Source organism: Ricinus communis, chromosome 8 (assembly GCF_019578655.1).
Source record: "Ricinus communis isolate WT05 ecotype wild-type chromosome 8, ASM1957865v1, whole genome shotgun sequence".
Lineage (NCBI taxonomy): Eukaryota > Viridiplantae > Streptophyta > Magnoliopsida > Malpighiales > Euphorbiaceae > Ricinus > Ricinus communis.
In genome coordinates, this window is record NC_063263.1 from 7,986,240 (window position 1) to 8,113,824 (window position 127,585).

At 31.9% G+C, this 127,585-nt stretch overlaps 16 protein-coding genes and 3 non-coding genes across 24 annotated transcripts; 8 read left to right on the top strand and 11 right to left on the bottom strand.

The window, feature by feature from the left end:
• Nucleotides 1-305: 305 nt before the first annotated feature.
• Nucleotides 306-6,954, bottom strand: LOC8266402 (ubiquitin carboxyl-terminal hydrolase 7). Its single transcript, XM_002534076.4, has 19 exons — nt 6,921-6,954; nt 6,637-6,831; nt 5,810-5,955; nt 5,598-5,633; nt 5,393-5,500; nt 4,247-4,347; nt 4,007-4,130; nt 3,738-3,797; nt 3,574-3,641; nt 3,244-3,294; nt 2,987-3,095; nt 2,417-2,505; nt 2,160-2,229; nt 1,820-1,900; nt 1,627-1,722; nt 1,469-1,517; nt 869-988; nt 709-783; nt 306-553 (listed from the first exon to the last, which is right to left on the bottom strand). The coding sequence occupies exons 1-19, from the start codon at nt 6,952-6,954 to the stop codon at nt 498-500; spliced, it is 1,668 nt and encodes a 555-aa protein (XP_002534122.2). The 3' UTR covers nt 306-497.
• Nucleotides 6,955-10,965: 4,011 nt separating this feature from the next.
• LOC125371008 (30S ribosomal protein S16-2, chloroplastic/mitochondrial-like) lies at nt 10,966-13,603 on the bottom strand. Its single transcript, XM_048378723.1, has 3 exons — nt 13,272-13,603; nt 13,074-13,119; nt 10,966-11,507 (listed from the first exon to the last, which is right to left on the bottom strand). Exons 1-3 carry the CDS (start codon nt 13,402-13,404, stop codon nt 11,279-11,281), a joined length of 408 nt encoding a protein of 135 aa, XP_048234680.1. The 5' UTR covers nt 13,405-13,603; the 3' UTR covers nt 10,966-11,278.
• A 3,283-nt stretch (nt 13,604-16,886) lies between these two features.
• On the top strand, nt 16,887-25,748 carry LOC8274541 (dentin sialophosphoprotein). Of its 2 annotated transcripts, none has more exons than XM_048377869.1 (12): nt 16,887-17,473; nt 18,278-18,504; nt 19,306-19,373; nt 19,613-19,684; nt 19,867-20,210; nt 20,384-20,452; nt 20,533-20,621; nt 21,332-23,494; nt 23,629-23,706; nt 23,810-23,921; nt 25,311-25,361; nt 25,468-25,748. In XM_048377869.1, the coding sequence occupies exons 1-12, from the start codon at nt 17,105-17,107 to the stop codon at nt 25,516-25,518; spliced, it is 3,693 nt and encodes a 1,230-aa protein (XP_048233826.1). In that variant the 5' UTR covers nt 16,887-17,104; the 3' UTR covers nt 25,519-25,748. The 2 variants fall into 2 exon arrangements, with proteins under 2 accessions (XP_048233826.1, XP_048233827.1); XM_048377870.1 differs by having other exon boundaries at nt 19,906-20,210.
• A 2,631-nt stretch (nt 25,749-28,379) lies between these two features.
• On the top strand, nt 28,380-36,285 carry LOC8281566 (NADP-specific glutamate dehydrogenase). Of its 2 annotated transcripts, XM_002515836.4 has the most exons (16): nt 28,384-28,711; nt 29,544-30,144; nt 30,377-30,506; nt 30,656-30,857; nt 31,210-31,296; nt 31,379-31,438; nt 31,543-31,629; nt 32,488-32,559; nt 32,731-32,786; nt 33,059-33,144; nt 33,952-34,042; nt 34,128-34,285; nt 34,387-34,478; nt 34,595-34,675; nt 35,137-35,210; nt 35,794-36,285. In XM_002515836.4, the coding sequence occupies exons 2-16, from the start codon at nt 29,586-29,588 to the stop codon at nt 35,867-35,869; spliced, it is 1,911 nt and encodes a 636-aa protein (XP_002515882.1). In that variant the 5' UTR covers nt 28,384-28,711; nt 29,544-29,585; the 3' UTR covers nt 35,870-36,285. The 2 variants fall into 2 exon arrangements, 1 of the variants encoding a protein (XP_002515882.1); XR_007216945.1 differs by lacking the exons at nt 33,952-34,042; nt 35,137-35,210; nt 35,794-36,285 and having other exon boundaries at nt 28,380-28,711; nt 34,595-34,681.
• A 425-nt stretch (nt 36,286-36,710) lies between these two features.
• LOC8281567 (RWD domain-containing protein 1) lies at nt 36,711-43,820 on the bottom strand. Its single transcript, XM_002515837.4, has 11 exons — nt 43,677-43,820; nt 43,251-43,316; nt 43,078-43,145; nt 42,436-42,469; nt 42,170-42,239; nt 40,849-40,906; nt 39,179-39,307; nt 38,868-38,959; nt 37,952-38,030; nt 37,152-37,230; nt 36,711-37,012 (listed from the first exon to the last, which is right to left on the bottom strand). The coding sequence occupies exons 1-11, from the start codon at nt 43,681-43,683 to the stop codon at nt 36,933-36,935; spliced, it is 762 nt and encodes a 253-aa protein (XP_002515883.1). The 5' UTR covers nt 43,684-43,820; the 3' UTR covers nt 36,711-36,932.
• Nucleotides 43,821-55,942: 12,122 nt separating this feature from the next.
• On the top strand, nt 55,943-63,176 carry LOC8281568 (uncharacterized protein At1g51745). 2 transcript variants are annotated; one of them, XM_048377824.1, is made up of 5 exons: nt 55,943-56,309; nt 56,607-56,642; nt 56,776-56,995; nt 58,602-59,749; nt 61,573-63,176. In XM_048377824.1, the coding sequence occupies exons 3-5, from the start codon at nt 56,799-56,801 to the stop codon at nt 62,667-62,669; spliced, it is 2,442 nt and encodes an 813-aa protein (XP_048233781.1). In that variant the 5' UTR covers nt 55,943-56,309; nt 56,607-56,642; nt 56,776-56,798; the 3' UTR covers nt 62,670-63,176. The 2 variants fall into 2 exon arrangements, with proteins under 2 accessions (XP_048233781.1, XP_015572847.1); XM_015717361.3 differs by having other exon boundaries at nt 55,944-56,306; nt 56,604-56,642.
• A 1,283-nt stretch (nt 63,177-64,459) lies between these two features.
• LOC8281569 (60S ribosomal protein L28-2) lies at nt 64,460-66,151 on the top strand. The gene is made up of 3 exons (XM_002515839.3): nt 64,460-64,691; nt 64,787-64,947; nt 65,817-66,151. Exons 1-3 carry the CDS (start codon nt 64,544-64,546, stop codon nt 65,940-65,942), a joined length of 435 nt encoding a protein of 144 aa, XP_002515885.1. The 5' UTR covers nt 64,460-64,543; the 3' UTR covers nt 65,943-66,151.
• LOC112534359 lies at nt 65,280-65,373 on the top strand. Its single transcript, XR_003078656.1, has one exon. It is a non-coding gene; the product is annotated as a small nucleolar RNA R24 (small nucleolar RNA).
• On the top strand, nt 65,515-65,606 carry LOC112534360. Its single transcript, XR_003078657.2, has one exon. It is a non-coding gene; the product is annotated as a small nucleolar RNA R24 (small nucleolar RNA).
• Nucleotides 66,152-66,789: 638 nt separating the features above from the next.
• LOC8281570 (GTP-binding protein YPTM2) lies at nt 66,790-69,894 on the bottom strand. The gene is made up of 8 exons (XM_015717327.3): nt 69,735-69,894; nt 69,093-69,165; nt 68,200-68,247; nt 68,070-68,117; nt 67,922-67,993; nt 67,686-67,841; nt 67,483-67,586; nt 66,790-67,236 (listed from the first exon to the last, which is right to left on the bottom strand). The coding sequence occupies exons 1-8, from the start codon at nt 69,746-69,748 to the stop codon at nt 67,140-67,142; spliced, it is 612 nt and encodes a 203-aa protein (XP_015572813.1). The 5' UTR covers nt 69,749-69,894; the 3' UTR covers nt 66,790-67,139.
• Nucleotides 69,895-78,744: 8,850 nt separating this feature from the next.
• LOC8281572 (anoctamin-like protein At1g73020) lies at nt 78,745-85,332 on the bottom strand. 3 transcript variants are annotated; one of them, XM_048377681.1, is made up of 17 exons: nt 84,801-85,192; nt 84,435-84,626; nt 83,386-83,455; nt 83,120-83,235; nt 82,649-82,775; nt 82,469-82,569; nt 82,299-82,390; nt 82,028-82,132; nt 81,602-81,871; nt 80,745-80,877; nt 80,546-80,659; nt 80,378-80,448; nt 80,166-80,296; nt 79,737-79,819; nt 79,534-79,641; nt 79,226-79,384; nt 78,745-79,071 (listed from the first exon to the last, which is right to left on the bottom strand). In XM_048377681.1, exons 2-17 carry the CDS (start codon nt 84,618-84,620, stop codon nt 78,970-78,972), a joined length of 1,968 nt encoding a protein of 655 aa, XP_048233638.1. In that variant the 5' UTR covers nt 84,621-84,626; nt 84,801-85,192; the 3' UTR covers nt 78,745-78,969. The 3 variants fall into 3 exon arrangements, 2 of the variants coding, with proteins under 2 accessions (XP_048233638.1, XP_002515888.1); XM_002515842.4 differs by having other exon boundaries at nt 84,435-84,623; nt 84,801-85,191; XR_001535005.2 differs by lacking the exon at nt 78,745-79,071 and having other exon boundaries at nt 79,227-79,384; nt 79,534-79,636; nt 84,435-85,332.
• A 1,256-nt stretch (nt 85,333-86,588) lies between these two features.
• On the bottom strand, nt 86,589-88,209 carry LOC8281573 (ESCRT-related protein CHMP1B). The gene is made up of 2 exons (XM_002515843.4): nt 87,796-88,209; nt 86,589-87,054 (listed from the first exon to the last, which is right to left on the bottom strand). The coding sequence occupies exons 1-2, from the start codon at nt 88,118-88,120 to the stop codon at nt 86,768-86,770; spliced, it is 612 nt and encodes a 203-aa protein (XP_002515889.1). The 5' UTR covers nt 88,121-88,209; the 3' UTR covers nt 86,589-86,767.
• Nucleotides 88,210-90,184: 1,975 nt separating this feature from the next.
• On the bottom strand, nt 90,185-91,507 carry LOC107261004 (jacalin-related lectin 19). Its single transcript, XM_015717347.3, has 3 exons — nt 91,348-91,507; nt 90,859-91,095; nt 90,185-90,708 (listed from the first exon to the last, which is right to left on the bottom strand). The coding sequence occupies exons 1-3, from the start codon at nt 91,348-91,350 to the stop codon at nt 90,358-90,360; spliced, it is 591 nt and encodes a 196-aa protein (XP_015572833.1). The 5' UTR covers nt 91,351-91,507; the 3' UTR covers nt 90,185-90,357.
• Nucleotides 91,508-91,851: 344 nt separating this feature from the next.
• On the bottom strand, nt 91,852-94,908 carry LOC8281575. Its single transcript, XM_048378201.1, has 4 exons — nt 94,697-94,908; nt 92,633-94,071; nt 92,354-92,527; nt 91,852-92,233 (listed from the first exon to the last, which is right to left on the bottom strand). Exons 2-4 carry the CDS (start codon nt 94,034-94,036, stop codon nt 92,018-92,020), a joined length of 1,794 nt encoding a protein of 597 aa, XP_048234158.1. The 5' UTR covers nt 94,037-94,071; nt 94,697-94,908; the 3' UTR covers nt 91,852-92,017.
• A 2,880-nt stretch (nt 94,909-97,788) lies between these two features.
• Nucleotides 97,789-101,726, top strand: LOC8281577 (IAA-amino acid hydrolase ILR1-like 4). Its single transcript, XM_048377943.1, has 5 exons — nt 97,789-98,382; nt 98,756-98,881; nt 99,889-100,203; nt 100,733-100,861; nt 101,129-101,726. The coding sequence occupies exons 1-5, from the start codon at nt 98,053-98,055 to the stop codon at nt 101,534-101,536; spliced, it is 1,308 nt and encodes a 435-aa protein (XP_048233900.1). The 5' UTR covers nt 97,789-98,052; the 3' UTR covers nt 101,537-101,726.
• Nucleotides 101,727-102,637: 911 nt separating this feature from the next.
• On the bottom strand, nt 102,638-107,003 carry LOC8281578 (glycosyltransferase BC10). The gene is made up of 2 exons (XM_002515848.4): nt 105,560-107,003; nt 102,638-103,521 (listed from the first exon to the last, which is right to left on the bottom strand). The coding sequence occupies exons 1-2, from the start codon at nt 106,076-106,078 to the stop codon at nt 102,883-102,885; spliced, it is 1,158 nt and encodes a 385-aa protein (XP_002515894.1). The 5' UTR covers nt 106,079-107,003; the 3' UTR covers nt 102,638-102,882.
• A 2,877-nt stretch (nt 107,004-109,880) lies between these two features.
• Nucleotides 109,881-110,944, bottom strand: LOC8281579 (40S ribosomal protein S30). The gene is made up of 3 exons (XM_002515849.4): nt 110,806-110,944; nt 110,465-110,602; nt 109,881-110,180 (listed from the first exon to the last, which is right to left on the bottom strand). The coding sequence occupies exons 1-3, from the start codon at nt 110,807-110,809 to the stop codon at nt 110,134-110,136; spliced, it is 189 nt and encodes a 62-aa protein (XP_002515895.1). The 5' UTR covers nt 110,810-110,944; the 3' UTR covers nt 109,881-110,133.
• Nucleotides 110,945-111,006: 62 nt separating this feature from the next.
• LOC8281580 (uncharacterized RNA methyltransferase BH0687) lies at nt 111,007-115,877 on the top strand. The gene is made up of 10 exons (XM_002515850.4): nt 111,007-111,473; nt 111,586-111,828; nt 112,328-112,489; nt 113,084-113,193; nt 113,514-113,622; nt 114,121-114,276; nt 114,443-114,558; nt 114,641-114,807; nt 115,062-115,192; nt 115,272-115,877. The coding sequence occupies exons 1-10, from the start codon at nt 111,042-111,044 to the stop codon at nt 115,377-115,379; spliced, it is 1,734 nt and encodes a 577-aa protein (XP_002515896.2). The 5' UTR covers nt 111,007-111,041; the 3' UTR covers nt 115,380-115,877.
• Nucleotides 115,878-118,349: 2,472 nt separating this feature from the next.
• On the bottom strand, nt 118,350-118,433 carry TRNAL-CAA. The gene has a single exon. It is a non-coding gene; the product is annotated as a tRNA-Leu (tRNA).
• Between the last annotated feature and the right edge of the window lie 9,152 nt (nt 118,434-127,585).

Genomic DNA, 127,585 nt, shown 5'->3' on the forward strand with positions numbered 1-127,585 from the left:
ATGATGTAGATACTAGTTGTCTTCTTGTTGAACTAGAAACTAGCATGCACAATTTGACAAAGTTTCACATTAGTGATTGGGAAAACGATGTTTCCTGAAATATTAAGCATTACCCTTTAGGGAATCCTATATAAATTTTCCGTTTCTTTTTCAAAAAAATAAAAAAAGAAAGAAAAAAAGAGAAAAAAGGAAGAAGCAGCAGCTAGCAAGCATAACCCTTTTGTATAGTTTGTTTCGCGAATTGAAAAGTGAGATTCTTGGCACTTACAAACAAGTACTAAAGACTAAAGAGAAATGACACATTATTAGAAAAATCAAACCCAAATCATTGAAGCTTAAACCACCAGGCAAGCACAAGCATATGACAATTTCTAAAGTACAACAATTGCAAACTCTGTAATATGTATTTTGCCCATTTCATGATCTGAATCTACAGAGAAAATCCCTTTGTGACTCGAATCTAAATAAAACAAATAAACAATGATATAAAATGAAGATTACATGGGGACAGCACGTGCCTTGTACATACAAATATACGCCATATGCCAGTCACCTGAAACACACAAATTTCATTAGAGAAAGATCAATAAAAGCATATAGTCTACAGGTAGCAATCTCCACAAATTTTCATTGGAGGATATGTGACAGGAAACTAAGGGTGTGGTGAAACTTCTATGTGCGAGTCCATTATCTGCACAGTGAGCTCACCTCCTCCAGAGAGTTTCGTTATATCTTCCTCCCGCTGTGGGATGGGGTTATCATCATCATACTCGATCCATTTCCCTGTTTTGATGGCAAACTTATCAATTGAACCACTCATGCCAAATAAGTGATCAGCTACTACACTGACAAGGCTCAGAGAACTAACCACTTTCTTGTTTTACCCAAGCAACATAATGCCCTGAATCGGCGCTTCTCCCTTTATGGGTCAGCACAGCAACTAAATCATATATTCCAGTTAGACTTGATACTTTGTGTGACGATTCACCTGGCCGAAGAATGAGAAGGTTGATTAGAGTGAACTGGACTTCAGCAGAATTACAAGTTTTCAGAATGTGAATAAGTGTGCATATCCATAAAACTTTGCAAGGGGAGATTCACAAATCAAATATTGGTACATCAAATAACCTTACTCAAGGATATGATCAAAATTCTATTGCAATTTCCAGAATCAGAAACACTAGAAACTCTAAATTTTGAGTTGCAATAACAAACTTCTGAATTACAATGCTGTAGAACCTTCTTATTTACTGACAACAGTATAGACTTATTTACGACATAAATCTCTAGGCCCCTAATGTCCAATAAAATGTCCAGGAAGCACATCCAGTCACAAAGTAACCAGCAAAATCAAATACTAAACTGCCAATGAGGCCCTAGATCTCAAACACACAGCATGTGAAAAAAAATATAGAAATACAGAAGAGATGCCTAGGCCCAGCCCAGGAGAAATTATATAACAATTTACCCTCTTCAGATGTGGCCTTTGAAGATTCCCCACTTCCACTGGATGGTCCCTGTATACATGACACAAACAGAAGTAAGACATGCCACAAAAAAAGAAAAAAAAAAAAACACATAAAACTTATATATATAATCACAAGTGTTGCTTAAATAGCAGCTCACCTCTGCATCAGTCATCTTGACATCGTTATCTTTTGAGCCAGAGCTTTTCTCATTTACTTTCAAGCCAAGCTTTCTACCCTCCTCATCCCGTAGAATCTGAGTCATTTTTAGTGTTAGAAAACAGCCATGGCCACCACCAAAGAATACATTTAACTTTAAGTTAAACCCTGCCAAGGCTTTTGCTATAATATACCTGGCGAGGTGCTTCCAATTGTTTGCGAAGATCAGCTGAACAGAAATCATAAACATCCAGCTCTAATGGGTAATCCACTTTCTGAGAGCACAAGCATGTTTAAGCCTAAATAAATAGATTTTTAAAAAAGAAGATACAAATAGAGTTCTAATGGAACTTTTAGCAAAAGCAGATTATTAACCTTGACCAAATGGCTTCTCTAATATAAAACCAATCATCATATAATATATATACTTCTTTGGCATCACACAAATAATACTTTCACCATAAAACATCCAAGTATTTGCCAATAATTTACCATATAAGCTCAATTAACTGTTACAAAAGAAAAGAAACTCACACGCAAAATCTTGGCCTTCTGATTTGACTCCCTCTTCCAGAAAAATCGAACAAATTGAACAGTCAAGTACCTTCAAAATGCACAATGTGAGAACTCATAAATCAAAAGGCCTTTCATAACTTACATATAGGGAAATAGCAAATATGAGTGAAATCAAATCAGAAAAGTTTACAATTATTCAATCATCTCACCAAAAATTGACAGTTAATTGAATTACACTGTATTGAACTCAACATCTAGAATAGGGAACTTGTTACCTTGGCAAATCATTGATGCAAGACTCTTTCAAATAAATTGCACTACGCCCTAAGGAAGGGGAAGCTTTCTCCAGCTCAGATTTCAAGCCCTATACAACTCACCCAGTAAATTTGATGAGATAATATTCATACAATATCAGAGAGATTCATTCTTGCTGAAAAAGGAATAAGGAATACTAGAAAAATCAATCGCATGGTGCAAGCAGAAGACTATAAAGTAATAGGTAGAGAAAACACCAATAACAGAAGACTTAGGAGAAGATCCTATAAAAAACATGAAGAAAGGGTTCACAAAAAGAAACAGAGTAGTCAGAAAGTTAGAAACAATTGAATAGTCACTTCTAAATGAGCGTCATCTTTTTTCTTATGAAAAGACAAAAATTTGTCAAGGAAGAAGATGATAGCATTGAGAATGAGGAAATATCACTATCACAAGGAGTTGAGAAAATGATAGTAAGTTACCATCGAAACAGATAAAAGATATTTACAAATGGAATATAAAATTTTAACACATAAAAGCAACACTAGGAAAAGATTAAAATTGGCAAGCAAATTGCTGGTAATGCTTACATGCTTTAGTCCTTCATGCAAATGGTTCACATCCTGTGATATGTGGCACTTAAGTGAATAAACTGATTCTGTCTCTGAACTCTCTTCGCCAGTTTCTTGGCAATGTATCCTAGCAACATTAAAATTTTTCCAGAAGTTTTGTTATTTAGACAAGTGAAACAACCAGAGGCTTACAATACATCAGTATTGACAAAAAAAGTTGACAGAACACTGCCAATGTAAAATTCAAACTAATGCTACTATTTTAGGTTATCTACCTGCTTACAAGATCAATCCCAAAAAGTTCTTTCACTGTATCCGGATTTTCACTGCAGAAAAGTTAAAGAGGATAAAATCATTCAATAAAAAATTCAAATGGCAACATATAGCTAAATGACTATGCAGGAAGACCTAATTACAAAACTTAATATCTTGAACAAAACTATCTTAAACCTCATTTAATGAGAGAGCAAGTTAAATTCGGAAAAACTAGTAATAAGGACATCAATCATATAGGATGTTCAGCTTCTGTAAATTCGGTGTCACATGCCTATTTGCAGTGTTACATAGTCATCATTATGATGCCATTATATAAAAGTCAAAAGCACCTGGGACTTGGTGGTCTAAGAGACTGTGAAAGAGTGTATAAAAGTTGTGTCCAACATTCTTCAGCATCCTGCCATATATTTTCAAGCATTTGGATCACATCTCGACAAAATTAAATAGGTTAGACTATTGCAAGCAGCAGGCAGATATTAGACATGTGAAATACCTGCTGCATGAAGAGACCATTATGCAATTGACCAAATTGTGGATACTTTTTGCGCAACACCTGCAAATAGAGAAAAAAGGGAATAAATGGTCTACTTATTCATCCTCCTCGTATCTCATCAAGGAAGGTGCATGGCAGCAACTACCAACTGCCTAACAATGACTTCGATAAAAGTTTCCAACATGAGCTTTTGACAAAAATTAAAGGAAGCAGCCCATCAAATCTAATACCACAAATTATATGCGACAAAACAGAAAAGGAGAACAAACCATCCAAAACTGCATAGGTGCCACAGGCTTGACACTTTTATCAAGCTCATTAAACAGCTCACGAGTTGCAGTTGTCAACATATGAGATGTCTGATCCAAATCATTTCTCCTGTCAGATGGATACCTAACCAAAAGACACATTGGAGCAATGCACATCAGTTATATAAACACTATTATTCTGCCACTTGGAAACTGTTAATAAAAAAAAAACAAAACTAGTAGCAAACTAACAGAACTTACTTTACTAAAGCAGACTTCAACTCTGGAACAGAATGCAAACACTGTACTGTAGAGTTCATGTAACAGGTGTTTCCCAGATTAAATAGGCCAGCAGTATGACCCTGGGAGCAGAGACAACATTAGAAATGTACTTACCAAAACTAAGCAAGAAATTATATGCAGGGGAAAAAAAACTAGTGTTAGTGCGCATTTTGCAGCAAATTTAAACTTTGCTAGAGAACATGACTTAATTTTGGAACTAAAAAAATGCAAAATTCTGAGGTGAAGCATATAGGTATACTTGGCCAACCATATCTGGTTACGAGGCTCACAGCCTTGGACAACCACCCAAAATAACCTGCAAGTATTACATGCTATGGCCCTGCATTTTGGGATCGGGTTATGGGTCTATTATTCACCACAAGATCGAAAGAAGGTGAAGAGTGTTTGCTGGAATTTCTACTCTTTCGACCTATGTTGAATTACACTTAAGGGCTCATTAGAGAGAACCCTACAATGTCTGAACTTTAGGAGGAGTTCACAAACTTGAAGAAATTCATGCTTGTCTCATTCCGTAAGAAAATAAGATTTAAATAGTTACAAGAGAAGGTAGGGTAGCCTCTAACCCTTAAACCTACTTGCCATAATTAAAAACAAAAGTTAAGGGAAATTTATATACCGAATATCCTAAGAATTACTAAATAGGAAATTAACTAGCAAAATATTAAGAAGAACAATTAAGAAAACTTAATGATCCTAAGAATCACTATAATAGCTAAATAGGAAATTAATTAGTAAGACATTGGAATACTGTAACATTACAAGTAAAAAAATAAAAGAAGTACTGCATGAAAGGTGCAACATGAAAAATAGGTCAATCCAACATCTTCATTTGATCGCACAAGTCAAGAGTTTCTTCACTTATATAGAATCAAAGAGAAGAAGAAATGGAAAACTAGCAACAATCAGAAAACAGAATGAATCTTCTATACGTATAATTAGATTTTGCCATATTTCTATGTCAACAGTATTTTACAATTAATACATTCTTCGACATAAGTGAGACATAAAATCATGTGGCTGCCAAGTTATACAGCCAATAGCAGGTTGTAGCCATGAAATGGTACACCAGAAATTCAATCATAAAAGAAAAAAAATGAACCTTACCACAGCAACCACTTGCTCTTCTTCTGGAAGATCTTCCATGAAAACAGGGCCCTTCTCAGGGGCTTTCACAATCTCATCTGCAGTTCCCATCATCATCAATTTTTGACCCTACAGCAAAATTGAAGTTCAACATCTATTTTACCAAGATATATATAAAAAGAAAAAAAAAAAATCTAAGTGACATAAAACCGAAAAGATCATTCACCTCCTTCACTCCTACTGTTGCCCAATCAGCATCATCCTGTATTCTCAAAAGAGTAAAGTTAAGAAATGTGATAGTAACATTTAATAAAAACACAATACAAACTGTATATAAAGAAGTCACAAGTTAACTATTGAAGTATCATGAAAGGGAAAAAGATGAAGCAAATAATTAGTCAATGCAGCTAAGCTAAAGCAAACAAAACCAGACATCACCTTCAATAAACCACCCTTAACCATAATTTTTTGCCTCTCGGGGGGCACTCCAGTTAGATCAAACAATTGGCACTTGAAAAGATAAGGGGGCTGGCTCGTGTCAATCTCCACTTGTGGAAAGACCTTCTTTTGCCATTTTACACTCACTGTAACAATTCATTTAAATCATTGTAATCCAAAATTAAACTTTGAAGAAGAAAAGTAAGACTTTAGAAGTGCACTGCCAATGATGCATCAACCTTCACAATTAGAAAATCAAGCATGCATGATCTTTGTCCACTTAACCACAAGTACAACATGCAAACTAGAGAACTAGGTGTCCTAAAATCAACAAAAAAAAAAAAATACACATTACGCCATTGTTTTAGTAACCTATTAAATTCAACATTAAGTAATAATTTAGCTGTTCTTCTTATCATGCTAAGATCAAAAACAGAGAGTCCCTAAAAGGACACTTCTTAAACTTAAAAAGACCTGCATAACATAAGGATTAAAGAGACATATCTTGTCCGAGTTTTTAACTATATCCTTTAATTTACATGATCTTAATACCTCAGATAATTCACATTAGATAATATTCAAGAGCATACCCCATGATAGGCAATAACAAAAGAATACCCAGTACAAAGCTTACACCAAATATACGATTTTTTGACTGAAAACCCACAAAATCATCGATCACCCAGTTCGTGAAACTCAAAAATAATAGCCGCTACATAAATAATTACTAAGAAGAATAATAACAAAAAAAAAAAAAAAAAAAACTAGAGAGCAAAGAAAGTATGATGTATACAATCCATTAGAATAAAAGTGAGTTGAAGTGAAACCTGAAAGCATGACTGGTGGGTTTCTGAGAGATCGATGGATGTGGGTTTTAACGTTTTGTCTTTCTACTTCGCTTGAGAAAAGGGAAAATTTTGAGAGAGCTTTGAGAGCTTTCGTAAGATTTCGATTTCTGATTTTATAGCAAGCAGTTTCACTTTCTGGGTCCGAATCCGAGTCCGAAAACGGAATACGGGTTACTAATAGTCAAGTTTGAACCTTTTCTTATTATTATTATAATTTATTTGTTATTTCTGTTCTCTGTTGCATTCTATTTTTGCATAATGACCCCTGGGAGTTTCTGTGTTGCTTCTACAATTCATTTTTCTTAATCCTTTTCAATAATGCATATTTGGAAAGCCTTATTCATCCATCTATAATTATAACATATACAAAAGTAAAAAAGAAAAGTAAAAATAGAAATTTAATCTTTATATATTATTTTATTAACTAAAATTAAGATTATTTGTAGAATTAAGAATCTATAAGCTAAAATCTTAACTTAGCTACGATTTTATTGAATTGACTAATAAAAATATTTATAGGATCAAAAACTTATAAGCTAAAGTTTATAGATTGAGGATGTTTATATGATCAAAAACTCCATAGTTAAAATTATAACCCTATTTTATGACTTTATTAAATAGACTAATACAAGATTTAGCAATAAGTATTCAATCATGTTTAAATCTCTATTCTAAATAGCTAGTCTAGCCTACCATGAGCTCGCTTCAGGCTCTAAGTATCATGATTATAAAATGACCATTTGCTAGCCTCATCCTACCATTTGGGGGAAGAGGATAAGCCCTATTATAGGTGAGGAACCCTCGCATCATAATTATAGAAATGAAGCTCAAGAGCAAGCACTCAAACGAGACACAAAATACTCTTACCGCTAAATAATTCAAAGCAATACCAATAGCTAAATTAGAAAAATATAGCAAGAATAGCCCGTAATCTAAAAATATAATCGCATGGGTAATACTTTTCTTGTGTATACCCTATCTTTTAAGCCAAGCGCATACAAGATTTGTGCGAGAGTGGAGAAATATAGATAAGATCCCGCCGAGATGTGGTAGCAATTTATTATTGATAAATTTATGTTTGATTTAGCATTTAGGTAACATTGTTAATATACTTTGTATATTGCATTAAATTAACATATTCGATCTAGTTAAAGATAAATAAATTGCAAAAGAAGGAACAAATGAAATATACACTCTTAGAATTTAAACTAAAATGAGCATGATATTTACCAAGTAAATTAACATTGAAATTGGGGAAATTCATGGATCACAAAGAAAAATAAAATATTAAAGTTCATATGGTGATTGAATAAATATTACTATATATAACATTTTTAAAAAGTATAACAGAATAGTTTTAATTTCAAGCATTAGTAATAATATTTTTGAAGTGCATTGTACATAATTAGAATTATAACTCTAGCTTAATTTGAAGCAAGTTAATCAATATTTTTGGATTGATATCAAATAATAATTTTAAATTATTTAGTCGGGCCAATATGAATTAGAAATTACATAAAATCTGAATATATATAAATAAATAAAAAATAATACAGTTTGTTTCTCATTCTCTACATTTGAGTTTTTGTATCATGATCGGAGTTCGGCATCCCCTCGTACTAAGTTGGGTCGCCGGAATTCAACATCCATTCTACAGCCCCTTTTCCTTTTCTGTTTTGCAGATTCTATAGGCTAAAGGACACACTCTCAAAATTTATCAGATCTATTAATATAGATTTGCCCCTGTTAACAAGCAAAGATAATATCCCCGTGATTTCCCCTTCTTAACCATGAAAATAAGATCTGTACTTCAAATCTATATATATTAATTTTATTAAATCTAAAATTCTTTTAACATATTTATTTAATTTTTTATATATAAATTTTTTATTTTAATATATGTATTTATTTTGACACATGATATTCAAATTTATATGTAATTTTATGATTTTTTATTAATTATTAATAATAAATTATATTCATAATTAAATACTATTTCTAATTATAAGAAATAATATATTAATAATTAATTATATTTCTAATTAAATAATTATTATTCTAAGAAATATATTAATTATATTTTAATAATATATTAATTAAATAATGATTCTTATTATAGAAAATAATATCTTTACATATTATATTTACTAATAAATTAATACTTTTACTTATATAATAATTTTTAATTTTAAAAATAGTAAATTAGTTATATTGGTAATTTTATATTACTGCATTAATAAAATTTTAAAAATTTAGAAAAATTAAAAAAATTTAAAATAGTTAATTTATTTTTAGTTTTTAGAATATTATGTATCAAAAAATTAATAAATTATATCATAAACTTGATTTTATAATTAAAATAATAAAAACGGTCATACAACGCACGCGTGAACGACTAGTTAAGTTAAAAACTAGTCGTTGACCCGTATTTTGCACAACCATTATTATTATTTTGTTTATAAAATCAAGTTGATGGAAACAATTTAATAAATTTTTAATATTTAATATTAATTTATAAAATTTAAAAAATAATAGCAAATTAACTATTTTCAAATGTCTTTAATTTTTTTTAAATTTTAAAATCTTATTAATGCAATAATATGAAAATTATTTATTAATTAATTTTAATATTATATAAATTAATATATTAAGATTGATATTACTATTTTTAAGATCAAAATTTTATTATATAATTCAAAAAATAATTTATTATTGAAAAGATTAAAAATATAATTTAATATATTATTTTCTAGAATTATAATTATTATCTAATTATAAAACTAATTTGTTAGTTAAGATAATATTAAAATATAATTAATATGCTATTTCTTATGACGAAATTAGTATTATTATCTTATTAGAAAACTATTTATTAATTAATATAATATGATAATATAATTAATATGTTAGTTTTTAGGATTAAAGTCAGTGTCTAATTAGGATGTAACTTATGAATCAATGATCTATAGAAAAGACTATAAAATTAGTTATGAGCTTGAATCTCACGTGTCAAAAGTAAGTATATTTGTCAAAATAAAAATCTTATATATTAAACAATAAATATACATGTCAAAAAAATTAGATCTGAGAAATTAATATATATAAATAAATGTTAAAAATATAATTACATATAAGCACTTTTAGGTTTGTGATGAAATTAATTAAGATTTGGATACAAATCACATTATTAGCAAATATTTGGGCTAAAATCCTATTTGCCTATTAAACTTAGAACCAATAGTCAATTAGTTCAAATTTTAATTTTTTGATAAATTTATCTAGCAATTTGGCAAAAATAGTCAACTCAACCCAATTAAATAATTTAATTAACTCAAAAAGTTCAATTTAATCTTTAAACTTCATATTGAAGGTCAAATTATATAAATACTAAACTTTTATTGAGTTAAAGAAAAATTATTTATTTTAACGTGATTTACTCATATAATATTTAATAAAAATAATTAATTGAAAGTTTTAAATTAAATAATATTAATTGCAATTAACAGTTGTGTCTCTTTAAATTTTTGTTGAAGTTAAAATATATCACAGTATTATTTGATATTGTTTTATAAGATATAATTTTTATATGATACGGGAATCGATTTTTTTATTTCTAAATATTTAAAATTACTTAGTATTATTTTTTTATCAATAACTCTCCATTATTATGATAATTTATAATATTTATAATAATTATGTAAATAAGTTAAAAAATTAAAGAAAATATTTCAAATAGATTTTGGCAATATTAAATTAAATAAAAATATAATTTTATATGAGTTTGGTAATATTATTTAATTTAATTTTTAATTAAAAATTTTATTTAATTATTTTTTATAATAAAAGTAAATTATGTTAAAATTAAATAATCTCACTTTAACTAAATAGAAAATTATTTTTATAAAATTTGACATTTAATATGAAATTCAAAGAATTATAGCTTTCTGTATTGGTCAAATCTTTTAAATAAATTGAATTGACCACTTTTGTCATTTTATTGGGTAAGTTGACAAAAAAAGAAAAAGAAGAGCTAACTACCCACGGACTCCAAATTCACCTATGCACTATGTTCCGGTTCACTGATAAGGAAGATAGAGTTGGGGAAGGGGCAAATTGGCGCTTTAATACAAATAGTTGTGACACAAATATGAAATATTTATCAATATATAATATGTTCTTATGAATCAAGTGAATCCTGAGAAGAAGATTACTTGAACAGGTTTCATTTACGTTTAATTGCTGAGAAAGAGAACCTGTCTATTGGCATCCGGCAAAAGTTACTACAAGTGCCAGGGCTAAACACATGAATTGCACAAATAGAAGTTTGTTCATGACTTGTCAAAACAGCAAAAGTTTTTAGAGAATAACCAAATGGCAGTAAGGAAAAGAAGGTTCCAGAGCAACGAATATCTGAATCTCATTTCAACACATACAAGAAAACCAACACTGAACCTCGTTACTACTGCATTATGCTCACAGAGTGTTACTTTAATCAGTTTTCATTCCTCTAGTAATCACAATGGGAAGTCCTGAAATACACCTACTTATCCAACCCAAGCAGAGCCCCCCATCTTTTTTCAGAATAGAGAGAAGATGAGCAACTGCAGAAATGAAAGTTTCATTAGGTGCTTGTTCCAGCATCACTGGCATTTTCACCACCACTTGATTGAGAAGCATCAGCTGAATTCTCAGTGCTTAAAATACGTCCAGTCATTGGATCAACTGGACGTGTGTCACGGTGTCCACCTTTACGCCCCATTGCCACCATTGGTGGTGGAGGTAGTAATCCTGCTCTGAAAAGAATACGTTGCAGAGGTTCAGAAGGCTGAGCACCGACAGATAACCAATACCTGTAGAAAACCAGAAGAAGATGATTATTAAAACAGGAAAAAAAAGAAGAAGAAGCTAGGTTGTCTTCTTCACTTAATTTGACAATGCCAATGAGGAAGTTTTACAAAGCTAAAGAGACTAAAAAGGTTTAACAATTTGTTCATCCTTTCATTCTTTTCCAAGGCAAAATATTTTTCATATTTTAAGATTAAGACACCATTAATTTTTTTCCCACACTGCTAAACAAGTAACTATAATTTAAATTCTGAATAATATAAATCTACAGAAGCAAATAATAGACAATAGCCCACGGTGAAGCCAAGTGGAAAGAGATGACAGTCCAACCAAAAGGCAGGCCAGATCAAGATGATAATCAGATCAATTATAAAAGAAACAACATTGCAAAGAGAATTTTATATCAGTTTTCTATTATTTCTGGGAAGGTATATAAAGATATTAGAACAAAATCTAAATCTAATTTTCCTTCTGTAAAGAACAGCTATAAATTATGTGCAGCTCATATAATCACCTTTTAATTACTTTGGCATTGCTATAAGCCCGTCATGTAACAGGCCGTGAATGGAAACTATATATAATCATAACCATATGAATGAAATTTGTATGAAGGAAGCGAGTGATATTCTGGGAAAAAATCATTGACAGAATAGAAAAACACGTATTATTGCTAAAGTAAAAGAAGGAACAAGTGCAGCATCCTGAAACAAAGAAGTAAGTCTGGGTTTATTGCAACCAAAATTGAGAAGCTGAGGTACCACTAAGACATTAACAAATCAAAATTGAGAACTTAAAATCATCCTGTCAGATTAAAGCTTGAGGAGGCTTTCTTGAACTACATGCTACAGTTATACCAGTAAGAAGTAGTGTACAAACAACATAAGTATATAAATCCCTCCTGTCAAACAATAACTCCATGATCATCATGATTACTTAAACCTTCTTATCTAAAATCTCCAGGGGTTGGCTATTCCTATCTAAATTTAGTAATTTTTCACTTTCACTCAATGTATTTTTATATTTCCAATGCTCTTTGATAGCTTTTACTGTTAATCCTCTCTCCCATGAGTTCACCAATGTAGCCAGGCATGTGTTCTCGATTAATCCCAATTATAGCTGCCTCACTTTGCAGACGAGATCCTTCCCTAGTTACAAAGAGTTCTCAAACTACTGATGAGCTCAATTCCATCCCTTCCCCTCATCATTGATAATCCCTAATCCCATAATCTCCAAGAGTCCTTCCCTAAACTTAATTTCCATATTATATTTTCCCAAATTTTCAGAAGAAATTTTCCAATTGAGTATTCCATTAACACTTAAATTTGATATGTTTGATCAAGAAGAGGATTTCAAAAGGAATTCAATAAGAGTCGAGACTAGTCACTACTGAAATTCTCAGTTGTCCCTTTACAAAAAAAAATAGTAAACCAGAAAAGTCCTAATATAAAACACAACCATATCACAATATCAAGCAATCAAATTAAAGTTACCCAACTGAGATATAAATGTATAAACATAACATATGAAACGTCTACAATAAATTTCTAGAGAAGAGTAAAAAAGTTCCTTACTTGACTCTCTCGAAATTAAGACCCATCCGTTTGCCCCCATCTTGACCTGTAAACGACGCAGACATAAAGCTTGCTTAATTCGTCTTGGCCGCATTTAGCTTTAGAAGCCATTTCAATTATTAGGTAAAAGGAATTTTAAAAGAAAGAATTAGTTTAAGCTCGAATTTAAGATTATTGAGTAGTGATAATGTGCAGCACCTGGCAAGGGATTATAGTAACCAAGAACCTCAAGGTGTTTGCCATCTCTGGGAGATCTGCTATTAGCTGCCATTACTCGATAAAATGGCCTGTTTTTGCATCCAAATCTTGATAACCGTAGCCTCACCACCATTTTTTGTCCTTTTTCCTTGTGATAATCAGATTACGAATCTCAACAGAGTAGGAAATCAGTTACGGAGCTGGCTTGTAGCTAGGGTTCTGGGTTTTATGTCCGTTCCTTTCTTTTAATTTTCAGCCATATTTATCCGGATTCTTTTACCATGTTTGCATTTTTGTCCTTCTGGATTGAAAACCGAATGAAAGAAATAGTTTTCGTTAGTTGCTTTTTTCTTTTTTCTGGCTAAATATATGCAGTTAGTATGATATAACAAAGTAGTTGATATAATATTAAAATATAATTAATGTATTATTTTTTAAAATTAAAATTAATAATTAATTAAAAATATAATTTATAAATTAATAAAGAAAATTATAGAATTATATATAAATTTGAATTATGTATGTCACAAATAAATATATATATCAAAATAAAAGTTTATATATCAAAAGTTAAATATATATTTTTAAAAAATTCAGATTTTAAAAATTAATATACACTAATCGTATATTCTTGCGTTATACAACCGTTATTATTATTTTAATTAAAAATTAAATTAATAAACATAATTTAATAATTCTTTTATATTTGATATTAATCTATAATATTTTAAAAAATAACAACAAATTAACTATATCTAAATATTTTTTTTAATTTTTTAAAAATTAAAAATTTTATTAGTATAATAATATCGTTTTTGAATTATTTATTTATTAATTTTAGTATTATATAAATTGATACTATCAATATAATTATCAATATTATTTATTATTAAATATAATATTAAAAATATAATTTAAAATGTTATTTTTCGAATTAGAATTACTATTTAATTAGATAATTAATGTATTAATGACATAATATTAAAATATAATTAAAATATTATTTTTTATAATATAATTAGTATAATTATCTGATTAAAAGATCATTTATTAGTTAATATAATATCAAAATTAATATCTTATTTCTCATGATTAGAGTCATTATTTAATTAAAAATATAATAAATTATTAATCAGTAAATTAATAAAAAATATATAAAATTATATATAAACCTCAATTACATGTATAAAAATAGTACACATGTCAAAATAAATATTTTATGAGTAAAATTTAAACACTCATATAAAAAATTAAATCTTATAAATTAATATATATATATATATATATATATATATATATGATACAACCTTAAAAAATAATATATTAATAATAAATTAATTTTCTAATTAGATAATAATTAGTTTTGTAAGTAGATAAAATATAGTATAGTAATTATATTTTAATATTATGTTATTTAATAAATTAATTTTTTAATTAGATGATAATTTTAAATAGATGAAAAATATTTTTATATATTATATTTAAATAATATATATAATAATTTTTAATTTTAAGAAATAGCAATATCAATTATAATTATGGTAATAATTTATATAATATTAAAACTAATAATAATATTCTAAAAATAATTTTATATTATTATATCAATAAAATTAAAAAATTAAATATATTTAAAATAGTTAATTTTAAGATATTATAAATCAATATTAATTTCAAAAATTTATTAAATTATATTTATTAATTTATTTTTATAATTAAAATAATAATAAAAGCTGCGATATTAAAAATATTATTTTTTCAAATTAAAATTATTATCTAATTAAAAAGTTAATATATTAATAATACAATATTAAAATATAATTAATATATTATTTTTTTATAATATAATTAGTATAGTTATCCGATTAAATATTAAAATATAATTAAAATATTATTTTTTATAATATAATTAGTATAATTATCTGATTAAAAGATCATTTATTAGTTAATATAATATCAAAATTAATATCTTATTTCTCATGATTAGAGTCATTATTTAATTAAAAATATAATAAATTATTAATCAGTAAATTAATAAAAAATATATAAAATTATATATAAACCTCAATTACATGTATAAAAATAGTACACATGTCAAAATAAATATTTTATGAGTAAAATTTAAACACTCATATAAAAATTAAATCTTATAAATTAATATATATATATATATATATGATACAACCTTAAAAAATAATATATTAATAATAAATTAGTTTTCTAATTAGATAATAATTAGTTTTGTAAGTAGATAAAATATAGTATAGTAATTATATTTTAATATTATGTTATTTAATAAATTAATTTTTTAATTAGATGATAATTTTAAATAGATGAAAAATATTTTATATATTATATTTAAATAATATATATAATAATTTTTAATTTTAAGAAATAGCAATATCAATTATAATTATGGTAATAATTTATATAATATTAAAATTAATAATAATATTCTAAAAATAATTTTATATTATTATATCAATAAAATTAAAAAATTAAATATATTTAAAATAGTTAATTTTAAGATATTATAAATCAATATTAATCTCAAAAAATTTATTAAATTATATTTATTAATTTAATTTTATAATTAAAATAATAATAAAAGCCGCGATATTAAAAATATTATTTTTTCAAATTAAAATTATTATGTAATTAAAAAATTAATATATTAATGATACAATATTAAAATATAATTAATATATTATTTTTTTATAATATAATTAGTATAGTTATCCGATTAAAAGATTATTTATTAATTAATATAATATTAAAATTAATATTTTATTTTTCAAAATTAGAGTCGATTTAATTAAAAATGTAACTTATTAATCAGTAAATTAATAGAAAAAATTATAAAATTATATATAAACCTTAATTACATGTGTAAAAATAGTACACATGTCAAAATAAATATTTTATGAGTAAAAATTAAATATTCATATAAAAAAATAAATCTTAAAAATTAATATATATATATATCATACAAACTTTAAAAAATAATATATTAATAATAAATTAATTTTCTAATAGATAATAATTATTTTTTTAATTAAATAATAATTAGTTTTATAAGTAGATAATATATTAATTATATTTTAATATTATATTATTTAATAAATTGATTTTTTAAATAGATAATAATTTTAAATAGATGAAAAATATTTTTATATATTATTTAAATAATATATAATAATTTTTAATTTTAAAAATAGTAATATCATAATAAATATGATAAAAATAATTTTATATTATTATATCAATAAAATTAAAAAACTAAATATATTTAAAATAGTTAATTTTTAAGATAATATAAAGCAATATTGATCTCAAAAATTTAATAAATTATATTTATTAATTTAATTTTATAATTAAAATAATAACGACGACTGTAAATAAATAATTAATCAATATAATATTTTATAAAATTAAAATTTTTATTTAAATAAAAATATCGATTAACTAGTATCTTAATAATTAAATAAAAAATTATTGTTCCAAATAATAAAAATTTGGCATCAATAATTTTTTATATTGCAAAACTTCTATTATACAAGCTAATTATAATATTTGCTAATAATTATTTCATGACAATTGATGAAGGTTTTTTTTTTTTCTTGTTGCAACTTACCCTCTGTATCTGAAATTCCAACTTTTTTATGCCCTTTATGCATCCTTCTCCAATTCAATCCAAACCAGAAGAAAGAAAAAAAGAAGAAAAGGACAGACTCCACTCTCTCTCTCTCTCTCCACGAATACAAGATACATAATGATATAAATATATTTCTACTTATACTCAAAAATTACAATATTTACTCATAAAGATACTAATGTACGGTGGTTCCTCCAAGTTGGGCGGCGGCCGTGGCGGCGGAGGTGGCCGGGGAGGGGGGCGTCTATCTTCGTTCCCTCCGCCGCCGCCTCACCGGTCATCCACATCCAATAAAAACTCCCGCCTCTCCCTCGGAGGTGGCGGCGGTTCCAATCCTCGGAGCCGCTCAGGTGGTACCTCGAGTGCCACAGCAGCGGCAGCAGCAGTTGAAGAGACGTTTTCCCTTATTCCTGGGAAAAACCCACTTGCTTTTGCAATGATTATTAGATTAGCACCTGATTTGGTTGATGAGATCAGAAAAATTGAAGCTCAAGGCGGTTCTGCTAAAATCAAATTTGATTCTATTGGCAGTAATAATTTTGGAAATGTGAGTTTGTTTCCAGTTAAATCTTTCTTTTAATGTTTTAAAGTTTATTTAGTTATTGTATTCTGTTAAAGTTTGCGTTTTTATTTTTTATTTTTAATATTTCAGATTTTTTTGGCTTTGCAAATGAATTTTGCTGGTTTATTGTTTCAGTGGGGTGTATTTGGCAATTTAATAGAACTAACGTCGATGGAGTTATAATTATGTTGCTTAGTCTGGTAATTCTTGGCTTTTTATTAATCTGGCATTGATTTCAGTGGGAGTTTGGTCAATTATATGGATTGTTTAGTGGAAAATGAGTTGGTTAATGTATTCTGAATTGGGCGAGGCTGGCTTGCTTGCTACTCTGAAAAATCAGCTAGGTGCAACTTAGTTATGCATTTGTTTGTAGATGCATCATTTAAGGTGTGAATTTTGTCTTATTGGTGTTTTCATTTGTACTATAGGGAATAATTGATTAATTCCATGGATTGTCTTAGTGGGAACACCAGTTTCTTGATGTAACTTGAGCTGAGTGAAACTTGCTGCTCTTTAGCGTTGGCTAGGTACAGCTTAATGATGTTAGTCTATGATTTTATGTGGGGATTTTGCTATCAGTTGTTTTATTCTAGTTTTGTTGGAATCAGCATTGTCCTCTACCCCAATAGAGACTGATATTATTCAATTCCAAACAGTTTTCCAGTTGAACGGAATTCTTTGTTGAGTTTTGTGTAATTTTTCAAGGTTTATGTGGATTGAGTTTAGCAGATAGTTGCAGTTTATCATTTCTCAAGCGAATGTATCCTTAAATAGTCTATATTACATCAGGTCATTGATGCGGGAGGTAAGGAATTCAGATTTACATGGTCGAGGGAATTTGGTGACCTCTGTGACATTTATGAAGAACGTCAAAGTGGTGAAGATGGAAACGGTGTGCTTGTTGAATCTGGGTCTGCCTGGCGTAAGGTGAATGTCCAACGTGTCTTAGATGAATCTACTAAGAACCATGTAAAGAAGCTATCAGAGGAAGCTGAACGCAAAAATAAATCACGCAAGTATGTCAAATGATTTACTTAAGGAACTCATTTTGCCATTTGTGTACAAATTTCTTTGTCCAATGAACCTGGGCTTGCTTGCTGTTTTTAAGCTTTTCTCCATTATGCCTGTTAATGCATTTTAGATATATGTTTCAATGGATATGTCCACCATAATTATCTAATTCTGATGCATGTCTGCATGAATAGGTTAATTCTCATGCATTATGCATATGCATGCAGTGCGTTTACTGCAGACTGACTCTCACTACTTTTACTTGAACTGTGGATCTTGTGTATCATATCCTTTTTCTTTTCCATCCTTGGTTTTGAACTAGTATCTGTAGAATCCCTTCTTTGACCACAAAAGTATTTTATGCAATAAAACTTGCAATTTGTTGCAGCTTATGTTTCAACTTGCTATTTTCTGTAGACATTCCACAATCTGTATCATGTCTTTTCATAATAGTGTATTTTCGAGATAGTAGTGCTCCAAATTACTCCATTCCTGCCAGTTTTAGGCTTTACTAAGGTCAAACTGTGAATTCTCATTTAATTTTGTTAAATTTTGAGCGTCAGATGGATAACTCTTCTAGTTCAGTTCCAATATGAGGTTTTACTTTCAAAAATGTGGTTCTTCTCTGGTTCTCTATGTCCATTCTCCATACACTTTTAGAAGTTTTACTCAACCTTAAATAGATGATAAGACGACAGTAATTGAATTAAGGTTTCAAATCTAAGCCGTTTGAGTTATTTATTGAATTTTTTTTTTTATTTCGTGCTATTTAAATATAACTTCTATCTATTATTTCCTGGTTACAGAGCTATTGTGCTAGATCAGGGGAACCCATCAATGAAGAATCAACTAAAGCAGTTGGCACTTGCCGAGTGTAAGTTTCAATTATTTACCTTTTTTTGTGTCTACCAAGCACGTATACAACTATATTTTACTTCATGTTGTCCCAGAGAAGGTGTAATATTATAAACATTACAGGCATGTCGATTTTATAGTAAATTTAATTGGATATGGACTCATTCTTCGAATGATAACATTTTTTGATCGATTGCTGAAAACTTGGGACCTTAATCTTAAGGGTTCAGATATCTAAGATAGCTCTCTTGTTTGCAGCTACACCATGGAGGATGTCCTTTAAGCGAAAAGAGCCTCCATATAAAAAGCAGAAAGTTGAACCACCACCAGGTACATCACGGAATTACATTTAATTGAAATATGTAGTTTATCTGCATATAGTTTCTGTGGAGAAGTTTAGAGATCTAATTTGTTACAAGATGATGACTTTTTTTCTTTCTTTATTGTTGCAATTATTTTATTTCTACTATGTTATTTTATAAGTATTTACTTAATCTATCTACCAATGGCAGCCCCCAAATCTACCTTTAAATCTGCAGTTTCTTCAACAGCTAGTGGAAAGGGTAGACACTCATCGTCACCTCTGCCATCTACACCTCAGCGATCTGCCACTCCAGCATCTCCATTTGGAATGGGAAATGTTAATAAGAATAATGTGAACACAGAAGAATTCGCACTGATCCAGGTGAAAAGTAAAGAGAATGCTGCTAACTCAGAAAAAGAAATCCAGACCAAGGCTTCTAGTGCTGTACAGGAGACAACAGGGCACAAAGGGAACTTTGGGACTAAACCAATGGATTTGCGGAGCATGTTGATCACTCTACTGATTGAAAATCCTAAAGGAATGAGCTTGAAGGTATGAACGTGGGAGTAGTGAAAAGGTTTTGAAAGCTGAAATAGTTCTATCTGAAGATATGTTCCATTATTTGCCACTTCTTCGATTTGTTATGTTCTGCTTAATCTGTTTTGTTTTTTGACCAATACATTTATTTCTGTGGCTTATTCAATATTCAATCTCTTGCATCATAGGCCTTGGAGAAAGCTATTGGGGATAAATTACCGAACTCTGTTAAAAAGATAGAGCCCATTATTAAAAAAGTAAGTGGTTGAACTGCTGGCTGCTATTAGTATTAGAATAATATGTAATCTTATTTGTTTCATTTAATCTTGAGCATCAGATTGCGACTTTCCAAGCTCCAGGAAGATATTTCTTGAAACCAGGAGTGGAGTTGGAAAGCTTCAAGAAACCTTCATCTGAGAGTGGAAGGTAGCTGCCATGTTCACCTAATAAATTGGCTTTTTATATGGTTGTTTCTGTGTGAAGTTATGACCATGATCTTTTATTTTTCTCCATTTTAATTGAATCTAAGAACTAACGGTTCATCAAGAAAGCATGTAGTGAAATTAGGATATTTGGCAGAAGCACCTGCTGAAAACATTAGGCACTATAGTTCGGCTAAGAAAAGCAACTTTCTGCTAAATCTCTGAACTGCTGCTTGTTTATGTTTACACTACAGTAGGTCTCCAAGTGGTTCTTGTTTTAGTTTTCTTTTTTTGTTTAAGGCTATAGATGTCAATCATTTTGCTTTCGCCCGCTTAATGTTCTTTGACTTGGTTGTAGCATTCCTGGGAATTTGGTCCGATATTTTTCATTTGTTTTAATCTATTATAACTGCTCAGGAATTTTTTTCTTTTTTCCTTTTTTTTTTTAGGGATTAGCGACGCTTGTATTGCTCTCAAAAATTCTGTAGTAAATATCTTAGTCGGGTGCCCTACTACCATCTAAGGGCAATTAAATGACAAATCAGTATTGCCGTTCTATCAAATTGTGATTAAGTGTACCAATTGCAAAAGCTGATGACAGACAATGCAGAATCAATCAATTTATACAAAATACTTTTGTTATTTTGACTTCTTTGAAGGCCATCTATTTATGTGTAGAGCACACGGTCATGACAAGTGTTTTTATGTTTTCAGTTCTCCTGAGGACAACCATCAGCAGACACTTGTTCCTGAAGACAACCATGACAACACACCTGCTCTTGAATCAAGACCTGCTGAGAAAAGTCCTGCTGTCAGATTTGAGGAACATGCCCAAATAAAATCTAAATTTGAAGAAGAGTTGAATGCCTTAGAAAAAATTGATGTCCACGAGAAAAAAATCTCCGACAATAGTGAGGGGCAGGCAAGCTCTAGTGAAAGTGGAAGTGACAGTGATAGTGAAAGTGACAGTAGTGACAGTGGGAGTGATAGTGGAAGCCGCAGCAGGAGCAGGAGCAGAAGCAGAAGCAGAAGCAGAAGCCCGGTAGGGAGTGGAAGTGGGAGTAGCAGTGACAGTGAAAGTGATGCTTCATCCAACAGTAAAGAAGGATCTGATGAGGATGTGGATATTTTAAGTGATGATGACAAAGAACCCCAGCACAAGTTACAGGCCTCTGAACCACGTTTCACAGCATCTCCTGATCCATGGAGATCTGTGCAGAATGGGACAGATGAGAAGCAAGATGGCGATGGATCTGATGCAGTTGACATTGATGGTCCTGGATCTGCTGGACCTTATGGCGAAGGTCATGAATCTGAAGCTGTTGACATTGAGAAAGATTTGGCTAATCATGAGAAGGTAGTTGAATTAGCTGCAAATGACAGTTTGCTTCCCACCCAAGAAGTTGACATACATGTGGAAGGAGCTCAATCCATTATCACTGATCATGATGCCATCCAAGAGCGTCAAAATTTCATAGGAACTCTGTTTGATGATAATGAAAATATGGTTAGGGACAGCTTCAGGCATGAGAATTCTGACAGTTCTGAGAGGATATCCAAAAGTAAGTCCAAAAGGGTTCCTGATATGAAGCACTTTGATGAGATATCTGACACTGCTAAAAGATTGAAAGTTGACAGTGTGGCTCAACCACCCATTTCTGAGGTTAGAGATGTCCAATTACCTGAGAGCCCTTACAACAAAAATATTGAAGACACTTTTAGGGGCCCTGCTATTCAAGCGATGAACAGGGCTGATAGGGAAGGAAATGCAGATTTTGGCTCACATAAGGCATTTAATGTACAACCTAGTTCAGATTTTCAGCAACCTGACCGAAGGTCTTCTGATAAAATTGCACGCTCAAAAGCTTCTGATTCAACCGGGAGATCTAAACATACTGAGAGATCAGGGCATGGTCGTAAATTTTCTTCAAAGGATTCTCATTTGCATGAAGATTTTCCTATCCAAAGAGAAAAGGCTTCTAGAGACACTCTAAATGAAGGTAATTCTTCGAAGGACAAAAAGGTGCCAAGAAACTCCAAGGGAGGTGGAGCTGGAGGCAGACATTCAACTTCCTTTGATTCTGACTATAGGAAACTGGGTGAGACGTATGGGAACTTCAAGGATGCTGCACAACCTTCACCTAAGGATGGCAACAGAGTTGATGTAGAAAAATACCCAGCTGTCAGTGGAAGAAGCCTCCAAAGAGAGCTTTCAGAGCTGGAGTTAGGAGAATTTCGCGAGCCATTGCTTGAGGATAAACCAGTTAAGAAACAATTTGACAGGAAGGGCCCTTTTAAACAGTCAGAGAGCAAACCAAGCACTTCAGATAACTGTAATTCAGATTTTAATAAGGCAAAACCTGCTGGAAAGGCAACATTAGACTCAGGAAAGCCTTCTCCTTCCAATCTAGGTACTGGGTTTAAGAGAACCCCTGATCATCATACTGAAGATGTAACAAGATCTCACCTTAAGGTTGCACAATCTCATCTACAACATCTTTCAAGGCTAGATAATGCTGAAGTTGGATCTCACTTCAGCAAGTTGGCAGATACGAATAGTAGATTAAGACAGAATGAAGCTGGGGCAAAACTAGGAAACAGTATAGAAGGCTATGGAGAAAACCATAAAAGAGGCCCTAGCAATGCACAACCACTGCATGAGTCTAAACGTGGATTGCTTTCCAACTCGATTAAGGAAAGTAAAACGCAAACATCTAATAGAATTCCTGACTTGGTAGATGGACAAAAGGAAACAGTTGTGACTGAAGCCAATAATGCTCGAAAGAGGAGAGAATCTTTGTCCGAGGAAGATGGCTCTTTTTCGAAGTATGTAAAGGACACACCCGAGCTCAAAGGACCAATTAAGGATTTTTCTCAGTAAGTTTTCCAATTTATCTTTACATTAAAGGATGCTTTTGTCTTCTCTAGATAGCGTATTGTGTATTTGATGTTTTAGTAATCTAATCTCATATTTCTACATGGAGTTTAAATCATGTGTTTTATGTTTTCAGGTACAAAGAATATGTGCAGGAATACCGCGATAAGTATGATAGTTACTGTGCCTTGAACAAGATCCTAGAAACCTACAGGTACTGTGAGGGTATCTTTCACTCATGTTGGTAAATCTTTACATGGGTTTGTGCTATGAGGGTAGTTGAGTGATTATATTAATATTATCTCTGTTATACATAGGAATGATTTCCATAGACTGGGAAAGGACCTTGAATTTGCAAAAGGCAGGGATATGGACAAATATCATAAGATCTTGGTGCAGTTGCAGGAATCTTATCTTCAGTGTGGACCGGTATGCATTGTGATCTCTTTGGTACTTTAAATCTTAGCTTAAATAATATAACCTGCTGGCGTGTGTTACCACGAGCATGCTAGTTTTGCCATGTGCTTTATGGATGAGAAAAGATATCACTGAACCTGATGATGAAGCTTACTTTGGAATGATTGTATGGTTTATAGGCAGAATACGTAGGGCATAGCTTTCAATAATGTTTTCCAGCATTAAGGCAAGATAAAGCTGTGGGGTTGGATGATCCCACTCGGATAATGCTGTTGAAACATATGTATTACTAGGTGTTGGAGTGAGTTTTGTGTAAATGATTGTTTCTTCACATTCAACTGAATCAACTCCAAACAATGTTGATCTCTTAGGTGTCCACTCATTTAACTTTGGATTATCTTACATGTTACATTTTTTAATTTATATTTTATTCCTACTGTAAAAATTGTGTAAACAATCAAATGTTACTATGAGGAGCTTTGTGTTTGATTCCTTGCTTTCTAAAAAGTGATTTTGAATGACATTATTTGTTATGGAGCAAACATTATAAATAAAAAGAATACTTGTCAAATGTTGCATTTTTAGTTTTTCCCGTTTTCTTATAACCAAATTTTTATTCCTTTTTTTTTTTTTTTTTAATAAAATTAGCCAACAAGTTAACCGAACTGATAGCTGATTAATTTGCACAGGCTACTATGTACGAGTCTATCAAGCTGGCATTGTCTTGTGCATGTGCAATTTCAGATTTTCTACTCTTTTAGTTCACTGCTGGCCTGGTTTTTGAGGTCATATTTTTTGGCCATGTTTGTTGATTGGGAAATGAAAATTACTGATTATGGTAAAAGTATTGAAGAAGAAATTAAATTAGGAGTAATCTTTAGATTTCCATTTTGACTCAGCTGCTCGATTAGATGGTTGGGAATCAGAAAGCATTTTGCATGAGCTGTTTCTTATTATAATGAAGATGGTCACATGTCTGTACGTCTAAAGTATTTGTTTGTTGTTTTAAGTAGTGAAATAACTGAGTGGAAAAAGTTTGGAGGCTAAGATCTTGAGTATCACAATGAGCAAGTTTCAAATGAATGTATTATGTAATCAACAAGAGTAAACCTAGAGATAATTTGCGGTTATGATGAAAATGAGATTACTAGGCTATGATTTCCCTGTCCCAAAAATTGACTTTGAGACTCTATGTAGCAAGGTATTAGTGACTGCTCCATTAGGTCAACTAGTAAGCAACTTCTAGTGAGATGATTGAACAATATTAAGCTGCTAGACTGTCTCTGTCTCGTTTGTTTAGGGTTATTGGTGAAATTTTTTTCCAGTAGGTGCTTGCAGTTTAATATGTATATTTATTCTGCTACTGAATGTGCTACTCTTATTGTAAATGATGACTTGCAGAGGCACAAACGGTTCAAAAAGATATTTGTTGTGCTGCATGAAGAACTAAAGGTGATTTCATTGAAATGCAGCCAAGCTTAATATATATATATATATATCTCTCTCTCTCTCTGTTAAGTTTTCTGTGTCTAATTCTGCATATTTTCTGTTATTGCAGAACCTAAAGCAAAGAATTAAAGAATATGCAGTCACTTGTACAAAAGACTGAAGCATGCTCATTACAGACCAATCAATCTTTCCTCTGCAAACCTAATCTGTGCAGACCCCTCAGCAATGTATAGGCTGATATAACAAAACAAAATTTCTTTTAGTGAAATATATAGTTTGTGTAAATCTTGTATATAAGATTTCCATGTGTGGGTTATGCATTTCCTTGACAAAATAATTTTTGCTGCATTAAATCAAATTCTTCATAGGAGAAGAAAGCTTTAACCCTTACTTTTCGACTCTTTCCTATTTTCTCGGCTAAAATCATCTATTGCAGACTTCCGATGTCCCTTCCTGCATTTTCTCTGCAAAGAAAATAAATAAATAAAAATTGCTAACTAAATAAGTTTGTGGCGAATTTACAATTGATGGATAAATTCGGCAATAAAAAATAACAAGTGTTTGAATTTCATATCAAACTAGATAATTGACCATCCTATGGCAGGTTTAATTTTAATATTAATAAAAATTATAAAATTACTAAAATTCAAATTGAATAATACCAATACCATAAAAATTTAGTGAAAATATTGAGAAAAAGTAATTGACTATATAACTAACTAATAATAAACTTTTATATATATGTTGAGGCTTTTGTTGGATATATAAATATATTATATTTAAAAAAAATTAAATACTTATTAATTTTGATGACGATAAATTCATCCATTAAAATAATTTTATTTTCTCTTTTTACAAGATTTAATGATTTTCTATATAGTCTGAACTTTTTAATTTTTTTTCTATATTCATAACATCTATATGAAATTAAACAAATAGGATTATTTCATAAAATTAAATACTAAATATTTTAATTACATAGTCAAATTAAATTAAATTACAATGTTATAACTTCATTTAATATTAGATTATTTCATCTATTTTTTAATATATATTTTTTGATTTAGTATTATATATATTTTAAGTATACAATTTAGTAATATTTTTCTATCTTATGTTATTTTTTTAATTTACTAAATCATAAAAAATCTAACCTAAAAATTCATTTTTAATTAATTAAAATTTTTGCTTGAAATTGAACTATATCAAAATAATCTCGTTAGAATATATTTAAAATAAAATGTAATGAGGGATGAAAGATATAAATAAATATAGATATTATAATTAAAAAATTAGTTCTTTAATTGACAAGATAATTATTCAACTACGAGAACAAAAAATCTTAACAAATCTAATCAAAAATTAAAATTATAAAGGAGAACTCGGAAAAATGACTATTAAATACTTAAAATTTATTATTAAAATATTGTATATTGTAATACAATATTTGAAAAAAAAATTATTTAAAGTGAAATTTATAAATTAAGAATCCAAAAGAATATAGGAATATGAAATAATTAAATATCCTAATTAAAATATTGAAAGTTGTAACATAATATCCTTTAAAATAGTAGAAAAATATGTTAGAATAGATTAATTCTCTAAAAGTTAAAAGGAAATCATGTGACATGCCATGTAGGATAGAGAAAAATAATATTAAAATATTACTCTTATATATATATATATTAAATTGCATAAAGAAATCTAATTTAAAAATTATTTTTAATAAGTATATTAAAAATACTTTATTTATTATTATAAAAATAATTCTATTAACAAAATCCTTTTACTTATTGTTTCAATGAAAATAAATATTGTTAAGATAATTTCAATGAAAATATATATAAATATATAATGAAAAGAGAGACAAATAGTATAAATTAGTATAAATATGACGAGTAACAAAATAATTTTCTAATTAATAAAATAATTATTACATTATGAAATAAAAATTTTAAAAAAATTAACCAAAATTTAAATTATAAAAAAATTTAAGAAAAATGATTATAAAATAATTAAAATTTATAATTAAATTGTTTTATGTTGCAATACAAATCTTGAAAATATTATCTAAATGTAAGTTATGAAAAATAATTAAAAAAAGTGGAGAAAAATAAAATAATAATATAACATAATTAAAGTGTTAAAGTTATAATATAATATTTTATTATAAAATAATAATAAAACTATTAATTATGTAAAAATTAAAAAAATAGCTTAGAATTCATATAATATATTATGTGGCAGTTATAAAAAGGAATTAAAAAATGTGGAGGAAAGTGAAGTAATTATATATCACAATTAAAATGTTAACGTTGTAAAATAATATTTTATAAAAAATATTAAAAAAATATTAAAATAATTAATTCTTTAAAAATTAAAAAATAGCTCATGATTCATATAACATTACCATATATAATGGACAAAAATTTTAAAATATTGCTATATATATATATATATATATATATATATATAGATTCTATGGTTCATAATTTATCATGTGAGATGGGCCTTGATTTATAAAAAAGTTTGAATAGCTCAACTATTTATTTTATTAGAGCAATGAATTAATGATTTTTATTTAGTCCACAATTTTGGACTCTAATAAATAGAAAAATGATTTATCTATGACTTAAGTTTTAGTCTAATTTATAATTTTTTTTCAAAACAATTAAAAGTTCTTTTGCATCAATGAATCAATTAAGAATTTTTTCTAACACTAATATCTTTTTTAAATTTATAAATAGAAATTATTATTTTCTTTTCAACATGAAAGCACTAATCAGAAATAAATTGATTTAATTTTTTATTTATATCATAAGAAATTCACAAATTACTTTATTTATTCAGTTTTAATACAAAACGTTTTTTTTTTTTTTAGAAAACTAAAATGGGAATCTTAACATTGATAAATTTGGTTATTATTTATTCAAATAACATAAGAAAAATACTATAATTTTTCCAGAAAAGATAAAAATTCCTTGTAGAATTGCCAATTCCTTTCACCTGTCTTTTATCGAATAAACATTTCTACAAAACATTACTATCCTGAAAAGAATTTTGCGACATTTTCATCAGTGAAAAAAGTTAGATTCCGTTCTTGCCGTTTATATAAAATTTTCTTTTCTTTTTTCCCTTTTTCTTTAATAAAAAGAGAAAAACGATCAGTGATCAACAAAGCTCCTAACTTTCCCTTGCGACTTCGATATCACTGATTTTAACCTTCATCTCTTGCCACTTTTCAGTAGTCACTGTTGTTTCTAGAGAAGAAACTACTTGTCTTAATAAACGACATAAAAAGAATCTATTTTTATGATACTGCAACTTTGGTTACTTCTGTGTCATTGTTTAAGGTACTTGATTTTTCATTTTGTTGTCTTCTTCTATTTTGGAGTTCTGGGTTTTGTTTAAAATTTGATATTAACATGTGGGTTTGTTACAAGAATTGAAATTTCTGATTGAATCTCTTCTGGGTATGTGAATTTAGTGCTAAAAAAACTCGTATTGTCAGCAATTTGGGGTTTTTGTTCTTTAATTGTTCTACGGTGATTTATTCAGGAGGGAAGGTTGTTCAATTTTGGTTTTTGACTGTATCATTTGGAACCTTTATTGAACTTTTTCTCTCCGAGGGAAATGTTTGGTGGATAAGGAAACTTAATTTGGGTCTATCCAATCTCTGATTTGTTCTGTCTTAGAAAATGAGTAGAAGGTTTCTGAATGCACCTAATTGTTTTATTAAGCTTAGATCAATTTGTCTTTGTGTACCTTTGGTGCTATTATTATTACTTTTTTCTTTAATCGTAAATGTGCTAGTAAAACAATGGTTTAGTGATGAATTGTAAATGAGAGCAGAATTCTGCTGCCATAATTTACCAGGAGTCTTCAAGGGTTTTGCATAATTATGACAGACCACACAGTGAACTATGGAATTAATTTTTCTCCTGTCATAATTACAATGTTGCTTACATTGGATTTAATCATGAGCTTGTCATGTGTTTGTATTTAGAAAATTGGGAATGATATGATTGTTTAATTTTCAACAAGCAAATAAAATGCGCAAAATTCAAAATTCCTGTTTTTTTTTTTCTGCCGTTTTCTCTCTCATTATTTAATCATTTCCTCGAATCAATTTGGTTGTTTGATGGCAATTGTCTCATTGGAAGTATGCTGCTTGTGTGATAACAGACAGTGGATGATTCTGTAGTGTGGTAAAACTTGTCATGCTGCATGTTGCAGCCTACTGGTGGAGTAGGAATGAATTCTACGATGGATGATATGAACTTGATTCAGCAGGCACCGAGGCATCACTTGGTGGTAAGGGAACTAGGGGAGGAGATTGATCTGGAAATTGGTCATGGGGATGATGACCCTTCATTTGCTAACACTCCTCTCATCAGTGGCACACGCGAGCCTTCTGCTGATGAGCATGACGAGGCCAAGAATATGGTAATGAGTTCCCAAATTTCAACTGAAGATCAAGATTTGTCAAAGTCACAACCAGTAAAGAGGAAGAAGAAGGTGGTAAAACGATGGAGAGAGGAATGGGCCGATACTTACAAGTGGGCATATGTGGATGTGAAGGACGGAACTGCAAGAATTTTCTGTTCAGTTTGTAGAGAATATGGTAGGAAGCATAGGAGGAATCCCTATGGAAATGAAGGCAGTAGGAATATGCAGATGAGTGCATTGGAAGAACATAATAATAGTTTGCTTCACAAAGAGGCTCTTCGTCTTCAGATAGCCTCTAAGGACAAGATCATTGTCGATAAGCCCATTTATGTAAAAGGTCGTAAGCTCATTTCTGTACTTTGGTGGTTGAAGTTGAGATTTTATATTTTAATTGAAGTGATGCGTTAATATTTTTGGGGGTTGCATACATGTTTTGAACTATCTCAATGATGCATTTTATATAATAATAATAGTATAAAAAACAAAAAAAGAATTCTTTCTCCATTTTCTATTACGAATTTTCTCCATATGGCTATATAATGACAATGCCCATAATTCTTAAAATGAAGCTCTCATGTCAAAAACGGCTGGATCAATTGTTGAAGCTGCACTTAAAAGGGATCCACATGAGGTTGAGTTTATACAATCAGTGCAAGAAGCTGTTCACGGGTTAGAAAGAGTAATTGCAAAAAATACTCAGTGAGTTTACCATATAGAAAAATCTTTAGTTTTTTCGTCAAAATTCAATCGTCCTCCTCTCTTTTCTTTTCCTTAATTATCAATTGGAAAAAAAAACTTCAAAATATGTCTATATTTATTTTTATGAAGTAGCTCAACTACGTTTTCAGTTATGTCAACATCATGGAGCGCTTGTTAGAACCTGAGCGCATGCTTCTTTTTCGAGTTCCTTGGGTTGATGACAGGGGCGAGACACATGTAAATCGGGGATTTCGAGTACATTTTAACCAGGCACTGGGCCCATGTAGGGGTGGTATTCGTTTCCATCCGGCCATGAACTTAAGTATTGCTAAGTTTCTTGGTTTCGAACAGGTACTCTTTGTTTCTTTATGGTTTTCTTTTGACCATCTCATAGGAATTCTGTGTCTCAAAATCATAATGAATTTCAGTGAGTGTTTTTCTTGTGTCTTCCTTCTGGAATGATTTTCTCATCTAAATTATTGGTGTTTGTGTATTTTGCATTTGTTAGAACTGGAAGCTTCTAAATTGAAACTACAAATTTAATTTATAAAATGAAAGACCTATTTAAAGTAATTAAACAGAATATTTGTTGTAATAATAGGAAAGTTAACATGGATTATCCAATGAGTCTTCCTAAAGTTTTATACATGGGAGACTTAATTTGACAATTGATACATTCTCTCGTGCTTCTCAATTTGTTCAGACATTAAAGAATGCCTTATCACCATACAAATTGGGAGGGGCTGCAGGTGGAAGTGATTTTGATCCAAAAGGAAAAAGTGATAATGAGGTATTACTCATGGTAATTATGATGCCTTATAATTTGCAATTCCCAGGAAGTCTTACTTTTTCTATGAAACCTACATTGCCAGATCATGCGCTTTTGTCAAAGTTTCATGAATGAGATCTATAGATATCTTGGTCCTGACAAGGCAAGTGCAGAAGAAAATTCTATTGCTCTGATTTGTCCAATATCTAATTATTAGCTCTCTGCACTCTGTTCTGCTCATCTGATTTCATTATATATGCGTTTTAGGACCTCCCTTCTGAGGAAATGGGTGTTGGTACTCGAGAAATGGGGTATCTCTTTGGGCAGTATAGACGTCTTGCTGGTCATTTTCAGGTTCTTGCTTCTTCAGATCATGATGTTAACTTGAATGTTTCATAACCAGGTCTTAGAGATAAATGATTCAACTTGTGTAAGTTGTTTTTATTTTCCTTTCTTCCCCTAATGTTTATATGTGGAGCAATTCTGGGGATGGAAGGAGGGTTTTTTTTTTTAAAAGTCCATACAAATTTTATTCTTAAACTCTGGGGCTTTAATCCTTGGGGTGTGTTTGACTTGGAGTTAATGAAATGGGGTTAATAGGGATGTAACTATTACAAGCGTAACCATTAAGCCGTTAACCATGTCTATTATGTCTATGAGATATAGAGTAATAGTTAATGTGTTAGTGATTAAGTATATTTAAGATGGGTTTTTGGAAAAGGTAAAAATGATTTTTTTATTTTATAATATATTAAAATTATCGAGTAATAAATAATTAAACAACTTATTTCATCTCTTAACCCCCTTTAATTAAGAGGGAGGAGCCAAGGAGGTCAATTAAAGTATATCCCAAGGAGATTAACCTTTAACCCCCTTAACTATTAACCCTTTAACATGCTAAAAAAGGATAAAGGAGGTAAACTGTTAATTTGCTTTACTGTTAACCTCCTTTAAGGATCAAAACTATCCTAGAGTTTTATCTCACATGAGGATTTTTTTTTCTCTGTCACTTAGAAGTCTGTACATTGAGCTTGCATCTTTTTGTTTTTCTTCTCTTTCTTTCTTGGGCACAGTTCTCATGCTATATAGTGTATTTCTTTTCTTAGTTATCTGTTTTCCCTTTTGAATTTATTGCCTACAGAAATACTTTTCATGTGAAGATGTTAATATGGTCCATCTATATTCCTTCATATGTATGCCTTACTTATGCAGGGAAGTTCTACAGGGCCAAGGATATACTGGTCTGGCTCTAGCCTTCGAACTGAAGCTACTGGCTATGGACTGGTAATAATACTCTGATTCTCTAGACTCTTAGATACTACTGTTTGAAGTGCTAGTATTGTGACTTCATGTGTGATATTTTTTTTTGTTCTATTGTAGGGAGTATAGCCAACTTCCTAAAGTTCTCTTGCTCTAAGTTTCTTGGATTTTTAATGAATTTCCATGCTTCCACAGGTTTTCTTTGCTCAGCTTATGCTCGCAGACATGAATAAAGAACTCAAAGGACTAAGGTTGCTCACTTTAACTCCGAATGGTTATTGAAATCATATAAGAGCCTGCAAGGCGATGCAGTAGTTTTTTGATCTTTATTTTATTCAATATAGGCTACTGCTTGCTTGTTCTCACTGTTTAACTAACACTCTGCTGCCTTGTGTTTGGGAATTGAGAAAATTGTGAACTTTTGATTCTTGCAAATATACCAGTACTCCCTGTTAACTTGTATGGTGAAATATAGTTGCTGCTTTCCATAATTTAAAATTCGTTTCTTTTAATTTCTTGTTAGATGTGTTGTAAGTGGTTCTGGAAAGATTGCGATGCATGTTCTGGAGAAGCTCATTGCTTATGGTGCTCTTCCAATCACTGTATCAGGTATTTATTGGATCCTTGGTGAATATCATAGAATGATATTATTTTGTGATGAGAGGAGGAACTTATTATGGCAAAGTGGTAACCTACATGTATTGCCTTTTGTTTTGATGGCTTGACTTTAAATGATTATTTTATTATGATTTCCCAGTTATTATTTCATCTTGGTAACTGGATTAGTATCCTTGAAAACGAAGCTTTTATCCACTATATTTTGTTTTGAAGTGGAGACTAATCTCACTGAACTTTATGTTTATGTTTATTGATCTAGAGAAATTTCCTGTTCAGGAGTTTATATATCGGTATTGAATTGTATTATTGTGCAATAACATTTTAAACATACTTTTTGCTGAGAACAAGTGATTAATGTTGAAAAGACAGCTTGGCGAACTTATTTGATGACGAGTAACCAGGGAAGATAGCATATTAGTTTTCTGACAGAATTTGGAGCATGAGCTAATGATTGTCTTCATCCTGTCCTTGTGCTTGGTTAACTTCATGATTTAAGTTTTCGAAATTGACATGTATTTATTTTTGAATTTGAGCTGATATGAGCCATGAGTTTCTTTTACTTCAATTGCCTTTCCAAATATTGTTCTCTTCCAACTCGTTAAAGGAGCAAGAGTTGTTACTTTTTCAAGGTTTTATGGGTTTCTTATTTGATATCTCAACAGCAGTAATCTTTTCTCTCTATTAATGGGTTTTTATTGCTGATTTTTGAGATTTCACTAGTTCTTGGTTTAGGTTTTACAGTGAAACACGTTTACATGAGGCCCTTGTAATGCATGCTTTTACCTGAAAAATATACAGATTCCAAGGGATACTTAGTGGATGATGAAGGATTTGATTACATGAAAATTTCATTTCTACGAGAAATTAAATCCCAGCAGAGAAGTTTGAGGTGTTTTCTACTGTCATCATTAATCTCTTAACTAAGTTGCTTCTTTTAACAATTTTAGGGTGATCTTTACATTTGGTATCTGCAGAGATTACTCAAAAACTTATGCACGGTCGAAGTACTATGACGAGGCAAAACCCTGGAACGAGAGATGCGATGTGGCATTTCCTTGTGCTTCCCAAAATGAAATCGACCAATCTGATGCCATTAACCTGGTGAATTCAGGGTGTCGTATACTAGTAGAAGGTATTATTAGTTCCAAGCATGATCTGTTGTGGCTTGGTTATCTTTATTCTACTTCTTAAAATTTCCTTTCAGTTGATAGGAGTTTGAATTATTTGTCTTAGGCTCAAACATGCCCTGTACACCTGAAGCTGTTGATGTCTTAAGAAAAGCAAATGTTCTTATTGCTCCAGCAATGGCGGCTGGTGCTGGAGGAGTACGATACTTAATTCCCTTTTTACCTATGCACGATAAGCCTTGCTTGCATGTTTTGAAAAAGAAAATTGTTATGAAGTTGTGTATGGGCTAAAACTGCAATCTATTTGGTGGCAGGTTGTTGCTGGAGAGCTTGAATTGAACCATGAATGCAATATGGTGCATTGGTCACCTGAGGACTTTGAATCTAAGTTGCAGGTAGATTGTATTTGCCTCTTTTGTTCCTTCATTTGAGCACCTTCAAACTGGGAGCTTTATTTTGATAATGTTGGAACCTATTGGTCCAAACTCAGAAACCTTCATCTGCTTGCAAGAACCTCCACTTTATCCAAAGATTCTGATTTGGAAATGACTCTGAATCAGTTTAAAGTTGTCAAATGTGCCACGTATTTTGAACAACTACAAATTAGATTTTGTTGCTGCTGAAGCAGCCCGTGTTGTCTCAGTGGAAATTTCTCCAGTATCACTGCATGATTTGACTTAGATTTAATATGTTTGATTTGCAATTACTCTAGTTTCTTTTTACTTCTTATGGTTCCTTAGTTCTTTGCTCTTGTGCTTGTCACTTGTCAGATTCATGAATTCATACATAATCATACCTTGCACTTTTTTCACAATGTTACGTAGGCATTTATTCAGTTAATACTTTTGACTGGCAGGAAGCAATGAAACAGGTTTATCAAAGAGCCCTGAAGGCAGCAAGTGATTTTGGTTACCAAAAAGAAAGTCCTGAGTAAGTGCCTGTTTACTATTAGCACTATTATGTTAATTAATGCCACTGTGGGTTGCGATTTTGGTCTAAGTTGCCTATTCTCCTTGGTCAGGGAAGTGAGGACATCAGTTTTTAGAAGTTCTTTGAAAAAGAGCAAGCAAATGCATTCATTTAATTGTTTTTGTATTTGTCTTTAATAAGTTAAAGGGTATAATAATTGAGGATCCAATGAATGCCCACACAATGCACGTCCTACATTTAATGAGTTCATGGTCACCAAAAGTTTATCCATGACAATGCCAAAATTTGATAAGCAATCATCATGTTGATACCATGCCTCTTGCAGTGAAATAAGAGTTTGAACTTTTCATAGAAAAACTGTTAAACCATTCCATCTTGATCTATATCAACTTTTGTCCATTTGATGTGGCATATAATGCCTTTACAAAATTACTTTATTAATCAAAAGAGCAACTTTTAAACATTAAGGACAATTTTGTTAAAAACATTATATGCTACGTCAGGCGGGCAAGAGTTGGTACTAATAATGATGTGCTATGTAGAATTTCTGTTTATTTTTGGCCCTTCTTTTCTTGTTTGACAGAGCCTTGGTACATGGAGCTTCCATATCTGCATTTCTGGCTATTGCTCAAGCTATGACAGATCAAGGATGTGTATAGAAGTCGAGGATGATATATCAGTATAGATCCCAAAGAACAGTCCTTGACAGGATCCAATGATCAGTATCCACACCATCATTTGGATTATTAATCAGGCTCTTCTTAGCTGAAGCAAGAAAGCATCTCAGATTCTAAAGATTTTTTGTAACATATGTGTAAAATTTAACCAGCCTTGAAATTGGCGATTGGTCCTTAATTTACTGCAGCACATTTATGTAAAAAAGGAAAATGGATAGCTGTAGTGGTAGCATAGGAAGTCTCCAGAAGGGAGTGCTTATTCTTGGAACTTGAAAGAAAGCTGTCTGAATGCCTGCTGCAGTCTTGTGAAATATTGGGATGTTACAGTTAGAAATAAAACATGATTGTTTATTGTGATTGGCATCAGATGAAGGAAGATGCCTTGTTCATTTACTTAATGTTGGTTGGTCTCATTTCTTTTACATATTATTTTTCTTTTCCGTTTTTATTTCATTTTAGAGGAGAATTCCTATTCACTCTATGTTTGAGAAATTATAGGGGGAGGAAAGATCAGAAAGGATGGAAAATACTTTATTTTCTTAAATTTTTCACCCTTTATTTGTCTCCCTCTTGTTTGGATACATTTACGGCCTGACTGGATTATTTGAGTATTAAAAAGAAAGAAAAAAAGTTTATTTTTTTTATTTAAATAGATCAATTTTTCCTTTTGTAAATGGTACAATCAAAAGCATCAACTTACATACTAATTTTAAAGAAACAGTTTTCGAAACTTTAAAAAAGGAAATAAAAAAAATTAAAACAGTTTGAGAAAAGTATTCCCAAACAGGCTCTAATTAGCAAATGTGCTGATGGAATTTCCCAATTGAAGTTCTGAATCTTTTTCTTTTCTTTGAGAAGGTTATTGAATATAAATTACATTTTCTTAGAGTAGAAAAGACTGCAATCACTAATCCACATTTCATTTCCTCGAGATGTTGGAGCAGAAAAGATAAATACATGTAAAGACAAAGTGCCCAACAAAAACTGGTAGACCTTCAATAATCATGGTGCTCCCAGTAAGCAGCTCAACACCAGTCGTATCCATTTAATTGGCTCTCCTTGAAGAGTGAGTAGATGAGTCAGATTTCTCAGCCAGATAGTGCTCCAGCATATCTTCTTCATCATCTGCCATGTCACAGAGAGACATATTTATATGCATATGATAAAGCTTCAATATCAGATTCATGTTTACACAATCAAATGATACAATGTTCACTGCTACGCATTAATACTATGGTTTGATATTACGATCATAAACAATCACCTTCGAAATCATCATCATCAAAGTCGATTTCCTCCTCGTCTTCCTCATCAGATTCTTCATTAACTGTAGCTGCACCTTTCTGCAGAATAAACCATTTTATTTTCTTTACCATTTTTCATGTACATTAAAATGCATTCACCAAGAAGAAATAATAACATGAACGTGAGAATGAAGCTTTATCATGTACACAATTCTATTATCCAGATTCTGAAAATTCATATAGACAGGAGATTTTGTTACCATCTATTGGCATCTGAAGTCCAACTCACCGTTGATATCAATTGCACTCATAAAATGCATTAGAGGACATAAGACATCTGAAAGAAACTGACATAATTTACAGTGTGATTAAGTCTTATGGACTCAGCATTGATTGGAGCCACCAGGCTATCACCCTAATCAATCATCTTTCTATGAACTAAGTTTAGATTTGTGGAAGCTATTGTAAATTCGAATAGGGACATAGCTAGCTCAGCCAAAGAATTCAAAAAGATCAATGATGTCTAAGAGCAAGGAAGAGGATTCTCATTTTGATGTTTTATTTACCATCTAACAGCATTTAGTCGCTTATACTCTAGTCATGCAAATGGAAAAATGTCTAAACAAGACAAGTGGTGAAGGGGTAAGAGAGCCAATCTAATAACTGCACAACCATAAAATATTAAGGATTACTAGCAGTGAGAAGTAATTTTAAAAACAATATATTATGTACCATTTCTGGAGTATCGCTACATCAAAGGCATGCATGTCTAAAATTCATGCACCCACATAATTGTAGGAACACACAAGTAAAAACTTACAGCTCTTCCACTTTCAAACCACTGCCTGCCTGAAATCTTCTTCTCCTTTGGGGCAGTTAGAACGGACTCGGGCATCAACCTGAAAAATTGTGCAAGTCATTTGTCATGAAATGTTTCAAAAAGAATTGAATTGAGTAATCTTCTTCATATAGAAAATTATAAAAAATGTGACACAAGGCTTGCATTGTGCGGTTAAACATATGAATCAATCAATCTGAAAAACCTAACATTCTATCAAGGTCCTGCAATTCATTTGTAGCAAAAAGCAAATGCTACCTATACTTTTCTCTTTCTTTGATTCGAAAGCTGGTTAATCTTTTAGTATCCCATGTGGCAAAGGAGATCCTTTATGGATGCCAAAACTAATGCAGCTAAACTTATTTTGCTTGGCACAAAATCACATTTCTCTTGCTCACAAAACCAAATTCTTTCAGAGGTTTTCTGCTTAAAAGCACAAGAGCGATACAGACTTCCTCAAGATGTCACCTATTAGAAGCTCAAGAGAATTTTCTCTATCTCACTTGGTAGAGGTCTGGCTTATGGCATGAACCATCCATCTTTGAGTCCATTAAATGAGTTTGCAGCATGAGATTAGATTCTCAACTTATGGAGATTGAATGTAGCAACAAGAGTCGTATCAAAACCAGCCAAATAGGAATTCTACCCGAAGTAATTATGTAATTCAACCTCATGCAAAGAACTAGTTACACCACTCACTGCAGAACGATCTAGATGAAGTGGGTAATAAAGCCATGAAAATATTTGTTTAGACTAAAAAAATTGGCACATAAAATAACAGCAACACCACCATTGAAGTTAGCTTCCATGTGTTTTCAGATGCCAAAGTTTCCTGAAGACCCCTGATTCCAGAAAACAAGCCTGAGCGTTAAGATAGCATTTTAATAATTGAACTTACTTGGCTCGCTCAAGAGCCAATTCTGCTTCAAATCTTTCTCTCCATGCCAGAAATGTATCAATAGTAACAGGTTCTCCATGTGGTACAATCACCTGTGAGAAAATGTGAAAAGCAGCTCCTTGAAGAACTTTTAAATAACAAATAAGTAAGCTGACATCTAAAATTATAAATAAACAATAAATTGGCAAGTTTTGGCATCTCTTGGAGCATATTGCTAATAAATCCTTGGAGAAACAAAGCATGTTTAGGCTAAGATACAGCTAGCATTAATGACCAAACTGGTAAAAATCAAAATCAGAAGACATTCGTACCTCATCTTTTGCTGCCTCTTCATCTTCAATAGTCTCATTGCTAGCATCTTGACCATATTTTTCAGATAGCCACTCTTTAGCTGATGTAACCAATGTGTAGACCATAGCCATACCAAGGTTTTCAGATGCCTGTGAAACATCATTATTTAGTAAACCTTCTGTGTAAGTGTACCTAGACACCTGCACACAACTTCTGGAGTTGTATATCCAATTTATGAGCTCATATTTTGTAATTAAAATAAATTCACATCAGCGCCCTGTAATCTGTTATAAAATAAGATTCACTAATTAAATTTCCCCCCTGTACCAGGAAATTGAGAACATGTCATTAGCTATTCTGAACATTTAGGGGCTTTTGACTTGAATATGTCAAATAAAAAAATAATTCTTTATATAGGTTAGTTGGGATAATATTTCCCTAATTATGCTTTTCTTTTGTGCCACGTGGTGTGATGAAAAAAGTCACTGGCTCAAGATCGAAAATTATAGTGTCAATGTAATGGTTGATACTGAGGGTACCAAGCATTTGGCTCATATATAGGCATATGGGACAAACATATGGTTGACGCTCTTATGTGTCGAGCATATGTAATGTGTTTTCCTTTTTCTTATTTTTTTATGTTGACAGAAATTGGCCCTAGTATATGTGATTAACTATAATTAAAACTTAATAGATTTGTTAATTACATATAGAACCTATTATATGTAATTAAATCTATGTGAGTCTTAAAGAAATTTTCCACATCTCAATGATTTTGACACATAAACGTTATTTTGATATGTCAATAATTCTGATATATAGATATAATGATGATATGTAATTTTTATATTTATTGTATTTTTAGTACTAACTTATATAAATAAATTAATATATTAACTAATAAGTTACTTTCTTAATCAAATAATAATTCTAAAACATAGCATATTAATTATATTTTATTATTAATTTATAAATATAATTAATATCTTAAACAAATAATAATGAAAGAAAAAGGGAAAGAATCGCAAAATATTAAAAATTTAAGAAATCCAACATATTGGATTTGATCCTCATACTATCAAATCCAATATGTTATATATTAAATTTTTATTATACATATTTAAATTATTATTAGTCAAATTATATACATATGAATCTTTTAAAATAAACAGCTGCAGTTCTAATTTTTTGAATTAAAAAATATAATTAAATTAATAACAATAATCTGCGCAATACGCAGGTAGACGACTCATATATTAAACTTTCCCTCATAACCACTCAACATTCAAAAGTATTTTTGTCAACATTAAAAAGAAGAGCATATGGTCGGGAACCAAACATATAGCCGACGCTTCTGACCATATGTCACACTTAACATCGACATTCACACTGTCGATCTAGAATTATTTACTTTTCAATTCACACCATTTGGCACAACATAGCATAATTGGGGAAATTATAGGGAATTAATTTTTTTATTTAGCATACTTAAGTAAAAAGCCCAACACTATGCTAATCCCACAAGATTGAAAGTAAATTATATTTCCTAAGCATTTCCAATTACATTAAATTGTATGGAAGCTACACCATGAAAGTTGGAGCTTCAAATTATCAAAAAGATCTAAAAATACTAAGATATATATATATATATATATATATATATAAATTAAACTGAGATGGGTATAGTTACCTCTTCTTCAAGCTTTTCTTTCAAAACTTTAAGATCACCAACTTGTATGCCTCGTATGCTGCAAAGATGAAGAAGAGAAAAGAAGAAAGTCAGACTTTGCAACATTTAAATACATGTTTCATCTACATAATACTCGATTTCATACAGCTATCACTTTACATTACTATATTAGGTGACTTTGATGGAAGTTAGATAACCACAAATTAATTTGCCCACATACCCACGGGTGGCTTAACATTTGTGGGGCCCTTAGGCAAGTCATAAGAATGAGGCCTTTTAACTTGAAAAATAAAAAAAATAAATTAACATATTCAACGTTAAATAATGAATTTGCTAAAAGGACAGTGTGACTTGTGAGAATTAAAAGAAATCTAGTGCAGCTCTACTATTAATTTGTAGAAAAAGAAACAAAAAATAATATTGTAAGATTTTTGAAAATTTGAGGTTCCGCTCTGAAAGAATTTGAGTTAGTTAGCAAAAGCGTAGGGAATTGTTAAAAAAAAAAAATTATAAAAAGAACAAAAGTTGTATTATGGTGCTATTATTTAGGAAAATATATGAAAAAGCTAAGAGTTAATTAGAATATTATCATCACTAGTGCTAATTTCTAGTATGCTAACATTTTTTATTTTCAAGTTTAAATTTATAAACTAATTTTTAGGATGCTCCTATTTGATAGTCTTTTCAATAAGTTACATTGTCAAAGTTTTAGATTTGTTTCTCAAATTTTAATTTTATAGAAATATTTCCTATCTTCTAAGCTATAATGTATATGGAGCCTTTATAACTAGGGGGCGCTAAACAATCACCTCAGTGGCCTCCCCCCCCCCCCCCCCCGAGCCACCCCTGCAAATACTCCAAAACCAATTGAGAATTTCAGCAACTTCCTTCAGTATCTTGGCGTTCTGCATCATTGTAGAGGTTTGGAGTTGTAAGAATCTTGAGTTCATTAGAAATTTTCACCAGATTTCAGAACTTAGGCTTGTCCACAAACAAATACATACTTTTACAATTATTTTCTCACAGATTCAATATTGCTTGTTAATTTAATTTTTGGTCACTCATGCCTAAAATGATATCTGTCTTCTTCTTCTTTTGAACTGTTAACTCTGAGTGGGATTCAGAAGAAGAGATTCAGGAGGAGGAGGTAGTCAGTAGGCAAAAGGTGGCTTTATACAACATATACTAGTATGGCATTAGAAGCAGTCAACAAATTCAAGTGGATAAAGCTGAAGCAAAAGCTTGGTTCCCACGAAAATAAAATATTTAATAGACAAAAAAAGTACACTCAAGTAGCTCCTGACAACAGAGACACACTAACCTTTTCACACTTAGCAGTGGAGGTTCATCTGGATATTTCTCTGTGTGGGAGAATATGAGAGCTAGCTGAACTGCATAAAGAAAGTTTGAGAACTAGCATGATAAATAATTGAATCTAGAAATCAAAGAATTGGCAAGTGAAAGTAACACGAGATAAATGTTTCTGAAACTAAAGCACATAAATAACTTTGATGAAATCTTTTCTGAGAAATGTTTCTCCAAGTTATAGCATAGAAAAAAGAAAATAAAAAGATAAAGATAAATAACCTGGAATATCTGTTGAATCTTCTGCATCATCATCCTGATGAAAATAGAAAGAGCACAAGGTAACTAAATCAGGGAATAAAATCTCCTTTGCAAAAGTAAAGCATATAAATAAAATAAGAGGTATATGGATGTGCCTAGGTTTGATATATATACACACACACAAAAGTGATCCTTGCTAGTGCTGATACACCTATAGGGCTTACCCTCAATATCTACTTTTCAGTTACACAATAACTAATTAGAGAAAGCAAATGCAAGTGATAAAATATCATTCCAATCCAGTCTTCGTATATATTGCATTCTCTCTTTGTGAAAAAGCTGAAACTAAATAATTAACTTCAAGGCTATGAAGACAAATGATTGATTTCTGCAACTACATGAATGCACTAATGTTATGCAGTAAGACAAGTAAAATTACAAAGCATAAGGAGATTCAATCCAAGTTATACAACTCAAAGCACATGATCCAAAAGTTCATTTCAGCAATTAAATCGTAAGTGAGTTCACGTCTTATATTGGAACAAGAATCATTTAGAAGTATTTAACCCGAATCTGCTCAGAGGCAATGCAATTTTGTTTGAAAATATATAGTAAATAAACATTATAGGATGGAAATTAAACTTACATAAGGATAACACATACCTGTGGAGAAATCGTTATATGAAAGCATCGATTCGAAGTATTTAACCCACTCTCGCTTGAATGAATTTCTAGAATACAACATAGTACCAAATTACAAGTCATTAGTGGGTAAGCACAAAACGGTAACAGCTAACCAACCACATGTATTCATTATCACTAGAATTGGTCCATACCTTTGAACTCATCCATAAGTATTGCTTCCAATGCTTCAATTTCCATCTCCTGCTCCTGCCCATAGTCTGCCCACATAGTTTAACACGTATGAAAATGTAATGCCCATTTGTAGTAGTGCTTCTTGATTAAAAAGTTGTAAATTTTTTTTCTCAAAAACTAAAAATTTACAAGCTTTTCTAGTTCAATCAAGTAAAAGGCGTTCAATTTCATTAATTACTTGAACAATCAACTATAACCATTAAACCCAAAGTCACAGATACTTCCATTAATCATCAAATTGCAGCTTCAGGGTATCGTTGATTTCCCAATAAAAAGGTGCCTTGACACTTCACCATGCTCAAATTAATATTGGGAAAACACAGACCCAGAAAGGAAAGCAGAAAATTTAAACAGGAAATGGAAATTGAATTAAGAATAAGCATTACCGGTCATGGTTAAGATGAACCCTTTTATTGATCAGTCTCTTTTCTGGGAAGTGTGTGTTTGGTCTAAATCACAGTGTCATCAGTTTCAGCTTCAACAAAACCTAGAGAACAGAGTTTTTTAGATACTTGGAAACGCACCGTTTTCATGTTTAACATTTAATGTTTTATTTTATTAAAAAGGCTTAATTACAAATACCCCCTGAGGTTTCACATATCTGCACTTTAGTCCTCTTTTTTTCAAAAATAGTATCTTTCGTCCCTGAAGTAAACTGACGTTTACTTTGACGTTAGTATGTTGTTAAATGACGAAAAGGGACATATGATCACTAAGAGCCATTAATCCCAGGATTCTTCACTCTTTTCAACCATCCTGCTCTTTTCCTTTTCTAATTCCAGTTTAACCAAAAAAACAAAAAGCACCGATATTAGTGACTTTTGTTTCATTTTATTAATTAATTACTGAGAGAGTATTAATATAATATAACATTAGCATACCTTGAGGCTGTGACATAAAGAGAGGAAGTCAATAGCAGAGGAAGAAGAAGAAGGAGTCGAAGGAGCAGCGTCATTTGCGAAAGAGTGGATGATACTTTCACTGTTGTTGACGGATGAAGCAGATGACGAAGCTTCCATGGCCGTGCGATGACTATGGTGAAGTCTAGAGTTGGTCGCAGGCGACGAAAGGAGGAAGGATTTGAAAGTGAGGTGACAGGCATGAGATTTTTGTTTCTAAAACATGCCATTACAAGCATGAGATTTTTGTTTATTTTTTTTGTTTTTTGACCCATGATATATTATTTTTTATAAATTAATGAATTCAAAATTAATATTATATTAAAATATATTTTAAAATAAATTTTTTATAATTATAAAAGTTAATTATTTATCTGTGCCGATCATAATATCGTAATTATTTTAATTATAAATAATAATATAAATTAAATTTATATATAAAATCAAATAAATTTTTTAATATTTTATAATTATTCAAAATATATAAAAATAATAATAAATTAAATATTATTATTATTTTTTATATTTTAATATTTTATTAATATAATAATATAAAAATTATTAATAAATTAATAAAAAATAATATTATTATATATAACATTAATTTTACGTGTCAATAATTAGTATACATGTCAAATGAAAAATTATATGTGTCGTAATAGTAATAATAAATGTCAAAAAATTTAGTAGACTAAATATATAATATAATAATAAATGTCAAAAAAAATTTAGTAGACTAAATACATATATATTAATATTTTTTTTATTCATTTACATTTACTAAAATGTTATTAATAGATACAATATTCTATAATAATTAATTTTTTATATCTAAATATTTATTATTTGTAAATTTTATATTTATTATAGTTAATGTTTATATTTATTTTGTTTCATGTATTATTCATTAGGTTAATATTAATATTTATTATTTGGTGCTGTAATATTCACTATTTATATATATAATATTTATCAATATTCTCAAATAAAAATATTGATTATTTATGAAAGATTTTATTATTCTTTTATGTTTATTGGAAAATTTTTATGATTGATATAAACATTCATCATTTATAGGCATAATATTTATTAGTTTATCAATATATATTCGTCATTAGTGAACATTATACCCACTAATTCATTGAAATAGACATATATAATATAGGCATAATACAAATCGTCCTTACACAGTCTGTAAAAAAATAAAATTAGAGTTATACTATAAATATTTATATTGGGGTGCACATATCTTTTTAATGGAATCAAATTAACAAATAATGAATATTTAATGTTTAAATAATGAACATTCAATACATGTTTGTTGAATATAAATTAATAAAGATTTAATACAAATTTAATGAATATACATTTAATAAAAAGATTGTGTTAGCGTATAATGGCCGTGTGAAACTTAAAATACCAATTTTTATACAAGTAAAATGATGCCAGATGGACCCCTAGGTCCATAAAGTTACATGGATAGAAATTCATCTTACAATATATTGTCACGTAGTCCTTCTTACTTTTGAGTCTCTATTTAGTATTTAGTTCAGTTTATGCATAGAATTTCATAAATACAAAAGAAATCATATTATGTTAAAAGAATACGATGTCTCAAAAATTATATATAAAAAATTTATCTGAAAATATAAAAAAATATAATAATTTTATTTTTTCAATATTTTCTGGAACTCATTCTAATCTTTGTAAAAATATTTCAAATTTATCTAACTCTACCATCTTCAACTTAACTCGAATTAAAATTAAATAAAAAATAAGTAAATTGAACAACACTTCTCATATAATCGATTTTGAACCAAAACCGACCATTATATTTTAAAAATAAGAAAAAAGTTTTCTAATTTTTAACATAATTTTATTTTAAAATTTTTATGTGTTTTTATCTATTTCTAAACATAATTTTGTTTTTAATTTTTTATGTATTTTTATCTATTTCCAACTAACATTAATTAAGTTGATATTATTTGAAAAGTTTCGAAGCTAATTAATAATCCAAATTGATTTCACAATATCAAATGTGAAAAATATGACAAACAACAAATCATAAAAAATGTTGATGTGTTATTTAAAAATAAATTTAAAATATATAATAGAAGATAAATTATAACATAACAAAAAATAAATATATATATTGATTCATTATAAAAATAAATTAAGAATAACATACCTCAATATAAATTATAACAAAAAATAACCGTAAAATGTACGCTTTAAATTAATAATATTGATTTGATGTAAAAATTAAAAAAAAAAACTATACACTCTTAAAACAAAAATATTATTTTGTGCAAAAGAACCAAAATTAAAATTAAAATAAACCAAAACTACATACTTTGGAAAAAATATTAATATATTACAAAAAATAAGCCAAACATAAACAAGAAGAAAAAAAAAATCTCTTCTTTAAAGCTTTAGAAGAAAACAACAAAAATCAAATATAAAGTCATCTTTCTTGAAAACTTTAGGCGTTGTTTAAGTGTGAAAAATAGTTTCTATTTTCTATTTTTTTTTCTAGTTTTCTCCAAACATAAAACTAGAAATCAAAAAACATATATCTTTCTAGATTTTTTACAATTTATTATCTATATTTTCTCTATAAATGTATTAAGAAATATTTTTTATTTTATTTAATTAATAAAATATTACATCATTGTTATTATATTGACAATGTCAATTTTTTGAATTGAAAATAATAGTTGTCATTTATATTCTAATCATTTAAATATAACATTTGTTCGATTAAAATCAAACAGTAACAATAATAATCGACTTGGAAACAATAATAATAGTATCTTTTTTTCTTCATTCTAATAAATTTTAGTCTATTCATTTTCTTTTTCAAATTTGTATCATATAACTTCTTTAAACTCTTAATGCATTTTTTATATAGTTCTCCTTAACCAACTAAAATATTATTTTTCGAAATTTAAAGCTTTAAAGTTTTTAATATTTTTGAAATTTCAACCGATTCAATCAAAGTAAATTTGAAATAGTACACAGAACTAGATTAAAAAAATTAAAATAAAAAAGGAATCAACTTCAAATAATATATAAAATATAAATCTAAACGGCGAGAAAAATGCAAGAAATATAACTTGAATAAAAAAGAAGGAAAAAATAGAAAATATATATATATATATATATATGACATGTAAAATGACATATGACACTCATCAAACCATTTATACTAATAAATATAACATATTAAAATGACACATAACATGCATATAAAATGGCACATTAAGCACTTATAAAGTAAAATGCCATGAAATGCATTGAAAAGTACATATTCATGCTCCTTCATATTATATTCCATGGCCAAGGTCGCCAAAAATGGAAGAAAAAGGAATAACGTGTTGCCACAATGGTGAAAAATAGAACTTCAAATGGTGGAGAAATACAGAAACAATAATCCGTTAAAATGAATAAAATTGAATTCCTATAAAAATAAAATAAAGAGAACGTAAAAAGATAAGGCCACAATAAAAAAGAAAAAGATTCAAAAATGTTTTGTGTTTTCTGAAATATTTTCTTTGATCAACAGTTAATGATTTGTGCTATGCACTAAACTCCATTTTTCTTTCACAAAGTATTGATGTATTCTTAAATATTTTATCGAAATATAATTAAATTTCTAATTTTTTTTAAGTAGCTTAATTACTCTTTTAAAGTTTTAAAAATATAATAATCATATCATTGAATTTAAATTTATTTATTTTACCGTATAATAGCATTAGATTCTATTAGTTTTAAACGCTAAAAGAAACATTTGAACTCTTTTTAATTATTAATAAAAAAAAATTTCAATTCACTTGTTTTACACATGGGAAAATATTAACTCTATCTTTAATGGGTAAATACCCTAAAATGATAATTTCTTATTCGCTTTAATAAAGAAAAATCAACACATTCATTATTAGTTTAGAAAAAAAGGCGAAATAGAAGGAAATTCAATGAAATAATTATTTTGTTTTTCAAACTTTATATATATAATTAAGCTACTTCCAAGTTTAAGAGTTTAATTTACTTTAGTCAAAACTTTAAGAGCTTATTTGCACCTTTTGCCTTTAATTTTTAAATTTCTTTTGCTAAATATAAAAGAAATAAGAAAGGATTTGTAATTATTTTTTTATATTTATCATTTATTTTTTTTAAATAAGAAAAATATTTTTTTATAAATACTTTTATTTATTTTTCAAAATTTTTCATATCATTTAACAAATAACATTAATTTATGATAAGTTAATACATGTTATTTTTGTTTTTAATTTTTTTTGTATTAATCTTTTATTTTTCTTTATTTTTTATCTGTATATGATTTTTTTTTAAATTTTTTTTTCTTTTTATCATGTTTTTATATATAATTAAGTAAAAATATTTTAAAAATAAAAAAAAATATTAAACATGTTGCAACAGGATAAGATAGAAGTGTTATGAGCAACATGTTGCTTTGTTGAAAAGAAAAACAAATAAAACCATTACTCATTTTAACATAACTCTATTGTCAAAGTTGTAATCGAATAGAATGTGTTTGACTTGTTAACAACTAATTGGCCAAACCCTACAAAGTAATTTCTTATTTAGTTAATTGACACTTTTTTAAATGCTTAATAATTTTTTTCTATTATTAATCCATGTTTGATATTAAGATTGGAAATGTATTTATTAATTTTAATTTTAATTTTAAATTTATTTTACTTTTTAAATTCTGAGAATTCCTTTTGCAAATAAATATAAATTAGTGTTTTTCTAAAAACAGATTTGAAATAAAAAAAGTTTAAAAAATAATTAAAAAATCAAAACATATTAAACTAAAAAAGTTCTAAACTTTTTTAACAATCAATATGCATCCCAAACATATTCTATCAATAACAAAAGTTGATTCTTATGTATTATGGTAACAATATGAATTCACACAATATTCTGATGTGAAAAGCAGTTTAATTGGAATTTACTTAGAATTCGTTCCTCCCCCCAAGGTTCATCCCTATTTTTCTAGGGTTCATTCTTTCTCAGGTTACTTTGTCATTCCTTAGTTATTTCAATGCATTCACGTAATCCTGGAAAAAATATGCTACACATTCTTTATTTGTTTAACTGGGTACTTCTCTCTACAAACCCAAGCTAAATTGTTTACTTGTTCTATTTCTTTCAAACAAATTTTGCTTTTCTACAATTTTCTCTGGTTTTTATATCTCATATGTTTTCTTCTTCCTTACTATTCTTACCATGAGCAAACTAACAAAATGATGAATGACCTAATTACTAAAACCATAAACCTTCAATGCACTGAACCAACATTATTTCTAGAGAAGGAACACAGTGGAGTAAATGCTCCTAATGCACTCATTCTGGTTAGTAAGCTTATTATTGCATGTCCTTTTAGTATTCATATAATAAAGGAGACATTAACAAAGGCTTGAAAGACTAGGCTTCCTTTCTCAGTCTCTAAGCTGAAAGATTAAGTGTATGCATTCAAGTTTTCCTATGAAGCGAATGTTAAGAAGGTCCTAGGGGATAGGCCTTAGGCTATTCGTAATTAGCTCATAGTGCTTCACAAATGACTAATAGACCTACCACTGGATGAGCTCAGCTTTGACGTGTCCCCTTTTTGGATCCAAGCTTTTGGTTTAGCACCGAATCAAATGACACAAAAGCATGTTAAGGCTATTGGTAGCCTTTTTACAGACCTGGAGGAGATGGACTTAACCTAAGGAAGTTTTATTTGTTGGCAACACTATTTCAAGCTAAGGGTGTTAGTAGACGTACAAAAGCCCATCCTTGTTGCTTTTAACAGTTAAAAAAGGGATCGAAGCAATCACTGGATTGATATTAGGTATGAAAAGCTTCCTAATTTTTGTTTCAACTGTAGTACCTTAAGGCATACTAACTCGAAATTGCATGAAGACCCCCTAAAGAAGATGTTTATGGAAAAGCTAAGTACGAGGCATAATTAAAGGTTGGTTCAGGCAAGGGCTTCAGCAGATGGTCTAGTAACCATATTGAAGCAGAAAATGGAAGCAACTGGAACTCCGATAAGATTTAGCAGTAAGGGTCGATGGAATTGGAAGTATTAGTCAGCTGCAAGATCCTTTGGATAATAGTCATAACCATGCAAATAAATCAGATAGCCTTGTATTAGCTCCTTGCATAGGTATAACTCAAGACACAAGAAATGTTTTGCATGGAGCGACCTAAAATGTCAATAATCATTCATTTTAAGTGAAAAATCAAGATGGCTCCAAGAAAACATATAAAAGGTCCACATGAAAATGGTAGGCACATTTTCAAACTTTTTACCTCATCCAATAGATGACATCTTTCATTATCCACTAGGTATCTAACATTTTCTTAAAACCTATCCCAAGAACCTCCAACTTGGCCTTAACATTCAAACCTACTTATCCCATACAACTGCTTACTCCGACTTAAAGCTAACTTTTTCTCTTATATAAACCTAGTCACTATTACTAGCTCCACCTTCTTTCATTTAGAGCCTCTAGAGATCCAAGGCATTTTGATCCCTTAGCAGGCCCTTTTAACTAATACTAGAGGCCCAAACCAATTACCTGTTCCTAACAATGTACCACATTTGGGTAAGAACCTAGCAACACAGGCCACACTCCAATCTCCCAAACACCTAGCCCATCAGATAGAACCAATTACAGATGTCATCTTACCTAGCCATGTGCAAATAACACAACTCTTTCACCAAGCCACCCTACAAGGCATCCTTAAACCATCTAATAAGGCTCAATCAACTAGGCCAAAGCCTCGCCAATAAGAAATTGGGCTCAAAGAAGATTAACACTATGGGTCCATCGATTTAGTTTTAATACCAAGCCCAAACTGTCCCTCCTAGATTTCTTCTCCATGGCTCCAACTAATAAAAAGGTTACTTAATTTTGTATGGCATACTAGGAAGAAACAGATTCTACCCAGTCTTAGCCCTCTCCAGCTACCTCGGGTCATTTGTGTCCTTATAATGAAATCCTCCCTTGATGCATTGGTGATTAAAGCATGCCACCATAAAAAAGGCCAGACAACAAAAAAATGTTCTAATAGCACACTCTACCACAACAAAAATAAACCCATAACATATTGTGTATGACTTTTCTCTAAAGCACCTGAAATTATCAAAGTTGAGGCTAAAGAAAATGGCTCAAAGGGGACGTATTTAGGACTTCAGTGGAGGTAAGTAGGATTCATAGGAAGAGGAAGAACACAGAGGCAACATGTGTAACTTTATCTAAAGAAAAAAAGACTTGTATGGAAGGGTTTTATTCTGAGATGGTGGGGGATGCCAGTTGAAAATGGCACCAATGAGGATTTTATGTTAGAAAAATTAGGGTATGGGGAATCCCTTAATTATCCATAATTTCAAGAGAATATGTTTGTCTCATTCCCTAAACATTGTCTGCTTATTAGAAACTAAAAAAGTAATTAGTGGTCATTAAAATAAATTAGTAGTGTTGCTTTCATGATTTTGTATATGTAGATTTAATAGGGTTGAGTGGTGGTTTATGTATTGCTTGTAAGTATGATGTTGTCGTTAATGTACCTTAACCTGATTCTCAACGGGCATGAAAAAATGGGCGGAGCCTCGTATGCATAGGCTCAAATCTTGCAAGTTTAAAGTTTCTTGCATGCATTGGGACTTTCTGATTATGGGTTCCATTGATATAAATTCACATGGAATAATCATCGAATAGGTTATGATAATGGGCAAGAATGCCTGGACCCTTTTTTTGGTACGCAGGCTTGGTGTTTATTGTCTCGACAATGTGGGCTTGGACCATCAACCCATTTTTTATTACTAATTGTTCCATTCCAATAAAGGAAATTTCATTTCAACACTATATGAGTAGGGATGCAAGAATTTCATAAGGTGGTATCAACTGTGTGGAATTTAACGGTGTTTAATATACATCAAAAGCTTAAGAGGAGCCATTATAATCTGATCTCTTTTAGAATAATAAGAATAATGCCAATTCTAAAAGGAATATAGATGCATTAGAGTTCGAGCTTCAACAACTAAAGTATAAAGGCATCAATGAGATAGAAATGAGGTACAAAAATCTAAAAGTAAATTGGCTTAAGTTAGGAGATAAGAACGTGTCATTCCCTATAATAAAGTTAAGTAACATTAAAGGCAGAATAATATTCATAGCCTCCAAGATGATGTAGGATGATGGAAATTGGATAATTCAACAATTTTTGAGGTGGCCTAATAATATTTTCAATCTATTTATACCTTTTCAAGACCTACATTTGAAGGAATCATTCTCGCTTTAGTAAGTAGTAAGGTTACTCCTAAAATGAATCAAACTCTAATAAGAGAAGTCACAAGTGCAAAGATTAAAAAAGCGGTGTTCGCCATTAACCCTAGGAAGGCACTAGGCATAAATGGGTTTACAAGTCAATTTTTCCAATCATATTGGCCTCTAGTAGGGAATGATGTTTGTAATGAAGTATTAAACTTCTTCAGAACCGGTAAGCTTCTAAAGAGTTTCAACCATACTGTTATTTTCTTACTTCCAAAAGTGTCCAATCCTTCAGATATGACTCAACTTCGCCCTATAGGTTTATGCTCTGTATTTTACAAAATTATTTTGAAGATCCTAACATCTCGGTTGCATGCCATATTTTCAAAAATAATAGTGAGATGTAGAGTGCCTTCATTAAAGGGTGTTCAATTTCTAATAATATTTTGATAGTGCATAAGGTCATGCATAATCTCAAGAATAGACAAGGCAATTTTCAAGGAATGGCGGTGAAGCTGGCCATGAGTAAGGCATATGAGAGAGTGGAGCGAAATTCCTTCGTAGCATGATGGTTAGGCTAGGTTTTTGTCAGACTTGGGTTAGCTGGATTATGGAATGTGTGTCCTCAATGACATATTCATTCAGATGCAACAAGAAACTAGAGGTCATATTGCACTGACTAGAGGCCTCATACATGGTGATCCATTGTTCCCATACTTATTCATCATTTGTGTCGAAGGTCTCTCTAAGCTTTTCCAAAAAACTAAAGGTGAAGGCAGTATCTCATGTATTAAGTTAGCCCGCACTAGCTCTATAATTTCTCACCTCTTGTTTGTAGAAGACTCTCTCTTTTCTTTATAGGGTAGACCTGGCCGAAGCTCAAAAGATAAATGACCTTGTTCGGTGTTTTTGCCAAAAGAGTGGATAGTTGATCAACATGTCCAAATCATCGATTTTCTTTAGTAAAAATATGTTGGATAACATACGAGGCTATTTAGCAAACATTTTGGTATATCTCACATTGATTGACATGATAAATATCTCGGCCTCCCAACGATAGGAACAAAATCAAAGAAACAAACATTCGCAGAGGTCAGAGAGCAGGTGGCTAACCGACTTACAGGATGGAAGAAAAATTTATCCTCAGAGGGAAAAGAAATAATGATAAAGGCGGTTATAACTGCACATTTAGTATACTCTATGTCCTATTTCTACCTACTTGTGAGCTTATGTTGGAGGTCAATAGCATGATTAATAACTTTTGATAGGGTCAATGAGGTAGTGAAAAATGAGTCCATTAGATGGCTTGGAATAAGATGTGTCATTCTAAGAAAGATGAAGGTATGGGTTTTTAAGATTTTCACAATTTTAATCTCACACTATTGTCTAAATAGTATTGGCGTATTATGCAAAATAATAATTTATTGCTTGCGAGACTGCTAAAAAGTAGATATTTCCCATCCACAGATTTCATGTTCGTATCAGATGGTACAATACCTCATGGGCCTGAACGAGCATACTAAGAGGAAAGAAAATTCTAGTCGCGGGTCTAAGGTGGCAAGTTAAGAATGGTGTAAGGGTTCATTGTACGTAGGATGCATGGTTGCCGAATTAGTTCCTTTTTAAGAAAACTCTTAGCAACTCAACTAAAACTGTGATTCATTGAGTATCGCAACTCATTGATAACCAAAATGGTAAGTGGAAGGAGAACCTTATTCGTAACACCTTTATACCTATTGATGCTAAAACTATTCTTATTATTTTGATTAGCACCATTAGGGTGCTTGATAGACTCATCTAGCACTACATGAATTCTGACACCTTCACTGTTAAGTCGGGCTATTTTATCGCTGAAGAACTTCATCATAATGAATCTGCTTACCATCCCTAAGACCTTAGAGGAATTGACCAGCTACCTTGAAACAAACTAATATGGTCCCTGCCTATCTCCAACAAGATAAAAATACTCCTTTGGAGAGTGCTTAACGGGGGGCTCCTAGTTAGTGAGTGTTTATCTAAACGGATCCCTCAAGCTTCGGTTCAATGTGGGAGGTATGAAGCCTTGGAGTCTTTGGAGCATCTCTTTCTAATTTGTGATATGGCTTGGAGAGTGTGGTTTCATTCTAGATTGCATCTTAGAACGGATAGTTTTTAAGGCTAACCTTTCTTAAGTAGCTAGTACAACATAATGGAAATAATGTGTACTGGTCCGAATGGAAAAGAGGATATACTTTTAGCCGTAGCGATTTTAAGGGCACTATAGAAGGCTCGGAACCTTAATTTTTAGACAAGCATTTTAGTCAATGGAATAAATACTAGAGCGTGCTCAACAGTATACTATGGAGTTCACATTGCCAAGAAGTTATTCCAATGAATCCATCTTTTTCAACCATTGGTAGTTTAGTCTCAGTAAGTGTGCATCAATAATGGCAACCATCACTGGCCAACTTCATGAAATACAATTTTAACGGAGCTTTTAATCAATAAGAAAAGTGAGGAGCCATTTATATAATGTGTAAAGATAATATGGGAGAAGTACTTTAGTGTTCATCCTCTCTGCTTCAAAACTGTGTAAACATTGCCTTGGTTGAAGCCTTGAGTTTGAGAGGAGTAATGCAACTTGCGAAAGAGGAAGGCATATCAAAAGTTATTTTCGAAGGTGATGCTAGGTAGATTGAGATATGGTATTGGATAACTCGATAATCTCCTATGACATTAAGGCAGTGGTGGATGACATTAAGATTTTATATGATAAATTTTAATTTAATCTTTTAATATCAGATCTCTGATTATGTAATTGGATGGCAGATGCTATTGCCAAAAAAGTCCTTTATTGTAATAATTCTCCTATGTGCTCAACAAACCTTTATGACTAGTTGCACGAGTTTTTTACTTTGTAATTATTTTACGATTTAGTAAATCGTTCCTACTATTGTGATAAAAAAGACAACAAGTAATATTAAAATATCCGTTTGTAATTTATTTTTAATTAGCTTGATTTATACTCAAACGTATTTATATACTTATTATCTATAACAACTTTTATCTCTTTTTTAGATTTAATATTACACATTTCATTCTTAAATTTTCTATTCAACATCTTTTCTTTTCTTTTCTTTTTTTGGTTGGTTTTTACTTTTGTTAATTCTTTTAAGAATTACTAACTATAGCTTAGTATAAGTGAAATAATATAAATTGATATTCTTACAATTTATAATTTGTTTAATGAGTTTTTATATTAATATCATCAAAATACTAAAAATAATATGTAATAAAATTTATCTATTTTAGGTATATACACATTCACAAATATGTGAATTATATAAATTTATATTAAAATACTAAAAAATTAAAAAATATATATATCGGGGTTCTAGCTACCTCCTCCGGTGTGGCCTAAATATGTTGGCACGTAATATAAAATAAATAAATAAAGCTTACACAAACATCCAATTTCTTGCAAAAGAAAAAACAGAAGTTCAGATGAATACCTGATTTACCCTAATTGTGGTTAGTGAGCAATACAGACTTAACAAACTGTATAGGGAAAAACTGGATACACAAAGCCCATTTTTTTCTTTCTCTTTTTCTATTTTCTCCGCTGAGGCGAAAACTACTCTCCCTCTCTCGGCCAAAAAAGTTACCCAAAGCCGAAGGTACGGTTTTTTTTGATCCAAACAGCCCTTTTCCCTCTATCTCCCTGCTTCTGACACTACTCAGACCATCTCTTCAGCACAATCTTCACAAAGAAAACAAAGCTTAAACTTGTCCACAATCTCAACGCCCACTAAACCGGAAAAGAAAACAGAAAACAGTAAACGAAAAAACAAAGGTGAAAAACTGCTATCAGAAACATGGTTTTTTTTTTTTTAAGCAGCGACCGCAATGGAAACGTTTTAGATCTCTGTTTTTTCTTTCGTTTTCTAGATCTCTTTTATTCATAAAACCATTCAAAATAGGTCTCTTTTCTTTATGATATTCTTTTTTGAAGTATTCCTTTGTTTTTGAAAAACTTCCGGTGAAGGGTTTTGCCTTAATTTTTTCTCTTTCTTTTTGCTGCATGGTGATATTGGGTTTTTCTTTGCTTGGCTGACTTGTGTTTGTTTGTCTGTTTTATTTTGGATTTCAGGTGTTAAAGGGTATTATATGCATTCTCCATGAAATCAAGGTTTATAGTGACTTTTTAGCACTTGGGTTCTTTTCAAAATAAGACAATTGTTATTAAATTAAAGATCTTTCTTTGTTGGGTTGTTTGTTTGTATTTTTATATGTTTATTTTGTATTTTTTGAATTTGTTTTAGAAAACTGAGTTGGGGTTTTTGAGATGGGTAGCTCTGATGACCCTAACAGCAACATTAAGGCTATTGATGCTTCAGTGGGCAGTTTAGTTTGGGTTCGCCGTCGAAACGGGTCTTGGTGGCCGGGTCGGATTATGGGTCTTGACGAGATTTCTGAGGGTAGTTTGGTTTCACCGAGATCAGGCACTCCTGTTAAGCTTCTGGGTCGTGAGGATGCTAGTGTGTAAGTGCATTGCTCTCTGTTTTTTTCTGCTTTTTGTTGTTTTTAATGCTTTACTTTGTATGTGTGGTTATTTAGGTTGGTTATTGTTGTAGATTATTTTATCTTGATTGTGGTGGTTTATTACCTTCATGAACTGTTTTTAGTTTTTTGGGGAGGTCATCATTGCTGTTTCAGGTGAATATTTAATGTTTTCTATGGAATGGATAGAGCCCCTAATGAGTGTATTAGGGAAAGGGTGCGAGTGATATGTAGGATATCGAGGTGGTTTGATCATGCTGGTTAATGCTTTGCTTAGGAAGGTTGATCATTTTATGGCGGATGGATTAAAAAAAGGGTGGGTTAGACGTAAACCAATATGGAGAAAAGTGTTGCAAGAGGATCTAGTGGCCATATTTCTTTCTGAAGATGTAGCCCAGAATCATGCAGAATGGACAAGAATCCATAAGGCTGACCCCATTTAGCTTTGGACTAAGGCTAAGTTGAGTTGAGTTTTTTTGATGGGCTTATGTAATGTTGTTCTGAATTTTATATCTCATTCAAAATCATCAAGTTTACAAGGATAAAGACGTCTGTTGTGATGTTTTTGGTGGTCATGTTGTGGTAGAAATTGTATTTGTAGTTCAGCTTCATGCTAGAGAATAGAAAGTGAGAATGAAATTGGTGGATTTATCTTTCTCTCTCTCTCTTCTTTTTGTTGCATTACTTACCAAAACCTTTTGATTTAAAATTGATAAGTATGGTCTTACTGTTGATAAGAATCAGTACGTTGGCATGTATATCACTATATGCTTGGATCCTGACACGAGCTTTCTTATTTACTGCTGATAAGAATGAATATGTTCATTTTTCATTCCTCAAATTTCTTAAAAGTCCTTACATGTTTCTTGAGTTTTTATGCCATAATATATCCTTTTTGTAATATTTGACATTATTAACAAGGTTATTCTCATTGTTAAAAGACCTTTTCCTGTGCACTTTATATACTTTCTAGGGAACTGCTGCACTGCAAGGCTAGTTGATAGTTTACATTTGGTTGCTATTTGATCAGGTTTTAAATCCCTGCAAAATAAAAAAATAAAAAGAAAAACCCCAATGTATAATCGAAGAAACCTTGTGCTTCAGAGTCAATTTGGTACAGATGCCCATTTTACTTAGAAAACCTGTTGGGTACAAGTTGATCAGATTTATAGTAGGGAAAAGTGGGTTTACATTATACCAATTTGTTTGCTAATATTGTGCTCTTTTGGACTTGTTTTGCCGAGTGTTTTTACTCTATCCAATGTATGTGAGGCTTGACATATATATGAGATGTATAGTTCACTTGTATGCCAACAATGGGATAAAAAGTTTTCAATTCATTTTAGGAGAAGTTATGTGTATGCCAAAAAGTGTTCTTGCGTTATGCTCTCTGTGTATTTCCATATGTGAGTGTGCTAACATGTTGTGCTAGAATACGAACAACATTTTCTTGCAATAAAAGTTTATTTGAGTGCTATCTATTTTTTCATTGTCTGTTATTTGTGGTTCAAGAGTCTTCAAGTAATATTTTCTCTTTACGCGCATACAATCTGAATAAATTATAAATCCTTTTGTTTTGTTGCTTTAGGGACTGGTATAATCTGGAAAAATCAAAGAGAGTGAAGGCATTTCGATGTGGGGAGTATGATGAATGCATTGAGAAGGCGAAGGCAAATGCAGCAAATGGAAATAGGAAGGCTGTGAAATATGCTCGAAGGGAAGATGCCATTCTTCATGCCCTGGAAATTGAAAATACTCGCCTAGGGAAAGATCGTGTCAATTTCTTTCCTAGAAATAATGACTCAGGTGGTGAGCTTGGTTCCTCAGCTAAAGACTCACCTAGCATGTCTGATTCTGGTGAAGAAGATGTGCGTATGACAGAAGATGAAGAGGAAGAGGAGGAAGAAGAAGAAGAAGATGAAGAAGAAGAAGAGAGTGACTCTGGTAATTCTAAAGAAGACTCAGAGTCTGATTCAGATTCAGGTTCAGATTCAGATTCAGATTCAGGTTCAGTTTCAGATTCAGACTCAGATTCAGGCTCAGGTTCAGATTCTGGATCAGATTCAGCACCAGAATTATCTCAATCTGGTATATCTTTTGAAGAGCCCAATCATTTTGGTGCTACTAAGACGCAACCTGTACAGGGAAAACGAAGAAGAACGCCAAATGATTCAGAGGATGATGGAACAGAAGGCATTAAGCGTATGAGAGGGCTTGAGGACCTTGGAATGGTTGTAGGAGATTCAAATGCTGGGAATTGCTTGTCAAATGGCAGTCCTATGAACGGCAGCAAAGGTTATAACTCATCCATGAAAAGAAAGAGATCTCAAGTAGCAAATGTTCATGAGTTCTTAAAAAGAAAAAATCGCCGCCGACCATTGACAAAAGTTTTGGAGAGTACAGCAATGGTGTCTGTTCCAGTTATTTGCGACCAAATTCCCAATTCAACTGGTTCACCTCTACATGGATTATCTGAAAGCAAAGTTTCTGGTATAGATTCTAATGAATCTAGAAAAAGCTTTTGTGTAATAGTTAATAATACCTCAGAAAGTACTGGAATTTCGTGCGAGAATGGTGCATCTCTAAATCCTTCTGAACATGCTCATGATACTTCCTATGTCAATTGCAAGCTGAAGCAGGAGAATGATGCTTCTGGGGTATCAGGGTTTGCAGAGAATGACTCTTCAGATAGGTTATTTGACGTTCCATTTGTTGGGGAGGAAAAACATTCTGCAGGTACAACTAAGTAGGGATATTTGAGGATCCTTTTCTTTCAGTCCATGCTTTCTCTGTGCATATGTTTTCTTATTGCCCATATAGTCTGAACTAAGAAAATTGATATGCAGTTTCTTAGGAGGATGTCTACTGTTTTTCTGAGATCTACAGCTTGCTTGTAAAATCTCATTAAGACTGCATAAATTGCTACTATCTTGATTATATGTCATCTTTTGGCGTCTCGGTTTAATGTTTAAAGAATGTCAAGTTGATATCTGCGAGAAAAAATGGATGCTGACTGAACCAAAATGCTTTGTAACAGCTATGATGCTTGGTAACAGCTCTAGTTCTGCTTATCTAAATGCTTGCTGTAGCATGTATGCCAAGTTAATGAGCAGGACAAGAGATAGACTTTGGGGCTTTTACTAGAGGTAAAACATGATGTATATTGGACTAAGTTTGTCTATTTTAGTGGGTATTTAGTACTTGCATAAAAAAAACTGAGACTGGGGTCTATTCTGTTACTTTATAGATCAGCATATTCATGAACTTTCAAGCTTAATTTGGTGGCTGTATGCTAAAGTTTATATGCAATTGCTTGTAGAGTCGAGTGCGAGCAACTTAGAGACTAGCTAGATGATGCTTGCGAGAAAGAGAAAGTAAGGATGGTTGGAGAACCTATTAAAACAAATAAAAGATTTGAATGTATAAATTTGAATTGGCTGTGAGCTATGTGTAAATGCACCAGATGTGCTCTTTGTTAAAGTAAGTGACAATAGAAGAGGTGTGACATGATAAAATGGGGATTACTGAAAAGCTGACAAACTTTATATCCAGTAATTTTAAGGTTTTGGAAGTTTTCCTGTTATGATGTTTACTGAGCTGCAGGTGAGGTGAAGTGTAATGTGATGGTATTGTTCAGAGACTTTGTTGGGTTGGGACTATTAACTGCAAGCAATAATCTTCTGTATATGATTTATCGGGAAGCTTTCTTTCTTTAGGCATTATCCATGTTATGCATGAATGGTTGCAAATGCATGGGCTCACATGTCTTCAGTTTGCTGCACATCTCTCTGTTTTTCTTGGGTGTGCCACCTCTGTATAGTAATCCTCCTCCTTTATATCTGTCATCTCCTTTATAATGATGTTGTCTTCTTGGGTGTTTGATAAGTATGCATTGTAATGATTTATAAGATCATGGACATGGAGAGCTTTCTCTTACTTCTCATTTACCTTGTAGATTTTTCTTTGGTTAGATCCATTATTACTGGTCATTTAGCTTACATAACCACGAGTTTATATTATGAGTTCTGTTCAGTCTCTTAATGTACATGCGCTAAAATTTGAAAGGATTAGCTAAAATAGAGGTGGCACATTATGTTGAGCATTCTGCAGCTAATGGTATTAGTCATGCTTCCATTTGATGGTCTATTTCAAATGTCGCATATTATTGGAATTGGCTATTGAGGCAAAATATGTGGGAAATCTCTTGATGCATTTCTCATTATGTGACTACTTGTTTTGGTATTTTGTTTGCTCATTTGGGTGATTGTGCAATTTTAGACAATTCATATTTTAATGCCTGCCACGGGCGTAGGACCTCTAGATTGTGACACCTTGCTTTGTTACCTATATCATCATCTACAGTAAGTTTGTTACTTTGCATCTGTGTAACAGTCTTTGGCCTTTGTGTCTTTTGCTATACCTGCCTTTCAAGAATTTTTCAAAATCTATGCAACGAAGACTTTCTTCCTCACAGTTTAATTTCATTATCATTGTCTTCATCTCTTTCTGGCGTGACGTCAGGCTTGACAAGTAGTGCTGATTTTTATTCTGTTCTCCAGGTTTTTCTCCTGTGTTTGTGCCTTCCTCAGGAAGGCATCTAGTTGGTGGATTGGGGAGGCAATCTAGTCAAGGTAGTCAAGCAGAAGCCGCATGTCTGAAAAATGGAGGACTCAATGAATCTGGCTCTACCAGTTCAGCGCCCGCTCAATTTAATAACTTCAGCCAAAGGATGGAGAGAGATACGTCAAAGTGGCAGTTGAAAGGAAAGAGGAATTCAAGACATATCAGTAAAAATAGAAAACAAGAGAAGAGAAAATATTTGTCCATGAATGATGAACCCAATGCTTATTTGGCAGGTTTGGAGCACTTTGATGGATTCTTTCAGGGATCTGGTCAGAAAGCAGATTGTGATAGCACTAGAGGGCCCCTTGCTTCATACAATTGCAACTTGCCAGTAAATTTCAAAGGGTTTGCTGGTAGCCATGTTGAGGGTGTCCGTGATTGGCGCAAATCTTTTTCTCATAGGGAAAATCATGTGAGAGGGGCCATGATGGAGGTGTCCTTGTCCCCTCAAAGGTTGCTTCCCTATCGTCAATCGCGCTTTACGGTTAACTCCAGGTATCAGACATCAGATTTTCCTGGCAGAACTATCACTGATTCTAAACTATATGATGTTAAGCTTGAAGTCAAGGCAAACTACCAGCCACAAAATGTTCCACTGGTTTCCCTCATGAGTAAATTGAATGGCAAAGCTATTATTGGCCGCCCGTTGACAATTGGACATCTAGCTGATGGATACTGCGATGTTATTGTCAGTAGCATTGAATGCGATCCAACTCGTGTATATGCTGTAGAAGCCCCACAAGGGGTGCGGAATTCAGAATCTGGAAGGATTCCTGCCAAGCATATAACAATGCAACCGCGATTCTCACCGAGTAAATCACCTAAAAGGAAAAGTGGGCTTTTGTCTAAAAAGATCCGGAAACTATCGTCATTGACTGGTAATAAAGAAGAATATAGAAAACCAGTGGTGGAGAAACTCAAGGGTCCGGTCATAGCTTGTATCCCTCTCAAAGTAGTGTTTAGTAGGATAAATGAGGCAGTGAATGGCTCGGCACGACAGACACACCGGGCCTTAACATCAAGCAACTCATGAATTTGGTTCTTGGGGAAGAGTTGCAGAATGTGGAATTCTACTCATGAATTTGGTTTGTTGGTAATTCGGGAAGATCTTAGCTGCACTGCTCATTCAAATCAAATGCTCTTCCATTAGCAATGTGTACTCCGTCCTGAAGGTAGAAATCCTCTGTATAATTCCATGACCAATATAATTGTTGTAGAAAAGGAAAGAATGGGAAGAAAATGGATGGAGGCTGGTTTTGGCTCTGTATATATGTAACATTAGTTGAGGTGTAAAGATGGTGATCTGGTATTAGGTACTTGTATCCTGATATTAGGTTTAATTTATGAATTTGAGGCTCAGGGCAGCGGGGCTAATAACTTAATTTTCAGTGACGGGTCTGGGACCGTGATGAGTAGTAATTTTTATTCTAAGCCATCTTTTTCATTGTTTTATTTTATTGCTTGAATGCAAAGTGTAACTGTTCCAATTACAGCAGATGATGGTAAAGGCAGGCATTATTGAGTATCCTTTTGTTTACTACACTTATGTTTCGTCTTGATTTTTTGTTTATATCTATGAAAGCACGAGCATGGATATATGGAACACTCTTTTTATTTATTATTTATCTTTTCCCTTTTTTTTTTTTTTTTTTTAAATGCATAACACACGTATATATATAAGTCTAAAATATTTTCAAAACCTTTTAATTCTGACTCACTTTATCCACAAACAATAATACTTGATAAAAAAAAACAGCTGGAAAAAATATTTGATAAAAAGAAAGCTGTAAAAAGGATTTTGAGGTATAGAAAATATTTTGATTATAATTGGATAGTCTTTATAGTAGTCATGGACATTCATTTTTATTAACATATGATTAGCCTTTAGAATAATATTGAAATCTATATTATTCATAAAACTACCCAATGAATTTATTTTGAATTTTATTTATTAAATAAATCTAGTAAATAAAATAATTAGCATTTATTCTATACCATCTATTTTTGAAGATGTAATGAATGCGCATAATGCTAGTATTTTAATAATATTGATCTATTATACATATATAAAAGTAAAGTAAATTTGATTAGATATGCTTCAAGTTAAATCAATCATACGAGTATGGACAATTTTTTTAGTTTAATTCTAAAAATTGTCATAATATCACTTAAAAATATTTATAACTTTAAAAATCAAATTAAAATTTAATATTTTTTTTAAAATATGGTGATTTATTTTTTATTTTATAAAAAAAAATTACCCATTCATTCTAATTTAATAATTAAAATAATATTCAATGCACTATTTATATACATTAAACTCTTTATTTTAAGGAGGCATATCATAGAATTACATTCCAATATACTATTTATTTCTTAAATATAAAGTTGAGAGTCAATTTAATTGTTTATATATAAAAATCAAACTTTACTCTCCACTCTATATTTAATAAATATATAAATTTTAATATATTTAATTTAATTGATATTTGTAGTTTTTATTTTTTTATTTATAAAAAAAAACTAAAACTATTAATATTTATAAAAATAAAAATAAAAATCTATTAAATTTAAATAAAATATTATATTTTTTATATTTAAATATTTTTAAAATATTTTTTATTATGGAAATTGTATTCTAAATAAAGAGATTGGCACGCTCTACCACGGTAATCATATGTCTGGTTAAAAAAATAAAAAATTAAAACCCGACCTTCAGTCAAAAGATACCCGAACCGAAATAAATTGGAAAACGGTTCTCTATAGTGGGGTTATTTTGGTAAATAAAGAACAAAAATTAGGGTTTAACTATAAATAATCATAAACTCACTCGGTTGTCTTTCCTGCTCGCCATTCCCAACTCTTGCAGCTATCAAGCAAAACCCTAATTAATAGATTTACGAGGAAATGGCGACCGTACCAGGACAACTGATATGGGAGGCAGTGAAAAAGAACAATTGCTTCTTGGTGAAGCAGTTTGGTAGAGGATCTGCAAGCGTTCAATTTAGTAAAGAACCTAACAATCTCTACAATCTCAATTCCTACAAACACTCTGGTGGGTACTTTTTCAATTTCATTTCTTTTTGTTACTTTATTAAGCTTTAATTTATGGTTTTTGAGTCAATAATGTTAAATGTGGTTAAATAATAGGATTGTCAAATAAGAAAACAGTGAGTATTCAGGCAGGAAAAGACCAATCTGTGATTCTTGCAACAACTAAGACCAAGAAACAGAACAGACCTTCTGCTTTGCTTCATAAGTCTGTTATGAAGAAGGAGTTTCGCCGCATGGCTAAGGCTGTCCAGAACCAGGTATTCTACAACCCTTTTCTTGCTATCTCTAGCTGATTTGATTCACTGAAATTAGCTGCTTTACTGTGCTTATTAGTATGCAATGGTTCTTAAGTAGTTTTCAAGTTGCTAATGTGTTGGAGCTTTTGCAAATACTTTCTCAGCATAAAAAAGGGTTACTTTTGTTTTTTTTTCTCTCTCTAGATGTCCTGTTCTTTCATATTATTTTCTATTGATTTCAGGATTTATATCATGACTTTTGATTGCTATCTATCTGTTAGATCTATTTTTTGCAAAAATGTTTGTTAGATTTATTACTGGAAAAGGAATAAAATGGATGTCAACAATATTGTCGGGCAGTGATGAGCTCTTAACATGTAAGAAGAAATTCTGATATAAGAGTTTTTTTCTATGAAATATACTTGTTACGCTTGGCTTCTGAGCTCTGTTTGTGTCTCAATTCCTTACTTGCTGTTAATGGCATTCTAGCTGCATATATGGTGTATGGTTCTACTGGGAACTTCGTATTAAATGATATGTTCTTAAAATGTATTTCATTTCCCAAGTACTGCACCTGGTTAAGTTTTCTCTGCAGTGATGAGCCGTTAACACATAAGAAGAAATCTTAACATTTGGTTTCTTTGATGAAATATACCTCTTACGCTTGGCTTTTGAGCGTTCTAGTATTTCATTGATATGTTTGTGCATCTCTCCTTTTTTCAGCTGGTTTTAAGTTGTATCAGTATGATGCAATAAATTCTAGTTTATTGGTAGGACTGCTTTTTTTGCATCTGGTGTCTTGTTATGTTTCCTTTCGCCGCTGCTGAGCTTTGCCTTTTTCGTAGAATCAGGTAGCGTGTTGGTAGTCTTACCTGCTTTACATGGTGCAGGTTGGCGATAACTATTACAGGCCTGATTTAAAGAAAGCAGCTCTTGCTAGGTTGAGTGTTGTTCATAGGAGCCTGAAGGTGGCCAAATCCGGTGTCAAGAAGAGGAACAGACAAGCTCAGAAGTGAGTAGTGAGCTAAGTGGGCAAGATCTGCCCTGTTTCTTTGTAACCCATTTTGCTAGACACCAGAAACTCTCCTTTTTTGTGAACCCTTTTCTTGGATTTATTTGGATGTTGAGTTGTGTTTAGATGCTGAATTCTAGAGAAGGTAAATTTTTGCTGGATAATTTGGTTTATGATATTTAATATTAATTTTTGGGCGTTGGCTTTTAGTTATTTCCTTAGTTCCTGGAGTCATATTTTGTTCTCGTTTCTCCTACTGGGACAAAATAAGAGAAAATCAGTAATATAGGAAACTAAAAAAATATGCAGCTGTAGTCGTGAAAGCAAAAAAGAAGAAATTAATTTGAAAATCGTGTTTAGTTAAAATAAAGTTTATAAAATTTATTTATAAATTTTAAAGTTTATTTGCCTGCATGATTGACATGAATATTAATTAATTTTATAAAATTAAATTTATAGATTTGATTATAATTAAAAGAATTATAGTAAAATAGATAGAATTTTTAAAATAAATTTTATTTTAATAAGTGGGTTTTATTTTAAATTATTTTAATTTATTGAAATATATTAAAAATAAATTTGTAGAATTAATTATAACTGAAAGAATTCTAGTAAAATAGATAGTTTTTTAAAATAAATTTTATATTAATAAGTTAATATTATTTAGTTTTATTTATTTATTATTTTAATTTAGCAACACATTATTCATTCAACTTGAAATTAGTTTTATAGTTTATTATTAAACATAATAAAATGAATCCTTACTTGCAAATAAATATTTTAAATAAATTATAAATGAGATAAAACTTTTTAATAAATTTGAATGAAACAACTCTGAGCTCAGAAACATATATAGGCAAAGGAGCTTTCAAGTTGCATTTCCTTGAGCAAGCATAGTTTCATTCATTTTAATGATGGTTACAAGAAATAATAGTGAAATTGATTCCACTTTTCGTACTAGTCTCCAAAAACAAATTGCAAAGGGCATCATACTAACTCGAGGGACTGTTGAGAAAGGAAATAACCAGAAAATAATGTATAGAAATTAACTCATCAGTTGAAATAAAGTTGTAGTCTGACAAATCTACATGGGTTTCTGCGGACAATGAGAAGCTGTATGCCGACCAATTTGCATCTATTAGCTGCTTGTCTTGAAAGCTCTACTGCGTTGAATGGAACTGTGGTAGCATCCCTAAACAAATTAAGATGAGCAGCAAGTGGTACTTTGGTTGACAGGTTTTCCACGGATGGGCACTGTGGTTGGTCTAACCGCATTTGCTGCTGGTTGACTGGCCATTCTGCAATGAAAATTTGCATAAATAAATAAAGAGTTAATATAAAACAGCAATGTTCTGATTGATCTGCAGAGCAGTATAGGGTTAACATTCCAATTATTTCCTTGAATATCGTTTATAGCAGTCACTAGAAAATTAAGTATCATTTGTCGAACACACCACCTGAACTGAAGCACCGCTATACTTGAAAGACATGATAAATATAATAGCATCCGGGTGTGTAAATGTAAATGAAGACCTAAAAGTTACCTTTTCTTTATTTCTGCAGCCATTGTCATGAAGGCATCCTCTACATTAGTAGCATTCTTGGCACTCGTTTCTAGAAATGGAATACCTATCTCATCTGCAAATGCCTGAATGAACACAAAAAGAAGAAAAAAAAACAAAGCGTTGGATCTCTTACTATGCCCTTATATGATTGGTAACACTCGTATATAAATGGACTAAAATACCTTTGCCGTCTCATTGGACACCACCCTCTTGTTGGTTACATCACATTTGTTACCAACCAAGAGCTTGTTAATATTATCAGTTGCAAACTTATCAATTTCTGTCAGCCATCCCTTCACATTTCTGAAGCTTTCTTCATCTGTGACATCAAAGACAATCTACCAAACAAGGACACAACATCATGTAAAGGCGTATTGATCCAAGAATTTGTAACAAGAATGAAGAGATGAGCACATACAATAATTCCATGGGCACCACGATAATAGCTGCTTGTAATTGTGCGAAATCGTTCTTGACCAGCAGTATCCCACTGAGCATGAAAATAAGCAGATACTATCATAATTTATTGTACAAAGAGTAGAATAAGAATGCCATGACATACTCACAATTTGAAGTTTAATGGTCTTTCCATCTTGCTCGACTGTTCGGATTTTCTATGCAGAAAAAATGGAAAGACAATCATACATCGTTCCAAGCCTGATTTTGATAAAATAAAAATAATGTTACCATACTTACAAAGTCAACACCAATCGTACTAATGTAGCTCTCAATGTAAGAGTCGTCCTACATAGGATGAGAATTAAGTCAATCAAATAATATTTATTAATACTAACTAAACAAAATTATGTTTATAACCAGGGGCGATTGGCGAATCTATGCTTGGGTGAGTGGGTGCAACTATTCCCATGGACCCTCAAAATTTTCTTCTAAAGTCTTACAGTTTGCTTCAAATTCCTATTAATCTTTTATATGTTTATTTTCAAACCCTATTAATTATCTTATGTATTACTCTTGCTGACAATTTTTTGGATATGCCACTGCTTCCAACTTGTGACAAAATATTATTTAACATCCTAAACTAAGCTTGTAGATCATCCGTGGTAGATATAGAGAGTGTTTGTTTAAAAACTGATGCGATTTTTCTATTTATTTGAATAATATTTTTTTAATTAAATTTTTATTTTTTTTACAATATCTGATAAATAATAAATAATTTTTTTAAAATTACATTTAATGGTTAAAATAATTATAATATTTATAATTTATTAGTCAAAATTTAAATTTAAAATTTTACTTTTAAAATAATTTTTATGAATATTTTTAAATAATATATGCAATTAAACTAAATAAAATTAATTATAACATTTTTAATTATTATAAGCTATTTTCATTAATTTGTATGATTAGAAAAATAATATAATAAAACAAAATATATTTAATGATAAATTATACACTTAATGATCATTTAAGGTACTAATTATAATCGTTAATTTATTAGCTATCGGTTACGGAATTAAACAGTCTGTAATGCCAATAATAAAAAAAAAGTCTGTAATGCCAGTAATTAAAAAAGAAAAAAATTTGAAGGGGCATCAAAAGAACCTGACAAGAAAAAAAAAAGTCCTTACTGCAAATCTCAGCAGAAGGCATGACTTGCCAACGCCAGAATCTCCAATGAGCAAAAGCTTGAAGAGATAGTCACTGAAAGATCAATAAGCCCTTTAAAAGTTATCAGGAATCACTCAGAGATCAAGAATACGTATGCTCTTCTTGTTTCAGATATTTTGACGAGTCTTACACATAAATCATACGCACAAACTATGTACCAACCGTCTACAATTGGCAATTACACGAACAAGGCAATACTTTGCATCTATGTCTATAGGAGACATTCATGCAATTCAATGCTTTTCACTTGCACATTTTCACAAACAACTTATAATTCATATTATAACTATGAGCGACCCAAGTATCAAAATCTCAATATATGATTATCCATTTAACCAAAACAAGGGAAAAAAAAAACACTATACGGCAAACACATCAAATATTCATTAAGAGAACTGATTCGATCATTCAAGAAAAAAGCTGGTTGGATTAAATCAAGAAAATAGCAAAACAAATAAACATAAAACTCAGATATCAAGAACACATAATTGAGATACATGTGAATATATATAGATATAGACATGAAGTATACAAATGAAGAATTAATGCACGCATGCATGTTCACTGTAGCATTAATAATGAGGTAAAGATTAGGATCATACTATTCAGGCATCATGATTGATGATAAAAAGGAAGCCTGGCTGTTGATCTTGATCGAACAAGATTTCTTGAGAGGTTAGAGAGAGAGAAAGGCAGAGACAAAATCTGTAAAGTATATAAATAGTTGAAAAGGAGACTAGAGTTTCGTGATATTGAATGTTTCTTCATTGCACCAGTCTTTTTTCTTTTTTCTTTTTTTAAATTTTGTCTAACAAAGATTTAATTACTTACTTATTTCATTATAAAAAGTAAAAGAAAATATTTAATAAATAATTTTAGTAACTTCAATTTTGTTATTCAACATTGGGCTAATAAGTTTTTCTCACTTCTTAAATCAATAAACAATAGACAACAAGCTTGCAGTATCATTTGCTTGCCAAATCAAACCATTATGGAAACTTGTATTTTAATTTATTTCTTTAAACATGATAGGTTAGAATTTAGAACTTGATTTTCTATTATTAGCTCATTATTAGTCGAGAATTGTTCTTGCTGTTTTAATTTTATATTAACCAAATATAAATAGAGAATTATTCTTTTCACTGTTTATTTATTATTTATTATTTATTTGATTAATGAACCATATGAATCCAATAATTTATTAAACACAAGATGAATTCTAATATTTTTATTTTACGATTTATTTGTGGAACATTTTATGGGCAATCAAACGTCATATGGGTATCTTGTTTTCTCATTTTGCTGTTTTTATATTGATTTGTAATTACCTCTTTATTTAACAATTTGTGTAAATATAAACATACTCTACTTAGAAATACATTTAATATATCGTTAGCAACTCGATTTAAGGATGTTTTTATTTCTCATGATTAATGAATATAAACTAGATAAAAGAAAAAACTTAGCTTTTCAATAAAGATATTGAAATTCGGCAAAACCAATCACTTTTTGCGACTTTGGTTTATGTGTTCCCTATACATCAATTTGGTTTTAATCAGTCCCTGTACTCTGATTTGTTTGTTTATTTGATCTTTTTTTTTTTAAAGCGATTGTAGAGCATGTATTTAGTTGACGTTAGATGCGCATCGGACGTGTAAAAGTTGCCAACAAGGACAGTGACTTAGCAGCATATGTTTTATAGACAAAACGATGTAGTTTTACATGAATAATCAGAACTACATCGTTTTGATGTAGAACTACACCGTTTGAGGTTGGTTACAACATATTACACATTTTAGTAAAAGAAAAATTCCTAAAAAGGAATAACTCTAAATCTCTAAAATTCCTAAAAGACGAATGAACCCTAAATCACTTTTGTCCTGTTGATAGCAAATATTTCCTTGAATTGATAGCGATTAGATCAAGAATCGAAGCATTTCTTTATCATTTTGAAGTGGATGTAGGAACTTTTATGGGAGCGTCCAGTTACTGTGGCTTTTTTAGAGAACATTGTTATCTCATTGTCATTTTTTGAAGTTTGGTGTCGATCTTTAGGGTCGAGTTGTTGTGTTGTAATGGGGTGCATTATTAGGCAAAAAGACGAGCATTATTGTTGTGGACCACTGCTCTCTTACAGAATTTGTGAGTATTTAACTACCATTTCACCATTAAATAAGTACTTTGAAGCTTGAGTTGTTCCCAATATTGAGGTAGTCCCTCCTTTGATTTTTCATTTTTTAAATTTAGTAATATATAGTATTAGGGTTTATTTTATTAGTATATCTATTAGTATGTTAGGGTTTATTGTTAATATCCAATGCTAGGGCTTGTTTTATTAGGGTTTCTGTTAGTACGTGTTGGCTATATCTTATTTTTGTTTGTGACTTATTCTTCTTTATTGGTAATTGTTTGTAAAAGCTACTTGTTTCTTTGAGTTATACTGAACTAGAAAGTGTATTTTTTTTGCTATGTTTTTTATTCCAGAATGGCCGACACTTATCTTGCGCTATTAGTATATCATGGAAGGAAGATTGTTAGAGATGCAATAGTTAGTTATGTGGGTGGGAAACTGTCACGACCCCATCTGTGGGCCCGTGACCGGCACTAGGGAATGGGTAGGCGTAAGGCTGCCGAATCCCGTAGTAAGCCTGATACTCACTGACTTGAACAAATCTCATCTCAATTAATGTTATTAATGTCACAATTTATCGGAACCATTAAATTTTACACAATTAATTCGGTCTGCCAGAAGAATTTGGCGAGACCCGAAACTACAGAAAATTTCAACTGATACATCTACTATTACTACTGCGGAGAATCTAAGATTTTACAAATTAACATACCAAATCAAATACAACACCCGATGATGAAGAAGTCGAGTTACTGAATAAGAGTCGCGGGAAGACTAACAGTCACGAATCTGAAAAAAAAAAAGTAAATTAAGACTGTCAGTCTCGAGAGTGAGTTAAAATCAAATAATTTAGAGACTATTGCAGTCTACACAGAAAATATTTATTATTTGAATCAGTATATCAAACCCTGAACATAAATACAAATCATACTATAATCAATACCATAATAAAAAAATAAAAAAATAAATAAAAATATATTTTTACTTTTACGGGACAAGTGGCTCAGTAGAACCCTAACCCAAAATTCTAGTAGCCTTTTGGTTCTCTTAATCCAGTAAGACTGGTGCCCAGAGAGCAATGCTCAACTAGGGACCTTACCTCTAGTCTGGTCACTTAAGTATCCAAATAAGCCGGCGCCCAGAGAGCAATGCTTGACCAGAGACCTTACCTCCGGCAATTTACTCAAATCAGCACAGAGAGCCATGCTCGACCAGAGCAAAACTCATAATAATCTTATTACTTGTCCGTGATCATTACGCGTGCGCACGCGGTCCTGATGTAATCCACCAGGTGGCATGTTCTACGAAAGCCACATTTCCCAAATTGCAATTATCACATTTAATAAATATCGTTGTCTAATGAATTCATTCAACACATATCAAAATAAATATTAAAAATTTAGGGTAAAGCAATGTGTAATTCGTGTGGAAAAATAATAATAATATTTGTATTATTATAACGTTACTAATAATAATATTTATATTATTTTTAATAATTAATAATCAAGTGAAATTATTTATATTGCAATACTAATAATCATATTAAGCATAAATTTCTAAAATAGCATATTAAATTCAGACTTAGCAATAATGCAATAATTAAGTGACTTTAACTCACAGATTGGCGACCTCCAAGCTCTGCTCTGGTGCCTCGGTTGGAGCGAGCCGGATAGACAGATCATCTAATCATGGAAAATAATTTATCAATTACGCTGAACAATTGACAATTAACCCTAGATCTAGATTCCTAGGACCGACTGTCTAAGAATCTCGACTCGGGAGAATTCTACCGAAAATCCGGCAGAACCTCCCCTACAACACAGACATTTACCCCCCGTAAAACGGGTCCAGGACCTGCCAGAAAAACACTAGAAATATCCAACAATTTAACAAAACGGGAGTCGGGTCCCCAAAACTTCACTAATTTTCCGACTCCGCCACACAGTACAAAAATCACTACTATGGCAGGCAGTCCGACAAACTATTATTTTTGACTCACAAATATTATCTAATACTCAACACAAATCAATAAGCATAAATTAAATCAAATAATTCCAAATCAACGGGTCAGAGAATTACCGAGACGCTTGATCGCTCGGTCGACTCGCCTCCAGCCGCTAGAGTCTGATCGACGATCTGAACATACCATCAGACTCGAAACGACGCGCTAATGACGATCCGCACTTCCGATTTTCCGATCTGACCCCCGATCATCTGAAGAGATTTGCGGACGATCTCGGCCGTCTATTCACAAACGAAGTCCGATCGTCACGAAACTGGTGCCATTGCGAATCTTGAGCTGAGGAGAGTCGGGATACGTTCTCCGATCGTCCATCCTCCGTCGGAGCTCGCTGGAAAAGCTGAAAAACGCCGGCTGCCACCCCAAATTTCACTTTGCCGGATCTTGCAACTCCAGCCACCCCAGGCGTCGCTGCTGCTGCCAAAAGAGAGCCCTCGCTGAGAGGAGCCGATCGCCACCGAGATCGGAAAAGGCCGGCTTTCTTTTCACACACCAAAGAATCAAGTGCCATTCTCTCTCTCCCCGACATCTCTCTTCTCTTCCTTTCTCTTCTTCCCCGATTCATTTCCTTTCAATATCGACATTTGACCCCTAAACTTTTCCTTATTACAATTAGGTCCCTCAATTTTTTTAATTACTTACAACTTCATCCTGCAGAATTTCAATTTAACCCCTAAACCTTTCTTAAGCCTTTCAATTAAGCCCCTAGCTATTTAATTTGGGCCAAATTAGAATTATTGAGAAATACACAATTACAAAAATTCCTTGACATTTATTTACAAAAGTACCAAACATACAAATTTCTATGAAAACTCTATATTAATGAAATTATACTTTTAATCCTTATTTCAAAATAATTCTCCAAGTAAGTCCTACACACAATTAAATTAAATAATCAATTTACTAATTATTTTTCAAGTTATAATTTAATACCACTAGTTAATTAAAATACCAATTTCTCCAAAATTCTTTTATAAAAAACATTCTTTACAATTCCACCATAATTTTCCAATATATAATTTTATTTATATATATTACATATACATTAGGGAAAAGTTAGAATAACCAAAAATATAATTTACCCTTCAAATAATTTACTTGATTAATTTTTAAAATTTTAAACTAATTGGGTATAGAAAAATAATTCATTTATTCATCTAATACTAAAATTCAAACTTTGTATTTAAATCATTTCAATTAGATAAAATAAAAATAAAATAAAATTAATTTAAATAAAAACTAATTATTAATATAATTATTATTAAATATAAAAATTCCGAGTATTACACAAACAAACTATAGCTACCGATAGCCTAGATTTGGATAAAATCTCTTACCCAAATGTGATCTCTTATATCAAAGAGGATCTAAAATACAATAAGATAGCTGGTCTTTATTATTTTGAAGTCAAATTAAGAGACTTTATCTTAATACATGATGACATTGGGGTTTTGCAAATAGCAAATAAGTTAAATGATGGAGACTTACTAAAGTTTTATATTGAGCAATTATGGGTTAGTGGAGGGGATAAGCACTACATCACCAACACAGCAAAACAGTTCCACTGTTAGCAGAGACGGTAGTGAATATAGGGAAACTATAGGGGAAGAGAGTGATGATAGTGACTCTAATGAGGAGAGTAATATGGATGATGAAGAACCCCGATAAATATTTGTGTGAATGTGGATATTTTGACTGACAATGATGATGATGAACTACAACAGTCAAGAAAGAATGTTAGGGAGTTTAGAAGGAAAAATATTTCAGCAAGAAAAAACCTAATAAAGGGGAAGTAGATGGTAAAAAAACTGATACGAGTGAGAAAGAAGGTCATAAGCATAATGATGAAGATGAGATAGATGGTAATGTTGTATCTGAACCTGATAATGATAATGTGTACACTAGTCATTCAAAATCTGACAAAGATGGGACTGGAAGAGTTTACTATGATAGTTCTGATCCTGGCAGCTATTATAGTGAGACAGATGATGAGGTGGGAGATGATGCCGTTAGGAGAAATAATAAAAGGGTGGGATTTGACCCAAGTGCACACGCACCAGTTTTTTTTTTTTGTCTTGGCATGGTATTTAAGAATGTTGAAGAGTTTAAAGATGTACTAGCAAAATATGTCATTTTAAAGAGTAAGAATATCCACCTAGTAAAAAATGATAAGATAAGGGTTATGGCACAATGCTTTAAAAAATGCCCTTGGGTTTTGTTAGCTTCAATAGACCCAAATGAAGATACTCTAATTGTGAAAACCTACATTCCTAATCATAAATGTTATCGGTCAACACCAATCCAATAGTAAATGATATATATTTGGCTAAACACTTAAGGGAAAGATTAATGTCACAACCTTATATCAAGTAAAAACATTTGAAGGAGCTAGATAGGGTTGAGCTGAAACTGAAGATTAGCTTGACATTAGGCAAGAATGTTAAGAGGAGACTCTTAAATGATTTATTGGGTACGTATAAACAGGAATATGCAAGGCTTTTCTCTTGGTATTATGAAACAAAAGGGCTAATAACCACAAAAGAAAAAACTCAAACCTTTTTTATTTATTTCAATTTTTGACCAAAGGTTTTTTATTTTGTCGATTCTACTCTAATCTGAGTCTTTGTTTGCAATTATGTCCAATTTCATGAGATCGAATCAATTGCTTTGTCTGATGTGATGTAGCAGGCATATGAGATTGTGTTTCATGTGACGCGTTAGACATGTAAAGTTTAATTTAGGAAGTTACTAATTTGCCCTGTTGTAAGGATTTTGACTATAAATAATTGCCCTCAATTTTGGACTATAGCTAGGGTAAATTAGTAATTTCTTAACTTAATCCTACGTGACTGCCACGTCAAAGGAAACGTAATCCTACATGGCTGCCACACATTACATCAAACACAAATGATTAATTGATTTTATTTCGCAAAATTAATATCATATAATTACAACAATTATTGAATTTCCGAAATTAAAAGGTTTCCTCAAAATCTTTTTGAAAAAAGAAAAGAGAAAGATTTTGAATCTTTTAGATTATTAGCCTGAAGAAGAAAAGAAAAGTTTAGAGTTCATCTAATATTGATTGGAAATAAAAGTTAAAGTCGAGAGAGAAGATGATAATGTTGAAAGGTTCACCAAATGAAACAAGATACCTATGGTGACATGAAAGACAATACATCCTATGGGAGGACATAATTGAACTCAATGTTTATTCTCCGCCTCTAATTTAATTTAAAGATGTGTATTATATTTTATTTTTGGAAATTTAAATTACTTGGTGAACAAGTATGTATGTATATATATATAAACCCAACCGTGCACATCATAACCCATTGTTTTGTTATTTGAAATGCAAAGTGATACATAGTCAACTTTAGGATTTGAGATTAATTGGCATAGTTTCTAAGGAGATTTTACATTTCAATTGATATGCAATCTTGAAATTTATGAGAATTCAAGTTGGAGTGGTTAGAGGTAATTAATTAATTGGACATAATTTAATTAATGTTTAATTCTTTTTAGATAAATATAAATAAAGAATTAACTAATTAATTCTTGTTTAAAAAAAAAACTACAAACTCCAATATATTACCAATTAATACTCATTTCTTTTAATATGCACCAACTACCCAACAACAACAACATATGTATATGAAATTTTTCTAGAAAAATAAAATTCCAACAGTTAGAGAGACTAGTTCATAGATTCCAAAAATGGGACTACAAAACCATACAGAAGTAGAGAGAAGCCTGAAAAGTCAAGTCAATCATATTAGCTTGCTACACGTATTGGAATAAACTATGTTACTTGCCTTGGTGTAATTCTCTAACCATATATATATATCTCTGTTTTCTTGGTTCTCCAACCAACCTATCTCACCATTGCTTGCTGCTCATCAAGAGGACATATCAAACCAACACATGTCTGTAAAGAAAACCCTTTCTCTCAACAACAGCAAGAGCACCAAGCCTAATCATCATTTTCATGCAAAACGTCGCCCGTTTGCTCGATGTTTTTCGTCGGTCGAGATATATGTAGAGCCAGGAACTAAGTCATTGAAAAACTTGGATTCCAACAAGTTCAAGGAAGAGATTAAGAGATGGGCTAAGGCTGTTGTTGCTTATGCTCGTCAAGTCAGTGATCGGTTTGGAAGCTCCAGAAGAAGTGATCGGACTGGAAGCTCCCGTGAGGTTGATGAACAATGATTGAATCTTTTATGGTAATTAATGAATTTTGTGAAGAATAGGATTCTTTTTCTTTTTTGTTTTGTTATTTGAGGCATGATAAATGTACATAGAGATTTGTTTCTTTGTACAAGGAGGTGAAAAGACTTTGTAAGTAATGTTCTGGTCAACTTGGTTAAGAGCCATATATATATGGTCAGAGATGTTCAAGAAAGAGCTGTAAATACTTCTGATAAATAATTTAGTTTGATTTGAATGCAAGAAGGACCTTATGCAACAATTGCCCATCTCATGATTGTGGATTTTATATGCTTACAGACTATAATGCTGGAATGTATGGATGAATACGTCAGATTTACATTGTAATGAAAACATAATAGTTTTATGGGGCTTCGGATAATCTTTCTTAGTGTTGCTTGTAGGCTTTTTACTTTAGAAAATGCAGCCTGACAGAAGAATAGACAACTTATCATGTTGAGGCAAATTGAATAGTTTAGTAAATACAAGAAGAAGATCCTGATTAAGGCAGTGATTGGCTCAACTAATGAGAGTAGTTATATTCCAATCCTCACAGCATCACCAAATCCTTTAATTAACCAGTCGCTGCTGACTGAATATTCGACTGGTAGCTTTTGGAGATGTCTTTTAATAATATTCTATTGATTAGCGACTCGCCTGTCTATATCATGTGGCTAGGAAAGGAATCATCAGATCTTTCTTCAGCAGCAGAATGGTTACTATCAGGTCTTTTAAAAGATCAGGAGATATATACTGTCCAAACTTGCCCTTTGTGTTTTATGATGGATTATTTCATCTTATAATAGACCACCTTGTTAACTGATCTAATAATGCTCAAACAAACAATTACTTAAGAGGGAAGAGGGCGTTTGACATAATTGTTGGGACTTGAAAGCAGCTTGTAACTGTATAGACTCCAACATCTACTGACTGTCAACTACTTGGCTTCCCCAGAAAAAGAAAGAACAAACAACAAAGATCCAATCAATCATGGCATTTTCGGCAGAAAAGGAAAGAAAAATGAAAAAGTGAAGCAAATACACGCTTTTTCCTCGAACTTTAAACATAAGATGAAGTTAAAGATCAAAGGGAAGTCCAAACATACAAATCCTGAAGTTCCTCCAAATGTAGCACTAGTCCTTGATTGAACTAAAAGAGCTTAGACCTCTCGACAATTAAGGATTTATTTTCAGAATAACTTTAATATGAAGAAAGAAACTACTAATGGGAGTGTCAATGGTCAACTATATCTATCTACAATAAAGAGATAATATTGTATTACTAGTATTACAAAATCCAGTAGTCTAGATCAAATCTTACAAAAGGGAAAAGAAACCCACGCATAAAGTGAATACAGTTACTATCAAAATTTCAGGAAACTCATCTCCATTCTCATAAACAACTACAAATTTCCAGCTTCAGAATTGTTGGTCTACTACTTGTCAATATTGCATTATAAAAAGTGCTTGTTCTATATCCTTCACTTGGTCTTTTTAGAAATGCTTTTCAGAAGTTGTTTCGAATACATTCCTTGTGCTTGCTTGGCATTTTTCACACGGTTGGCTCTTATCCAAGCAGGTTCCTGTTAAATATAGGAAAATAAGTCCAGCATCTTTTCAGTTTACATATTATGATTCGCTTTAGATTTAATCAAATATCAGACACCAACAAAATCATGTATTCAGACTTGCAGATCACAGAATCTTGGCTGTAGGATTAACATGAAAGGTACTTACCTCAGGAAGAAAGCGAGATAAACCAAATTTAACTAACAAGAGAACATGCTCCAAGACAAGAATAGCGGCAAGCCCAGGCTCTATTTTCCACTTGCCCTCTCGATCATATAAGCATACTAGAAGGGCAGAGTTGGTGCAGATTGACATCACTATTAGAAACTAGAGTTCAAAGGGATATATCACCATATCAGTAACAACCATAGTAAAATTACACGTTCAAGATGGACATCAGAATTTGATCTTTGCAGTGTTCATGATTTATGGCTGGAAGAAGCTCACAAGCTAACTGTGCTTTCAAAAGCATATACCTGAAATATGTTCAGCCAAGCTCCAAGGGTGGCAGCAGCACGAGGAACTGGCCTTTTCAATATGCTGAGCAGCTTCAATGCATCTGTTCTAATTTCTGTGAAGCTGTTCTGCATGAGAAATTTCATCATTAATTTTAAATTAGCAGAATCCAGATGGCACCAAATGACATTGACAATAGGTATGAGTATGGCTAAAATCATACCACGGTAGCAAAGGCAAATGCAAGGGGGAATGCACAAGCAAACATCATGATCATTCCAAATTGCAATGTCAACCGCAGAAAGTCTGCACAAAGTTCTTTTACAGATCAGCAGCAGAAACGGTTTGAAACTTCATTATAAACTAGAGCACAAAGAATTGAAAAAAAAAAATAAAAAATTCTGCAGCATTATGATCCATAAGTTTTCACCTAGATTGGACATTCGTATGGGTTGGGTACATCAGTTTAATTCCAGAAATTACATTACAGGAAAGCCCCAAATCAACCATACCATATTCCTATAACCCCCTTAGCCAACCTTCACTGACCTTCTGTTTAAATGCTATAGAAACGCGTTGAATTGTTTTAAACATCATAGGTTTTGAAATTCTTTTATTATTATTTGATAACTGCAATTATTTAGCGTATTACCATCAAAAAGTCCATCTTCTAGTTCTTCACCTATACTTGCAGAATATGTAGGCTTTAAGTACTCTTTCTCCACCTTGGAATTGACCTGGATCTTCCCATCTGATGGTCCTTTCTCCTGTTTTTTCTTATTTCTTGACAAAGTATCGACACTTAAAAACTCGAGAAATACCTCATGTCGAGGAGATGGAAAAATCGTGAAAGAAGTAGCTTACCTAACAGCCCTATATTTCTTAAAACTGTACTTGAGATAGGGTAGTGAGTTCCCCAACAGATTCTCCAGCACCTGGATGACAATTTTCACTTCAAGAGCGCATTGAGCTAGAGAATCATCAAGAAATCATTCATAACACATTAAAGAGAATCACTCACAATTTATATACCTGATATACAATCAGACGTTGGATTAAAACCTGGCGAAGGGTCTTGAAGTTGCGATGCAGAAGAGCATGATAGAAAATTCCTATATATGACTGCATAAAATAGAGGCCAAAAACCTGCAACACAAAGTGAATTCTTTATGAGAAGCTCCACAAAATAGAGAAAGAAAGCCAAATGGTTGTACCAATTTGCACTCATTACTTTGTAGACCAAGCTGTCACTCTCATTTTCTGTGTTTTCATTGTTCTCACATCGTATGAGCTTCATTGATATGTTGCCCCCAATCTTGGTGAAATACTGAATGAGAACAAGATATAGAGCTGTCAGCGCAAACCTGAAAGCCAGAAATTAAAGGAGGCGTCACCATATCAAGCAGTTTCATGCCAAAAATCCATGCTCTCAAGACATTTAAGTGTTTTTGTTTTTCCCGTATATTTAAATGTTTTGGTGTTTCCTGTAATTAATGAAGCACCATTATGGAGATATAGGGGAACTGCTTCAAAAATAAGTGTATTGATGTCAGTCTCCTACAGTAGCCTGAACCAGATTGGGCCCGATGAATTTGTTACTGCACAAAGGGCAAGACACAAAAGTCCAAATTCAAGTGCAGTCAAACTCTGATGAGTTCCATCCACTGATTCAAACAAGAGAACTACGGACTACCTACATTCTTCACTTCCATTTCCAACAAAAAAAAAAGGAGGATAAATAGTTCTTCATATTTTACCCACCGAGGAACCAAAAAGATTGCAGAACTAAATCTACTTTCTAGTCTCTGTGAAAAGAGCCCATAGAACTGAGATTGTTGTTGCTAAAGAAAACATGCAAAGATAAAGCATCAATAGGACACAGATATTTGGACAACCAAGGTTATATATGCAAGCATGCAATGCATTCCTCCAAGAAAATGTAGTCAGTCGAAAACGATAAAAGCATGTCGACAATGAAGCAACAGCTTCAACAACATGGAGGAATAATAAACTCAGAAGATGGAAGTTAGCAGCAGCATATCATAAACATCAGATGAACTTCAGGGATAAGACAATTTAGAAACTTACTTTATCATATCCGACTCTGTGACCTCATAAAGATGAGCATAAGCCAACTCAAATGGCAACTGGAGGCAGATAATACTCGAAATGATGATAGCATTATTTCTTAATAGCATAAGATACCCAAACCATTCATATCTTTGATATGTTTCTTTCTCTTTTGTTTTATCAATCCCCACAGTCTTTACTAGTTCTGGAGGTGACTGTAAGGAACTCCATTCCATGCCCAGAAATTTATATCCTTGGTTAGCACTAGCTGAATCATGCATCTGCCATCTACACCACCAAAATTCAAAATGAGCAATGAATATTATTTAAAGAGAAATAACACCAAAGGATAACTACGTAGGGAACAACTTTGACTCTTTAAGACAACATACCGTATGGAAAATGGGGAAATAGAAGAACAGCAATTTCAGTATATGAAGTTACCTAGCTAAAAGGGCAGAGTTTTTACGTTTCCAGAACTGGAAAAACAGCACTGCCCATAATATTATGCTCATGAAGAATGTTGGGAGAACTAGGAACTGCAATGATCTGAAAGAAAGAAAAAAAATGAAGCATGTGAAAAAGTAAATAATATGTAAGAAAAAAAAATCAAGCATGTGAAAAAGTAAATAATATATGAAGTCACATGAGATGATCCAGCACCAACTACAAAGACAAACAGTCACCAAGTATATCAAGAACTAAAGAGGCTTACCCAAAGTCAACCAACTGCACGACAAGCCCATAAGCAGCTGGAAAAAGCAACCAACGTGTATACATACGAAGGAAAGCAAAATAGATGGCAATCTACCAAAAGTAAATTCCTGAGTTATAACTCATGGCTTAATTAATATAATTGATACTTATGAAGCTAGCCTCATTTACCTTCAATCCAAAATATGAATACATGTCATCAATTGGTTGATTTGTGAAGTTCCGCCAATCCAGCACCCAACTTCTTAAAAGCTCCTTCCTCTTAATTTCAACTATAACCCAATGCTTATTCAATTTTAGATTTCACATCAAGACTACAGGTACTTTTATAACAAAGACGATTTAACATACCATGTAGAGGAAAAACCTGTTTAACAATGCCATCAGATTCCAACCTCCGCAGCAAAGATTCCCCAACTTCCCAGAGATACTCCATGCTATCCCATTTTAAAGTTGCATCTGACTTGCTCTTGTTTACCTATATATTTAATTTGAATACCAGTTTATGGAGGTATGCTACTTCAAGGTATACGCATATGCATGCAATAAATGTGCAAACAGAAGAACCTTGCGCACAGTTTGTAATTGTAAGGTAAGATAAGGAAATAAAGAAACACAATTATAATCATAAATGGAATTAATATAGAAGTCATTCATTGTTATAACTTATATCACATAGAGAACCTTCTTCAATCAAATGAAAAACTGACAAAAACAAACGACCTAAGCATGTAGAGCAAACAGAAACTAGGCATCCTTTCAAAAGTGAGAACAATAAAAAAACAAAGAAGTTAACAAATTGATTTATGTAAAAAATCTTACAATTCCATACAATAAATGACCGTAGCACTCAAAACGTTCACACCAACTAAACAATGAACCATCTGGTTGTCTCACAAATACTTTGAGCTCCTCCCATTCAAATTGTAGATCCATTCCTGAAATTAAAGTTAAGCAAAGGACTATGATTCTCCCCTGTATACTTTTTCATAAAAGATGGGGAAAAGAAAAAAGAAACAATATATAGCAATTCTAAGTCATCTAAAGAGAGTGAGAAGAAGTCAATTTAAGAGAATTATAATGGCTACCAATATAAGTAAGCTTCTTCATTTGCAGCTCAGCTGCAGCCTTCCCCAATGTCACCAGAGGAGCAGCCAACTGAAGGAAAATAGTCACTAATTAGCAACTGAACTTAAGCATGACAAGAATGCACCTACTGAGATTTGGTCAAAAGAAAGTAACAGATAAATTTTAATGATTCTTTATTCAACACTACATGTGCTGATCAAATTCCAGAAAAGGTCAGTTATTTAATATCAAACAACATATTTGCCTTAACCTACCAGGGGCACTAAAAAAGAAACCGAGAATACATAGCTTTGTGGCATCATGAACTAAGAGATATCATCGGTAGAACTGTCAGTAATTTTCAGTACTGTCTCACTCGACAGAGATATATGAAAATCACAAAAATGAAATTGATATACGACCTCTTGAGTATTAGCCGTAGGGATTTGGATAATCCCAAACATAATTTTACTAATCGACTCTTTTCAACTAGCAAAACTTTGATATGAAGGATTCCATCCACACTGCTTAGTAAATCCTAAAAACACGCATGTGAAGGGCAAACTAGTACAACCTTCAAGGGAAAAAAAATTGTTTCTTTTGATGGAAAATTGACTAATTCCAATGTAAATAGTTAAAATCAAAGGCAAGAAGTATCAATGACAGAAGCTGAGGTGCCACTTATGGCAGGACGCCATTCATTACACATATTCAAGGGGATGAGAAATACAAACAAGTAGTTCTCTGCAAGTACTATACTAAAAACTATTTGAGATATTATTGTTGAGCTCAAAAGCAGCAAAAGATTGATATGCAGCATGAATATAATCCAAGAAACATAACTTGCTAATGCGATGTAGTCTTTTCTGTCGCTTAACAGCCCATCTAAAAACACAATTACTCTTTCCCATTATGCTAGGACATGATTTGCAAAGTAACAGAGAACTTATTAGCATTTTAAAATATGAAATGCAAGAACTAGCATATGGTCATTGACGAATTAGTAATAAACGTATATCATGCATGATCATTAAAAAAAGCAGAATGAGACAGCTGCAAGAAAACCAACCTTAATAAACTCATCTGTTAGGCCAAGAGCTCTATCAACTATAAACCCCACTTTCTTCAATTCCTTTACAAGAACCTCAACGCAGTCACAATGCTCATCTTCTTTTCTCGCATCCCTCCTTGGAACCACCACGCACATCTCAAAAGCAATTTTGTCTTCTCCATGATCATTCATTTCCAATCTCATTCACTTCTTTGCACCAAAAATTAAGAGGACAATAAAGAAAAGCAATTACTTTACAAGTTCAAAGGATCAAAAGAATCTCCAATCAATCAGATAGACAATTCATTGCTAAAACGGCTAAAAGACCATGACGAGCCTCAATCTTTGTCATCGAATAAGGCTCGTAAAAGCAAAAGATGTCACCTTTTAACACAAAAGGCAAATGGGTTGCTCTGTTCACAATCAAACAAAACAGATACAGCAAAAATAGATCAGAAATTCTATTGAATTGGCTCAAACACAAAAATGGGTGGTTTTCTATTTTATTTTTCCTCTTCAGCTCAAACTAAAAAACAAGAAAGAGATAAATTTCCACCAGAACAACAATGACAAAGTGGGTTTGTGACAAGATAAACTCATATAGAGAGAACAGGTGTCTGAGAAATCGGGTCTAGAGGAAGAGCTTGTTGTCATGGAGAGGAAGGAGAGAGACACGTGGAATTGAGAAGTTGATAGCGGTTTCTTTGGTTTTTGCTCATGTTTAGCCGTTTTGGTGTGAAATACACTTGTCATCATTTGGTGAGTCTTTCTATGCAACCTTGGTATTAGTACCAAAAAAATAAATAAAAAAAAAAAGAACATGTTGTTAGTAGTGGAGGATATGATAGTGAAATGTTGCAGCCATTATTCTTTTGCACTATGCAGCACAGCTCCTTCCTCGATAACATTAAACAACAGGACGACATAAAGAATATATGGTTCTATTTTATAAATTTGCATTTATGCCTTCAATCTTCTTCTGCAGCACCCATAGATATAAAGCTTTTACTACTTGCAAAAATTCTGCATGCACATGCAATTGGATGAGTCTGCCCCTGTAGTTAAAAGTAGACAGAACAAGCAGCTTTTGATTGAGAAAAGAGTGAAGCTGAAGCAAACAAAATGGGTTATCAGAATCAATTTCGTTGAATTCAGACAAATTTGGTTTTATATTCAGCTTATGGAAACTCAACCTTCATGTCCCTCAAATATTATACCAAACAACGGAGTACTGGGAATGAGAACAAGACGACATATGCCAATTCCTTCTAATCTTTATTCTAAAACGAAACTTCCGAGTAATTAATTATCAGGAGAATCAAGCATTCTTTATGGAAACAGGACAACCACAAATTACTCTCCTGGGTTCATCTAAGAATATGGTTTAATCAAACTACTGAATAATAATGAAAGCAAGATGGACCGCTATAATTCAGCTGCAAATTAAATTTCTGATTCTCTAAATTGGTTCCAGCTTTGGCATGAAGTGAATCACCGAAATGAACAAAAGAATGTTTGACCATATAAACCAGAATTCAAGATAATGGCAAAGGCGATAGTGAAGGCATCCGTATTCAAATCTTCGCATACATCGCTAAGAAAATAGCAATAGGAGATTCTGATATGACTAGAGCGAGGCAAACTACAAAACAAGAACAGAGCCATAAACAAGGCTGGGCACAGATAACCAGAACGGGTATCCCATGTAAAGACATCATTGAGCACGATGACGGACCATTAAATTAGATGACACAGCTACAGTTCTGATGAAGATTTGGATAACGCCAACAGGATACAGTTGAATAAACAGAATTTATTGGAGGTCCATCATCCCAAATTCATATCAGAATAAAATTATCATCTCTGGTTGATTTGGATGGAATCATAATGCAAAATGTGAGCATCAATGACGGTTAAGGATGGTAATAGAAGTCAAAACAACCAGCATTCCAAGTGCATTCAATAACTAACATCGGCATGAGTCAGGACTCAGGATCCTATGTTGCATGCAAAGAAAACCCAAGCCAAGATGAATACATATAAACTAGTCAAATCAACAATATAGGAGTAAGTTATAACAATATATTCATAATCCAGGGATGCATTATATCAAACCGGCACATACTCTCATAGTACTACCAGTGCGCCCTCTTGCCCTAGAAAGATAATAACTGATATAAGCAATTCATTACTCAATTAAGCATTACCATCCATAACCAACAAGCGGAGTCAGCATAACTTTAATAACAATTTTTCCAAATTTACAAATCAAGTTCTGGGCATGAAACACATCCCATGTAGATAAAATCGTATCCCGCAGACATAAGACCAGCTCCTGTTATATACTTTATTTACCCCCTGGCCTTTAGCTCTGCAAGACGCCTCGACAGATCATCCTCATCAACCTTCTCCTGCGACTTGGTTGCAACTGCATGAGCAGCAGGCTGTGGGAGTCCCACAGAGACCTCCAATCCATAGTCATCAGCTACTTGTTGCATCAAGCTATTGACCTCACCCTCAGGTGTGGATAATGAGGTGGATCCAGCCATTGCATTCTCCATAAACTCTGCCTGGACCTCCATGTTTACAAACTGCTTCTCAAATTGATCCATTGTCTCTGACATCTTCTGTAAATTGCCTGCATCCAACAGATAATTCATTAAGTTAGCAATGCGGCCACTCTTAAACAAGCCTAAACCCTATCATTGCAAACTCAGCACAAAATTATAAAGCAACACTGAGCAAAACGACAGACACTTTCTTTCTTATGACAGATCCCAAGGGTAAAAAATCAGCACGGCTAGCTGGATCAGGGTTTTCATACAATCACTTTTTCATACTTTAGAACCATTTACAGTATTCCAAAGAAGAGAATCTCAAAGACCAAAGAAACACCAAACACATAAACCTAAAAGCTAAGCTTCTTTAAACATGCAGGAGTAGCACAGATAGTCCTCATTAGGCCATCGAAAACAAATTTATCCTGTCAATTATTATCAAAAGACACAATTCTGGAAAAATTACCATAATTTACTCTAAAAGCATTAACGATAACCTAAGAAAGAAGTTTCAAGGACAGAAGAAACACAAACACCTGAGCCAAAGATTTTACGGAAAAAAAAAAGCTCCTCTTCTAATTGCCTAAACATGCAACCTATAAGACAGATGATCCCAATCAAGCAACATCCACATAATATAATGCTACAATAACGATAAAAAAAAAAAAAATCGTTTAAAGCTTTGAGATTATGAAATTGACATCACTTATTTCTCATAAAACCAACCCAAATCCAAACTTTTTTAAAACTCCAGTCACAAAAATCCCCAAATCAGAAAACCCTAAAAGCAAAAACTAACAAAACAAAACAAGAAAATTTACCAGTAGCAAGAGTGGACTCGAGAGATTTAACAATAGAAGCCATAGATTTATTAATAGTGGTCATTTTGGCCTGTGTATCAAGCCTAGCAACAACAGCATCAAGCCTAGAAGCGAGCCTTAAATAATTCATCTGCTCAGTCCTTTTACGAATTGCATTCTCTGCATAGATCCGTGCTCCATCCATGTTCCCTTTTTCTATCGCCTTTTTCACCTTTAATTTCTCCGATTTCTCTTCTTTCTCGCATTTTCTCGCTTGTCTTTGCAGTGATTTCGCTGTGAACTTCAAATCCATGATTTGATTTAGCAATTTCTCTGTGTTACCCATGGCTGTGTGAGATCGATCAAACAAACAAATTACGGGTTCTAGGGTTTTTCTGTTTGGGAAATTTAAATTGTCTGTTGACTGACTCGTGAGTGTTTTAAATGGATGATTGTGAGTAATTTACGAATGTGCCCTTGGAGAATTTGCGTGTTAGCGCGTCTCTGACTCTGTATTTAGCGCGTGCCTGGTACTTAATTAAATACGAAACTTATCAGAAGCAATTTTTCTCTTTTGTTTATTTTCAATGTTTTTCTATCAACAAATCAAAATCTGATTTTTCACTTTTTTTTTTTTCTATTTACTTTCGAAGCGAGATTTTATGTTATATATACCCCAGACTTTGAGACCTTTCGCAATTTTACTTAAAAACTTTTTATACTTACAATTTTATCCTAATTTGATAATATTATTGAAATTCTGTCTCCAGCTGTGAAATATCACACTATGTACTTTTTTTAAAAATAAAACTTATTTAGTTAGCTTTACTGAAATGGACATTTTATATGCACGAAATAAATCTAAACTCTTACTATCTTTTGCAATCTTGTTTTATAGTTAAAAGAAAAGATTAATTTGCAAGAATCCCATATAGAATTATAGAACTTATTAAAACATAATAGAAACAAAATTATTAAGTTAAGATAGTATAATAAAATTTTAATCAAAATTGTCAAAAATATGGAAGAAAATTGAATTATTTTAATCATTAGGCCGAAAAAGAATATTATAATGACTAGTTTGAAGTCGAGTTGATTTTCTTGCTTTGGATATTTGTAATTTTGTACCATCATATATTGGAGATTATAAATTTTGGCATTTTCCAGAAAATTACATTCTTTTGTAATCAAATTTGTAATTATAGCTGATTTCAAATATTTATATGCAATTTGCACTTACATGGTAATTTTTAAATTGATTTTTTCTTTAGTTATTGCTAAACTTAAAAGATTATAGGTCGAAATTTAAGTAAAATTAACATGTGAAATACTTGTATAGGATATCATCATAATTCATGATTTTTAAAAGTGCAAACATGGTAGAATTGTTTGTTTGTTTGTTTGATCATATTCATGTCGATTATTATTTATACTGCAACTTGTTTATGGGAGAGTACTAGAGCTGAAACTTCTTTTGATGATAAATTTTGGCGACTAACTCACTTTTCTGTTTAAGAAAAAGAACTTTTGATCCTGATGCCCAATTAATAATAGCAACGAGATGATAGTAATTTAAAATAATGATTTATGCATCGACAGATTTAACTTGGCTATGCTGTCCTAGTTGCTACAGTTTTCCATGGCAGTAACTTGGTGTTGGGCAGCAACCAGGTTAAGAGTGTTTGTTTGGTTGGGTGGTCTCCTCCAAAGGCGGGCTGGGTTACTCTTAATTCTGATGGGGCGAGTAAGGTTATGACAGAAATGCAAATGGAGACTGGCTAGGTGTGTAATGCTCTGGAAGCAGAGCTTTGGGCGGTTATTAAAGGGCCAAAGCTGGCGTGGGATAAGGAGTATCGCAGAGAGAATTTGGCGGTGGACTCTTTATTAGTAGCTGAATGGCTAGCTAAAGATAGTGAGGTGTGTGATGAGTTCCATTCGAACCTTGTCTTCATCTGTCGCCGTTTGTTAAATCAAGCATGGCATGTTAATGTAAAGCATGTGTACAGGGAATGCGACATGGCTGCTGCCGATTTTTTAGCTAATCTGACTATGAATCAGGCGACAGGTGTGGTTTTGTGGTGTGCTCCCCCTGCTGGTATTGAGCCTTTTCTGCAGATGGATGCTGCTAGTGTGCGCTGGTCTCTTAGGATTGCTGTGAGGACTGAGACCGCTGTCAGCTAGTTTTGGGTGTGTCTTCGGTTCTGTTTTTGGTTTTGTTTTGTTTGGTGTTTCCTGTTCCTGGGTATCCCCCTTCCTCGGTATCAATAAAACTTGGCTAAACATGGACATCTCAATTCGAATAAGAATTCAATCCAATGAAGGTAATATTATTAATATCTTATACAATTAATAAAATTGAAGTTCATAGCTCTATAATTTTGGTGATGGTAAGTTTTGTTAACATCATATCTTAATGAAGGTAATATTGGCTGTTATTCATTAAACTAACACTCTCAACCCAATACTTAAGAAAGAAGGGGAAGAAAGAGAAAAGAAATAGACGACTTTAGCAAGTATGCCAGATAAATTTGACATAGTAAAGCATCAAAGCTTATGCATTCCATGTCCTTCTGAACATTAATACTAATAATCAGGCTTTTCAGTGTCCTTTTTGGAGGCAGGAGATCTAGCAACTGAACTTGTAAGCCTCTGAATTCCTTTCTGAAACTTTTTCAGAAGCTTGGTTGATTGAGAAGGAGATAAACGAAACCCAATAGCATCAAGGTACCACCCACTTCTTCCCGTAAAACCAACAACGCGACGTCCATCCATTGAAAGTGTAAATGGTGTTCCTTCTTCTATTCCAAACGGTCCGAATGTTCTTCGGTTGCTTTTAAATGTTATCGACCGAATTACAGGACTTCCTCCATAAACTACAGGGCAATAGTTCCCACTAGCACTCACTAAGTACTCCTCTGGATATTGCAACTTTATCTGGAAATAGAACAGAAAATAAATCTTAACTTGTTCTTGTCAGAAGATGCGCACTTTCTCTACAGAAATTACACTCCAGAATGTAAGTGAAGTATATCTAATAGCCGAATCAGATCTTAGTTTAAGGTGGTTGTTGAGAATGGAGCTAACCTCAGTTCTTTTAGTGCCTCCTACTCCTCCATGTTTTTCTGTAGCGACAGCCTTACCATTCTTGTCATACACAACCTTGATGGAATCGATGCAATGGTCGTAAACAATGGTGATTTCTCTCACTCCATTGAAGACACCGTCATCCCAAGTACTCCCTCCATTTCCTCCCCATGGTCCTACTAGTAGGCTCTTCTTTTTCCCACTTGATTGATCCCTGCCACCTTCCTTGCTATTTTCCTGGAAAGATAGTTGGCACAAATTAGCATGCTCAAAGCCTTTCTAGAAAAATAACAAAATAAATGTAATAAAGCAAGACTTGGAATGATTCTTGTTGTTTAAATTGTATTAAAGAAACTTGGGTGTTCTTCAGAATTTGTTCAAGATCATGCATGTATTCACTAGTCATAACCTACCTATAATATAAACAAAGATCCTAGGTCAAAAAGGACATAATACGAGAGAAGCGGACAGAGAGTTTTGACTTCGTACCATGAAGAGGAGTGATACAAGCTAATATATTGAAAACAAAGATGCTGAGTGGAAATGTGCGTGGAAGCAGAAGACTTAGCTATGCTAATATAAAGAAACTAGTGGGAATCCCTCAAGGAGCATCAGATTCTGCATCAGGCGATAAAGAAGTAGGAATTTTGTTTCTGCTTTTAATCACATAGTAAACCAACAAAAGAATTCTCTATAGCTTTTCACAAGATAAGGCAAGATAGCTGCTTTTATCACGTAGCCAGATAGCTTCACAAATACGCTTGCGATGATGACTTGCTGTCCAGTTGTTGATTCATCATTAGGTAATCTTGGCGCCAAAAAAGCAAGGACAAATTATGTGGAAGAATAACTTCTTGGCATCAAAATTCTATATTTTCTACTAGACTCGGATTCTTTAATTTAATATAGACGAATTTACATCATATAAAGCTGGCCATATGAATTTAAAGCTTCACAAAAAAGTAACTACAGAGAAAAGGCAATTCTCTAAAATATGTAAATGAGTGGTGGATGTTTCTGAAAGTAGATTGCAATTTATGCTCAACAATCTGCATACATTAAAAACTAGAAAATAGTAACCCATAAGGTTTGAGGTCCCAAAATATGTACACATTAAATAAAGTCAATTTTTAAATTCAACATAACCAACACACATTGCCTATCGCTGCTTCCAGGTTAATCTAAAGCAAGTCATCTTGTTAACTAAATGTGCAGAAGACTTCAGCCAATCAATCCAGTTAGATTTCTTTTCAGTATCACCCAGGTTCTCAGTGGTAACATCCATCAAAAAATGACGCCAGCATTTGTTGTTCAAAGTGTTGTAATTGCAGCAGCTTGCTGCCTGTCTTCTATCCGCCAACTTCATATGTGCTTGCTGCAGTTCAAGTATAACAGCAGATAAAACAGATAAGTTAGCAAAAATATGTTCTTCCATCACAGGTACAGATCAAATCATAATATTAATGCATACAGATCATCCGCAATGAACTGATACCTCAGGGAAATCACTGATGGTAGATGATACTATTGATAGGGTCTCTGGATGCCATGTCCGCAGCAAACTATCTAATATGACTTCCAAGCTGGTTGATGGTTTGATAATCTCAAGCTTGACATCAAAGATTTCAGGCACTAAAATTTCTCTCAGATCTTCATGAATAATGACATCCTTAATAGAACATGGCAGGCAAGGTAAAAATGAAAGATACCGAAATGTCAACTACAAAAACAATTTATTAACTGAGAAAATAAAAGGACAGAAAAAGGAAGATACCTTGTTCGAGCGAATAACCAATTTCAAGCTCTTAGAGCAATCAAACCTATGGAGAAAATTCTGCAACTCATAAAACAAGAGCTGGCCACCATTATCCGGCTGCAATCTAGAAGACTCAAAATAAAGCTTTGCCTCCTTTAAACTAAAAGGGTTCAAAGAAGAAAATGGCATCTTCTGACCCCTATATTCAAAAGAAAGAAGATTAGGAGTATCGATATCAGCCTCTGTTAACTCTCTGCATTCCATTAAGGCTAGTTTCTTAAGCCAACGACCTGATATTGTAATATGCCTTAAGGCATTACATTTACTCAAGATCAGTTGCTCAATGAGAGAAAAATTAGAAAGCAGATTTTGAAACCAATCATCACTCATGTTGGCATCCTCCAAAGTCAAACTTTTCAAATCTTTACACATTGCCAAGTTGATTTTGCAGCGAGTAGATTTCTTCCCATGGTACCAGAATGTTTGAAGATTTGGTGACAGCACTTCAACATTCTTCAATCCATGGCAAAAATGTATATCAACTCTATAGAGTTTATTACTTGACAGCAGTAAAGTTTTCAGTCCAGTGCAATAAATGAGTCTCAAATCATCAATTAAAGGGCAACTAAGCATCAGATTTTGAATCATCTGTCCATCAACACGAAGTTTGGCAAAACAGAGTTTTTGCAAATTGGAAAGCTTAATGTCAATACAAGTTCTCAACTTGCAGCCAGAAATCCTTAATGCTGTTATGGTACTGGCAGCAAAGACAGTTTGAGGCAAATTATAACATCTATCTTTCTTGCTTGGAATATAGAGATCCAAATCTTTGATGTTGTTTGTAGTTGCAAAACCTATCCACTGGTCCACATGAGCAGACAATTCTACATTATAGGAGGTTAAATGAAGCTTGAATTTCTGTATGCCAGAATCTTGCTCAATGTGAGTCCGCAGTGTGTTCTCAACAAAAGCCCTAAACATCTCATTCTTCTTGTTGATTTCTACCTCTTTCCTCTTTTTACTCTTGCTAGAGAGTCGGCGCACTTTTTTCTCTTGCTTTTGGAACTTGCGTTGATCAAAATCCAAGATCAAGTAAGAAGCCCATATGGCCCTCCACCTCTTAGACAAAATACTAGTTCGAGCCGCATCTTTCTTGCACCGTAGGAGAGATAGGATATGATGGATAACATGGTTAGGCAATTGCGAGATCAAGTCGATGGAATCAGATCTTCGGTCCATAGCCTTCAGTTCTCTTCTACTTTTCTTTGTCTTATGACCAGCACTTTGATCAATCTGGTTGGAAACTATATTCTTCTGCTCTCTATGGAGATTGGGTGCTTGGCAGGTGCAATCAATGTTGTCAGTTGTCTTGTCAGTATTGAAGACTTTCTTCTCATTCCCACTAAAAGATTGTTTTCTCATTTTGCACAAAGACTCTTCCCAACTCCTTATTTTATCTACAGGGTAATACACAATCAAAATCCTTCTAACAACGCATCTAAATTGTTTAAAAACAAAACAGTTTTCAACCTATATATAAAAGATGCAAGAGATGACCAAATGCAACTGAATTAAACAAATATAATGAGAAAATTAGGCAACAAAGACACACAAACAAGAAGTATCCCTACCCATTAACAGGATATATATGAGCAATGCAGCAACAAACAAGTAGTATTTGTAAAAACATAACAAGAACCGATCTTTATAGCAGAATTTCACATTCCAATCAAACAAAAAGAAAACTTTTGTTTCATAAACACTAGACAGCATAACCAATTATGTTCTGAAAAATTCCCGAACTTCACTTTGATTGTAAATTCAAAAAAAGTCGGGAACTTTATACTTGAATTGCTTCTCGATCACAGAAAATAAGAAACCTAATTCAAACCATACCCTGCTTATTTCAAAACAGCAAACAAAACAAACCTTTTAACGTCTAAAATCGGAACACATTTTCAAGATGAACATCAAGAATAGGCAACAAGTAAATCTTTAAAAAGAAATGTAACAAACACCATCAGAAACTGACACATTAACCTCATCAAGAACAAGATAATACCAATGACATGAAAAATTAACCTGAGACGGTTGCCTATCGAGAATCTTGGAGAACAAGATGGCCGGAGAGAGAAAGGGAGAGGGGTCCATGATGAGGCGTTTTTACAGTGAAGAGTTGTTAATACTGCTATTTGAAGAACAGTTTGAGCCCAAAATTCTTTTGGGTCCTTTAGTATTGCGCTATTAAATTGGTCCCATAAGAGCCCTGGGCATCCACTTTCCTTCTCTCAGGTTTAGGGCCTCTGTTTGGTTGAGCCACTGTGATCAAATAATTGACTGAAAAATATATTATAAAACTATTTATGAGAATATTTGAATTATTATTTTCAAACAATATATTATATTTTATTAATTGAAAATAATTTTAATTTTTTTTATTATGAACATATAATATTAATATGAGATGAGCTTTTTTATTATAAATATAATATTTAGATGAGTCTCTTAAATAAAATATTATTTCTTCTTTATATGAATGAGTTTTTTAAAATATTCATAATAATTTATAATATCTAACTGCTCTTTTATTTATTAATTTAAATTACAATATTAATTTGCGGTAGGAAATATATTCGTCCTCATTATAAAAGTAGCGGTAGGAATATATGTGCACCCATGACTCTACATTCCACTGTTATTTTCCCAAATAAATACAATACTCACTATGTTTCACTTTTCATGGCAAGATAGGTGTTCATAATTCCTCAAAAATTATATTTAAAATATTTCCAAAAAATTATATTAAAATAATATTATATCTATATTAAAAATATAATCAATACACCCATCAGTTTTTTAAAATAAAAATTGAAAACCATTAATTTTTTTTTAAAAATTAAATCAAATCAATCAATCAATTTTTAATTCAATTTCGAATGTTTCGATCGGGTTGGATTTATTAGGTACATTTCTCGTCCGGACACTATAGATGACAACTGACAACTCAATGTTTTGTCTCATTGTTATATTTTAAAGTGTATCTAATGGCAGTTCATTGTATTTGAACACAACTGAAATATATTGTCCTACAATAATTTATACTAAATAAACATATAAATATTCGTGTAAATAAAATAATAAAAAAATTTATAATTAGAAGTTTTAAATAGCATTTTATTAGAATTAGAATTAAATAAAATTAATATAAAATAATATATAAAAATAAAAATAATTTAATTTCAATTTTAGAAATTTAATTTTAAAAATAAATATTTAAATAATAAATAATATTTTATCAATTGAATGCACAATTCATCATTCAAACTTTTAATTTATAAATATAAATTTCAGATAATAAAAATATTTATTAAAAAAATAAAGATAATTCAAATCAATTTGAAAATCTGAAATTTGAATAAATTAAAGAACAACCTAGCCAGAACAAAATAAAACTAAAAAATTATTTGGTCTTCTATTTTTATTTTCATACGGGACATAAAAAAAAAATTCTGATAACAATTAAGATTCGAAAAAAAGATAAATATTGCTCAACATTATTATCAATTTTTAATTCTAACTAGTTGTTAATACGTGTGTTGATGAACGTTATTATTATTTTAATTATAAAATTAAGTTGATAAATATAAATTAATAAAAAATTAATATTTAATACTATTTTATAAAATTTTAAAATTTTTATTAATACAATTATAAATAATTTATTAATTAATTTTAATGTTATATATTAACATATCATTTTTAAAATTAAATTTTTACTATATAATTAAAAATTTAATTTATTATTAAATATAATATTAAAAATATAATTTAAGATGTTATTTTCTATATTAAAATTATTATGTAATTACATATTAGTTAATATAATATTAAAATATAATTAATATGTTATTTTTTAAAATAAAATTAATATTATTATATGATTAGAAAACTATTTATTAGTTAATATAATATTAGAATATAATCAATGTGTTACTATTTTCAGGATAGAATTAATATTATTATCTTATTAAAAAATTATTTATTAGTTAATATAATATTAAAATATAATTAATATTCTATCTTTTAGAATTAGAATCGGTATTTAATTAGAAATGTAATTTATTAATCAATAAATTAATAAAAAAACTATAAAATTATACATAAGCTTGAATCTCATGTGTCAAAAGTAGTACACATGTCAAACTAAAAATTTTATGTGTCAAAAATAGTATACATATCAAACCAATAATTATATGTGTCAAAAATTAAGCATACATATAAAAAAATTTAAAATTTAAAAATTAATATATACTAATGTCGTTGCACCATCGTTATTATTATTTCAAATATAAAATTAAATTTATAAATATAATTTAATAAATTTTATAATATTTAATATTTAATTTATAATATTTTAAAAAATAATAATAAATTAACTAATTTTAAATGTACTTAATTTCTTAAAATTTTTTTGATGTAATAATATAAAAATTATTTTAAAAATCTTTATTTATTAATTCTAATGTTATATAGATTAATACTATCAATATAATTGATATTACTATTTTTTAGAATTAGAATATAATTAAAAATTAATTAATTTATGAATATAATATTTAAAATATTACTTTTTATAACTAAAATTATTATCTAATTAAAAAATAATTTATTATTTAATATGATATTTAAATATAATTAGTATATTTTTTAAAATAATTATTATTTAATTAGAAAATTAATTCTTATTTAATTAGAAATTTTATTTATTATTAATATATTATTTTTTAATATTAGAATAAGTATTTAATAAATTAATTAATAAAAATTATAAAATTATATATAAATTTAAATTAATGTGTCAAAAATAAATATACATGTCAAGATAATAATTTTATGTGTCAAAAATTAAATACACATATTAAAAATATTTAGATTTTTGAAATTTATATATTATATATATATAGATATAGATATTTAAAATTGTAAAGAAAAAACTGTCGTGGTCGAATCTCAACTTTCAATCTTCTTTAATGATAATAATAGCAGTAATAATAATATAATAACAAGAAGCAAACAAAGTTAAAAGACACATGCAAAATTAAAAAGTGGCACATGAATTAGTTGCAGAAGTAGTGATTGATTTCGTCATGACGACGATATATACGGTCATAGAAGATGATCGCTAACAACAGCCAACAGCCGCCTCTCCATTTTATAAGGCAACAAGGAACCACCCACCTATTATTTTCTTTCTTATTAGACCCATTTCTCGTTCCTCCATTTTGGCAAAATTATATTTACACACACTTTAACATCCTGCAAGCACATTAGCACCCCATTTCTATCTGCCTCTCTTTTATCAACACCTTTCACTTAATCCCCAGCTTATTGTTAAAGTTTTGTTCTTCTCCTGTAATTCACTTTCTTCGTGAAAAACAATGAGTTTCTTGAACTGGGCTTCTTTGGCTTTCTGCTTCTTCCATTTCATCTTAACTGGGTTGTCATCAGATGTTTCACTAACGTTTCTTGATTATGCTAAGAAAGATGATATTTTTAATTGGATGGTTGGTGTGAGGAGAAAGATACATGAGAATCCTGAATTGGGTTATGAGGAATTTGAGACTAGTAAACTTATTAGAGCTGAATTAGATAAAATGGGTGTCAAATATAAATACCCTTTTGCAGTTACTGGTGTTGTTGGCTTTATTGGTACTGGCAGACCTCCTTTTGTTGCGTTAAGAGCTGACATGGATGCTCTTCCTATGCAGGTTTTATCTATTTGTTAAAATTTTTCCCCTTCAAGAATAAAAACTAACGATAATAGTTCTATTCTATAGAGTTTATTTTAATCAAATATTAATTTTGAAATTGAGAGATTATGTTGAAGTGTGGTGTCTTCTTAATTGATAGCAGATGTCTAGAGGGTGATGTTCTGTTTGAAATTTTGTCTTTGGACATAAATTTAGATTTGGTTGACTTATATTAGGAAGTCCCTCTTTGTGCTGTATTTTGGTGATTTTGTTCAGTACGATACCTTAATTCATATTTAGTTTCTGGAGTTAGAATTTATTACCGATATTTGAGATTGGATTTAGTTTGAGAATATGGAGAAATTAATTGATGGATATTTGATTTTGACAGGAAATGGTGGAGTGGGAGTACAAGAGCAAAGTCCCAGAAAAGATGCATGCTTGTGGGCATGATGCTCATGTTACTATGCTTCTTGGTGCTGCTAAGATTCTTCAAGAGCATCAGGAAGAGCTAAAGGTTTGTTTGTCTTGTTAGTTTCTCATTCTTTACAAACGAATTATAATCTGGTAGCACTCTTAGTATTCATGGGATCTCATTATCCTGACTGCGTACTTACATCGGACATCAGCTAGTCAACTAGTCCAATTTTCTTGAGCTCTTCTACAGCATTTCAGTTATGCACAAAAGCCTGTCTATTTTGAGTTGTACTTGTAGGAAACTAGAGGATCTTCTCCACATTGAGAAGCAGGATGTTAGTATTTCTGGCATTCGCTCTGTCCAGGGATCCTTTTGACTATAATAAAGATATTGGAAACTATGATGAGTACTTGGGCAATATTTTGCACAGATTATATGCAGAAGTTGGATTCTTTGAAATTAAAAGCCAGGAACAGTAGGATCCAACATGCACCAAAATTTCATTGATTACATAAGAAAAAGTTGAAATGTAATGGGTTATGCTTATGATGAAATACAGTTAGTTTTCATTACCACTGTAAGCTACTAAGCCGAATCACAATCTTTTTGGGATTGATAGCATCAATTCATCATTTCTATGTTAGACTAGTTTCCTAGGAGTTTTGTTTTATCTTATAGCAATTGATGTCATGCACAGAGAAGGGAATCTGCAATTGATATCAAATTCTTATTAAAATTTCTGAAAGAAGTGGCTGAAAATGATACCCTAGAAATAAAAATGATGTTGAATTCTCTATTGCAAACTTATTTATTGTTTGGAACCTCTCAGATAATTATTGCAACTTCATTTCTTACTATTCAAGTAACTCTGTTTGAGGAGAACCAACTAATTGAAGTTAAATTCTGAAACTAAAGCTGGGACATTTGCTCTTAAAGTTTGACAGCCTGTTCCAGTCCCCTTCTGCATAATAAGAAATAGGGGCGGGGGTTGGGTGCATGGGAGCAGAGAGAGAGAGAGTATGAATTTTAGTGAAAAACCCTTCTAATTCGTAGTATTTTGTCTTGTCTAGCCGCCTAATGCTATTCAATTTTTGTTTTACTATTAGGGTACTGTCGTTCTTGTTTTCCAACCAGCTGAGGAAGGAGGTGGTGGAGCAAAGAAAATGATAGATGCAGGTGCATTAGAGAATGTGGAAGCTATCTTTGGGTTGCATGTTGATTCCAGGTTGTTAATAGGTCAGGTGGCCTCTAGACCTGGTCCTCTACTGGCTGGGAGTGGCTTCTTTGATGCAGTAATAAGTGGAAAAGGAGGTCATGCTGCCATTCCTCAGCACTCGATAGATCCAATATTGGCAGCTTCTAATGCCATTGTTAGCTTACAGCATCTTGTTTCTAGGGAAGCTGATCCATTGGATTCACAGGTACCTTTAATTTTCTTCTCATTGTTTTACTACTTTTATGTTTTCCATTCTTCCTGTTTGTAACTGAACAAATTCTTCAGCTGTCATCTTACTGTTGCTTTAACTGCACAAATAACTAATAATAAGCAGTTTCTATTATTCTGTAGGCTGTTAACTTTATTTGATGCTTTTTGATATTCATGGGGTATCAATCTTCATTTTTCATCCACTGAGAAATTGGGGAATCTCTTATAATTGGGATATATTCTTCTTTTCCTGCAACTTTTTGACTTCCGGGACATTTGAATTAAAAATCTAATGTGCCACGAAGCTTTTCACTGAAAGCACATTACATTTGGCTTCTTTTGCTTGCAAAATTGGGATATTTATTGGCTTATCATAAAGAAGAGAATTTGTTGTTGTTCCTGTAAGAGAATTAGAGAATTTGTTGTTGTTCCTATAAGAGAATTTATTATTGTACCTATGTATTATTATTGTTCTATTGTTGTTGTTTCTACTGCACATACTTACATTGAGGTGCGACTTGCAGGTGGTGACGGTTGCCAAATTCCAAGGAGGTGGTGCATTCAATGTTATTCCAGATTCTGTTACTATTGGTGGCACCTTCCGTGCTTTTTCAAAAGAAAGCTTTAAGCAACTTAGGCAGCGTATTGAGGAGGTATTGCAATAGCATTTTATTTGTGACAATTGAATATTGAGCTGTGCATTGTCCATGCTGATTTCATCGAACTTTGTGATTTCTGAAAGTATTTACTCCCTCTCAACCTCAATCGTGAAATTTTCGTTTTCTTCACAGCTCATTTTTCCTTATACTGATAATGTGTCTCTGCCACCTATGACTTGTCTTTTCCATTGGACTTTACACCTTGCAAGTATGCTTGGCAATTAATTCCTTTTATTTCACCATTACTGAACATAATAACAGGTCATCACAGGCCAAGCTTCTGTACAGAGATGTAAAGCAACTGTTGATTTCCTTGAGAAAGATAAACCCCCTTTTCCTCCTACTGTAAATGATAAAAAGTTGCACGAGTTCTTCACAACTGTTGCCGGAGATGTGCTTGGCAGTGATAAAGTTAAAGACATGCAACCATTGATGGGGTCTGAAGACTTCGCCTTTTATCAAGAGATAATGCCTGGATACATCTTCTTCATTGGAATGCAGAATGAGACACGCAAAAAGCTTCAATCTGCACACTCGCCCCACTTTGAAATCAATGAAGATGTCCTTCCTTATGGTGCTGCACTTCATGCATCATTGGCCACTAGGTATCTTCTTAATTTACAGCCAGAACATCCTTTGCCTGTGGAAAAATATCATGATGAACTGTGATGTGCTTTTGGACCGACTTCACAATCGATATAGACGTCTTGTTGGCTTGAAAGCCTTGAAATCTTTTCAGGTCAAAATTGTAACGATACTTCTTATGTAGATAACAATTATTGAAATTTAAGTATTTTTTGCAAGTAATGCCAAAGAACTGGTCGGTCAATATCAAAGTATGAAGTCCTTTTTCTCTTTACTCATGCTTGAAGTTCAGATTTCCTAATATAAAACTGGTTTTAAAAGATATTTGAGTTTGTGACTTGATTTAGGAGATTACTGATGTATAATTAACACAATAGAAAGAGGCACAAGTGTAGAAATACATAGCCTATTTTCTGTAACTTAGGAGCATAGTTGTATCTCAATTTCATGAGTTTTTGTAATCCATTTCAGAATGAAATGATTAGGTAGGTGATTTTTTCAGGTAGAGAAAGGTATATGCAATTGCTTCAGAAAAGGCACGTGCCTTGTCTAATCCCCAAATTGAACAATGACAGCTAAATCCCACCCCACCCACCCCATCCCATCCCCTGTCCTGTGCTGCTGAATAATTTGATTTTTGGTGTCAATTTAGCAAGAATCATCACTTGCAAGTAAAGAGGAAAAAGTGGATAGCAATGTGAACTAAATATAATGCACTTTAGTGGCTTAAACCCTCTGTAAGAAAATCCATGAGTGAAACATGATGAATTTGCCTTCAAGGACAGTGATAACTTGATTTGGTGAAGAATTAGACAAGGTATTTTCATGCATAACTGCGTACCCGAAAACCTGCATTGCAGGACCACCTTCTTCACCTACTCCCATGATCTGGTGCATGCCAGGTGGTCCAGCCCTTTAATAGGACTGGATGTAATGCACCAGGAGAAATCATAAATTTTCCCTGATATCTAATTTTGTCATGAACAATTCTTGTCTATAATTCAAATATCTTTTCTGGGTATTTTCTTTTCAGACGTCAAAAACTTTTAGAAAGTTAAAGTTGTAGCTAAGAACTAGCTTGATTTTGTGTGGAAGCAACAAGCATGACCTCTAACTTTGAGTGCGAAGAATTCTCATTAGTCATGACACTTGGATCTGCATCAAATTGTGATAAAGTACATTCAATTAGGTGGCAACTGGTAAAAGATACGATGTTACTAAACATGGATGTTTAAGAAGTGTAATTTAGGAACTATTATCTATACATCTCAAATGCTTTGACATATTGTTTCTTTAAGTACCCTGTAAACTCATTTGAAATAGGCCACCCAGACCATAGATAGACTGGGGGCTAAGCTTAGCAACTAGCTTGCAAGCATATCTTGCATTCCCTAGGAAGTATTTGCTCAAAATATCTAACCAAGCCTATGTCAGAACCCAAAAACTTTAGATGATAGACCTAGTAGAGGTTCTAAAGCACTTGGAGCAAACTTTCTTGCAAAAAGATAGCACACAGTTGTTGGCTGGTTATTGTAAGTGCATGACTGTCCTTCAAACATCCTCTTGAAGAATTCCTCTGTGATATCAGCCTTTCCAAATGTAGCTGGGTGCGCCCCACCCCTTGACCAATCCGTCCAGGTTAGCGTCCTATTTGCCAAGAGATGTGGAACTTGAATGGTCAGCATTGTAGGGAAGTAGTGCTCATCCACATAACATGCTGGCTGGCAAAAATCTCTGAATTTAGGGTAGTAAGTTGTGTCCTCAACTATGTTAACTGCGAATCTGCGATTTACTTCAAACCACTGAGACCCTTTACGCCACTGTTCAAGTGTGACCTCAGGCTGCATGTTCCAATTATAGCGTCCTCTACCATATGGACTATTTTCATCAAATGAACCCATAAAACTGTGCCTTGATCTTGATATATATCGATAGATGATACTAAAATTGTGGAGAGGAATGCATGCCTCAGATAGGAGGATGAACCATTCATTGGAAATGTCGAGCAATGCATTTGCTAGGAGTCTCCTCTCACCATCGCACATGCTCATTCTTCCCCATTCTACTATCTGCACAGGGAGATTACAAGAACTATCACATTTCAAACAACAGTGCACAACTACAGTGATATGACGAAGCAGCCATTTAGAATCAAAGTTCCAGCCAAGAAATTATCAGTGTCCAACAATTTAATTGCATGCTCTAAACACACAATCAATCACTTTTTGCAGAAAGTTTTCAATAGACAGGCTGCAATTTTCAAAATCAGTATCTATGCCCAAAAGACTTACATACACATTCGGTTCTCTATACGTTTCTCTTTAGAAATACAGAATAGAAACAGAGCAGCCATTAGAAAAAGGTATCCACCAGACAGCAAACATATTCTACAAGCACATTGGATGATATTTGTTATTTGCTGAATCTGACATTTCTTGTCCATTCCTATCACTAGAATGGCAGCCTAATCTATGTTAGCAAATATGTTATGATTCACGAAGCAAAACAATTTTGTCCCTCCTCATCTCTCTCGCTGAATCCAAAAAGTCAGCTCCCAATTTTCTTCTCTTTGTGGACAGGAACCATGAGAAAACCTTTTCTAGATTATGAAATCATGCACAATAGATTAGCGTAAAAAGTGACGGATCACCTATGCCAAGCTGATTTTGGATGCCAATGAAAAACAAATAGCATTAGCAGATCTTGCATAGTTAATATCTTTAGTTGGAATAGCTATCAAATGCATGCCATGATCATCAACAAACAGTTACAACAAGTATCCTCCTCATTGTTGCAGAATAAAAATGCGAGCTATTAGTTTGGTATAACAAGAACTATTCTTAAATTTCATTAAATTATCATAATTGAATATCCAGAGATATAAACTATGTATAAAGGCATCTGAATGGTTTCTCATCTAGAATAAATGCATAATAAGTCCTCCACTCCTATAAAAGAAAAGAAAGTCAAACATTTAAAATCTACAAGCATCACTAGATCTCATAAATAGGACCAGTAAAACTCCAGAACCATATTGATAAATACATTTTCACTATCCTTGCCAGCATGCTTCATGGAAAAGAGTTTTGCTGCAGATATTACAAGTGAACAAATGACAGGACAAAGAAACTCATAAATAAAGGGACTTATAAACTTCCAGCTTACTCTTAAAATGGAATATGGATTTTGTTATGCTAGCTTGAGGTCATGATACTAATTATCCAAGAAAACTCAAATATAACTATTCATATTCATTTGTGGCACAGTTAAATTGTTACTAAAAAATTGCTGAAGTTATTTAAATTACAAAATTATACTAATAGAGAAATATGTCAAGCTTTAAGGGACTTTGAAGGATGCATGAAGAACTATACCTAAATTTATTTAATGATCAGGTTCTTCAGTCACAGTTAACTTTTGGTCCATAATGCACATATAGAACCATTCAATAACAAAGTCATCATGATTTTTGCCTCTCTTCTACATAGGTAAAGAAAGAAAGAACACACGAGTTATGTTTTCAATAAGATTCCTAATACTTAAGAAACACAGACGAGTTTATTTCTTTATAATAGGTCAGCCGCAGTAGTTCTCCAATCTAAAGAGTTAGCTTCCCTTCTTGATATGGAGAAGGCTTTCTTATCAGCATTAAGAAAGCTACAAAATTTCAGGGGGAAATAATTCAATCCATATTTACCATCTATTCCACGACCCACGAACCCCATATTAATGCCCTTAACTCAATTGCTACATTTTCTAAGCACACTCGGTTGCCACTGCTTTCTCATTAATTCAATCAAAATGCAAACAAGGAAATAATTAATAAGAAAAGGACTGAAACAATTCTACAACTTCAGAATCACAAACTACAAACTGAGACAAAATTTCAGATTTAAATTTTATCATGCCGACCAACCAAGAAATATCCTTGAAAAGAACATGAAGCACTCAACAGCAAAGAAAAAATATCAAGATTGACCGTCCAGTTACCATCCATTAAAAAAAAAACTGAACACTATTAGTTAAGCACCAAAACTAATTACAGTATCCAGTAAAATAAACATAGAACAACACCCATAAACAGATAAAGAAGAGAACTGCGAATACCTGACTTGGGATTTGTCGCCTGTAGAACACTGATGATTGTGAAAAGTTTCCAACATATGATGGCAGTGAATGAATATAGATTGAATAAAGGCCCTCATGCCCCTTGAAAAACCTCTCCCAAAGAGGTACAAATGGCAATGGTCCTTTTGTCAAGAACATGAAGGCAATCTTTGGAACTCTCTTGAAAGGATATTCTTTTATTCGAGGCACGAACGAAGCACGCCAAAACAATTCAGTATCATTCATCTTATGCAACAAGTCTGATGGCGGTTTAATCCAATTCTCTAAAGTATTTGGTTCCTCAAAGCAAGGGAAAATTATATTGGACCTTTCTACAGCAGCAGCAGGTATACTTTGGATGCCAAAGTATCGAAACATATACATACTAATGATAGACATCCCAAGACCCAGAACCAAAAACAACAAGACAATTTGAACGAGTCTCAGTGGCAAAGGCCTAGTTTGATTGAATCTAATAGTAATACCAGGCTCCTTACCCTCCTCTAATGCCATCTTCATATCAATTCTAATGTACTGTACTTTGAAAAATTTTAAACCACAAAACTACTCTGTATGCATCAAAGGGTCTCCAACAGCATCTTATAAAGAGAATCATAAAGAATCAAACTTTAGTTCTAAGTAGAACAAAACCCATATAAGGCTGTGGATTATGAAGAGAATAAAATCATAAGAAAGGGAGAAACAAAATCAAAACTTTACTAAATGGGCAAGTAAGAAAAAGGAAATTAAGGTTAAAAAGAAAGGAGAAATTTGGAATAATTAAATCAAAATTCTCCTTTCCAAGAATCTTGGCAAATGCGGAAACAACATGTGACATGAGTTATAAGCTAAAGAAAAAATAAGAAAGAAAGAAAAAGCTAAAAGGAGAAAAGGAAAGTACGTAGTTACCATGTGAAGTGTATAGTAATATGAAATGATATGATAGTGGGCTGTTTTTGTCAATGATTATATAATAGAAGTTTGAAGAAAATGAAAGAAACGTTCAGGTAAAGGATGATCTGAGAAATTCACACTTTCTGGGCTTTTTCTCTTCAAAGTCCCTGAAATGTTGCAGCTTTCATTGAAGAGAGAACGCACGAAATGGGTTTTAAAGGAAATTTCATTTTCAGTTAGTGGGTATATTATTATAAATGTATGAATGGTACATCAAAAAGGTGAAATGAGGGATGGGGATGATAAGTGGTTTTGGTTTTGAAGGTGAAAGTTGAAACTTCAAGTTTAGTTTTAATGGGAAGTTGATGAAATGAAACTGAAAGAGAGAGAGAGAGAGAGAGAGAGAGAAAGAGGGAGAGAGACAAGGTGCGTTTGCCGTGTTGTGTTGGAGTGACAAAACCTAGGAAGCTGTTTTGTGGGTTTGCTCTTTTTGTCTGTTTCCCTTTAGATTTGGGGCTTTTCCACAACGCTTGAGTAGGCCATGTCGTATTGTATGCTTCTTTCCCTCAATCCGTGCTGTTTGATATCATATGCTTCATCGAAACCATCTGCTTCGTAGCTCTGAATGCTAATTACTCCATACCCCTCACAAGTTTCTTTAAAACAATGTGAATTATTTGTCTTTGCTTTATATTTTTCAAATATTAGCCGACTAAATTATTAAATTTTAAAATTTTTTTACCATAAAAAGAAAATTAAGAAACTTACATAAAAACCATATTATTATTCAATTATATAAAAATAGATGGTACTTGTTACTGAGTGTAAGAATTAAATTTATACGAGATTTACGTTTTTAATAAATAAAATATATATTATTATAAGATATTGAAAAGCATTTTAATCGTAAATGATAAACATTTTGAGTTTAAATATTTATTTTTATATTAAATAAAGTGTTTTATTTTTTACTGATTGTAAGAACAAAAAAACTGTCCATTATTATATTAGCACATCGCTCATTGGACGTTTTAAATGAAATATTAAAAAAAATGCTCTCATGAGTAGACATAAAATTGGTGTATAAACTTCTAATTTCAGCTCTTTTCAATTTTGTGCATTAATTAATTACTTTTTAAAAGGAAATACTTTTTCCCTTTTTTTTTTTTGGTTAGTCCGAAAGAGAAGAGGGTGGAGCCAGAGAAAGTGAACATCCAAGGCAGGTGCCCAACGCACCCCAAAAATCTCTATCATCTTTGCTAACCTCTCCAAACGATTGTCGGAAGATCCTATCTTCAATATTACAATTAATAATTATGATTTGATAGCAAAATTCTCATCTCATCTCAATTAAATGATTCTTTACGAATAAGTTTTACTTATTTGCGTCTCTTTATAACACTGTTTTATTTCAATAATTTTTTATTATATATTGGGATATAATTCTCCTCATTTCATAATTTTATTCTAGTAACATAAAAATTCAAATTTTTATAAAAATTTGCTATTTTAGTCAAGTTTTTAAAATTATCAAATTAGTCATGATTTAATTAATTAAGTACAATTTTGACTTAATTGAGTCGTTTTTCAAAATTGAGTAATAACGTCGATTAGGAAATGAAAAATTTAAATTGATGGATCATGGTATCACATTATTTATACACATTGCATAATTTTAAATTCTCATTTTCTAAATGGCGTGCACATTATCGTCAAAATTGTTTCATTTTAACCAGAAACTCAATTTGTCAAAAATTACACTCGATAAATTTTAAAAAATTAACCAAAAATAACAAACTTCTACATGTTTAGACTATTAGGACTAATAATAATACCCTTAATACCACTTTTACAGCACCCATTCATGAATTTTAGAAGATTGATATTTGGAGGTTTCAGGCTCTTAAAGTCTAAAACTCTAACAGCTTTTTTCTGTGTGTTTCTTATTCTGTTTCTTTCTTCTTCTTTTTGTTTCATTTCCTGTATTTTACCCATCTGCACCCAGAAAAGAAGAAGAAAAAATAGCAACATTCATGGTGGTCATGGAATTAATGGAAAATCAGCCCCATCAACTCTCAAGTTTAGCTGACCCATGCTAATTTAGTAGCAACTACCAAAGGGTTGAACCAATTTTATCAGAAAAGGGACCACTGAAATTTCCAAAGAAGAGCTAATCTAATGTTAAAATACCAATTTATTGTTTCTAACAAGAGTACATGTATTGTTTCAAAAGAAAACAAGACCAAATGTATAATAATAATTATATTATATAATAAAGTAAGAAAAAAGGGTGCAGCTCAGTTGGATACTTAACCGGCATAATATTTGAATTCATTGAATTTATGACCATAATATTCATTAATCATGTTGATTTTGAAGCAGATGGTCCTGAATTTTTTAATAGGGAGGAACATTCATGCCACAATAGGAGGCAATTTCCACTACTTGTCCCTGAACATAAATATGCATTAAAATTTATAATACTTCTCTTGATAATCTTTCAAATAATAAAAGAGTTTTCAGTTATGAAACTCAAATAACATGATAACAATAATCGATAGATATAGAAGTAATTGGATTCTTGTAAATAATGAAATTACATGGGACTTTTATATATTCATCCCAAAAATCTTATTACAAAGTATTACTATATGAATCACAGGGTTTTGTCCTGGTGGATAGCAAAGGCTTTTGTCAGGGTTTTGTTAAGACATTAAGAAATGGATTTTAGGAAAGGCTTTTGTTATAATTCTGAAAATCTTTCCACGTGATGCAATTGAACTCAGAATGGATTCTGAAAATAATCAAATTGAATTCAAACTTCACATGATTGAGTTTTGCTGAATCCAGCTTAAATTTGAAATTGTGAACTTCTCTATTAGTAATTTAATTGAGTTCGAGTATACTGTCGAGCTGAAGAAAATAAAATAAAATCCAACCAAGTTTGAATTGAGTTTCTAATTTTGAATTTTAGATACGAATCCAGGTCAAGCCATAAACTCGGCTTAGATTATATACTCGTATCCAATGCTTGGAATTGAAGTCAACATAAGATGTCTTGATCCAAGAAAAGCATTCCATTACTATTTCTAAGATAACAAAATTTGGTGATTTTTTGAAGTTTATACATATACAGACAAATGTGTTCCTCTTAAAATTCAAAAAATTCAAGTCCAAGAACATAATAACCTACTTGAAGTTCTTGTCTACCAAACAAGAAAGTGAAATCCCATTTCATGAATTGCATTTCGATGATAATTAGGAATGTACCAAAGGTGGGTGACCCAAAGGTTCTCCAGTTCTTTGTTCAATCCTGCGTAGTTGGGCAGCAACCATATCTTAACAGGACATGATGGAATTTGTATGACTGTAATTTCAGCCTATTCATCCACATAATGGTGACCAAATGTAACACAAAAGGGTCATATGAAAAAAATTCCTTCTTTATGCCAGTAAAATTGACATCACCTTAACTGGTTTCAGAGTTGCATTCTCAAATAAATTAGCATTAAAAGCAAGAACTTTGTCTTCCAAAAAGCAATCCAACTAATAACATTCTCATCAAGCAACACCCTTTTAAGCTAAATATGAGAAGAAGAAAACTATCCATTAACAAAAATCTGCAAACATTGTCTATGAATCTCGATCGGACTATAGAAAATCTTCACCAAAATGAGAGCTTACTTCTCTGAAGAGTTGGGTCCACGCTTCTTCCCAAATCCAACAACTGAAGAAAAACATACAAAAAAAAGTCACTAGCTTTCACTCAGTTATTACAAGATGCCTGAATTAATTTCAAGATTGAGAGACTAACAGTTGTTAGATTTACTCATATTCAACAGTTCAATCCAATGAAGTTCTTTGTAATATCAAGTCAATTTTTGCATAGCATAATCAAGATTTTTAGAACAAAGGGTCATTAAATCTACTAACAGAATAAACAAGAAACACCTAAATTATATCGTATAATAATTTTAAGCATGAAAAAGAGAAGATAGATGAAGAACAAACCGGCGGTGACAAAGCGGCGATTATATTGCATGCGCTTATGGGCACGACCTCTGGGCTTCTTCTTCTTGTCTTGCTTAGCCACTTTCGGTGTTTGCCCTCTCACTTTTCCCGCACGGGCTAGTGATCCATGCACCTTACCTGCAACACATAAATCAACAGCACCCGATTCAAATCATAAAAACTTTCTAATGCAGATTCAATTTTGACAAACTGTAACTGAGAAAGTAGGGTCACCCATGATTGATTTTCTAATAAAGAATCAGTTTTGATATTGAAGAATCAATCTATAAGATTTCTAATTAAAATTGAGGGAGACAATTAAAGAAAAAGATTAGGATTACCCATGATTGATTTGCTGGTTAATTCTCTGTACGTGAATTGCTGGAGTTAACAGTTCAAATTAATAAAGAAAAAAAATTGCTGGATTAGGGTTTTTATTGGAGGTTTTAGAACTTATTTACTGAATTAACCTCAGTAGATTTTCAAAATTACCAAGGACACCCTCTATCCGCAAAAACCCAAATTTTCGGCCCTTACTCTCAAATTTCCCTCTTGAACCAAAAAACCATAAGCAACCATGACTATGCAGATTTATACCTTGAAACACCTAACTGCTAACCACCCATGGCTACACAGATTTCAAAAACTTCATAAGCTTCACTCGTTAGCCTCCATTTCTCCTTCTTCTTTCACTCAAGACGACTCACAACAACAACATCAAAATTATCAAGAAGAAAGAATTAAGGACACCCCAGAAACAAGGCTTAATAACAAGAAGAAGAACAAGAATAAGAAAGATAGCATTGAATTGAATGCTGATAGCTCTAAGTCTGGTGCATTATTTCCAAAACGAGGCCAGAGTTTGGAGTTGGTTTGTGAGTCTTTGGCTTTTAAAGGAAAGGGTGTCTGTAAAGTGGCAGATACTGGGTTTGTTGTTATGTGTGACCGTGCATTACCTGGTGAAAGGTTCATCGGCCGAGTTACAAGAAGAAAAGGGAGCTATGCAGAGGTGGGTTTTTTCTTTATTAAATTTATTCGGTCTTAATTTGTCACGTTTGTATTTGTTAACTTTTACATTACTGTATCTGATAAAGAGTTGTGTTGTTTTGTAATATGTGCAGGTAACCAAAGTGAAGACAATATCTCCTCATTGGGATATTATAGAGGCTCCTTGTGAATATGCCTCATATTGTGGTGGTTGTAAAACCCAAAATTTATCTTATGAGGCTCAGGTTAGAGCTAAGGAACTGCAAGTTCGTGAGTTGGTGATTAATATTGGAAAATTTTCCGATATAGATCCAGAATTTGTTAGTATTATGAAGCCCATTGTTCCCTGTGATGTTAAATTCCACTACAGAAATAAGGTTAGTATGGAGCATAAGTACTTTATTGATTGAATAAGGATAAGCACTTCAAAATTTTATTGTATCCTTGCCCTGTTTGGTTGTCAGGAATGAGAGAATGGGAATGAGAAGAGACTCACTTCCATTCCTTGTTTCTATTTTCTAATCCCCACGTGGAAATGACAATCAAGTAATTAGAAGACTACTTTGTTAAAATTTTGACTTCAATTCCCTTCATTGTGGAATCCAATGAAGGTTGATTCCCATTTGTTATATCTTATTTCCAATAAGCAAACAGAAGCAGTTTAGTGTACTTTTAGGCATCAAAAAATGTGCCAACTGCGCGATATTCTTCCATAATTCTACCCATAGTGCATGCATATCCTTTTCTATTGATCATACATTGTTGATGAAACTATTTATTTCTACCGACCTAGGAATCTGTAGCTGGAGAATACTTTGTTATTCTAACTGTATAAAAATAGAAAGTGTTTAGCTGACACGTTCTTCTGTTTCGTAGATGGAATTCTCATTTGGTTCTAAAAAATGGTTACCTAAAGAATTGCTGGGTGAGAAACAAGATGGCAGTGTGAACTATGCTTTGGGACTGCACGCTCCAGGCTGTTTCAATAAGGTTCTAAATGTTGACAAATGCTTGTTACAAAGTGAGCCTGCTAATACGGTATGCTTGTACCATTTGTATTATCGAAGCATTTATGTTCTATATAGAACTTGCACAGAGTATTCTCTTTTATATTAGACTTTTCTTGGGTAATCTGTCCTGATATGAAAGTTTGATCTTGCTTGTACTATTAAGTGAAGGTCTTCTAATTTTAGATCTTAATTAGATTGTTATTCCATTCTTATGGTGTATAGGTGCTAACATTTCCTAGATAACTATGGATTTGTTATTTGATGGAAGGTTATATAAAGAGTAGCTTGATTTCAAGTCAGGTTGTGAAAGTTCACTTTTGATGCATCTGCTAAATAGGTAGTAATGTTGATACCAAAGTGTTGTTCTAGTTTCTATAAGTTTAGTAAGTTTCTTGACTTTGTCCACTTGTAGTTCAAAATATATATATCTGGTTGATATCATACAAGCCAGCACAGAATTCAGTTGTCAATCTTCGCATCTTTGTTCCTTGCATAACTTGTTCAGAATTTACTGTACACTTATCACTTTATATTGAAATGCTTGTAAACAGCATGTTTTCTAGGATTTAGTAAGAGGAACTGTACTTTTCCTGCCATCTTTGATTTGCATATCTGATAATAGGTTCTGGCAACTGTCCAAGATTGTTGGAGAGATTCACAATTTGGTCTTACTCCTTATGATGTTCATTCTCATGACGGATTTCTCAAGCACCTAATGCTAAGAACGGGAAGGTACTAGAATTCTGTTATTCTCTTCACGCTTAATTAGCTTCTTGTTTATTCTTGCACCTCAAAGATGCTGAAGTCTATTGGAAGTATTGATGTGCCATGATACTTTCATGTTGACTGTCTGAATGAATCTCATCATATCCATGGTTTGTTATGATCCATGCTCACAATAGTTATTCAGCATGAAGCGTCTGTTCCTCTGGATAATTCGTTTAATTGTAATGGTAGAATATTTTGTTTTCTTCCAGAGGTTTCAAATCCATCGTTGCAATTGTCTCCCATCCTCCCTTCTTAAAACTCAGTAATCATGCTTTGTGTTTCAGGAACACCGAGACTGGTTTGCTTGAGCTTATGGTTAACTTTGTCACCTCAGCCTACAAACCTGAGCTGCTGAAGATCATTGTTGAAAAGATTTCAGCAATTCCAGAAGTGGTATGCATGGCCAATTCTTTACTCTTTAAATAATTAATAACAAATTCCATGGTCCTCCTTTTGTGCAAGCCTCCTTTTGACATATCCTGATCCTCTAACATAGTGCTAAGACCTGCATTCTTGGTTGGATCAGTTTTGACCAACTCATTCACATTTAAGACTTTTTCTGGTGTCACTCAAGGATAGGAATGGGATTGGAAAAATGCTGGTACAATCCTAACCAAGTTAATGGCGCACCTCAAGGCAATATAATTTTAGCAGAACTCCATAAAAGCTGCATGGGTTATTTTGATGAACTGTTCCCAGGAGCTTAGTATAGAATCTGATATCTTTGAGATGAATGTGTAAATGCTCTGGTGTATATGCATTTTGTAGTGTCTCCTTCAGTCTATAAATGTTCTTTTTTTTTTTTTTTCCATCCAATTAATAGTCACTCCCCCAATTCTAAATAGTTGGTTTCTTTTTTCTTTTGCCTCTTCCTTTCTCAATGGCTGGTAGGTAAGTATCGTGAATAATGTAAATTCTTCTGTTGGCAACACATCTGTGGGGGAGGAGGAATACACTATATATGGAAAATCCACCATCACAGAGATCTTAAGAGGACTTACCTTTCAAATTTCAGCCAACTCTTTCTTTCAGACAAATACTCGTCAGGTACATGGAGTAACATACATTAACTTTTATATCAGTTCATGCTTCAAACTTATTAGCAAGCAGCTCCCATCCCTACTTTCTAACTTCTATGATCTCTTTAATCCCTCATTTTATTGAGTACCTATTATCCATAACAAGTAAACGAAAATAATTTTGTACTGTATAGGCAGAGGTTCTATATAAACTCATTGAAGATTGTGCTGGTCTCAGAGGAGATGGCTCAGAAATTGTTCTTGATTTATTTTGTGGTACTGGCACCATTGGTTTGACACTTGCCGGGAGGTATCTCATGTTCACTTAGTTCTTAAAGTAGAGCACTACTTATCTGACATTTCATTATTTTTATTCCTAATTCTTTTTCCAGGGCCAAACATGTTTATGGCTATGAAGTTGTTCCTCAAGCAATTTCAGATGCTCGCAGAAATGCTGAGCTGAATGGTATCACTAATGCTACATTTGTGCAAGGAGATCTTAATAAGATTAGTGATTCTTTTGGCAACAATTTTCCAAAGCCTGACATAGTCATTTCAGGTTAGACGTCTTGTCAGTTGCCTTGTTCAACTAGCTGAAGATTCATATTAATTGGAGGATTAGTCTATTATCAGATTTTTACTGAATTAGAAAACGATCATAGTAACCTTTTTTGTTTAGCTTAATGATAAAGGGCTTGAGGGTGGGATAGGGTAGTGGTTTAGGTTCCATTTCATCAGTTGGAAAAGATTGAAGCAGCATCCTTTTGTATGGTTCAGCACTAAGTTTTTTCACCTTTGTTTTAATGCCTGCAGATCCAAATCGTCCTGGTATACACATGAAGTTGATTAAATTTTTGTTAAAGCTTAAAGCTCCCCGCATTGTTTATGTATCATGTAATCCAGCTACATGTGCACGTGACCTTGATTATCTTTGCCATGGTGTGGTATGTAGTCTTACCGACTGATCTGCTTCTGACATTTGAAACCATCTAATAAATCTAAATTTCTGATATGTTCATGCAGGAAGAGCAAAACATAAAAGGATGTTACAAACTTAAAAGCCTGCAACCAGTGGACATGTTTCCCCACACCCCTCACATTGAGTGTGTTTGCCTGTTAGAGCTTTGCTGACAGCCTGACCCTTGTTTGTAACCAATCTATCCACCGTCAATGTTCAAGACTCCATCTTTCAAGCTAAGGCTCTGCTCTGAAATCTGAAGTATAAGACGGTGGTCATATTATGGAGTCAGACAAGTTGGTTTTGCTTCCTATGTTTATTTGAAGAAAATTATGGATGTGCGATACCAAGGCACATGTACTGCGGGGATGCTAGCCAAAGCAGGCCTCAAATACTGCAGCTTAGTTTTTTCTTCATTTTAGCAGCTGAAAGAGAAAACTTGTATAGCCGGAAAAAAGAAAAGCAGGTAGCAGATTCTTGCCATTTGCACATCTTCTGTACAGCGGTCGTATACTTGCAATGAAGTTATTATGCTTTTCGTATTGGAAGTGTTCAGAGAGCTGCTTTTTTTTTTTTTTTTTCTTTTTTATCTGAATATCATTTTCACGAATTCTTTTTGTTAGACATGCAAAACACCCAGAAAGTGGTTGGTCTCTGATATGATTTCTCCAGTGCAGCCGCCTTAGATGAGTAATGCTTGCCAATACTAAGTGTAGAAATAGATAAGTGACAAGCGCACACACGAGTATTTACATTTTAATATTAAAAAATTAATATATTACACAAGCTAAATTATATGCCGCTCGTCTGTTGATTTGACGTGCAAGTAAAGATATTCATTTAGATTACATTTTACATGATGAATCATTTCATTTAAATCTTTCACGTTTGTCCAAATAAAATTTAGTTTTGACAAAAAGATTAAACTATATAAGTAATAATATAATTGCTAATTTTTTAATGAGAAACAGAGTTGATTTTTTAGATATGTATTAGTTGATAAAATTATTAATTTTATTGGATATTAAATATAAGAAAATTGAATCTATTGAGGTCGAGTTAGAGCATGAACCTAAACTGAAACTATCTCATTTTAACTTATAAACAAATTTGACTACCGTCGTTCATTAAAATAGTTATTCATATATATATATATATATATAACAATACTAAACGTCTCACTATTTTTTTTCCATCTCTTGTCAACTTGATGTGGCATTCATTATTTTTATAAAATTATTTTTTAATTTAAAATATTAAAAAATAATTTTATAAAAATAATAAATTTCACATCAAGCAAGAAGTGAGACACAAAATGGTAGGCTATATAGATTACTCCTATTTATATATACGTAAGGTAAAAAAGAAGGAAAAAGAGATTGAGCGGCTGAAAAAGAAAATAACAATACAAACAAAAGGAGACGAATTGGATGCCCACTGAATGCGGAGAGTCGAAGAAAAAGCTTTCTAGAGAAGAGAAGAGAAAGAAGGAAAGAATGAGAATGGACGGTTAGTGGGGAACTGATGATGGAACCAGCTTTCCCATTAGATGTGGTCAGCCTCAACTGCAGAGCAAGTTTTTCACCAGCAGATGCCTACACCATAGGGTCGATATCTTAACAGTCAAGTTCTTACCTTATTATTATAGCATAAAAGATCAAGGTTCAGTTCAAATACCTATCCTCGATCCTCATTACAAATCGCAGATGTATATTTTGTTTTATTTTCCCCATCTATAGTTCGGATATCTTCTAAGTAATTATCTCCACTATTTCCCCTATCCATCTATAAAAAAAAGAAATTTCTTAAATATTTATGAATTTAAAGTAAAAAAGATAGTAAGAAAAAATATTTTCATAATTCGAAAAGAAAAAAATAAATAAATAAAGGCCATAAATGTTCAAACAAAATAAATCAATATCACACACCACGCCGTAAAGAGCCTAACACTTTAAAAATTAAGAAAACAAAATTCATAATCTTTAACACAAATATAATTTTTGACCTTAAAGTTTGAATGTTGGATAGATTATACATACTCTACTCAAAATATTGTTTTATAATTTATAATCTTTTATTCATTTTCTTTTTTTTAAAAAAAATTACTTCTTGAAAGACTAGTAATCAATGTTTATATGAATTATCAATTTGCTGAAAATTTAATATATAATTTGCACAGAAGAAGAAGAATAAAATTAACATCTAGAATAGTTAGATTTATTTTCCTGAAAGGGTCAGCAATTTATTTTCTCCTCACTCCACCAATAAAATCACTAATACATGTATCAATTTTTTGTTATGGTACAAACAAGTTTCGGATAGATTCATCTCAACATTCGTATTAAATTACTCCTAATATATATATATATATATATATATATATATGTGTGTTATAATCAACTAGTTAGCATAATACAACAAAAGAAAAGAGCTTACATTTAAATGTTTTAGCCAACATATAGATCCCTATACCCCTTTTCATTTTTATCTGTCAAATGAGACTGAAAAATGAACAATATTTTTTACTATAAAATGAAATGGTAGTATAGATATCTACATGACCTTTCTTTGTTCTACATATTTTAGTAGGAAATAAATTTGAAATCATTCTCACAATATTTGGATGAACTGAGTTAATCACTCAACAACACATGAGATACAACACAGTAGAGAGAGGATAAAAGAGAAACATAAATTCATGATATCAAAAATGAAAATTGAGCTATCGAAAAAATTTGAATTTTTCTAGAGAGAAAGTTTATTTTAAAGAAACAACAATGAAAAATAAACTTCTAGATCTATTTTAAAATGAATCCACGGGCGATTTTACTCTCTTATTGATGTTATAGACAAAAGGAAAAAAAATTATAAGTTCAACAATAAAATAGATGATTTTCTTTTCTTCTCTAGCTGGTTAGTATAAGAAATTGGAAACGAAGAAAGAAATCTAAAAAAGAAGAAAAAGTAAAATAGTAAATATATCATGAAGGGTAAAATTTTCTCTTCACCCTTCTTATTTTCTCCGAAACTGAGAGCAAATAGGAAAATAGATTTTTTTTCCTCTTTTTATTATTTTCCAGCTTATTTTTCATTTTTATTTTCCCTCCTTCCAAATATAGGGTTAGTTTTTATTATGCAAAAAATGTCAGAAGTGGGATTTGAACCCACGCCCTCTCACGAGGACCAGAACTTGAGTCTGGCGCCTTAGACCACTCGGCCACCCTGACCATCCGCTTAGATATGGTTGTTCTACTTCATTTTCGAAGATAAGGTTTGTTGCCTTCCAAATAGATGTATATGTTATCTACTAAAGATTGTATATAGGAACATCATCTGTACGGAATGGTTGATTAATGATCACTCTGGTTAAGTTTGGAGATTACAGTCTCCTCCAGAAATAGTATCTTGTGCATGAAACAATTATAGTTTATTGCTAATTTCAATATCCTGCTTGAACGGGAATTGCATGAAAAAATTTATTGCTAAAAGTTGCGTGAACTTAGAATCTATAGTTGACTAGCAAAATATAAAAGGATTTTACAAAATTAAAAGCCTGCAACCACCAGTGTACATGTTTCCTCACACCCCTTTCATTGCAAAATCTTTACCTATATGGTTCTGTAGTTCACTATTATTTTTGGTGGAAAGCAAAAAAGAAGCAGCCATAGAAAATTCTTGGCACCACTTTGCACATTTCTTTCCATAGTCTCATTCATCATTTTAATGCAATGAAGCCATTAAGACTCTGCATTGATCCATGAAGATGAGTCATCTCATTGGATAAACTCTTCCACCTTAATCTAAATAAAATGCTTTTTTCTTTTTCCTTTTCTCTGTCTAAGAAACTTAAAATGGGAAATCGTATCCAAAAAAATTAGGTTAAATGGGTAAACTAATCATTAATTTAATTGCTTGAATTGTTTCAGGACAATCAGAGTGGGAGTTGGTGGCTTCAAATTCGAGGTCAAGAATTAGGATATTGGCCAGCCTGCATTTTAACATGCAACTCTGGCTGAAACTTCAGATTTGATAAGTTGGGGTGGGGAGATAATTAATATATTTTTTAGTGAATGTCACAGCTCTACACAAATGGGAAGCGGCCATTTCCCTGGTGAAGTCTTTGGAAAAATCCGGTCTGATCTTCAATCTTGGATATGTTGACGAATATGTGCCCTAAAAGATGCTGAAAACCTTCTGTTACAAAACCTTCATGCTGTGGCATGCAGCTTGTAGAAAAGGACAAGGCTGTTTTTGGAGTTCCTTTTATTTTGGAGGTCCTGGATATTCAGCTCAATGCCCATATATATATATATATATATATATATATATTAGTTAGTTTACAATTTAAATTTTAAATTGCTAAGAAATATGCTTTTTTAAAAATGCCTTATTCACCTAAGAACTTCAACCTATATATTATTATGTCAATTTCTTTTAATTTTTGTTACTTTAGTTGAATTTATAAATATTTTGGTAATTATATTTAATTTATAACATATCATATGATATATAGAAAATACCCACGTGATTTTTAAAATCACATGAGACCCATTTGACATATCACCATATTGGATTAATTATAGTATATTTATATTTTAAAGCGTAAAATCAAAAAAATAAAATTGATCGTCCGACTTAATGTAATTATTAGAAATGCATTTTATGCAGAAAAATTGATGTATATTTTTACAGAAATTTGGGTTCAATATTAAGAGAAATACTTTCGAATTTTCAATAAAAATTCCGATAGCATTCATTTGAAAAATAAACAAATATTCAAAACATTGAATCCCTAATTACAAAAGAAATAAAATATAATTTCGAATAAGTCGTATATAAACTTTTAGATGACACTGAAATCTGCAAATAGAACTGCAATAATTAGCATAAATTTAAAAAACATACTATATTAGGTAGTGTATTTGATGTTGTAAAAGCTCATTCATTTACTTTCTTGTAATAACCAGAATTTTTATATATTTAATAATGAGTTTCTATTTAAGTTAATTTTAACTTTATTTTTATTTGGTTTAATTTGAAAAGATTTAATAAAAATTTTAATATTAGTCAATTGAATGAATGATTTTTTCTATACCCAATTAGTTGAAATTTTAAGAATTAATTAAGTAAATTATTTGAAGGGTAGAATATATTTTTGGTTATTCTAATTTTTCCCCAATGTATATGTATATGTATAAATAAAATTATATATTGGAAAAATTATGGTAGAAATTGTAAGGGATATTTTTATAAAATAATTTTGAAAAATTGGTATTTTAATTGATTAGTGATATTAAATTTTAAGTTGGAAATTTATTATTTAAATTAATTTTGTGTTAGGACTAAATTGAAAATTTATTTTGGAATAAGGATTGAAAGTATAATTTTATTTATATGGGGTTTTAATGGAAATTTGTATGTTTGGTATTTTCGTAAATAAATATGTCGGTCAAGGGTATTTATGTAATTTTATATTTTCAATAATTCTAATTTGGCCCAAATTAAATAGTTAGGGGCTTAATTGAAAGGCTAAAGGAAAGCTTAGGGGTTAAATTAGAATTTTTCTGGATGAAATTGTAAGTAATTAAGAAAGTTGAGGGACCAAATTGTAATAAGGAAAAGTTTAGGGGCCTAATGTCGATATTGAAGGGAAAGAAAATCGGGGAAGAAGGAAAGAGAGAGAGAGAGAGAGAGGAAGCGGAAGAAGAAGAAGGAGGGGGCGTTGGTGGCGATGGCGGCACCGATGTGTGAGGAGGATGGTGGTCAAGCTTCCTGCCGTCGGCTTCCCATGGCTGATCTTGGTGGCGATCAACTTCTCTCGGCCTTAGCTTTGTTTTGGCGGCGGCGGTGTCGACAATGGTGGCCGGAAACGGAGGTTCACGGTGGAGAGAGAAAATGGAGGTAGCCGAGGTTTTGGGGCATTTTCGGCGAGCTCCGCGAGCTATAAATGATCGGAGGACATATCCCGACTCTCCTCAGCTCAAGCTTCGTAATGGCACCGGTTTCGTGGCGATCGGACTTCATTTGCAAATCGACGGTCGAGATCGTCCGCAAATCTCTCCGGATGATCGGGTGTCAGATCAGAAAATCAAAAGCGGGAATCGTCATCAGCGCGTCGTTGTGAGTCCGATGGTGTGTTCGGATCGTCTATCGGACTCCGGCGGCAAGGAGGCGAGTCGACCGAGCGATCGAGCGTCTCGGTAATTTTTTCTGGCCCGTTGATCTTGGAAATCCTTTGATTTAGAATTGTGCTTATTGTTTTGTATTGTGTATTTAATATTTGTGAGTTAAAAATAATTATTGGTCAGTTTGCTTGCCTCGTATTTTTGTGTTGTGTGGCGGAGTCGGGAAATAGTGAAGTTTGGGACCCGACTCCCGTTGTTTGAATTGTTGAATATTTGAAGTATTTTTCTGGCAGGTTCTGGACCCGTTTTTACAAGAGGTAATGTCCGTGTTGTAGGGGAGGTTCTGCCGGATTTTCAGTAGAATTCTCCCGAGTCGAGATTCTTAGACAGTCAGTCCTAGGAGTCCAGACCTAGGTTTAATGATCGATTGTTTCAGCGTTTTGATAAATTGTTTCCATGACTAGATAGTCCGTTTGTTCGGCTCGTTCCAATCGAGGCACCGGAGCAGAGTTAGGAGGTCACCAAATCTGTGAGTTAAAGTCATATATCGCTTATGCACGTGTCATGCATAAAATTTAATTTGTTACTGTGATTATTCATTTAATTATTATTATTATTTGCATGATGTTTTTAATTACCATTTATATATGTTTTTCCTTTATCACCAATTTTAATATTGCATGATGACTCGGGATGGGACGGCAGTAGAACATAGGAGTTGGATGAGTGTCCCAGTATAAATCTGAGAGAGATGAGATAGAGAAAGGATAAATAGGTAAAGTTTTAAGAAAGAAAGATTAGGATCTGCCCTAGTCGAGCATCGCTCTCTGGGCTTAGTTGAATGTGGTTGCCGGAGTAAAGGTCCCTGATCGAGCTTTGCTCTCTGGGCGCCGGCTTATTTGGAAATTTAAGTGAACAGACTGGAGGTAAGGTCCCTGATCGAGCTTGCTCTCTGGGCACCAGTCTTATTGGATAAGAGAGCCGAAAGGCTAAGACTGAGAGTTAAGTGACCGGACTGGAGGTAAGGTCCTTGATCGAGCTTTGCTCTCTGGGCGCCAGTCCTGTTGGAATGAGAGAGTTGAGATACAAGTGTTCAGGCTGGAGGTAAGGTCCCTGATCGAGCTTTGCTCTCTGTGCGCCAGTCCTGTTGGAATGAGAGAGTTGAGATATTAGAGTTGAGCTTAGTCGAGACGTAAGTTTTGAAGTTGATCGAGATGTTGAGTTGGGATTAGGGTTTCACTAAAGTACTCCATCCAGTTGTGTGTGAAATAATTTTTGTTTAAGCATGGCATGACACTTATGTTTTGACATGACATGTTTAATTTTTGCAGGACTTATTATTTATTTTAAAATTTAAATAAATGTGATATTGAGATGTTTAAAACTGTTTTAGATATATGATTTTAGCTCACTCTCAAGACTGACAGTCCCCATTTACTATTTTTTAGTCTTCCCGCGACTCTTATTCAGTAACCCGACTCCTTCATCATCGGGTGGTGTTTGATTTGGTATGTAAATTGGTAAATCTTAGATTCTCCGCAGTAGTAATAGTAAAGATATCAGTGGTAATTTTCTGTAGTTTCGGGTCTCGCTTAATTCTTCGGGCGGACCGATTTAATTGTGTAAAATTTAATGTTACTGTAAATTGTGGTATTAATAATAGTAAAATTTGAGTTGAGGTTAGTTTGAGTTAGTGAGTTTCAGGCTTACTATGGGATTCGGTGGCCTTACGCCTACCCATTTCCTAGTGCCCGGTCACGGGCCCACAGATGGGGTCGTGACATTTCTCGTCGGACAACGAAAATTTACAGAATTTCTTGTAATTTTTATTGCAATTATTACATGGAATTTGATTGTAGAAGTATTTTGGTAAAGAATGGTTCCTAATTAATTGTAAGGAATTATGTTATACGTACGAGGCATTATTTGAATGTTTATGGACTGATTATATCTTTTAATTATAAATTACAAAATAATTTTAATGAATTATTTCTTGAAAATATTGATGAACAAGAAGAAAGAATAAGTAGAACAATAGATAGTTGAAAGAGAGAGATATTTGACTACTTTATAGGCTAAAAAGTGATAAAAATTGTAACAAGTCTCAAAAGAATAGTGTTAGGTTATAAAGTAATATGTTTTATAGGTTATAAGTTAATCTATTAAAATTTAATTATTTATTATTTGATCTAACGATTAAGATTAAAAACAACTGATTTAACAGTTAAAATATTAGATTTATTTAACCAGGTGTATCGTAAAAGAAATTCAAGAAAAAAATTAATAAATTATCATGTGATTTAACGTATTTTTATTTTAGAATCTGTGATTTTTTTTTTTCACTTTGGTACCTTGTGAATATTAATCGTTAGCAAATAATAGTCAAAATGTATAACACCATTGGCAAGTGCTAACGTGGCGGTTGGCAGAACAGTAGCTATTGCATGCGATATCATAATCTCTTAATAGTATTATATAATTTGGCCAATATTTGCTAACGATCAATATTCACAGAGTACGAAAGTGAAGAAAAATAAACCACAGAATTTAAAGTGAAAATACGTTAAACCACGATGTAGTTTAATAAAGGTTTTTTTTTTTTTAAAAAAAAAAAGAGAAGAAAAATAATTGAGCATATTCTATACTTGAAAGGAAATGATCACGCATGAATCCAATCTAGTAGACATCTTCGCTGGAAAGATTATTCCTTTCTTCTATCACAATTGCATCTCAATTGTAAGAAATTTGCTTGATTGTTACATTCTTTATGCAATCCACCAGCATGAAATCAGAATCGTAATAGATTTGCAGCAACAAGTTTGTCCTTCATAAGTTGGCTTTTGATATAAAAACAAAAATATATGCAACAAGTAGAAGTAACCAAGGCTTCTTAAAAAGAGGAAAAAAAAAAGATGAGTACAAAAAAATACCATGTGATTTTACTATTTTACAATTTAGAGTATGTGATATTTTAAGATAAAAAGAGAAATGTGATTATAGATCGTAACAAAAAAAGATATCTCATTATTAAAAAGTCTCGATTTGTAAGGATTTGGCTACCTTTGCTTCGATCAACTACTATTATCAAGTTACATGTGTTTGATAACATTAATAACTTCTAATTTCATTATTTGACTGTTAAATCACGGTTTAAGAAGTCATTGAGATGATGAGATCGATTTAATAATCAAATACTGACCTTTTGAGTAATTTAGCTCTAAACTCATGATATCAAACATAAAAAATATGATCATAACGGCTAATCGGAATGAAAATGGCTAAATCATAACCAGTTGATACTTTTTAATGGTGAAATACTTTGTTTTGTCGTAAGTTTTTATCACGTACCTCTTATTATCTAAAAAAAAAAAAAAAACCACATACTCTAAGTTCTCAAATAGTAAAATCACAAAGTATTTTTTTATAATTAAAATTTTAGAATATTTTTTATACTTCAAAAAAAGATTTTGTCACAGTATTTATTATTAGGATATCTAGAGCATAGCATCAACAAGTTTAGCAATGAGGTAACTCTTGTTTCGATATATTGAAAGATTCAGTTCTTTCAAGTCACACAATGGAGGAGATTGAATTTTTCTTAGCACTTTTGGTACTATGTAAGATTGAAAAAAATAAAAAATGACAAACATATTATACTAATGGAGAATCATTCTCGTACCTTGTATATATATGATAAACTCATATTTAATTTAATCAAAAATTTCATGGGGACATATCTTACCAGTCTCACTTGTCAAATTCAGTACCCGGAAACACTGACTGAACTTGGCTAGCAAGTCGACCAATCTAGCGTACCAAGAAAAGTCCATATCATTGGACCCAAAACATAGCTCAGTCTTTGGTAGCTTGTTGAAACCATTCAGAAAAAAAAAAAGAAAAAAAAAAAAGAGATTATGTCTCCATCATATGAGAACAATTGTAAACATGGCGTGTTAATCTCAACTCTAACAATCTTCTTACATAAACGTAGTCTCAATATATGAAGACTAGAACTTGAAATCTCAGTATTCTCTAACAAAGGACATTCCAATATAAACAAGTATTTAAAAGAAGGTATTTGTTTCAATCGATTATGCATCCATTTATTTGTCATAGTAACTAAGTTGTTCAAATTCTTGAAAGAAGAGGCAAGTTGCACTTGGGAAGACCAATAAGATGGCTAAGATGATGTCGTGAGACAATTGATTCAAGATTTTTAATGCTTTGATATTAAGTCTTTCGAGTTTGAGTGTTTTATACTTTAGTATTAAATGATTGATACATATTTCATTATTTAAAACTAACAGATACATATTAATTATCTATTGGATTGGTGTATAGATGCTAATATGCATATAGACTAGGCAAGAATATTTTAAATTTTAAACCGTATTTTTATTGATTCATTTAGTAACATAAATATTCTTTTTTCTTATATCATTAGAAATGAAATTTTATATTAGTCTAGAGGTGGCTACGGTTCCTGAAACCAACCATTTTTGGTTCACAGTTCTGGTTCGACAGATTCAAAAGACTTTAAGAAATTGAGAAAATAAAAAGGCCTTAAAGTTAATTATCTTACTAAAAATTAAGGTGTCTATGTATTCTTTTAGGGTTTAGAGGAATCAAAGCTTATCTTACCAAAAGTTAAGGTGTCTATGTATTCTTTTAGGGTTTAGAGGAATCAAAATTCAAGAGTTTTCGCACCTATTTTTTTAAAAAAAATTATTTACCCCATTAATCAATTTCTACGCCGGAAGTTAAAGTCCCTTCGCTTGTGAGGTCGAAAAAAATATTCATCTCCTTCTTTCTTAAACTTTTGTTGCTTTAAATCTGTCTTTTTCCAATCAACTAGACATGTTTGGTCTTGTAATTATTCGAGAGCCAAAGACGATCGTGTAGGATCCATCCCCTGCACTAAAAGCTGTTCCACAGACATGGTTGAGATTGGACTTGTAAAAATATTTGTTGCAATTTTTAATAGTATAGGCAAAATGTTTTGGTGTCGACTGTACCACTTAAGAACCGAAAAATCTGTACATGTTTTACTATCACCAAACATTATGGTGGGATAAATGTCATGTTTGGAAGATGAACTAAATGATCTCTTAGGTCTTTCTTTGTCTTTGCATCATTAATCAGAATATCCTTACTAAATGTATTTGATTCATTCCGAACTTGACTAGGAATAGAAGAATCATTAGAAAGTAAACCATAAATAAATCAGTAATTACTTTGTTAGCATCATTTATTATTTTAGTAATATCGATTATATTTTCTATATTTTCATTAGAATTATCAAAACCTAAACAAGAATAATAAATAATCATATAAACCATCTATTTTAGTCATAGGATAAAAAACACATGCAACAAAATTAATTAATGGAATTTCTTTATAATATTTCATCCATTTCATTTTTTTTATTAAAATTGATTCTCTTGAAATAGCATCATTTACATATTTTTGTAAAACACCGGAAACACTAATGCATTCAATAAAAATAAATAAAAAAATTGGATAATAGACACCACTTAAAACATAAGTTGCATCATTAAAACTTTTAAATGTCCAAAAGATTTATGCAAATATCCCGATTTTATGGATATAAATTAATTTGATATAAAACAAATATGCACAATAAATTTTTATATTCATAGAACTCATTGAGTAATTCATAAGTGGAAGTGTGAGTCGAGACATCTCTTGGAGATAGTTAGGGTCTTTTACCATTTTCTTTACAAAAATTATCCCAGGATCTCATTATTCGGGGATGTGTATATAAATAAATAAAAAAATAATTTTATAAAAAAATCTATTGCGAACACTAGACTGACAAATAATTTGTAAATTCCATATATATGCTGCTCCATTATCAAAAGAAATTGAAAAAAAAATATTATCCCCACCATAATGCACATACATGAATGTGGTTGCCAATGATTATTCTTTTTATCCTTATTTATATAAATTTTAAAGAGTGTGCTTCAAGGTATTTCTAGGCACACATTTTGCACTAAGGTTTAAAGCATTTTGATAATAATTAACAAAATTAACTTTTTGACTAAAACTAAAAGACAAATATTCCATACTTATAAATTGTCAAAATATTTCAATAATTATATATATGCATACTTGTTTCTATTACCTCATCCACTAATCTTTTATATATGCATTCACTTTCTTGAGTTCAATAATTATTTTTACATTATACATCAAGTTGTCAAAATATTTCTTTAGAGCATTTCCACTAA

Excerpts from the sequence above, each read along its gene's own strand:
- LOC8266402 (XM_002534076.4), bottom strand. The coding sequence starts at position 6,954 with ATGAATTGTAGAAGCAACACAGAAACTCCCAGGG. Across the intron at positions 5,956-6,636 it reads CCCACCAGTCATGCTTTCAG|TGAGTGTAAAATGGCAAAAG; the intron begins GTTTCACTTCAA and ends GAATTGTTACAG. Across the intron at positions 554-708 it reads AACGAAACTCTCTGGAGGAG|GTGACTGGCATATGGCGTAT; the intron begins GTGAGCTCACTG and ends TGTGTGTTTCAG.
- LOC125371008 (XM_048378723.1), bottom strand. The coding sequence starts at position 13,404 with ATGGTGGTGAGGCTACGGTTATCAAGATTTGGATGCAAAAACAGGCCA. Across the intron at positions 13,120-13,271 it reads TTACTATAATCCCTTGCCAG|GTCAAGATGGGGGCAAACGG; the intron begins GTGCTGCACATT and ends CGTCGTTTACAG. Across the intron at positions 11,508-13,073 it reads CTTAATTTCGAGAGAGTCAA|GTATTGGTTATCTGTCGGTG; the intron begins GTAAGGAACTTT and ends GGTTTTCTACAG.
- LOC8274541 (XM_048377869.1), top strand. The coding sequence starts at position 17,105 with ATGTACGGTGGTTCCTCCAAGTTGGGCGGCGGCCGTGGCGGCGGAGGT. Across the intron at positions 23,495-23,628 it reads CCAATTAAGGATTTTTCTCA|GTACAAAGAATATGTGCAGG; the intron begins GTAAGTTTTCCA and ends TTATGTTTTCAG. Across the intron at positions 23,707-23,809 it reads AAGATCCTAGAAACCTACAG|GAATGATTTCCATAGACTGG; the intron begins GTACTGTGAGGG and ends TGTTATACATAG.
- LOC8281566 (XM_002515836.4), top strand. The coding sequence starts at position 29,586 with ATGTTGCAGCCTACTGGTGGAGTAGGAATGAATTCTACGATGGATGAT. Across the intron at positions 30,507-30,655 it reads GTAATTGCAAAAAATACTCA|TTATGTCAACATCATGGAGC; the intron begins GTGAGTTTACCA and ends CTACGTTTTCAG. Across the intron at positions 34,479-34,594 it reads TGGCGGCTGGTGCTGGAGGA|GTTGTTGCTGGAGAGCTTGA; the intron begins GTACGATACTTA and ends ATTTGGTGGCAG.
- LOC8281567 (XM_002515837.4), bottom strand. Across the intron at positions 40,907-42,169 it reads CCACTGCTAAGTGTGAAAAG|CATACGAGGCATACAAGTTG; the intron begins GTTAGTGTGTCT and ends TCATCTTTGCAG. Across the intron at positions 39,308-40,848 it reads AAGAAAAGCTTGAAGAAGAG|GCATCTGAAAACCTTGGTAT; the intron begins GTAACTATACCC and ends GATGTTTCACAG.
- LOC8281568 (XM_048377824.1), top strand. The coding sequence starts at position 56,799 with ATGGGTAGCTCTGATGACCCTAACAGCAACATTAAGGCTATTGATGCT. Across the intron at positions 56,996-58,601 it reads GGTCGTGAGGATGCTAGTGT|GGACTGGTATAATCTGGAAA; the intron begins GTAAGTGCATTG and ends TTGTTGCTTTAG. Across the intron at positions 59,750-61,572 it reads GGAGGAAAAACATTCTGCAG|GTTTTTCTCCTGTGTTTGTG; the intron begins GTACAACTAAGT and ends TCTGTTCTCCAG.
- LOC8281569 (XM_002515839.3), top strand. The coding sequence starts at position 64,544 with ATGGCGACCGTACCAGGACAACTGATATGGGAGGCAGTGAAAAAGAAC. Across the intron at positions 64,692-64,786 it reads CAATTCCTACAAACACTCTG|GATTGTCAAATAAGAAAACA; the intron begins GTGGGTACTTTT and ends GTTAAATAATAG. Across the intron at positions 64,948-65,816 it reads CTAAGGCTGTCCAGAACCAG|GTTGGCGATAACTATTACAG; the intron begins GTATTCTACAAC and ends TACATGGTGCAG.
- LOC8281570 (XM_015717327.3), bottom strand. Across the intron at positions 68,118-68,199 it reads GTACGATTGGTGTTGACTTT|AAAATCCGAACAGTCGAGCA; the intron begins GTAAGTATGGTA and ends TTTTCTGCATAG. Across the intron at positions 67,587-67,685 it reads TGTCCAATGAGACGGCAAAG|GCATTTGCAGATGAGATAGG; the intron begins GTATTTTAGTCC and ends GTGTTCATTCAG.
- LOC8281572 (XM_048377681.1), bottom strand. The coding sequence starts at position 84,620 with ATGAGATTGGAAATGAATGATCATGGAGAAGACAAAATTGCTTTTGAG. Across the intron at positions 81,872-82,027 it reads AACTCTGCCCTTTTAGCTAG|ATGGCAGATGCATGATTCAG; the intron begins GTAACTTCATAT and ends TTGGTGGTGTAG. Across the intron at positions 79,820-80,165 it reads AGAAGATGGACTTTTTGATG|ACTTTCTGCGGTTGACATTG; the intron begins GTAATACGCTAA and ends AACTTTGTGCAG.
- LOC8281573 (XM_002515843.4), bottom strand. The coding sequence starts at position 88,120 with ATGGGTAACACAGAGAAATTGCTAAATCAAATCATGGATTTGAAGTTC. Across the intron at positions 87,055-87,795 it reads CGAGTCCACTCTTGCTACTG|GCAATTTACAGAAGATGTCA; the intron begins GTAAATTTTCTT and ends TGTTGGATGCAG.
- LOC107261004 (XM_015717347.3), bottom strand. Across the intron at positions 90,709-90,858 it reads GAGGCACTAAAAGAACTGAG|ATAAAGTTGCAATATCCAGA; the intron begins GTTAGCTCCATT and ends TTCTATTTCCAG.
- LOC8281575 (XM_048378201.1), bottom strand. The coding sequence starts at position 94,036 with ATGAGAAAACAATCTTTTAGTGGGAATGAGAAGAAAGTCTTCAATACT. Across the intron at positions 92,528-92,632 it reads TGGTTATTCGCTCGAACAAG|GATGTCATTATTCATGAAGA; the intron begins GTATCTTCCTTT and ends TGTTCTATTAAG. Across the intron at positions 92,234-92,353 it reads CCATCAGTGATTTCCCTGAG|CAAGCACATATGAAGTTGGC; the intron begins GTATCAGTTCAT and ends CTTGAACTGCAG.
- LOC8281577 (XM_048377943.1), top strand. The coding sequence starts at position 98,053 with ATGAGTTTCTTGAACTGGGCTTCTTTGGCTTTCTGCTTCTTCCATTTC. Across the intron at positions 98,383-98,755 it reads TGGATGCTCTTCCTATGCAG|GAAATGGTGGAGTGGGAGTA; the intron begins GTTTTATCTATT and ends TGATTTTGACAG. Across the intron at positions 100,204-100,732 it reads CTGATCCATTGGATTCACAG|GTGGTGACGGTTGCCAAATT; the intron begins GTACCTTTAATT and ends TGCGACTTGCAG.
- LOC8281578 (XM_002515848.4), bottom strand. The coding sequence starts at position 106,078 with ATGAAGATGGCATTAGAGGAGGGTAAGGAGCCTGGTATTACTATTAGA. Across the intron at positions 103,522-105,559 it reads GGCGACAAATCCCAAGTCAG|ATAGTAGAATGGGGAAGAAT; the intron begins GTATTCGCAGTT and ends CTCCCTGTGCAG.
- LOC8281579 (XM_002515849.4), bottom strand. Across the intron at positions 110,181-110,464 it reads TCGCCGCTTTGTCACCGCCG|TTGTTGGATTTGGGAAGAAG; the intron begins GTTTGTTCTTCA and ends GTTTTTCTTCAG.
- LOC8281580 (XM_002515850.4), top strand. The coding sequence starts at position 111,042 with ATGACTATGCAGATTTATACCTTGAAACACCTAACTGCTAACCACCCA. Across the intron at positions 114,559-114,640 it reads GGTTTGACACTTGCCGGGAG|GGCCAAACATGTTTATGGCT; the intron begins GTATCTCATGTT and ends TTCTTTTTCCAG. Across the intron at positions 114,808-115,061 it reads GCCTGACATAGTCATTTCAG|ATCCAAATCGTCCTGGTATA; the intron begins GTTAGACGTCTT and ends TAATGCCTGCAG.